This window comes from Phocoena sinus, chromosome 1 (genome assembly GCF_008692025.1).
Source record: "Phocoena sinus isolate mPhoSin1 chromosome 1, mPhoSin1.pri, whole genome shotgun sequence".
In the NCBI taxonomy this organism is placed as follows: Eukaryota; Metazoa; Chordata; class Mammalia; order Artiodactyla; family Phocoenidae; genus Phocoena; species Phocoena sinus.
In genome coordinates, this window is record NC_045763.1 from 81,078,778 (window position 1) to 81,222,956 (window position 144,179).

At 35.7% G+C, this 144,179-nt stretch overlaps 1 protein-coding gene across 13 annotated transcripts; it reads right to left on the reverse strand.

Moving 5' to 3' along the window:
- Positions 1–2,590: 2,590 nt before the first annotated feature.
- ZNF644 (zinc finger protein 644) lies at positions 2,591–117,405 on the reverse strand. Of its 13 annotated transcripts, none has more exons than XM_032637362.1 (7): positions 117,227–117,365; positions 81,456–81,516; positions 40,702–40,787; positions 22,711–25,751; positions 21,926–22,531; positions 5,041–5,143; positions 2,591–4,292 (listed from the first exon to the last, which is right to left on the reverse strand). In XM_032637362.1, the coding sequence occupies exons 3-7, from the start codon at positions 40,716–40,718 to the stop codon at positions 4,100–4,102; spliced, it is 3,960 nt and encodes a 1,319-aa protein (XP_032493253.1). In that variant the 5' UTR covers positions 40,719–40,787; positions 81,456–81,516; positions 117,227–117,365; the 3' UTR covers positions 2,591–4,099. The 13 variants fall into 13 exon arrangements, with proteins under 13 accessions (XP_032493253.1, XP_032493225.1, XP_032493215.1 ...); XM_032637334.1 differs by lacking the exons at positions 40,702–40,787; positions 117,227–117,365 and adding exons at positions 115,662–116,266; positions 117,058–117,120; XM_032637324.1 differs by lacking the exons at positions 40,702–40,787; positions 117,227–117,365 and adding exons at positions 115,662–116,266; positions 116,757–117,019.
- Between the last annotated feature and the right edge of the window lie 26,774 nt (positions 117,406–144,179).

Consider the following 144,179-nt stretch of genomic DNA (forward strand, 5'->3'; position numbering starts at 1 on the left):
TTTGCAATAAATTGGATAGCTACCTTCCATACCAGGGGTAAATGCTTAATTATAGTCCATGGTTTGAAATATCATTGATGTTGACTAGTTTTTGTCACATAGAGGCTTTACATCTAGCGTGATATAGTAGAAAATAAATATTTGGTCTTTGTCCCTGGCTCCTGGCATACATCTCCTAAAACGCTTGCAATCTCCAGAGTGATGAGAGTGTCTTTCATAAGCTAATGACATGACTGGTGCCTGGGGGCCCCCAGATAGCTTCAGAATGGGAGTGGGTCACCAGAAAGACCAAGGCATGATTAGAGGGTTGGAGTTTTTTGTCCCGTTACCCTGCCGAAACCTCCAGGGAAAGGAAAGGAGCTAGAGATTGAGTTAATCACCAATGGCCAATTATTTAATTAATTATGCCTACATAATGAAACCTCCATAATAACCCCCTAAGGGATGGGCTTCTGGGTTGGTGAACACATCAAGGTGCTGGGAGGGTGGCGCACCAGAGAAAGCATGGAAGCTCCATGCCACCTCCTTCCCAGCATACCTTGCCCTATGCATCTCTTCCATTTCACTGTTCCTGAGTTATGTTCTTTATAATAAACTGTTAAAGTCAAGTATTTTTCTGAGTTCTCTGAGCCACTCTAGCAAATTATTGAACCTGAAGAGTGGGTTGTGGCAACCTTTGATTTATAGCCAGCTGATCACAAGTATGGGTGACCTGATACTTGTGAGTGGCATCTCAAGTGTGGGCAGTCTTGTGGGACTGAGCCCTTTAACCCATGGAGTCTGACACTAACTCCAGGTAGTTAATGTCAGAATTGACTCGAACTGTTGGACACCGAACTGGTGTCTGGAGAATCAGAGAACTGGTTGTTGTTGGTGGAAAATGCTCAAGATTGAGTATTCAAAGGTTAGTCTATACAATGCAGTACTTAAATTTCAAATAAACTTGGGAAAATGGGATACTGGGATAAATTATAATATTATTACATTCATAACTATATTGAAACAATATGAGAACCATAACAAGCTGTTAAAAGTAAATGTGTTTCAGAATGAAGGTCATACACAGTCATATATAATGATGCAGATAAATTGTATTCAGTACTCCATCGTGACAAATGTACCCAAAATAGGAATTGACAAAAACTACCAGAATGTAATAAAGATCATATACAGAAAGAAAGAAAAAAAAAAAAGTAAATGTGTTTGAGTCATAATACCACAGGTGATTTTCCCCATTTTTTACTTTTTCATTTTCTTAATATTTCTAAAATGAGCATATATTACAATTATTTAGTGAAGAAAAAAAAAATCAAAGCTATATTTTGGACCAGTATGTTTTAACTGTATAGTCCCTGAGAGGTTATGTGTATGTCCTTAAAAGAAACTTTGTCTAATTAAATTACTACTGAAAAACTATCATTCCCTCTAACCCGTAACTAAGCATGTGAAATCTAAAATAGAGATATTATAGCTATGCCATGGTTCTAATATATTCTAAAGAAGCATAGTGGAAAATACTACTTTTGAAGAAGTTAACTGTTTTTGCCTTGATGCTATTAAATAAATCAATGCTTTTAACAAGAAAAAGAAGCTCAAATACAAAGAGGTTCAAACATCTCAGGCAATAATAAAGGAATTATAAAAGAAAAGTCAGCAATACTGAATACTGAAATAGTGCATGTTTTAACATGAAACTCTATCATGTAACTTAAGACAATATTTTGTAATTTTCTTCCAGTGGAAGCCAAATTAAAATATATCATTAACTTTCTAGTTGCCAAATAAAAGACAAACTTTGCTCCCTAAGAAGTTTTTAAAATTTTGAAACCCAAATAGCTTTACTATGAAAAATGTTCTTTGTTTAATTTACTTTTCAGGAATCCCTCTAGCTTACTGTTTACAATTTGAATTGTATTTTGATGATTTAATTCTTTTTATATCCAGAAGGAGAAATATTGTTTTAGAAATAGTTTAACATAAAAAATGTAATCTAGGTTTGCTTATGAAATCTGTGGTCAAACTACCTACTTATATTCCTACATCTTGATAGTTGGCTTAATTAAATCAAAGAACTATAAACATTAGAGTTGAAAGGGCCTCTAGTGATTGCTAGTCTTCCCACCAGGAATCTTTTTTTTCCCCTTAATTTCTGAACTGTACTTGCTATGTAGTAGTATGACTTCCAATGAAAAATATATATTCTATTTAAATATAGAATATATTCATACCAATGAAACTTATTCAGTAAGAGAATACTGGTATACACAGACTTGGTACATTTTCAGTCAAAAGTTAAGAAATTTGATGTTTTAGTTAGACTCACCATTATAGAGAAGCAAACAGTTTCTATGAGGCCTTTGGAAAAATGAGAATAACTTACAAGTACTTTTCCCCTTATCTAGTAACCCAGGGATCAGGAGACCATTGGTTGGGAATGATCCATTTTGTTCAATTTCCTAATTTTACATATAAAGTATGTGAATAAAGTAACCTGCTAAGTATAAACAACATAAATCAAATGAAACACAACTTCAAGTGGACCATTTCCACCAGTGATAAAAATAAGAAATGTTTCACACTATAGACATTATAATTTTCTTTAAGTCTTTTTTTATTTAGAGATTTTTCTGGTAAGGAGATAAACCATAGGAAAGCAATTTCACTGGCAGTGAGGTATGTATATACTCTACCAAAATACTCCTTATTTTAACTGCTCTTAACTTTATTTACATACGAAGAAAAGTATCAATGCATATCCTTGTTTCAACTATAGTATTAGCCATACTACATGAAATAAAATGAAATGGTGCTTGCATACAAAAACTGTTATTTGTAAAGGAATTTAATTTCAGATTAAAATAACTAATTTGCTTTTGGGAAGAGTTTAAAAGGAGAATCACAATTTATCATGACCAAGACATCTGCACCATATTTTCCATTCCTCACAGCACATTTATTTCAGTAATTCCATTATGTCGGTTCTTAGCATGAGCATAGTGTTACACGATTTTCGTACATATAGTCACATCCAAAACAAGTTCTAAAATTTAAATTGTAAACATTCTCATCATATGTAGAAATATTTCAATTGGTGTATTAAGTTTTGCTAACTGATCAAATTTGGAGGAGAATATAAATGAGAAAGCCTATTCTAAACTGTGTAGTGAGCTTTGTTTATTAATTACATTTCTACAATGTTAAATAAAGTAAGAGGCAAACCTGTCCTGTAAGCATGTCAAATTTTAGGTAAAACATTAAAAAGAAACAAATCTGTTAACAAAAGGATGTCTTGCAATAAAGAACATTAGATTTTTAAAATCTATTATGATACAAAAATGTAAAGGGTAAATAGCATCTTTGTTGACAAAGTAGGAGGTAGCATGGATGCACCACTTTATTGTCTGAGAAATGCAACTGGAGTAAAGAATATTTCCTTACCATGAATAATTTCCAGGACTATGTACATATTTCTTTTAGAAATACTTGTTTAAACAAATCTCCCTCCACTTTTTAGTATAAAAAAAACCGTTCCATGTGATTTTAAAAAAACACTTACACATCTAGATAGAATAGTACTCTGCCCTATTTGAGTGAACAGTCTCAAACTATGAAGTACATGATATTTAATGCCCTAAGTTGAGTAAATTTAGTTAGCGGTTCCTGGTATTATACAAAACACTAAATATATACAAACAAAATATAATATCTTAATTTTCAATGCAAGTTTTGTGGGGAATAAACAGAACCTTGATTCTGGTAACACTGCAGAAAACATAATTTTCCAATAAGTCTGTCTTTAAGTATCCATGTGCAACAGTTTATTAATGACTGCTTACGTGTACTGATCTATCATTGAGTGAACACAGTTAACTGACAAAACGTAGTAAACCTCAGAAACACATCTCCCATCCTATACAAAATATAGAGACTACTTACTGTTTGAAGCACTCAATTTGCTCTGATGTCACTGTCATTCACTTTTCCCCATTTTCCTGCTTTAGTATTTATAAACGGATAACTTAATGTGGCTTTAAAAAAAAGACAAAGAATTTCAAATTTACATCCAATTCAAATTTGCTATTTAAAAGGTTTTCTTGTTCTATGAAGCTGCTTCTGCCATTAGTAGAGAAAATGAAGTTTCTGTAATGGAGGCAGGCTTTTTGAGTAGTGACGTGACTTCCACCATGCCAGCTCCAGTCCGTGGAAGATTAGCGTTTACAATGTGTCGTTGTAAGTGCTTAATCCAGTCTTCCTGAACAGACAATGGTCCACGAAAGACTAGGCCACAAAACCTAGAGAAGAAGTTGATAACAGTTCTCTTAACATGACCAATTCCCTTTATTTAAAACCAATTCCCATAAAATCCATAAACACAGGAGCAAACTTTACTCTGTATTGGAGATAGTACTTGACAATAGTTTCTAAACACCTATAAAGTCAAAATGCTTTAATACAATATCAAAACTGCCAATTCATAATAACTCCACTAATATTTGTAGAGATGGGAACATTACTATTAGGTTAAAATTAATTAAAAGGTCTTAACATCTACACATCTTAATATATTTAAAACAACTCTTTAATCCCAAAATGCACTATTCTTTTCAAAAGACCACTCCCCAATTCAGAATTTCTTAAACTGCATGAAGATGAGTACGGAAGGTGTGAATGAGTTTGTATAGCTACACTTAGAAGCATGAGTGGAGAGAAAATATATTCCCAATAAGCAAGAACTCAAGACAACTAAAAAAATATCAAATTAAACCAAACAAAGCACACAAATAAAACACAACAAAAACAAAAGACACTTTTACAAATCACAGTATCCTAGCTAATGTAAAAACCTTGATTCATTAGTTGTTGAAGTATAGCATATTATGAGCCATATAAGATTTTAAGTCTGTCTCCAAAAGTTCATTTGTAACTTGATTTATGAGAATGCACCTTCTGCCACAAACTAAGAATCCCGAATAAAATAGCTAATATGTCTCAAAGCAAAATCTGAAGAAACTGAGCCAATTTGGCAATATAGGCATGTACCTGCATCGGAGAATGTAAACCTCGTCAGCACCATGAGGTAATGTTAGCATTTTCTTCTTGCTTCCGGATCTTGACCTTGATTTCTTTTGCTTACAATCTAAAGCTAAAAAAGGGAAGAAAAAGACTTAACATTTCTCATATATTCCAAGTATATATACATACTATACTTCTAGGGAGGTCAGGCCATCTAAATCAAGTTAGAAAAAGTCTGTACTCATTTGTATTCCCTAAAGCATGCACTAACTTGCAGTTGGTTCTCTAACAGCAGTAATATTATCACCATACACTCTTCCTGTACTCCTTTTTCAAATAATGCTTTACCATATCAAACTAGAACTGAGAAAATGTAACTAAAATAGCTTGAAATGACTAAATTGGTCAATTATTACAGCAATGTAATCTTTTCTCTTATGATCATATATATACATTAACATCTGGTTAAATCTTATTTCCAGGAAAACTATAACCTTTTATGTGAGATCATTAAGTTTGCATTTGATTACTTCTCCATTAATCAGATCTCACATGCTTTGAAAACAGTAAAAAGTTCAATGAAAAATCAATTTTATATACCAATTCACTTTGAATTTTATAATAATGAATAGCTCTTAAAATTATATGCTAGCCCTACATCTGAAAGGGCAAACAATGCTCAACTTTCATTTTTAAACTCAATCTGTATTGCATAAACAAGCACGTTTTATTTTCCTAGAAAACAAATACAGATCCAGATTACCTCACATAAGTTCATAAATGGACCAGAAGTTAACTGCTATTTGTTAGTTTTTTTCCTTTTATATTTTCTCCTATAGCTTATTTTAAAAATGTGATTAAAAAGGGGAAAACAAGATTTTTACATTAAAGTGGACCAAAATTCTAGTGCTAACTGTTCTTGAAATTTTTCTGTTACTTGACTTTTCCTTCAATCATTTATTACAAAAAAATCTAATTTAATAAGGAAAAAAGGTATTTTTTATAGGTAGGAATAGACAGGACATAACATTTTATTCTTTGAATAAAACTACGCCATTCCTTTAGACAAAGGGATGATAGTATTCCAGGGTGCTGCTGGTCAATTAGCAGGAAGAGATGGTAAGAATTTATCTCTAGGGATCCAAGGGGGAGGGAAACAAATGTAACAGAAGAGTTGTCCAAATGGCTTTTCTTCTGTTAACCTGTCACATGAAATCCCCTGGAAAAATTCTAGGTAAGAGAGAATAGGAACTAGCTATTCAATGATTGCGTGAAATGAACTGTTCGAAGTCTGGGTTCCAAAAGAATAGATGCTACTATTATAAAACCAATAAACATAGTTTCTTACAGTAGTCAAGTGGCAATGCTAACAGAAATGTCATACAGAAAAAAACCATGAGAAGCCTAAATCTCATTCAAGCCACTGTTTTTCGCCTCCTGTCACCTGCCTCTTTAAAAGTAAAATCTAGGTCTTACAGTCTTTCTCTGTTTATCCTCAGAAGAAGAATCTAATAAGTAAAGAACTATATAGGAAGTCAAGTTAAGTATTAAAGAATGGCTACTTCAAAGTTAAACAACCAAAATCTGGAACAGAATAATCTTACAAGGTTCTCATTAGTTAGCTCATTCAAGAGTCTGGCACATAGTAGGAACTCAACAAATACTTCTGGAGTGAAAAATAAAGAAAAACCCAGCAATTTAACCTTTGACATTTAGACAGCATATGAACAGAAATCTGTTCTACCACTATGTAATATACACTATAGTTCCTGTAGAACACTTCTGTATCATTTGTTTAAATGAATGTTGCTAGCAGTCACACTTAAATTCTTCACTGGCCAGTCTAGCTTCTATGTAGAAACTAGGTTCCTTCATAACCAGTAAGAAGAATGAGGTAACACATACTCTGTAGTCAGCACTTTCTTTTTCCTAGTTGCTTTGGTGAGCAATTTGAATTTAGGTGAATTTTAAAGAAATTCATACACTAGAAGTAAAGAGTTTAAGGAACTCAAAGGGCTAAGTGCTACTAGATGTAAGCTACTCTTTCCCTATCTATAAGGTAAACTACACACAATCCCTGTCCCTGTTACGTGGAACAGAGCAAGCATTTGGTAGATCATGAGATTACAGATAGAATCTAATTTTGATGAGCTTGCTGGTTGTCAAAATTGCCACACTGTATTCAAATTTCCTTTTAAAATGTAAACAAATTACTGTAGGATACAAATAAAATACATTTTAACAATCCGTTAAATATTTGTTCACAGAATGCTAATGTTAGGTGTGTAGAGCAAATTGAGGGAGAAGGACAGAGGGTGATGGGGAAGTACGCAAAAGAATGTTTTATCAGTTACAAAGCATTTAAGTTACACTTAGATGCTGTGATACTTTAAAAAATGGAACTGGAGGGCTTCCCTGGTGGCGCAGTGGTTGAGAGTCCGCCTGCCGATGCAGGGAACACGGGTTCGTGCCCCGGTCCGGGAAGATCCCACATGCCGCGGAGCGGCTGGGCCTGTGAGCCATGGCCGCTGAGCCGGCGTGTCCGGAGCCTGTGCTCTGCAGCGGGAGAGGCCACAGCAGTGAGAGGCCAGCGTACAGCAGAAAAAAAAAAAGGAACTGGAAATGTTTAATCAGGTATAGAAATGTTTTTGACTTTAATAGAGGGAAAACATTTTTTTTTCTGACTTTTGATGCTATATGAACTCTAGAAACTCTGAAGTTTATGGCTGTTTTTATGAATGATCAGATCTAAATTTTAAGTGAGAATACCATAGTTTTTGTAGTAATTAGTATTTGAAGGTATTATGACTTTGGAAAGTAGGACAACTCTGTCAGAATATGACTGAGAATCTCCAGTATCCTGAGTTCCACATAAGTTTAGGGAATCACATGAACTGGGAATCCTTGGAAACTTGTCCATAAAGTTAAGATATTAAAAACCAGGGGACTCTGGTAATTACACATAAGTATCTCCATATCTTAATATATCCATCATCACTTTAAAATTTCTTACCCCTTGAAATGTCATTTATTTTAGGAAGTAAAATATGAATACATTTGACAGGAATAATTTTTTCTAATATCAACATCCAACCATCACCCCTACAATACTGCCCAAAATTTTAGAAAAATCTGTATAAAAAAAAAGAATATTCCAAAATGTTCCACTAAATGAAAAAGATGATGTACAAACATGTCTATTATACAAATGTTCTCATTTAACAGATTTTATTGTCTCTAGAGGGAAAAGCAGTTTTATTCTGGACTGTACCAGGAATTGTTAGAACATTAAAAACAACATCACTAACACAGTCAGTTTTAGTATAATGCGGCTCATCAATATTTCTGACAAATAGCCTAAGGTTTATTGAAGTTGTTTATATGAATAATCTGTCAAATAGATAACTTTATACAAAGCCTTTCTTTACAACAGAATTTTATTTGCACTTACTTGGTACTGTCAAAAATCAAAACACACACATACCGTTTTTCTGTTCCAAAGTATTTTAAATCTAACATTGTTTCTATACTTGAAATTTACAAAAAATACTAGATTAGTTTTAGAAATTCTTAATTTTCTTTTTCTTGAGTATAAATACTTCTTTAGAAATGAATAAACCCAGTTACTCAGATCTTCCTATTTAGGGTGGCAGGAAATGTTTAAAGTGATCAATTTTAACCGGAAGACTATAAAAAAAAAACCTTTGAAGTTATCTGATTTATAAAAGATCTACATTGCTACTGGTAGTAATATTTTACTTGTAAGAAGAATGAATTGAGCTGAGCTGTAAGGTCATATAAAAATTTTTTCAGAATATACCTTTCAGTAAAACAGCTGTTTTGATCAAATAGGAATGAGACAGAAATACAGCAGACTTATGAGCCCTCAAAAAGAACATCATACTGCTATGCTACAAAATACAACAACAAAACAACAATTGTGCCTAAAGAACTAAACTGGATCAGCAAAAAGCAAATCAATACGACAGATACAAATTCAAATCTGTTTTCTGAGACATTAGTTTTATACATAGAAGAAAAGTAATTTACTTTGGGCTCTAACATAAGTCCTTTTGCCACTTCCACCTTTCTGCCCATTATATACAATAACTGCTTCAATGAATTTCATTTTCTTTTTAATTCACTACACAAATGACCTCAAAGAATGGAGATTTATTTCTTAAAAACATCTGAAGCCTCTATGGTAAAGAACTAATATCATAACTAAATTAACATTCACCACCAAAATACTGTTATTTGGAATCACCCTTCCCTGCCCGTTTAGTCAAAAGCCCTATTTCTTCTGTTTTGTTCCTAACTGGTTGTTGGCATATTTAGGGTAAAGTCAAACTTAGTATAATGGCCAGATTATACACATCCAAAATAAGAGGCGTGCTATAGCCCTACTAGAGGGAAGAAAATTTCTTCTCCATCTAGCTGGCCTGTATAAGGTGGGCATGCAATTGTAGCTATGAGCTCATTCAGGAAAGCAGTAGCGATAAAAATGACATAAACAGATAAGCCCAACATTCCTACCACCATTATTAACAAGCTGGTGATGGAGACGGTGGTCCCAGTGGCGAGGTAGGAAGAGGATGCATATGTCCCAAGGGGTGCAGAAGTATGAGATGGATAAACAAACTCAATTCTAGTTGCTGCCATTATCCTTCAAGGTTCATAAGCCAAAAGCATATAAAAGACTGTGCCAACAGCATTTTCTTTCCCTCAGCCCCCACTAAGGGGGTGAGGAGAAACGTGTTAGCCTGTATAAAATAGGGATGTGGGTTTGGGAAAGTCATTTGTTGAGAAGCTAAATTCTTTGTTCTTCAGTGTATACTTTCCTCTTTGCAAAAAGCGCCTGCAAGACAGACTTTGTGAGTGTTCGATCTGTGCGGTCTTATAGTGTCCCATACTTGGTCTAATGCTCTGCTGCTGCAGTCTTGATATTCCTAATTTTTTGAACATGAGGCGCTGTATTTTCAGTTTGCACTGGATCCTGCAAATTATGTAGCCAGTTCTGGGTCCTGAGTAACAACTACCCTAGATGAGAAAGGCTGCCCTCAGTTCTACCTCTTAATCTGTTGGCCCATAAAAAAAAAAAAAACCTATTAAGAGAAAAATTGTTAAATCCCACTCTCTATGTAGCCCATTAAAAATGGAAAGGACGTCCCTACCCCCAACATCAGCTCTTCATTCCTACCTACACTGCCATAATCAAACCAGTCATTTTTCCCAAGATGGACACATAAAGCAGTTTAAGTAGTTTATTGTTATGAAAGCAATGTTCCCCTTCCAATCAGAATTAAACATACAGATACACAATTAGCAACCTCAGAAGCATATTTTCATCATCATTTTCCCTTGATATTTTCACTCTAAAATTGGATTTTTTTTTAGTACCCTAAGTTACTTTCATTATTTTTGGAGTTTCCATTCTCAATAACTAAAAACAGTAACTAACCTAGAATCACAGGGCAATTATGGCAAAGTTAATTAGGTATAGCATGATTTAACATTCTACCTGGAAGAGAATGAAGTGAAAAATATTTGAAAAGCAGATTTCCTTTGCTGTAAATATTAAGTTGATGGCTTAATATTAGTCTAGAGGAGTCAGGTAGCTTGAGTTTGCCCTACAAAGTAGGAGGTTGTATTAAGGGTAGCAACAGCTTTATATGCTTGGTTCAAAGAAAGTTATCTACTTGGGACAAGAAAAAGTACATATCGATACATTCAATGTCTAGAAGCCTCTGCTATTTCAAAGTAGAGGGAATGATTAGTAAAATGATACTTTGAGCATTATCAATGTGAAGGGAAAAGCTAAACATAAATATGAAACTTTATCACACATCTTTATAAACAGAAATTGGAGGCAGACTAGTTTTTTTTAGGTTGCAAAAAGCTAAAAACTAACAATCCCCCAGGTATAAGCTGTTTATTGTTCAATTAAGAGTTAACAGGTACCTGTGGTAACAGGTAAGAAAAAAAAACTTAAAATTTCTCCTTAAGGTAGGTTGGATTTGCATGCTGTTTTACTAAACCCAATAGGCATTGAATATCAACCACTTTTCTAAGACAAAGACATATCTAAAATTGGAATAAACATTAAAATACACAATGGCAAATCTGCTCTAAATCACATTTGTTTAGAATCACCTGAATATAATCACACTCCCTGCCCTCTAAAAGTGTATTTCCAAATTACCACTTCATATTTAGTAGAAGTAACTAAATGATTGTTCCTGTTCAAAATTAGTTAAGTAAGGAAATGACCTTACCTAAAAATTTGTTAACTTATCTTTAATATAATCATGTTCAACTTAAATTAGATAGAGTTCATAATAATCATGAGTAAATCTAAATATCACAAATCTATAATCCCAATAGATCTGATTTGGCTTTTTATAATTCTGAAGTATTTTTTTACATTCCAGCCAAAATCTGAACTATTAACAAACACAGTGTTGACTAGGTAATTTCTGGTTTAGCTAACTTCCAGCTAAGGCCACAATTTAATATAGACTTTAAACACTGGACAGCAAGAATTAACCTTATTCCTCAAACTCCAGACACAACAAAAAAACAGTAAATCCTACTTTTCCACTTCTTACTTAAGTGAGGGACCACCAGTCTCCAGCAAGCCATCCTCTTGCCCTAACCTCCAAAAGAGAAAATCTGTGTATTATTTTATTATTTCCATAAAGTCACTTGAAGTAGATCTGCCTACAGTTTAGGTCTGGTCAGAACATACTTTTTTATTGTAAAATCTACTAAATTTTAATCCAGATTATAAACAGCATTCAAGAGATTCATGTCAGAACATAAATCATAACAAACACAACACTACAACTAAGGATGTAAAGATATTAGACAAGTTAAAAAAATTCAAACATAAATATCCAGATTAAGTCAATTGTTAAAAAAACAAAACAAAACTTGAAAGTTGGTAAGTAACAGAACCAATAGGAACGCTAGGGGACTAGTTAACACTTTTATGAAAAACAAAATATTGGTCAAAAAAGATTATCAAGTAGAATTCCTAAGTTGTATAACCGATGATCAGCAAAAGCAGGCATAATAAAATGTAAGTATTTTATGCTACAATAGTACAAAACTCTTAGGCTCCATTCTCCCAAAAACAAACTTACTGATTGAGTAAGTGTGATTGTTTGCTTTGTTAACAGTACATGCCTAGATGATGTTGTGTTGCTAGATAAATGACAGCCAGAGAAGTAATGAAGCCCACCGTTCTCTTACCAAACACCCCGGTAGCAGACTCGTTAACTCTACTGGTATAACCATCTTCCCAATAACAAGGTTTAAAACTTTGACCCATCTCCATCTCTTTCCTCTTATTCTTGTACCTCTAACTAATCTGCCAAGTTCTGCTTACTTAACTTCCATAATATTATCCAGACATTTCTATCCCTCCTTTACATTCCTATTGCCACTATCCTGGTTCAGGACTCCTAAAATGACCTCATCTACAATTTCTCCACTTCCCCACCAACTCCTTTAACTTTTATTTAAAAAACAGTTTTAAAAGCTTCACACAAATTCTTAAAAAAAAAAAAACCTTTACTGGCTCCTCCCTACAAAATTAATTCCAGCATCATGGGTTAGCATTCTAGCATTCTATGTCCTTTACCTGTCCAACTCTATTCCCTTATCTCCTACTTCCTAGTGTTTTCAATAAACTTTCCACACAGTCCCAAGTTGCTCCTTCCCAGGCATGCTCCTTCCCCACCCCTGACCCCCATTTTCATGTCAATTAACTATCTTTCAAGGTCCAAATCAGATTCTACTTCCAAAAGCCTTGCTGGGCCCTGGTCTAGCTGAAAATACCTTCCTCTTCCTCCTAACTTCCACAGTATTTCATGCACACTTATAATTTGGCACTTAAAATTTGTTTTGTATTAGTTATGCATATATGCGCTTCTACCATATTGTAAGTTCCAATTTATCTCTGTAATACTTAGCATAATGCATAAACCACCAAGAAGCTGAAAAAAATGCTTGTTGAATTAGTGAATGAATCAGCCAATCGCTTTTCAGTATGGTGGGCAAATAGCCCGATTTTTGCTGGCATAATACAACAATTAGCATCCGTAAGCGTGACTCTAAATACTCAAATAATTAAATTATATTCAGTCCACTGTTTCGCAAGGCAAAAACAAGAATAACGTTTTAGAAACACTACCATAAAAATGGTTAGGATGAAATCAACTTTGACACTAGTCTTCCATTATCCAGAAAATTTACTCAACTTGAACCACTCACTACCTTGCTAATCCTGAATAAATCACACATTACTGGGCAGACAAATACATACAGACATACACTCTTAATGAAGAATAGTACCACATCAGTTAAAAAAAAAAAAAAAAGAAGGATAGTACCACAGAATAAGTTATAGCCAAGAAACTACAGAAACCCATCTTTCAGTGTTACGAGAAATAGCTTTTTCAAATACAAATCTGAACACGTCATTTCCTTATTTTAAAAAATTCTTCGATGACTTCTTAAATTTTTTAGCAAGGACTCAAAGCATCAACCCCACCTTTCTGGTGTTATCATCTTCCCAAACACCTACAACTGATTCTCCCAACACCTTTTGAACTCCAAATTCCGTCCCTTTATCCCACGCTATGTTGTTCTCTCTACCTGGAAGGTCCTACTTCATCTCTTCTGTTTAAAACTACTCAACCTTCACGTTCAGGGTTTAGCTGAAACCTTACAAAGCTTTCTGCAACAGTACATTTGTCCTTGTCCTAACAGATCACCATCATTAAGTTTACGCAGCTGGAGTGCAGGGTCTTTATAGCCTCAGAGCTAGCACAGTCCTGGTACAACAATAAACAGCTAAAACTTTTGTTGAATGAATGGAAATTTTATTTGACTACTGTTTTTATTTTTCCCTCCCACTTTAAACATTGTAAGAAACATATCAGCATGAGCTATCTTTTCTTCCTTTTTCTTTCTTTTTGAGGCTCTACTTAACAAGGCGACAAACAGTAAAAAAACAGCAGGAAAAAACAAACTCAATTCCCAGCTCCCCTCGAAAGGAGGCCTAGACTAAACAAACAACTTGAACTCCTAGAGCACATACAGTCAATATACTATTAATGTGTACAGTATCTTGCATAGTTCTCTAACTTTGATAGTTTTGTGTGTATTGCCAATAATGCTTTCCTAAGTTCTTTAATACAGGGTCATATCTCATTGTGTATCCCTCATACAGCCTACTCTGGAGGAATTATCCAGGTATTTGGTTTAATTAGAAGCTGGTTTGCTCCTTTAGAGTTTAATCATAATAAGATTGAAATTTTCTTATACTCTTTCAGGTTGAATGAATCACTATAAAAGGATGTGGTTTCTTGAAGATGCAATATTATAATATTTTAAAAGATACCACAGAAGACACTCATGAAAGGACAAGTAATACACCTTGAAAAGCTTTTACAATACTATTTTTTCTTTCCCTCACAGCAGAATGAATTCCTACAGCACTTTCTACAATAAAAGAATTATTTTTCTAGTGCCTTTTATATACCCACTCAGCACCTGGCACTGTGTTATATGTTCATTAGCACTTGTTGTTGCAGGCCCCTATGGCCAATTACACCATTAAAGCTGAAAACAGGCAAAAGATCCCATTAAGTAACACATAATCTACTATTCTGCTTAAAAGTGGATGGTATGAAAAATAAAACAATGACTTCACTAAAAAAGAATGTAGGTATATTGCATTAGTGTTACCGACTGAAAAGGATCTAGTATCAATTTCTTTGAGTTATTTTTTTCCCACTGGAAAAGTCATTCTTTAATTATAATGACGAGTCTGTTGTTGTAGAACAGCAACCATCATGTTTTACTTCCAAAATATTATTATGGAAGTATTCTGAAGATAATTAAATGAAGCCCCCCCCGCACATATTTGCATATGTAAAAATATATTTCCTACATTAATTTTAAGTAGCTAGAAATTTCCAATTTACTTTAAATACCAAAGGTGAGCAGCTGATTGAAAAATACGATCTATAGTTAAACATTTGAATACAATGTGTAAAGAAAATTCACTTGCTGCCACAGAAGGAGTGTTATGATTTCTAAACTATTACTGTTGCTGATTCTAGTCAGTATCAGTTTCTAAAAGAGACGCTTAAGGGGAGTGTTTTCAATCTGTGGGTAGTGACTTCTTAGTGGGTAGTAAATCAATTTACTGGGTCATGACCACTATTATTTTTAATTAAAAATAATAAAATAGACAATGTCAGAGTGTATCATACTCAATTCAGGTGAGTGAATGAGTGAACAAGTGAGTGTGTATATGTATGAATGTGAGTTTGTATACAAGGTCAAGATGTAAAATGGAATTCCAGTAAAAACGTTGAATACCACTGTTATTTTTTTTTTCTTTTTAGGAGATGACAGATTGCTATGTTACCACAGAAAAGCACTGTGCAAACATGCATTCAACTTACTGATATAGTTACTTTCACAGCATTCTCTCTACTTGGACTTCAATTACTTCCCTTTCTTTACCTGTTAAAAATTGACTGCTACTCTGACCGCAAAATATTTTTTGTTGTTCCTGATTGCAGATTAAGTTGATAGAATACACTTTGCCTTGAATAATTTTAAATATTAAAAAATTTTAATAACCAGGGTGACCCTATAATTTATTGTGCAATCCAGGACACTCGTGAGAGTGAAAGAGGCACTAGGCTCCATCACTCTATTAATAACTTAGTAAATATACTGTGTTCTTAATACTGCCAGTATGAAAAATATATCATTTAATTAAAATATAATTAAACACAAAAAAGCCAGCAGTTAAAATAAAAAGTCTAAAAGCATTTAATATAAATTGTATGAAATTTCTAATTTTTAATGAAAATTAATAATGTTCTTATTAGATTGTATAAAGAATCAACCAGGAAAAAGAAATCTGTGTGGGCATGTAAAACAATCTAAAGAGAACAAAACCTGAAAAATAAGTCTTCCAATAGTGCAGTCTATATTAACTAGAATAAATTCTTGAATAAGAAGTATGTCTTGAATTTGCAATGTAGGATATAAAGTAAACCCTTTGGAACTAGTCTCTTTAGATAAAAATCCACTAAAGAAAAAACCTCAGTAAAACAGCTTCATAAATGATTATCCACAACTGAAGGCACATGGAAATTATTAAACAATTCATTTGAACCTGCCCAAAGGATGATAAATAAACTAGGTCAGCATTGGGCAAAATTTAAATATGTGAAGTTTATTCTTTCTTGACAATTGAACTCTGCTCCAAGTATGGCTACCTCTTCCATGTCTTTAATTCCAAAACTTTCCTACTTTCTTCATTATTTCCTTTTAGTTAAGTTAGGATTTATATCTGTGACCATATAAATTAGTGTGATGTTACACAGTTCTGGCATTTTAAGCATCTTCTAATTCTTAAAAAAAGAGAAAGATTTCTTAGGGCTCCAGAACCCAGTTTTGTGTTCTTTACACTTCATTTTTATTTGGCATCTCCTCTTTCTTAGTTTTCCACCAGAGGAAGGCCCCATGGATGATAAACTTCAAGGGATATGTAACGCCTACATATAATAAAAACTTTTTATCTGTGGATGATAAGTGCATGTTTCTGGGATGGGGCCCATAGCTTTCAAAATCTCAAAAGGGTCAATAACCGCCCCCCCCGCAAAGATTGAGAACCGTCACATTAGAAGTATTAGAGTTATCAGTAAATAAATATTAGAGAAACAGAGGGGCATCCTTTTCCTTCTGTTCAGGCTGGCTGGAATATTTCTCTTTCTCAAAAAGCCACCAGTTCCCAGAGACGAGGCCAGGAGCTGGTGGTTTCTAAGAAGGCTTGGGAGTTTATTCCATCACAGGTAACCAAGCAGGCCTTTACCATTTCATCCAGGGATATCTAAGTTTTTTCTTCCGAAGTAGGCCACATAATTAACAATTCACATGAATCAAGTCTGCTTGAACCAGGAGCACAGAGGCTTTAGTTCTACTTATTTTCCCTTTATATTGTCTCAGTTTTGTGATATACTTAGATTAAGGTAAGTTTTTTAAAAAATGATTTTGTATTTTAGTCATCAAAACAGCATCTACATATTCTTGAAAACTAATGCCTTTTACTCATATGAATTGATGAATCCCTTATAATAACCCAGTGGAAACCTCCTGGCTAACAGGTTGGGACCATTGCTTTATACCAGTGAAACTGATAGGGAAGAAGAGAATACGCATCTGGAGTTTATAAACATAATACAGAATTCTACACTTGGGGGCTTCTCTGGTGGCGCAGTGGTTGGGAGTCCACCTGCCGATGCAGGGGACGCGGGTTCGTGCCCCGGTCCGGGAAGGTCCCACATGCCGCGGAGCGGCTGGGCCCGTGAGCCATGGCCGCTGAGCCTGCGTGTCCAGAGCCTGTGCTCCGCAACGGGAGAGGCCACAACAGTGAGAGGCCGCATACAGAAAAAAAAAAAAAAAAAAAAGAATTCTACACTTGGAAAACAATAAAGCCCATAAAGCCCATAAAAACTTCTTACTGCCATGAATAACCAGCAAAAATATCCTTTATGTAGCTCTACTGGTCAAGAAGATTTTGAAAACAAGGGGAAAAGTTTCAGAACTTCCAAGGGAGCATGTGATTTTTATGTTTCTTAAAAGTGAGTAGGGGCTGTGGAAAATACCACCCTAGACTTTCTTCAGCTTTTCATTTCCCTTCTTTTTGCCCTAGGACTGCCTAACACACATTTCATATTTCCTAACACTTCTGATATTTTGTTAGTGTTTAATAACATTTTAAACATAGCCTCTCCTTTTCTGATGCCCATAAAAATGTATCCTCATTAATCTTATATTACTTTTTCCCCAACTAATGAAACTTTTTAGATGATAAAGAGTTCATGAGAATGCACCCCTGGTCAATGGAGGGTCATTATCTGTAGTTATAAGCAATTAATACTATGTTTTGAAGGATTTTCATATGAGATAAAGGCATTTTTTTTAATGGACTACAAAAACTGGACTGGAGAGATCTACCTTATTGAATATTTATGTAATGTGCCCAAATGGTCAGAATGGAACATTTTCTAAAGTCCTCTGAAATCGAATACAGCCCTAACCATTTCTTGGGTCCCTGCCCTATTCTTTTCTTTTCCTTTCTTTCTTTTTATTTTTTTTGGCCATGCCATACAGCTTACGGGATCTCAGTTCCCCGACCAGGGATTGAACCTGGGCCACAGGAGTGAAAGCCTGGAATCCTAACCACCAGGCCACCAGAGAACTCTCCCCTCCTTGCTCTTTGAAATTAGACTCTGCACCACAATGGTCCTCACCTTGAACCCGACTTCATCTTAGGATTTTCAATTGCTTTCATCCTGTATGTGGTAGGTAATAGTGACTAAAAACAAAGATCTAGGGGTAAGACAGCCCTGATTTGAATTTCAAGTTTGCTACTATTAACTGCATAAGTTTGGACAACTTGCTTAAGTTCTCTAAAGCTCTAGTTTCCTATAAAATGCAAAGAATTATAGTACTTACAACTGAAACGGTGGTCGTGAAGTTTAAGTGTTATGCATATCAGCTGCACAGCATAATGCCTGACGCATACAAGTGTTCAATACAAGTTAGTGGTTATGGTAACAATAATGATGATTTCCGGCTTCTACAGTCTCTTATTTTCACTGCCTCCCTGCCTCTAATGTCTGCAATTACCTTCCAAGACTGATGAAGGCAGGAGTAACTGAAATGTCACAGTAGGAGGACTAATCCAGTAAAGTAAAACTCACTCTATTCCCCTCCTTTGAATATAAATGGTCAGCAGTCATCCCTGGTTACTGATATATAAAGTCAAAGGATACAGCAAAGAAGCAGAAGAAAGAAAGACACTAGTGTGAATACAAGTGTTTCTTTGGTGGCAAGAACATATTGGATGTAAGCCATAGGAAGACATGAGGAAGAACAAAAAAGCTGGGTAAACAACAACTAGAAGAAAGCAGAAGGAAGTGATCTAAAAGAGCAAGAGAAATAAAAAGACTGGAAGGAGAATTTTAGGCAAAAGAATTTTATGTAGATCTATTTAGAAAAGAGAGAATATTTTAAGATGTGAGACATGGGATTTGCTAAAGCAGGGTAGCTTGAAAGGCTACAAACGAAAAGAGCAAGGCGTTCTGTAGGGTTTAAGAAGCAGTATTACATATGAGTAAGCTAATAAAATTTTCACAAGCTAGCAGTATGAAGAGGTATCTGCAAGGTTGGGCTAACCAACCAAAAATAACACAGAAATGTGCATGCTAACATTTATGTGCACAGCTATATTTATTAATCCTAAATATAGCTTAGGGGCATTAAAAGAAAAATATTCAGTTGTCAACACGGGCCATTATTAAGGCCTGCCCCTTCAAAAAGTTTATCTATAGACTAATGAAGACTCATTAGTTTGCTTAGTTTTCTAATTCAGTTACATATTTGAAATTTCACTATAATTTCTTTGCCTAACAAAGCATTTCCCGAAGCTAGAACTACAATCTTTTTTACCAAAGAGAGGTGTCTTACTAGAATCTACTAACAAAAATAAATTTAAAAATCAAAAATGGCATAATTTAAAAATCAATAAGAATAATGTAGACTCAAAAGTTCCACACCTCTATTAGGTTACCTTTTTCCTCAAATCAAGCCATAAGAGCTAAATGAAAAAGAATAACTTGCTTAAAATTATATCCAACAGTTTACAAGTTGCTGAAATTTAATGTTTATTCAGACTCAACTGCTGCTTACAAAAGAAAGCTATAAATATCATCTGAACTAGCACCAGTCTGGTGAGAAAAAAAAAGTGTATTGTATCAAACAGACTTGCTGTGTTATCTGTTCAAACATACCTGTACCAGTCAAAAGTCCAGCACTCTTCTTTCGTGCATAAGCGCGTAAGTGGTTGGACAGGCTAACAGCACTTGTAAACGTCGTATTGCAATGCACACATGTTCTAAGCTTCACAGGCATACCTATCATTCAAAAGAAAACTATAATCCAGTTCTCACTTCAAAAAGTGAAATTTTCTTAGGTAAAAGCGTGAAAAAAAGTACCACAATAAAGATGGTTTTAAAAAACGTTCATTGAATTAGCTTAAGATAAGGAGGGGAAATTAAGTTACCTATTATTAGTCTGTAGTTAGTATTTAGAGCCAACCCATGCTCTTTGGAAAGGTAGAAGGAGGAGTGTCTTGAACCCCTGAGCTCCTCTGGAGTTAATACCTATTATCACTTTCTTGCAGATTTCTGTGTTACGCAGATCATTTCCTAAACCTAAAATACAATCCTATGATTTGAATAGCACAGTTCTGTTGAGAAGTTTCAAAGTTTACAACATTACCAATAAAAAAAAAAACTAAAAAGTCTAGTTGACAAAGTGGTAATTAAAGTGTTTTACCCACAAAACCTTAAAAGGCTCAATACTAAAAAAAGCCTTTCTGATGAAGGCTGGGAGAAAAGGTGGTAAAACACACCACTGAACAGCTGTTAGACACAACATTTTATTCAGGGCATTTTATGTTCATTACTCTGAATGCACAATTAATAATGAAAGTTAATGATCTGAAGTATTTTGCTAAAATCTTTGTGCTAAATAAATGATCAACAAGCTAACATCTTAGTCATCACAGTAAACATGCTGAAACAATAAGAAACTCCTAACTTCTCAGACAACCCTCACGCCCCCAACATGTTTCAATTGGTTTCTTCAACATTATTGTTATAGCCACAAATATGCTTTCCCTCTCTGAAGTGTACTATATCCTGGCCAACACAGCTGACACATCTTCCTATCCCTCTGAAAAATGCTGAAAAGTTATCTTTGAAAGACTCTCTTCGTACAAAAGAAAGAGCCCTATTAACCAGAAGCCCATACAAGATAAATTGTTTTTCAGACCACTTAAAATACAAGGCAGTCTTTCCTCAAATCAACACTGCATTACAAATATTTGGAATATCCCAGTGTCTGCCCAAAGTAAACAAACCAGCATTACAGTAATTTTATTCATTATTAATCCATTGACCAGTTACTTTTACCTTAGATACATTCAACCCAGTGCTAAAATTATGAGATCATCTAAATTTATCTCCAACATTCTTAACCTCCAAAAGAAACCTATACAGACACAACATTTCTCTAGTCTAAAAGTATAAACCAGACTTAGCAATACCAAATAAAGTATGGCAACTTTTTATCTGCCACATCACTTGCCAATACATACAAAATATTCCTTTGAAAAGGAAAAACTATGGGTGCATAACCACTAAGCTAAACCATCTGTTTTGTTCTACTAGAACACTATAGTAAAATCTAAAACCCCAAACAAATGTTTTCTACTCACAACAGTCCTCCAAAAACAAACTATCCCACAATACAATGAGGAATTGGAGAGGGAGAAGTTTCTTTGGGTTAATCACAACACACAACAGACACCAATCCATTCAGTTTAAAGAGTCTGTTTCGTTTTACCCAAGCAGTAGGAAAACCGACAACTAAAATCTTGAAAATAGTATCACTTTGGAGCACTGGCAAAAATATGACAGGCTTTTTAGTAACACTATGCTTCTAAACAACATCAACCTCCCATCCAAAGAACCATCCCCCGTCCGTGACAAATTTTATTTTTACAGATCAGCTTTTTGTTTTTGCTTTTGTTCTCACCTTGCATTGTGACCAAGAGATGAGGTACAGAGAATTCAGTGCTGATGAACATCAACTGATGATTTATACAGAAATAACAGTATAACCAATCTCTGCTCTGCAAAAAAGCAGCTTAAATAAAAGGATTCTGAAAAAGTATTTTTGACACATATTCCACTAAGGTAAACATTAACTGTGTTTAAATTATGTAAGATAGTCATAAATGTCCTCTTACCTGAGTGCATAGTGAAGTCCATTTTTTGTGGTTGATACATCAATGGACTATCTTCATTTAGTGGAAGAACACATTTCTGAACAAATCTCTTTCTTGCAGTTTGATTATGGATCTTTTGAGGAGAAATAGAAGAATTCTTTTCTTCTCCCATCCTTTTATTTTTAAGCAGTTCTATCAGTGTAAGAGACTGATTCTTTTTTCCACTAGGCAGTTCTGGCTTTGTTTCATCATATTCATTTAAGAAACTCAGCCCTTCTTCCTCTGATGCAGACACTGATAAAGCTTCAGTCTTTAGGCCATTACGGTATGCTTCAAGAGGTATAACATTTTGAGATAGAAAGTCATCACTTGATGCAAGTTTTTGAGCTACAAATGGTCTAGGAATAATACGACGACTGTTCAATGCCTTTAAGATTTTTTCATATTTTTCTTCATTTTGCATCATCTCATTCAGAACACAGATTGGAGATTTGTGAGCATCCCACTTGGTCTTTCCAAGTCTTTTCAGGTGGCCTCTAACATGATTTGATAATCCAATTTTAGTATCAAACCAACCACCACAGAGCTGACAAGTGTGTTCAGAAGTGGTTTCAGACTTCTCTATCGCTAAAAGAAAAATTTAAGAGTAATATCAGAATTTTTAATAAATTGACCACCTTAAAACAAATTAACTCTGAAATATGAAATTATGTGATTCTAATAAAGGCCAAATTTGAGCAAACCCTTCAAATCCTTTGAATTCGAATATGGACGTATTAGCCCAAATTATCTGCATGAAAACTTACCTTTTCTAACTCGCTTAACAGGTGTTCCTGTGCCAGTTCTTTTGAAATGTTGCATTTTGTCACTTGTGGCTATTTGTTCTGGTGATACAACATGACGGGCTTCATAGCTTAATCCTGCTCTGTGAAGATGTCCCCGGACATGATTTGACAACCCAACGCCTGTTTCAAATGTTGCTGGGCAGTAAGGACACGATTTCTTCTCAAGAGACAAATCAGTCCAGTGAAAAACAGAACTATGCTTTGACAATGAAGTTTCTGCATTTTCTAAATGCTGAGGATCATGTATCTCATGCAAAAAGTTATTAGTTCCAGCATCTTCATAATACTCAAAATAAAAGCCATCGTTTTGATCATAACTAAGTGTAGCATTTTCTCCAGGCTCTTGACTTTCCACCTTGCTTTTAAATAGAGGGAATAGGTTTACATGTTCTTGATTAATATCATTATAGGTTTCATCTTCTATAGTCTGTGTAGTGTAGTCACCTAGCTCAACATTGTCCCAGGAACTTTCATCTTCTGTTTCATAGCTATCTTTCTTTTCAGCAGAATTAAGTTTTTGCAGAACAACAACGGTCATTTTATGCAAGAAATCTGGATAGCTATCCAAGTCTTCTCCTCCAACAGAACTTTGCTTCTTAGATTCCTTAACTACTCTCTTTACAGCTACACGCCTGTGGTCTCTGAAGCTTTCTGGCCTTTTGGTATCAGAGTTATGAGGGTCTGAAATAAAACTATTGTTGTGAGAATTACTTGATGATGAAAACAGATGTAAAGAATTTAACGAACTAGCTTCCTCTTTTTTGAAATGCAGAGGATATGATTCACCTGATTTTTTGATCATCCTGTAGTTTTCATATTTATGTCTATATAAATAGTTGCTATTTGCCTTGGCATTAGATTTTTCTTTTGCTGCCTGATGGAAATACTTAGGTTTTTGGTCAATGCTGCTTTTAATCATAACAGTCTTGTGAGGAGAATTGTTTTGATTGCACACATTTACACCTGACTGGGCAATGCTTTTCCGAGCTTTTTGTATTCTGTGTGGCCGCTTATGGAATTTTGAAAAATTACTTGATTGTGAGGATGATCCAAATGTTCGCTTTACATCTTGTTTTAAAGCAGAGTTCTTTGGAAATGTTGTTGACTGTTGTTTAGTTAATGGTTTAGGACTATCAGTATCTATAGGTTCTTCGATTACGTCGCTTTTTCTTTTATCAAGTCCAAGAGGACTGCCAAATGAATCAATGCATGATGATGAATGCAAGTACTCCATGTGTTTTTTTAAAATACTCCTGGCTGAAGTAGTAAAAGGACACATCTTACATATATAGGTAGCTGATTTTTTTGATGATCCTATAACGGGGTCCTTCATGAAAGTCTTTTTTTGCGTTTTTCTCTGGGCTACATCAGAACTGACAATAGGGCATTTTACCACTGCTCCATGGGCAATTCCTCGATGGCATTCCAATTCATTTTCTGTCACTGCCATAAAGTTACACTCTTCACAGCAGTAGTACCTTTTATCTTTTTCATGGGTTTTAGCATGTTGCACAAATGTTTTAGGGCAATTGGTACCAAACACACACTGAGGGCATTGTAATCGTGCACTTCTTCCTTCATCCTGAAGTTCTTTCAATTCACGAATTTCCTCCATTAATTTCTGTCTTCTTTCTTGGTGAATAATCATATGCTTTAGTAGCGAGTTCCGATCTCGAAATGTCCGTCCACATTCTCTACAAGCATATGGCCTTGGGACGTTAAGATGTCGAAAGTGACTATTTCCATCTAAATGATACATCATATGCCTGTGGAGATGCTTTTTCTCCCTAAAATTCACATTGCACTTTGTACAGGGGTAAAATGATGGCTCTTCGGTGCTGAAAGTAGCAGGTGACTCGGAATCACTTTCTTCACATTTCTTTTTTAAGGTATTTGAAAGAAAAGTGCCAGTATGAACAGGTGAACTGTCTTCTCCGCACTTATCTGGATTATAAATTAGATGTTGAAAAGTATCCACAGATTCCAAGTCTTCATCGGTTGATTCAGGTTTCACTTTTGATAATGTATATTTCTGTGAGTCTACTGCTTGCAGTTCTTCATTCTGTTCCATAAAGTCTACTTCTAGCATTTTTGATTTATTGGGTACACAGTTAGAATCATTAAAGCAATCCTCAGTATAACGAGTAATCTTGCTTACATCCATTTTTCGCTTTCTCTTTTTTTCTAGACCTACTTTAGAGTGAACTGGAGCTTTATCCACTGTGTCTTCATTCGTCATAAGAAACTGAATGAACTCTTTTTGGGGGTCCCAGTTTGTATCATTTTCTGACCTAAATTCATCTGTACCTGAGGAAATTCCTGTTAATGTACTGACACAATCATCTTTTACCAATAAATCTTCACTATCCTCACCCACCTCTACTTGATTTATTAAAGTGCTATCTGACTTTATATTACTCCCTACTGAATTCTGAATGTCACAACCAATTGAAGCAGAGGTAGGTAGTTTTTTAATGGAATGGGTTGGATTCTTAGCATGTGCTACATCTGATAACAAAAATAAAACTTGGTGTTGACTTGCTTTCTGTGGTGTAGAGAGCTGAAGATCAGCTGCCACCTTCAAAGTTGAACAAGATTCTGTCGTTGGCTGATCCACAGGCTGTCCAGTGGTTAATGAAACACTGCCTTTATTCATATTGGAAGTCTTAGTTAAGGAGGAGTGTGAAACTGGTCCATTAACAGCAGCTCCTTTAGGCAAGATAAAGTTTTCACTAGAAACAGTAGGAGCACCAGCATGTATAAATAGAGTAGACTGGCCTCCACTTAAGGCTTTTTCAGATTTGTCCTTTGACAGTTCTTCAGGCAGAGTGAATGTATTGTTTTTCTGAAATGATGTTTGACAATCTTTTGGTTTATGAACTCCACTCTCTTTGTCTGATATAAAACTGTTGTCATCTAGGAGTTCTTCTTTAGCACCAGTAATATCGGTGTTTATCTTCAAGTCATCCATATTGTTGGCAAGTCCATTTAACACATTTAGTCTAGAAAATGGAAAAAAAAATTTAGATTTGCATGAAAGAAAGAATATTATTAGAACGTATGGAGAGTTAAAAGTACACATTTTTAGTAGCTTAATTCTACTTTTTATACTAAGATCCCAATAATTTTTCAAGGATGAAGAAACACTTTAAAAAAATGGAAAGATTTTTAAAGGGCTGCAGCGGTTAATCTTTCCTTTGTGCTAGGTAACAACCCAAAACTGCATATATACAAAATGTAGGGCAAAGTAACATAAACAAACACACACAGACACACATAATATAAATGAATATGCTACAGACTTAAAAAAATCTAAAATCTCATATACAGATTGCTAATAAAATTATCTCACTTAAGTAGATTTATTAAGGGACATTCTACACTAGAGAATAATGTAAATTGTTAAATATTGCAGAAAAGTAAAAGTTTTGTCACTTAAAAGTCCATTCCCAGAGGAAGGTAACAAAATACCAGTCAGTAGAGAAGCTTACTTGAATGTACAATGTGCTATCAACATCAATGGCTAATGTATGAAACAGCATTTTTTATTTAAAATAAGACTGCTTTGCTCTCAGTGTTTCACATTCTCCTAAAATTCGACTAATTTAAGAAATGTCTCATTCACTGGGTTTCATTCATTGCTTATATAAAATATCCTTCATTCTAAATTAGTAAAGTTAAAATTAATGAAGTTCCATGTTTCTTTAAACTTTCATAACCTTGAACCCCAAATTCTAGGCATTCCCTACAGGCAGTTATCCTATTTATGATCTGACAGTCTACTGCAACAACCTAAAATTTTTTACTCTACTCTGAAACATCATAAATGTATGTTAAGTTTTTAGTTTATTTCATATAAAATGTGGACAATATTTTCTAGGCATTTTTGATAATATATTTAATCATTATGAGAAGACAGCAGGATATTTTAAAAGGAAAGGACACTTCTGAAAGTTTGGAAGACATACATACCATGGCTATAATTATTGCCCCTACTATGAAGAGTTTCCTTGTACCCTGTTCTTATTTTGCTCTTAGAAATGGCCACATTATACAGGAGTTGCCTATCTTCTTGGAAGAATGTAAGCTCTTTGAGGGCAGGGATAGTGACCTAGTCACCTTCATACCTCTAGAACCTAACAGGATGCTTGGCATAAGTGCTCAGGCAATATTTGTTGAATAAAGGACTAATGTGGTGAATGAATAAAAACACAAACACAACTGCAAAATCAAAACAAAAGTTCCTGAAGTATAAGAAGAAAACCAGTTTTCTTCCTATGAAATTCGGATATCTCATTCAAATAATGCAAATTCCATCATGGTTCTGATTTCTTAACTCAGCCGTTTTAGCAACGCCTTCAAAATATCCAATAATCCTCGAGTGCGATTTAAAGAACCCGCTATTTGGCAACCCCATGTATTTAATTATTCGAAGTACTGACAGAAAATTCCATATTTCTTTTCCTTTCGTACATAGTATCAAGTACAGTTTATTCATTCTCCAAATGTTTACTGAGCCCATTCTATGTGCCAGGCACTGCTCTAGTACCAGGGATTCAGTAGGGAACATGACAGACATAGTTCCTGCTCTCAGATAAAGAATAAGGTCTTCCATTTTTCTTTTACAGTATTTTAAATTTGTATAACAAGTAATATCATTTTAGAACAGCAGGAATTTACAATTGCTATTTAGAAATTAAAACATTTGCAATAAAGTTCATTATTTCTAATATCTTTTATGGTACCGAGTACATACTTTGTAAAACATTAAATCCAGTTAAAGAATAAAAGAATTGCTTCTAATTATTTTCTTCTTATTTCACAACTCAGCAGCACTTTTAAATATGATCTTATTCTTTCCACAAGTGTGTTCCTTGATACAACAAATATTACAAGTAAATATTATAAATATCCTTCTTTGGCATTCTTATTTATACCAACAATTATTTTTCTGCCCGTCATAGGTCTTAGAATTCTGTTCTGAGATTGGCAAATTTCTACAGAAATAAAAATAGACTTCAAATAACATCATATTCAATGATATCACTCCAAAATGGTGCTAATGCAGCACCCAGCAGGAGTCTCTACATCACATACAGAGAAGTTAAAAATGGGCATCACATAAACATGTGTTAGGAAGGAGTGTGCAAATGTCAACGAAAAGAAAAGCAAACCTTGATGCTATACTATTACCCGTTCCTGACATTTCTAATTAAGTTAGGTAGAAAAAGTAAAATGCCCAAATAGGAACAACCTCATAAATCAGAAATGGATGACAGATTAAAAAAAAAAAACTAGCCTGAAAGACATTTACCTTCTTTTCCTACTTATATTCACAGAGGTAGACAAATATATGCTCAATCTGAAAGCCTATATTAGCTTTTCTCAACAGGAAGCAACGTTGCTAACGAAGTGGTAAATTCAGTGTTAATGAGTGGCTTCACTGTTACCACCTCAGAGGTAAAACCTTCCATGTTCCATGTTCCACCCATCTGTTCTGGTGTTAGAGGTTCAGAGATGGAACAGACGCTTCCCATTTAAAGCAACTTCATTGGTACCCCCTGAACAGCAGGGTGACAAACTATGAGAATATCATGTCAGCTTGGAGATTGCATCCTCATTACCAGAATGGCTTTATAAGAGCCTTCCATAAGTTCAAAGTTTGAAGATATCAAAGGGTTTTGCTCAAAAACATAGAAAGAATAACAGATTTTTAAATATACAAAGCACATGTAGTAAAAAGAAAAACAGAAGATCAAATTAAATATTGTGAAAATATAAAATGAGGTCTTTAACAGTCAAAGTTTTCCTTTACATCTACATAGTGAAATACACCTTACTTGCCTCCAAATTGACTATCTCTGCTCAAAAATAGAGGAGTTATTCTTTTTCAGAAAAAATTTTTATTAGCACATTAATATTAAAAATATACTGCATCAGTTTAAAAATATGCTACAAGAGGCTGAATCAGTAAGCTAGTATTTTAGCAACAATAAAAAATTCTCCTGGCTTAATTTTCAGAATATATTTCTGTAAATGAAAGTGTTCAAGATACATTTTTTCTTAACAGTATTCAAGACTCAGAGCTATTGCACTGAGATACAATATAGAACAATGGATCATCAAAATGTGTTGCACTGACCCAGAATTTTGACATCAAAAATTATTTCCCTACATTCAGGATGCTTATGGAGTATCCAGGCAAGAAAGCATTTGACCTATAAGTTAATTTCACACTGTCTTGAACAGTTTTTCAACCACCTTTATATAGTTGAATATATATAAAAGAGTCATAAATACTAGGTTACGTTAATATAACAAAGGAAGGGGCATATTTGAAGGTAGGCATTATTCATTAAGTTTAAAAAGGAGAAACTAATGAATTAAAATAAACAAATTAATGTTATATTGTTTGGCCTCTCTAAATTTCAATGAAATTGCTGTATCACTTAGGATCTTTTTATTAAATGTTTAGATACTATCACTGTGTCCTCCTCCATGTAATCGTATAACCACAATTTTTCTATTAACTGAATTTTAAAATGTTCTTTAAAAAAATTCACATACTTTATAAAAAGCTGCAAATGGAATTTTAAATCTACATAAAACATATTTCAGGTTCTGGAAAATCATAATGAGTTCTACAGCTATAACTGCCTGTAGTTATATACTGTGAGCATTAAAAAAAAGTACAAAGGTCAGATCTGTCTTCAAGATGACATCATCACTTATATGCCTCAAGCTAGACTTATTGTCTCAGAAATCTCAAACATCAGTATTTTTGCAAACTATCAGCACTTGCTATAACACCCTCACCACACTACATCTTGAGGTTACTACAGAAAAAATGAGGTGATAATTGCATATTAACATAATTATTCTGTAATCCCTGTGAGCAAGCTTCCTAGGTCACTCAGTAATTCAGATTAGATACAACCTTCCTGTCATCAAATCTATGCTGTCCACTTCCTGTTCATGAATAATTCTGTTCTGATAGAAAATTAGCTTAATTCCATTCTTTTATGTACAATATTAATTGTATTTATTGCAAGTAGGTTAATATTTTGTGGGTACTTATTACATAATACCAACCTCTGTCATGTAGTATAATTTCACAAAAAATATAGTACAATTTGCCCTCACTCTACATTAGTTCATTAATAACTACATTGCATAGCTATAAATAAATTATAATGTTGCCCACTAGCTGAGTTAGAGTTAAGATCTGTCAGATTTTCACAAACTCCATGTTCATTTAAATTATCCTTGAAAACACACGACAACTTCAGTTAGTCATAATCTGAGATTGGTTCAAGAAGAGAAAACCATTCACAACTGTCATTCTAATTGCAAAAAAAACCTCAATTAACTGAAATATTACATCTAAAATTACTTCAGTATTTAAGCATATATATACTATACACAATGTACAAATATATATACCTGTCTCACCTAGCATACAATGCTAGTGAAGACCGAGTATACCATATATAATGATATCATCCAGGTAGTATCCTAAGCTGTATGTCACATTGACAAGAAACTCTAAAAAAATACTGAACATTTGTAAGGGTACCCAGCATATAACATGAAGAATGAAGAGAAAACCTGGCAAGTTTAATCCAACAATTAGCCAATGCAATTAGCAATCTTCAAATGTTTGAAGGTTTGGCATACAGAAGAAAAAACATATAATCAATATGCTTGAATCATAAAGATGTGGATTTTATCTCAAGATTAAGAAAAACTAGAAACAGGAACCATTCAGCATTTCAATGGGTTGTCTTACAAAAGAGTGGACTGAATGGCTCAGCAGGTTGGACTATTTGTCAGAACACTGTAGAAGGAAATACGGCACTGGAGATTGGATAAGATGATTTCTAAGGTCCTTTCTCATATGTACTATGTATGTTTAATGTTTGGTTATTACACTATTAACATTATTTGAAATAATGAGCTAAAAACAAGTTAAATTTATACTATTGAACTTTAAAAATATTCTCTAAATTCAAAATTACCTGAAATAATCCTTTAGTTGTAATATTTGATAAGCTGATTCTTGAGCAATGAAATATGGTACTAAATGACTAACACACTGAGGTCACAGAGCTATATGCATCCCGAAAACTCGATGTACAGAGGTTTTTTCTATTGGCAACACCAAAAATAAAAAATAGCGGGAACATAATGCTTTCTTGCCAGCAGCATGTGGCACTGCCATGACAAACTAACGATCTAATTGTACCACCTACCACCAAATTACATTGAATTTGTTGAATAGTTTTGTCCCTGATGCCATGTATTATCCTCATTATTTAATAGAAAGATGTTACAAACAGTAAGGTACTAGCTCATAAATAACGTAATAACACAAAGCGATTCTTGTTGAAAAATAACACTAAATACTACACATAGTTTGACACATCTCAAGAAGCTGCTATACGGCAAACTGAAGCAGGTAATGCAAGGAGGATAAAAGAAAGGGGCCCACAAAGGCATAACTTTAACAACCTGGCAAAATCATGTAATAATGAGAAGCAACAGTAGTAGAAAAACAAATGGACATTTATTAATAAAAGGTTAATTTCCTAATGAAGAACTTTGCAATTGGAAGAGGCAAGGTAATAAACTGCAGCTGCAACCAAAGGAGAGTGCTAAGTCATATTCAGCACGGAATGACTGACTGTTGTGTTGTTCATGCTTCCATATAGTCAGAACAAGATAACCGACCATCTCAGTTTTGATAGGGTAAATGACACACATATGCACACAGCTCCAACAAGAACAATTCATGTCTTTAAAAATTAAAATGCGTGATAACTTCCTTCATATGACTTTCAAACCAATCAAACTTTTGATCACAATTTTATAATTAACATGAGTCAAAAATGTGTCAATTCCACACTACAGAGGTACTGTGTCAACTCTGCCCTCCACCAATAGAGTATTAAACTGCCATAAATTATTATTTTACTTTGGGTCTTTGTGTTCTTCAGTTTATGATGAGTTTGCTGTTTCTGCTTAATTTTGAGATATTTATTAACCCACCACGTCCAATAAGTGCAAAAGAAGTACAAGTGTCAGAAGTCCTAGGAAGACAAAACATATAATTATATTAGAAGTGAAAACAGAGATAATACCCAAAGTGGTAAGATAAATATTATATATGCATATGGAATGAACTGCTTCAGAGAAGAAATAATTCTTACGGGCAAAGAGAAATTCACCATTAAAACACTACTGTGCCTATACACTTGACAATAATCAGCAAGAAACGAGGAATACGAGAAAGGAAATTTTTGAGTACAGAATCAGTATCAATGTCAGATGTCTTTTTGCCTAGTGGTTATTCAGGGAAGGCCAGGAATTTGTTCAAGAACTCAAAAATTTACAATGTTCTAAGTGCTGCTGATGTAACTTCTGCCCCAGACATATGCAATTCCATAGGATCAAGGTCCATTAGAATAAGCACATCAAAGTTAGTGACATGACTGCAAATGCAAACAATCGTGGCTTTGAAAGAACTCCTTACAACAGTTGAGGAGATAATTTGTGCCTTAATATATAGCCTGGAACATAAGAAATGTTATGCTGGTTTCTTTCTACACTCAAACAATTTTGATAACTCTTTCAAATTCAGAGCTTCAAATATTCAACTGTATGTATTTAAAAAAAAAAACTTTTGTAGATCTCAATGGTTACGGTAAAATTCTCATTATAAAAGTTCCATTAATTCATTTGCCAATCATATATTATTTAATCATATTTAGGAAACACAAAATTGTTTATGGTCTAATGGGAAGTAAACAAGAACATTCTCACATCTGGAGAATAAATTATTTCCCTAAATTACAATTTCATTTTATTGAAAGGGGGGTTCAGATCACATACAAAAAATTCTGTAATTCTGTAATTAACCTTTCACCTATATTATACATTTAAACTCTATTAAGTAAATTCAAATTTATATATATTTAGATGGGAAAGTGGGGCACTTTCATTGAGAACTAGAAAAACAAAAAAAACACAGAAGTTCTATTTTCTACAAAATAATATATTTATTAAACATGAATTCTCTTACTGATATTACCATTTACTCAACTTTTCTTCTTTCCTTTCTCTAAAATCAGCCTACAAAATTCCAATTATCTTCTGAGAAAAATATTCCAAGGTAATCACTACTCTATAATTATCTTCATTTAGGATGGTAAAAAATTCAAATATAAGAAATTTGCTTTCCTTAAAAGAAAGTATGCACCTCTCTCATATCACTGTCCTTAAAAAAAAAGAAAGAATGATTTTTGTAAAGGCAAATCACAAACCAGCCACTGCTTTTTTTCTGATTTTACATTTGACCTAACAAGTTTTTACTTACTGCATGTTCAATTCTGGAGTTTTAATTATAAAACCAGAAGCATTTATTTATTATGAATTTAAGTAATTACAAAATTTCACCAAAACGTTACAGAAAACACTACATTATATTTAGAAAATGCAAGTACTTATTGATAATCAAACGTGGAGTTCCATGGTGGTTTACTGGTTTGGATTCCGTGCTCTTACTGCCACGGCCTGGGTTCAATCCCTGGTGGGGGAACTGAGATCCTGCAAGCTGCAGAATTTCCTTGAGGTTTACTCATATGGAGAGAGACTGAGGTCATGGTCAAGAGTAGCAATTTTGAACCATGAGAGACAGAATGTTTGGTTTCCATATTACCAAATTCATAAAACCAAAATGTTATCAATAGCACATTACTGTTTTATAAAAGAAGACTGAAGCATATTTAATATTGAGGTATTTCATGGAAAATTTTAATTATTCGTAACTCTAACTATCCAAATGGTATTGTTGGTAGTTTTTTTTTTTTTTTTTTAACTGTACTGCTATCTGAGGAAGACTATATAGGACACATAAGTATAAAATACTGCTATCAATAAAAAGCAATACATTATTTCCCCAGTGAGTAATATGAATTATTTAATAATAATATTAGTCTACAGTTCAGAGGAAGTAGAAGGTCCTATAAAATACCATGGCTAAGAAAAGCCTAACAGAAAAGAGAGAGTTTTAGATAAATTTTATAGTGCAGTGCCAAGACAATCCCTCTTTGGAGGCAGACCTGCCTGGGTTTGAGAAATAGCTCCACAACGTCTAGCGTATTAGGACAAAGTTACTCCACTTTCCTTCAACTTCAAGTTGCTTCATCAATAAAATAAGAGTGGAACCTTCTTATAGGATTGTAAGGATTAAATAAGACAATGTACATAAAACATGTAGCAAAGGGCCTGTTATTTAGTAATTAATCATTAAGTGTTCATTCCCCATGATCCTTGCCATTAACTTGCTTCATGTACAGAATGATGACACTGAATTTGTGTACTGCTCCTAATGATAATGGAGACCCTCCCTTACAAGCAGAAATGTATTCTGGGAGGAGATACCTGAGAACTTACACTACTCCCAGGGTATAATAAACAGGATAAATAAGCAGAAGATAAAGAGCCATAGGAAGAAGCATATCTTAAGAGTTGCTGGTGCTAGAACAATACCACTCTTGTGGGATAAGGCAGGGCTTTACTGTTCAATAAGCAATAAAGAGGGGAATTACAGTGCATGACCCAGTGCTCTAAGGAAAAAAGATGTGAAGTGGCCACTCAGGATTCAAGAGTTTCTAAGAGTTCCTGATCCCTTTCAGAATATCAAGGACATGAATTTATCTTTCTCTCTTGTAAAATGCCAACGAAATGAAAGTAGAAGGACTAGAAGAGAGAGACATATGTAGACAAATAAAACCATAAACTTGAACAGTTATAGACAAGGGCTCTGGAAAGAAAGGAGACCACAATCTCAAATAAAAAAAAACAAATAAACAAAAGAACTAAAAACAGGTTTTATACAAAAGAATAGGAATCAGAATAGCATCAGACTTTTCACCGTTAAGACTATTACATCAATAGAGCAATAATTTCAAAGTCTGGAGTTAAAATTACTTTGACTATATTGATACAATCCTATTCAAAGACAAATTATACAACATTCAGGTTGAGGGCACACAGTGTGTAAGTTTACCACTTACCTGTCATTTCAGAAAAATTTTCCCCAAAGGTTGTGTGTGTGAAGGGATCTGAAATTCGTGTGCTAAGTGTTTTTTTACAACAACAAGGTTATGAATACTTATTAATAGTGATTGAAATAAAATTTAAATGTCTGTTAAAATTAGAAGGTTAACCACTGGAAGAATAAAAAGAGAAAGTAAATATACTTAATATCCTCAGATTCTATAAACTATTGTATTTTAAAGAAAGAAGTACAGTAGCAGTAGGCTGACAACTTTGAAATAAAAAACTACTAAAAAAAAAAACCCAAAAAACAAAAACAACTCTCAACAGGTGAGGTGAAGAACAGAGTGAATAAAGCTGATGAAATGAGGTATTCTTCCAATAGAAAGATTTTTTTACAAGGGAGTAGGAAGAGCATTAAACATAATAACAGAAAAAGAGACAGAAAGTCTAGACCCCACAAATTATAATGAGTAGAAATTATAGAAGAAACCAGGGGAACAGGGAAGGACACAATAGAAAAAAATTTCAGAACTCAAGAAGCACAATCTTCAGAATAATAGCATTCAATGAGTGCTCAGCAGGATGAAGAAAAAGACATGTCACTTGAGAAGTCCTGGGGGAAATTTCAGAACTCTAAGAATAAAATAAAAAATAAAAACAAAAACAAGACTATCTACAAAGAAACAAGGATACACAATTCATCACCAGTAGTGTCATCAGGCTTTTGAGGAAACATTTTTAAAAATCAAATTTATTGGAAAAAATTACATAAGTAGAACATATTTGTTGCAATCTCCTCTACCTTTCCCACTCTATCCCACTTCAGTTACCAATGTAATAGTCTGGTGTATCCTACTACTCCTTTTTCTTATTCATACAAACATATATACATATGTATTTGCTTTGTGCTTACCTTCACAGAAATGGTATTATGCTACAATAAATATCCTTGTATAGACCGCCCTATAGTCATGTTTTTATTTTGATAATGTAGATCCTTTAAAATTGCACGTGAATTTTTTTAGTTTAATATACATTTTCAAATCATTTCCCTAAATCTCTATCAATATGCACGTCTACCTCCAATGTATAAGAATGTCTGTTTCCCCATATTCTTACAATTTTTGCCAGTATCATGGTGAAAGATGTGAAAATACTTTTTAGCCCAGAATTCTATAGCTAGCTAAACTAGCATTCAAGTATAACAACAAAATATAGACATCATTGGACAAACAAGGATTCCAAATGTTTATCACCTACAGATGAGAGAATTACTCAAGGAGATATTCAGGCACAGATAGAAAAGAATATGTGAAGAAGAATCAATAAACATTAGTGAGCAATTAAACTAGTAAAACATGCAACTAAATCTAATAACTGTTGACAGTTGTTCAAAAAGGATTCCTATGAAATGAGAAGCATGTATTCTTTTTTGTTCAGGATAATCATGCTGGATCAGAGTAACTTGTCAGACTGACTGGAAATGGACAATAGATAGACTCCTGGCCTGCACCTGAGCGCCCTCCTAGTTAATAATATGGGAAATAAGATCCCCAAAAGATTTCAACATGAGAGTTTTGACTACTGGAAAACGATCAAAAGAAAATCTTTTAAAAGTATGTTAAAATGTTAAGGATAACCAACTAAAATAGTGAAATAAGATATATAATTTCAAATCTATAGAATTAAAAAATGGAAAAAAATTGATCCAATATAAAAAGTAACAACAATAGAACAAAGCAAAGAGAAAAAAAGCAGAAAAAAGTCCAAACATACCGGTATTCAGAATAAATTTATTCAGAATAAATGTGAAAAGTTCATATATTAAGAAAAAGGCATTCATATTTTTGTTTTGTTTTTAAGTATAGAATTAACATATAGAAACAACGTAAGTATTCTATATGTTGTTTATAAAAAGAAAGATGAGGTGATGAAAAGATAAACTAGGCAAATGTTAATGAAAAGAAAATAGATGTCTCTACTACCAGAAAAGTCAAATGGAATTTAAGGCAAAAGCACTAGACCTGCTAGAAATGAATATTATATATTAATAAAGTACATGATCCACCAAGGATATATATTATTCATGAACCCCTATGCATACAACAAAATACCTACAAAATATATAAATTATAAACTTACAAGTATTAGGAGAAACTGACAAATAGACAGTCACAAAGGGAAGCTTTAAACACTTCTCCCCAAAAGTCAAAAGATCAAGGAGAATATTCTAGTTTTCCTCTTCCAAGATCACCTTTCTCTCACTTTATGAAAGAAAGATTCCCAAACACAAATCTGCAACTTTCTCCATCTCCATCAGTTGTTCAGGCCAATAACCTTCAAGTAATCTTCCTTATTCTCTTTAATTCACACTTCATATCCAAACCATCAGGAAATCCTATTGCCATCATCTTCAAATTACATCCAGAATTCAATTGCCTCTCACTACTGCTACACCCAGGTCCACTATTATCTCTCCCCTGTATTATTTCAAGGGCTTCCTAATCTGGTTTTAGTGCATCTACTCTTGCCCACCCACCATCTATTCTCAACACTGCAACGAGAGGTATCATTTTAAAACCTAAGACAGATCAAGTTCCTCAAAACCCTTCAATAGCTCCCTGTTTTTCCCTCAAAGAAAAAAAACCCAACATCCTTATAATACCCTGTAAAAGGTGCTATGAAGATCCTTCCCAGTAACTCTTTTTTTTCTCTTTGACCTCATTTCTTACTCCTCTCCCTAACTCGCTCACCCAGTTCCAGCCATGCTGGCTTTCTTACTATTCTTTGAACATTCTCTCCCACATTAAGGCCTTAGCACTGACAATTCCTCAAGCTGAAATGCTCTATTTCCCAGGTACTCTCATGGCAAACTTCCTCATTTAATTTGCTTTTGCTCAACTATTTTCTCTTGAATAATGCCTGCCTGGACCACTTTGGTTAACATTACATACAAAACTCACTCACTTCCCTATTGCTGACATTCTTAAATACACTTACACTAGTTTACCCTTTTTCCTCCCCGTAACATTTATCACCTTCTTACATACTATGTAATATACTTACTAATTACAGTTATTGTTTGTGCATCATTCCCATAAAACTAAGTTTCAAGGGCACAGATCTTTGTCTTGTTAGCTGAATATTTCATGGATCTAGAAGGGTACCACCACCCAGAACCTTGATATTGTACATTGCTCTGATGTGTAAAAACTTCTGGGGAACCAAATAAAAGGTTTGAGAATACCAGATTTTCTTAGGGAGAATGCCATGGCAGCAAAGCAAACGATACAGAAAGGCCACATAGTCTCAATTCACTGAAAAACAACTCAAGGCAAGATTCCAGTGTCTGTCTCTCACTCTAACTTCTTCCTCTCCATACCTACTTTCCCTTCCCTCCCCAACCCCCAGTCTTAGAATAAAAATTCAGAAATGTGAAGGTTGTCAACAATGACACGTATGATACGTGAACTGAATTTAAAAAGGGAAGCTGTTCCTTGGTGGCGCAGTTGTTCAGAGTCCGCCTGCCGATGCAGGGGACACGGGTTTGTGCCCCGGTCCGGGAGGATCCCACATGCCGCAGAGCGGCTGAGCCCGTGAGCCATGGCCGCTGAGTCTGCGCATCCGGAGCCTGTGATCCACAACGGGAGAGGCCGTGGCTGACATTTTCTGTAAGCTGAATTAATTAAAACTACAGTGCAAAGATTTTGAAGAAATTAGATTTAAAGCATGTATACAATATATAAGCATTGATAAATACTTTCACTTTGTGACAAAAATTACAAATGCAACTTAAAAATGCCACAGTTTGTCAAAATTCTTTTAGAGGACATTTCAAAGAAAAAATTTAAAGACCACTGATCAAATATATAGAGAACTCTACACAACAATAAACAGACATTTTTATTTCAAAACACATATTTGTAAAACACAGATTTGTATAATCTGACTATATATTATAATGACCACAGAGACATTTCCAACAGAGATGGAAGTCACATAGAGCACATTCTCTGGCCACCATGCAACAAAACTAAAAATTAGATACAACTAAGAGTTAATTAGTGAACTAGAAAAAGGTCAGAATAAAGTACCCAGAATGAAGCAATGAGAGATAAAAGGATGGAAAATGAAGACAGGAACCTGAAAAAGGATACAATGAAAAGATCTAGCACACATTTAATGGGAATCCTAGAAATAAAGGAGAGAGAAAATAGGGCAGAAGCAATGCTTGAAGAGATAATGGCTGAGAATCTTCTAAAACTGACAAGAGACATCAAGCTGTGGTTTCTGGAAGCACCAGGACCTCTAAGATACATAAACAGAAAGAAAACTACACCTAGATGCATCACAGTAAAACTGATGACAATAAAAGACAGTTAGAACATCTTAAAAGTAGACACAGAAAAAAAGAATAACTACACAAAGAGACAATAATTAGAGTGAGAAAGAAAAAAAGCAGCTCCTAATGTCCGAGAACTAATCTGATGCTTTCAGCTAAATCATATTGTTCTCCTGTTGAACATAAAAATACTTCACAGAATATCGACTTAAGACAAGGTAACTGTGTAACACAAACTACCAAATAGTGCCTTCCCTTGCTAAATGAGTTGATTAGCTACCTTCTTTACCAACTATGTTTATCTCAGCTTCAGCCTGCCTTCCCTACAGATGAGATTTATTAAGAGGGCAATCTCAAGATGAATGAAAACAAAACACAACATACCAAAACTCATGGAATGTCGCAAAAGCAGTATTTGGAGGGAAATTTATAGCTGTAAATACCTACATTAAAAGAGAAGAAAGATCTCAAATCTATTACCTAATTTTATACCTTCAGGAACTGGAAAAAGAGCAAACTAAACCCAAGCCAGAAGAAGGAAGGAAATAATAAATATTAGAGCATAGATAAGAAAATATAAAAATAGAATCAAATAAAAAGTTAATTCTTTTAAAAGATCAAAAAAATTAACAAGAAATTTACTAAGAAAAAAAGGAGGGAAGATGCAAATAACTAAAATCAGAAACGAAAATAGGGACATTACTACAGACTTTAGAGAAATTAAAAGGATTATAACAAAATATTAGAACTGAATACTAACAAATTAAATAATTTAGATGAAATGCACAAATTCCTAGAAACACAAATTACCAAGCCTGACTCAAGAAGAAACAGAAAATCTGAACAGATTTATAATTAGGTAATGAGACTGAATCAGTAGTCAAAAACCTCCCAAAACCCCCCAAAAGGAAAAGTCCAAGACTAAATGCTTTCACTGGTAAATTTTACCATTTAGAGAATTAACATCAATCCTTCACAAGCTTTTCCAAAAACAGAAGAGGGACTACTTCCTAACACATTCTATGAGGCCAGCTTTACCCTAAAACCAAAGCTAGACAAAGATACCAAAAGAAAATGACAGACTGTTATGAAGACACGCAGAAATCCTCAACAAAATGCTACCAAGCTGAATCCAACCGCGTATTAAAAGGATTATAATCATAATTGAGTGGGATTACTCCAGTAAAGCAAAGGTGGTTCAATATAAGAAAAGCAATGTATTATATTAATAGAACAAAGGAATAAAACTACACAATCATCTCAATAGATGCAGAAAGACCATTTGACAAAATCCAACACTATTTCATGATTAAAAACACTCAGCAAACTCGAATTAAAAGGGAATTTCCTTAACATGATAGAAGGTACCCATGAAAAACCCACAGCTAACATCATACTCATCAATGGTTAAACACAAAGTTTTCCTCCCAAGACAAGGCTGCCTGCTTTTACCACTGCTATTCAACATTGTACTGGAAGTCCTAGGCACAGCACTTATGCAAGTAAAACAAGTAAAAGGCATCCAAATTGGAAAGAAGTAAAACTACCTATTTGCAGATGACATGATTCTATACACAGGCACGCCTTGGAGATATCGGGTGTTTGGTTCCAGACCACTGCAATAAAGGGAATACTGCAACAAAGAGAGACAAGACAAATTTTTTGGTTTCTCAGTGAATATAAAAGTCATGATTACACTACACAGTTGACCCTTGAACAACACGGGTTTGAACTGCACGGATCCACTTATAAGCGAATTCTTTTCAATAGTAAATACTACAGTGCTACATAATTTGAGGTGGGTTGAATCCGTGGATCTGGAACCTTGGATACGGAGGGCTGACCATAAGTTATACTTGGATTTTCGACTGTGCAGATGATGGGGACCCCAGTCCCCTGGCTTTTCCAGAGTCTATTACAGTCGATTAAGTGTGCCATGACATTATGTCTAAAAAAAAACCAATGCACATACCTTAATTAAAAATACTTTATTGCTAAAAAATGCTAACCATCATCCAAGCCTTCAGCAAGTTGTAATCTTTTTGCTGGTGGAGGGTCTTGCCTCAGTGTTGACGACTGCTGACTGATCAGAGTGGTTGTTGCTGAAGATTGGGGTGACTGTGACAATTTCTTAAAATAAGACAACAATGAAGATTGCTGCATCGACTGACTCTTTCTTTCATGAACAATTTCTCTGTAGCATGCAATGCTATTTGATAGTTTGAAATATTCCAATAATTACCAAAATGTAACAGAGATATCAAGTGAGCAAATGTTGTTGGAAAACTGGTGCCAACAGACTTGTTCAACACATGGTTGCCACAAACCTTCAATTTGTAAAAAATGGAGTATCTGCAACACAATAAAGTGAAGTGCAATAAAACGAGGTATGCCTGTATAGAAAAGCCCACAGATTCCACACAAAAAACTTACTAGAGCTAACATAATAACTTCAGCAAACTTGCACGTATAAGATAAACAAACATAAATCAATTGTGTTTCTCTATGTTAGCAATGAATGATCCAAAAAGGAAATTAAGAAAATTCTATACAAAAGCATTCAAAATAAAATACCTAGAAATAAATGCAACCAAGAAGGTGAAAGACTTATACACTGAAAAATTACAAAACACTGCTGAAAGAAATTAAAGAAGGCCTAAATAAATGGAAAGGCTTCCCATGTTCATGGATTAGAAAACAAGATATTGTTAAGATGACAATACGTCCCAAAGTGATCTACAGATTCAATGCAATCCCTATCAAAGTTCTAATGGCCTTTTTAAATAGAAACGGATAAGCTGATGCTAAAATTCATACGGAACTGTAAGGGGGCCTTAAGAGCAAAAACAATGAAAAAGAAATAAAGTAGGGGGACTCATAATAACTTTAAAATTTACTACAAAGCTATAGTAATCACTGTGGTAGTGGAATAAGGGTAGATATATAGACCAATGGAATACATTTGAGAATCCAGAAATAAGTCCAAACATCTATGGCCAACTGATTTTTTTTTTTTTTTAATGCGGTACACGGGCCTCTCACTGTTGTGGCCTCTCCCGTTGCGGAGCACAAGGTCCGGATGCGCAGGCTTAGCGGTCATGGCTCACGGGACCAGCCGCTCCACGGCATGTGGGATCTTCCCGTACCAGGGCATGAACCCGTGTCCCCTGCATCGGCAGGCGGACTCTCAACCACTGCGCCACCAGGGGAGCCCTGGCCAACTGAGTTTTAAAAAGGTGCCAAGACCATTCGATGGGGAAAGAACAGTCTTTCAACAAATGGTGCTGGGAAAACTGAACAATCACATGTAAAAGAATGAAGCTGAACCCCTGCCTCATTTCATCTACAGAAATTAAATCAAAATGGACCAACAACATAAACATAAGAACTAAAACTGCTATTGCTCTTAGAATAAGGCTTAGGGATGGATCTTTATGATGTTGGATTTGACAATGAATTCTTAGAATTGACACCAAAAACATGATGAACAAATGAAAAAAACATAATTTGGACTTCACCAAAACTTCTGTGCAAAGGACATTATCAAGATATATTTGGTAAGGGTTTAATATCCAGAATATATAAACAGCTCAATAACAAAAAGAAAAAAACCCCAATTTTTAAATTAGGCAAAGGACTTAAATCGACATTTCTCAAATGAAGATACACAAATGGCTAACAAGCCCATGAAAAGATGTTCACCCTCTTGGTCATTAAGAAAACTCAAATGAAAACCACAATAAGGTACCACTTCACACCCATTAGAATAGCTTTAATTAAAAAAACCAAAAAAAAAACCTGGAAAATAACAAGTGTCGATGAGAATGTGGAGAAATAGAGACCTCATACATTGCTGGTGAGAAACTGAAACAATGTACCCACTGTGGAAAACCGTTGGGCGTTCTTAAAAAAGGTAACAAAGAATTACCACGTAACCCAGCTATTCAACTCCTAGATATATATCCAGGAGAAATGAAAACTTACGTACACACAGAAAATTGTACATGAATGTTTACAGCATCATTATTCATAATAGCCAAAAAAAGAAACGAAGTACATACTACAACTTGGATGAACCTTGAAAATATGCTAAGTGAAAGAAGTCAGACATAAAGAATCATTGTACCATTCCTTTCATTTGAAATAGCAAGAATAGGTAAATCCATAGAGACAGAAAGTAAAGGGTACCAGGTGATAGTGGAAGGGGAGAATTGGAAATGATTACCTAACGTTTACAGGGTGTTGAAACACCTTTGAAATGAGAAAGTAAAGTATATTGTGAATATACTAAATACCACTGAATTGTACACTTAATATGATTAACTGCATGTTATGTAAATTTCACCTCAATTAAAAAAAAAAAGATGGCAGTCAAATGTGCCCATGTTCTGACAACATCTAATTTAGAGCAAACTTCTACTTCATTAGCTCCTCTCTAAAATTACCCAACCAAAGTCCAATCCTATAATAGGTTCTAATACCCTCTTAAAAAGACACCCCCAAATTCCCTATACTATGAAGAATCTTTCACTTCAACAAGTAAAAACCATGTTCAACTATAGGTGTTCTTTGCTGGTCTTTCTGGTTGGAAGATGTTGACAGGAGTAGCACCTAATTTCTCAACAGAAACAACAGAAGCCAGAACACAAAGGGATAATAGCCTAATTAAAAGAAAATGATGGCCAAGCCAGCATTCTAACAAGTAAAAAACTGTCATTCAAAAGTGAAGGTGAGGGCTTCCCTGGTGGCGCAGTGGTTGAGAGTCGGCCTGCCAATGCAGAGGACACGAGTTTGTGCCCCGGTCCAGGAAGATCCCACATGCCGCAGAGCGGCTGGGCCCGTGAGCCACGGCCGCTGAGCCTGCGCGTCCGGAGCCTGTGCTCTGCAACGGGAGAGGCCACAACAGTGAGAAGCCCGCGTACCGCAAAAAAAAAAAAAAAAAAAAAAAAAAAAGAAAAAAGGTGAAGGTGAAATACAGAACATGACCAGAAAACAAAAACTGAGAGGAATTTCTCAGCACAAATCTATACCAAAGTATATACTAAAGGGTATTCTTCAAAAAAGGGAAATGATTGAAGGTGGAGAACTGAAGATGCAGGCAGAAATAAAAAGCGCTAAAAATGTTAACTTGGGTAAATCTAAAATACTGACATAAAATAATGATGATGTCTCCTGGCGATTAAAATATATATGGGGGTGCTTTCCTGGTGGCGCAGTGGTTGAGAGTCCGCCTGCCGATGCAGGGAACGCGGGTTCGTGCCCTGGTCCGGGAGGATCCCACATGCTGCGGAGCGTCTGGGCCCGTGAGCCATGACCGCTGAGCCTGCGCGTCCGGAGCCTGTGCTCCGCGGCAGGAGAGGCCGCAGCAGTGAGAGGCCCGCGTACCACAAAAAAAAATGAATAATAAAAAATTTAAAAATAACATATATATGGAGTTAAAAACAGGTATTATAGCAAATAAACCGAGCAAAGGGTGAGGGGGTGATTAATGGAATTAAAGTGTTTTAGGTTCCTCACATTGTCTGGAAAGATATAAGGTAAATTAATTAGACTCTTACTGGTCAAGGATGCATGTTGCAATCTCTAGGGCAACAGCTCCCAAAAGTGTGATCTGTGGACCCCTGGGGGTCCCTGAAACCCTATCAGGGGATTCTCAAAATCACAACTGTTTTCATAATATTACTAATAAGACCTTATTTGCCTTTTTCACTCTCATTCTCTCACAGTGTACAACACAGTTTTCCAGTCTATACGACTTGTGCTATCTCAACGGATTAAAGCAGAGCAGGTATGAGAATCCAGCTGTCTTCCATTAAACTAGACATAAAAGAGATTTGCAAAAATGTAACACTATTCTCACTAAATTTTGTTTTGGAAAGTATATTTTTCACAAAATTATATTATTTATGTTAACATTTAATAGGATATTCTTGTTCCCCAAAACAAAAGTATGTTATTTATGTAAATATTTGATAGGATATTCTTGCTCCCCAAAACCAGATTAAAAAAAGGTTTTTTTAGAGTTTAAATGGATCTTGAGAACACAGAGTTTGAGACTCAGTGACCTAAATAAATGAAAGGATATGACATTCATGGATTGGAAGATTTAATAACATAAAGATGTCAACTCCTTCTCAATTCAATTTTTGTAAAACTGACAATGTGACAGTAAAAATTTATATGGAACTGCAAAGAGCCAAGAAGAACAAGGTAGGAAAACTTGCCTCATTGAACATGAAGACTTGTTATAATGCCATGTTAATTAAAACAGCATAGTTTTGGTGCAAGGGTAGATAAAGTAGACCAATGGAAAAAAATAGAGCCCAGAAACAGATTCATACATATATGGTCACTTGATTTATTAAAAGTTAATACTGCAGAGCAGCTGGGAAACAATCTTTTCAACAAATGATGTTGCATAAAATGTACATCCATAAAAAAAAAAAAGGTGACCTCTATATGTCATATAATATCTAGAATAAGTTCTAGGTAGAAGGTCAATCTAAATGCATCATAAACAACATACAAAGTAATATACAATAACCAATTCTAGATAGAAAGTAGAAAGCAAAATAATAAAGCCTCTAGGACAGTGTCTCTAAACCTCATCAGCACTAGTGAAACTTTGGGCTAAATTAACTTTTTTGTGCACTGTAGAATACTTAGCATTCTGTGCACTGCAGAATGTCTAGTAGCATCCCTAGCCAACCCACTAGATGCCAGGAGTACTCCATCCACCCAGCTGTGAAAACTAACAGTGTCTCTGAACACTGCCAAATGTCCTACCCATGGGGTGGAAGGTGTGGGATGAGGGCAGGGTGAAGTGCCTCTAGAGAACCACTAGAGGATACATAGTAGAAGGTAACATAAGAGAATATCTTCATTCATGTTCTTGGAGCAGAGAAAGACTTCTTAGACAGGACACAAGCAGCATTGACTATAAAGGAAAACAATGATAAATCAGACTACACTAAAATTAAGACCTTCCTTTCATCAAAAGATAACATTAAGAGGGTGAAAATCAAGACAAAATGGATATATTTTTTTAACATATGTAACTAACAGAAGATTTGTATCTAGCATATATAAAAACTCCTAAAAACAGAAGGAAAAGAACTGTTCTTTCCTACTGTTCCTTTCCAGTAGGAAAAAAAGGGCTCATCCATAAAATATGTAACTCCTATAAATCAGTAATATAGAAAGCTAAATAGTAATAATAGTAAATAGTAATAATAATAGTAAATACTACTACTAATAAAATAGTATTATTTTATTAAATATTAAATAGTAATATTAAATAGTATTAATATTAAATAGTAATATTAAATAGTAATAATAAAAAAGAGGATATCCAAACGGCCAATAAATTCAAGAAAAAGTACTCAATTTCATTTGGAATCACGGAAATGTATCCTTCAGAAGGGCTAAAATTAAAGAGGCTATTAATACCAAGTGTTGGTGAGAATACAGAGCAATAGGAATCCTCATATTCTGTTGATGGGATAGGTACAATGACTCTGAAAACAATTCTTGCATTATCTTCTAAATTTGAACATACATACACCAATGACCCAGTTATTCTACTTCTGGTATATATCCCACATAAATGTTGCACATGTACCCCATGAAACATTTACAGGAATGTTCATGACAGTATTACTCAGTCCAAATGTCCAACTAAAAAGATAAATGGTGATAAAATAGTACAAGGGAGCTACAGTTATATTGGTAGCTGATAACATACATGAATCTCCCAAACATGACAGAGACAAAATGCTACTACTATATAATTCTATTTTTATAAAAGTCCAAAAACAGGTTTAAAAAAAAGCTACCGTCTTTGAAGCCAGGTAGTCGTTACTCCAGGAAATGGGAAAGGGAGAGTGCTTGGGAAAGGAAGCATAGGAGGCTTCTGTTGCTGGCAGTATTCTATTTCTTGATTTATGGTGGTCATGGAGTGTTTACTTTGTGACGATTCACTCAGCTGTATACTTAGTACAGTTTCCTGTATGTATTATATTTCAATTTTGAAAAAGACATGGGTGGGGAATTCCTGGCAGTCCATTCCCTGGCGGTCCAGTGGTTAGGACCTGGCACTTTCACTGTGGGGGGGGCCAGGTTCGATACCTGGTCGGGGAAGTAAGCTCTTTGCAAGCCGCGTGGCACGGCCCGGAAAGAGGGAAAAAAAAAAAAAAAAGACATGGGGCATTACCTTTTATATGCTGTATATGCAACCCAGAAAACAATAATTACACAAATACTTTAGCTTTATGGTATTATATACCAATTGTTTAGAAGTAAAAATCATGTCTGGGGACATCATAACTTTCCACATCTTACACTTCAAGATCCTTTGCCTAATTAAATAAAACAAATAAAATATATTAAAAATGACTGCCTGAGTTTTTAGTATGTTGCAGGAAGACAAAATAAAATATACTTTAAATTTGTTTTCCTACATGTGTCATTTATTTTGATCACCTAAAAAAATCTAATATCTTAGTTTTATATAAGACAAAATAAAATACACGTCTTAGAAAATATTAATATTAAAGGAAAGTTGAAGATGTTTGTTTCTAATATTAAAAATATATTTTTCTAAAATTTAGACACATAGAGGTTTAAGGCAGAATATAAATAATGCCTGGACTAAATAAAGGAGGTTTCTATCAAAAATCTGTATGCTTTCCCTCCCCATCAAACTAAGGATTGGTTTGTTTTTATATTCCATATGACATTTTAATAAAATGCAGTTTTACAACACCAATTATTATTTTATTTACAAAATAAGAACCAAACATTTATAATATTAAGTTGCTTAATATCAAATACATCCCCTCTGAATTTAGTCATTTAAGTGGAACGGCGTACAGTTAACGGCAGACAATCTGATTCATTTTTAAGCCAAGTAGTGCCACCAAGTGGTAGCAAATTCTTTTTCCAAAATACCATGCAGAAGCAATAGAAAAGGTTATAATGGAATATAATACTGGAATGGAAAAATCAATCTTAATAAAGTAATAAATTAAAGGAAATAAGATTGTGAAATATCTTGGTATAAAAGTTTAAAAACAAAACAAAATAGGTCAATCTGTTAAGAAAAAAGTTGTATGTACTACTGAGATGGTCTTACAGTTTCAAAGTTAAATTTTTCATAGAAAGTAAGTAACTATGAATATAGTGCTGTAGACTTTACTTTTTGCTGCTCTTTTTAAAAAAATTTTTATTGGAGTATAGTTGATTTACAATGTTGTGTTAGTTTCAGGTGTATGTTGCTTGTTTTTTAATTCCATATTTTCTTAAAAGACTTAAGTTGCTCTAGAAATTAATAAAACACATACAGTAAAAGACCCGAAGGTTTCATAACAATCTGCTACCCTTGTAAGTGTTGGGAGAGAGTGAGGAGAGTCAGAATAGAGAAAAAAAGAAACTTTTGCTTTTCAGTTAATACCTGTATTAGTTTGCTAGCAGTCCTGTAACAAAGAACTACAGACTGGGTGACTTAAGGCTAGAACTCCAAAATTAAGGTTACAGTAGGACTGATTCCTTCTCAGGGTTGTGAGGAAAGGATCTATTTCAGGTCTCTCCTTGGCTCATACGCAGATCATCTTCCTATTTTGTTTCAAACTGTCTTCCCTCTATACCTGTCTCTGTGTCCAAATTTCCCCTTTTTATAAGGACACCAGTCATAACTGGATTAGGATCCACCCTAAGGACCTAACTTTAACTTGATTACCTCTGTAAAAGACCCTATCTCCAAATAAGGTACTACTCTTAGGTACTGGGGATTAGGATTTCAACATGTGAATTTGGGGTTTGTATAGGGGGTAGGAAATTCAAGCAGCAACACTACTCTTCTGTATTTGTGTATTTTTGATAAGACTATATTTTTATTTAAATAGAAGACAGAAATAGCTCTTAAAAGTTGTTAAATGACAGAATATTTGTGATATTGTGACTTATAGTAAGGAACATGTATTTGGTCTTCCCGTTTCTGGCACAGAGTTCCTAAAATCCTTCATTTCCTGTCAGGAGAGCTACAAAGGTGTCTTTTGTTATGTTAATGGAGACTTCTGGCAAGCACCTAAGAATGGGGACCGATTGCCAGAGGAGCTAACTGTGTGATTTTGTACTTTCAGGCCAACTCCCCTGACCTCCAGGTAAGGGAGAGGGGCTGAAGGTTGGATCAATCACCAATGGTAAATGATTTAATCAATCATGCCTATGTGATGCAGCCTCCATAAAAACCCAAAAGGATGAGGTACAGAGAGCTTCTGGGTTGGTGAACACATGGAGGTACTGGGAGAGGGGCTTACCTGAAGACGGCATAGAAGCTCTGAGCCCCTTCCCCACATACTTACCCCTATGCATCGTTTCCATCTGGCTGTTCCTGAATTATATCCTTTTATAATAAAGTGGTACTCTAGTGAGCAAATGGATTTCCTGAAGGTCTGTGAGCCACTCTAGCAAATTAACTGAACCCAATGAGGGGGTCATGGGAAGCTCTGATTTAGAGCCAGTTGGCCAGAAGAACAGGTAAAAACCTGGACTTGAAACTGGCATCTGAAGTCCAAGGACAATGTCGTGACAACCTCCAAACTGTAGCCAATTAGTCAGAAGCATAGGTGACAACCTGGGCTTGCAAATGGCATTGGAAGTGTGTGTGTGTGATTGGGCAGAGGGGGAGTGTAGTCTTCTGGACTAAACCCTTATTGTGGAATCTGATGCTGTCTCTGGGTAGATAGTGTCAGGACTGAGTTGAATAGTAGGACACCAACTGGTATCTGGAGAAATGCTTGGTGGTGTGGGGGAACCCCCCCTCCCCGCTCCAATCACTGGAATTAAGTCCAGAAGTTTAATAATACTATTTTAATTTCATGAACAATTACCAACAAAAGAAATTACTAAATTTTAGTATAAAGCTATATATATAAAATATCAAAGTGATAAGTGTTATATAGTTCACATCCAACCCAACTATAATGCACTTAGTCCTAGACCTCATCTCCTAACACTCTCCCTCTTCTCACTGTACCTCAGCTACACCGGCCTCCTTGCTCTTCCTTGACCAGGCCCCACATACTCTGTACTTAGTGTTCTCTGCCTGGAATTCTTCCTCCAAATATATGTGATATGCAGATCTGTTCCTTCAGTTCCAGTTATCTCCTCCTCAGTTCTTCTCAGACCATCCTTAATAACATAGCACTCTCAAGTCTCTCTTTATCTCCCCATCTGGTTTTACCTTTCTTACTAATAGTAAGTACTAATACAGTACTTACTAACACCTGAAAGATGATATACTTATTTGATTATCTGTTTTCTCTTCCCAACTACAAAGTAAGCTCTTTGAGGGCAGAGACTTATGTTTTGTTCACTGATACACCCCTGTTATCTAAAACAGTACCTGGAGTGACTACTTTTTTGTGTGTACTATCATAAGCAGAAAGAATTTTACAAAATTAATGCATCTGCGCTTTCTAAATGGATCTATTTGTTCCTTTCTAACCAATTCTTCACACATATCGGCAGAGTGATCTCTTCAAGTTCATTACTCCTCTGTGGAACACAATGTTTTCCTCTGTCTCAAGACAGAGGAAACCCCAAATCTTTTAACATAGCTCAAATGGCTTTGCTGGGCCCTGCCTACCTTTCTAGTCTTGTCACACACTTTCCTCCTAACAGTTTTCAGGGATTCAACTACATTGGTCCTCTCAAATTTCCCAGCATATTCCTTCTCATCACAGAGCCTCTGCAGATGGAATTTCTTTGGTCTGGAATCCTCTGCTCTCCTCTCCCCAGCCCTCTATCACATAAATTCAGTTAACCTTAGCTCATAATTTTCCTTCAGATCAAAGCTTAAACATCCCTTACTCTAGAAAGGTTTCCTCAAACACTCTGTCAAGTTCCTTTATCATATGCTTTTGAAGAACTGTTCCTTTCAGAGCACTAATATCTTTCAAATATTCAATTGATATTATCATTGTTTAATGTATCTCTCCCACTGAACTGAAGTTCGAAGAGAACATGCACCATGTCTTTTGTTATATACACTGTGTTTTTAAGCAACTAGAATGTGCTTGAATACTAATGAAGAGATACAGATAAAGTAGACTAACTATAAGTGAATAATAAAGCCTGCAATCAGTCAATTTTGGTAATTAAACAAAGCAAACTTTCTTTTTATTAACTTCAATTGTCTTATCTAGACATACTGCATGTTTCTGAGTAGCCTTTCCCTAGCCATCATTGTGTGCACAAAAGATAAAAGCTTATTTAATATTTCTACTAATTTCTATTAGTAATTCTACTATTTCTACTACATATGAATAATATAAATCTCTACAACATTAACTGTTCTATCATTCACTTTCAGGTGCCTAAACGTTAACTATCTCCAGATTGACTTGTATAAATCTGGCATATACTACAAACATTTACTGTTTCTTTATGACAATATCATAATGATAATTAAAATGGGTCAAAATGAATTTTTAAAACAAATTTGTATCATAAATGATATAAAACAAGGCTATAACTCTCTCCCAGATTTACGACTTTTGTTCTAAGTACTTTAATATACCTCTCAGATGACACAGATGCATACCTACTTGCCACAGCAAACTGAAACTTACATATCTGACTTGATGCCTCACACCTTGTTATTACACTCTAAGAGAATGGTTTAAAATGGTTAGAAAAAAACAATTCCAAATAATTTCATTTAACTCTTTAATTCAGTTACATAGGAGAACACTTGAAACTTACTGTTATAGACTGAATTACGTCTCCACCCCACCTCCCCCGCAAATCATATATTGAAGTCTTAAGCCCCAGCACCTCAGAATGTAGTCATATTTGAGACAAGGCCTTTAAAGAGGTAACTAAGTTAAACAGAGGTAACTAGGGTGGGCACTAATCCAGTCTGGCTGGTGTCTTTATAAAGAGAGATTAGGACATACAGAGAGACATCAAAAATGCATTGCACACAGAACAAAAAGGGAACCCTTAAAAAACTGTTTAAGTAACCCATCATAAGGCAAGAAAAGAGTAACAACAACCAGAGAAAACATCAAAAATTACCTTAAATGTAAATAATCTAAATATATCAAAAGAAAGAAAATGACAGAGTAGATTAAAAAAAACACAACTTTACTATATACAGCTTACAAGAAACTTATTTCAAATTCAGTGACATAAGTAGGCTGAAAATAAAAGAATGGAAAAAGATATGCCATGCAAACACTAATATCTGGTAAAACAAACTTAAAAACAAAGAAAATTACTAGTGATCAACAGGGACATTAAATAATGATAAAATGATCAACTCACCAGGAAGACAATGATCCTAAATGTGTTATACCAAACAACACAACCTCAAAATACACTAAACAAAAACTGATAAAACTAAAAAGAAACAGACAAATCCACAATTGCTGTTGGAGACTTTAACACTCTTCTCTCAGCAACTGATTCAACTACTAAAGAAAATCAGCAAGAATATAAAAAAATCTGAAAACGATCAACCAACAGGATCTAACTGAAATACTTAAAACATTTCAACCAGCAACAGAGAAATAGATATTTTATCCAAGTGCCTATGAAACATTTATGAAGATAGACAATACCCTCAGCAATAAAACAAACCTGAACAAATTTAAAAGAATGGTAATCAAACTAGAAACTGGTAATGAAAAAATAAAAGGAAAATCTCTATCAACTGAAAATTGAACAACATACTTCTAAATAATCCATGGCTCAAATATTCTCAAAGAAAATTTTAAAAATGAGAACTTAGGGCTTCCCTGGTGGCACAGTGGTTGAGAATCTGCCTGCCGATGCAGGGGACACGGGTTTGTGCCCCGGTCCGGGAAGATCCCACATGCCGCAGAGTGGCTGGGCCCGTGAGCCATGGCCGCTGAGCCTGCGCATCTGGAGTCTGTGCTCCGCAACGGGAGAGGCCACAACAGTGAGAGGCCCGCGTACCACAAAAACAAACAAACAAAAAAAAACGAGAACTTAATGAAAATGAAAATACAACTTATCAAAATATAAGAGATGCAGCTAAAGCAATGCTGACAGGGAAACTTAAATTTATACCATTAAATGTTACATTTGAAAAGAAAAAGAAGAGCAGAATAAATCCAAAGCAAGCAAAAAGAAGGAAATAATAAGTTTAACAGCAGAAATAAATGAAATTGAAAACAGAAAAATCACTGAAACAAAAAGCTAGTTATACGAAAAAAATCAATAAAATTAATAAACTTCCAGCAAGAATGATAAAGATTAAAAAAAAATTTGTCAATTTAATAATGAAACGAGATATCACCATAGACCCTTTAAACACTGTAAGGATAATAAGGGCATACTATGAACAACTTACAAACATAACTTTAACAATTTGATTAAATGGCCCAGGGAGAGGAACCAAAATGGCGGAGTAGAAGGACGTGCTCTCACTCCCTCTTGAGAGAACACCAGAATCACAACTAGCTGCTGGACAATCATCGACAGGAAGACACTGGAAATTACCAAAAAAGATACCCCACATCCAAAGACAAAGGAGAAGCCACAATGAGATAGTAGGACGGGCGCAATCACAGTAAAATTAAATCACATAACTGGTGGGTGGGTGACTCACAAACTAGAGAACACTTATACCACAGAAGTCCACCCACTGGAGTGAAGGTTCTGAGCTTCCCAACCTGGGAGTCCGGCAATGGGAGGAGGAATTCCTAGAGAATCAGACTTTGAAGCCTAGTGGGAATTGATTGCAGGACTTCGACAGGACTGGGGGAAACAGAGACTCCACTCTTGGAGGGCACACACAAAGTACTGTGTGCATCGGGACCCAGGGGAAGGAGCAGTGACCCCGGGGGAGACTAAACCAGACCTACCTGCTAGTGTTGGAGGGTCTCCTGCAGAGGCAGGGGGTGGCTTTGTTTCACGGTGGGGACAAGGACACTGGCAGCAGAAGTTCTGGGAAGTACTCCTTGGTGTGAGCCCTCCCAGAGTCTGTCATTAGCCCCACCAAAGAGCCCAGGTAGGCTCCAGTGTTGGGTTGCCTCAGACCAAACAACCAACAGGGAGAGAACCCAGCCACACCCATCAACAGTCAAGTGGATTAAAGTTTTACCGAGCTCTGCCCACCAGAGCAACAGTCAGCTCTACCCACCACCAGTCCCTCCCATCAAGCCTCTTAGACAGCCTCATCCACCAGATGGCAGAGAGCAGAAGCAAGAACTACAATCCTGCAGCCTGTGGAACAAAAACCACATTCACAGAAAGACAGACAAGATGAAAAGGCAGAGGGCTCTGTACCACATGAAGGAACAAGATAAAACCCCAGAAAAACTAAATGAAGTGGAGATAGGCAACCTTCCAGAAAAAGAATTCAGAATAATGATAGTGAAGATGATCCAGGACCTCGGAAAAACAATGGAGGCAAAGATCGAGAAGATGCAAGAAATATTTAACAAAGACCTAGAAGAATTAAAGAACAAACAAACAGAGGTGAACAATACAATAACTGAAATGAAAACTACCCTAGAAGGAATCAATAGCAGAATAACTGAGGCAGAAGAACAGATAAGTGACCTGGAAGACAGAATGGTGGAATTCACTGCTGTGGAACAGAATAAAGAAAAATGAATGAAAAGAAATGAAGACAGACTAAGAGACCTCTGGGACAACATTAAATGCAAAAACATTCGCATTATAGGGGTCCCAGAAGGAGAAGAGAGAGAGAAAGGACCAGAGAAAATATCTGAAGAGATCATAGTTGAAAACTTGCCTAACATGGGAAAGGAAATAGCCACCGAAGACCGGGAAGCACAGTGAGTCCCATAAAGGATAAACCCAAGGAGAAACATGCCAATACACACAGTAATCAAATTGACAAAAATTAAAGTCAAAGAAAAATTATTGAAAGCAGCAAGGGAAAAACGACAAACAACACACAAGGGAACTCCCATAAGGTTAACATCTGATTTCTCAGCAGAAACTCTAGAAGCCGGAAGGGAGTGGCATGATATACTTAAAGTGATGAAAGGGAAGAACCTACAACCAAGATTACTCTACCCAGTAAGGATCTCATTCAGATTCGATGAAGAAATTGAACACTTTACAGAGAAGCAAAGGCTAAGAGAATTCAGCACCACCAAACCAGCTCTACAACAAATGCTAAAAGAACTTCTCTAAGTGGGAAACAAAAGAGAAGAAAAGGATCTACAAAAACAAACCCAAAACAATTAAGAAAATGGTCATAGGAACATACATATCGATAATTACCTTAAACGTGAATGCATTAAATACTCCAACAAAAACACACAGGCTTGCTGAATGGATACAAAAACAAGATCCATATATATGCTGTGTACAAGAGACCCACTTCAGATGTAGAGACACATACAGACTGAAAGTGAGTGGATGGAAAAAGATATTCCATGCAAATGGAAATCAAAAGAAAGCTAGAGTAGCTATACTCATATCAGATAAAATAGACTTTAAAATAAAGAATGTGACAAGGAATGACACTATATAATGATCAAGGGATCAATCCAAGATGAAGATATAACAATTATAAATATATATGCACCCAACACAGGAGCACCTCAATACATAAGGCAACTGTGAACAGCTATAAAAGAGGAAATCAACAGTAACACAAAAATAGTGGGGGACTTTAACACCTCACTTACACCAATGGACAGATCATCCAAAATGAAAATAAATAAGAAAACAGAAGCTTTAAATGACACAACAGACCAAATAGACTTAATTGGTATTTACAGGACATTCCATCCAAAAACTGCAGATTACACTTAATTCTCAAGAGCGCACAGAACATTCTCCAGGACAGATCACACCTTGGATCACAAATCAAGCCTCAGTAAATTTAAGAAAATTGAAATCATATCAAGCATCTTTTCTAACCACAACGCTATGAGTTCAGAAATGATTTACAGGGAAAGAAACGTAAAAAACAGAAACACATGGAGGCTAAAAAATACATTACTAAATAACCAAGAGATCACTGAAGAAATCAAAGAGGAAATCAAAAAATACCTAGAGACAAATGACAATGAAAACACGATGATCCAAAACCTATGGAATGCAGCAAAAGCAGTTCTAAGAGGGAAGTTATACAAGCCTACCTCAAGAAACAAGAAAAATCTCAAGTAAACAATCTAACCTTACACCTAAATGAACTAGAGAAAGAAGAACAAACAAAACCCAAAGCTAGCAGAAGGAAAGAAATCATAAAGAACAGTGCAGAAAAAAATGAAAAAGAAACAAAGAAAATAATAGGAAAGATCAATAAAACTAAAAGCTGGTTCTTTGAGAAGATAAACAAAATTGATAAACCATTAGCCAGACTCATCAAGAAAAAGAGGGCGAGGACTCAAATCAATAAAATTAGAAATGAAAAAGGAGAAGTTACAACAGACACCGCAGAAATACAAAGCATCCTAAGAGACTACTACAAGAAACTCTATGCCAATAAAATGCACAACCTGGAAGAAATGGACAAATTCTTAGAAAGGTATAACCTTCCAAGACTGAACCAGGAAGAAACAGAAAATATGAACAGACCAAATCACAAGTAATGAAATTGAAACTGTAATTTAAAATCTTCCAACAAACAAAAGTCCAGGACCAGATGGCTTCAAAGGTGAATTCTATCAAACATTTAGAGAAGAGCTAACACCCAACCTTCTCAAACTCTTCCAAAAAACTGCAGAGAAAGGAACACTCCCAAACTCATTCTATGAGGCCACCATCACCCTAATACCAAAACCAGACAAAGATACTACAAAAAAAGAAAACTACAGACCAATATCACTGATGAATATAGATGCAAATATCCTCAACAAAATACTAGCAAACAGAATCCAACAACACATTAAAAGGATCATACACCATGATCAAGTGGGATTTATCCCAGGGATGCAAGGATTCTTCAATATACACAAATCAATCAATGTGATACACCATATTAACAAATTGAAGAAGAAAAACCATATGATCATCTCAATAGATGCAGAAAAGGCTTTTGACAAAATTCAACACCGATTTATGATAAAAACTCTCCAGAAAGTGGGCATAGAGGGAACCTACCTCAACATAATAAAGGCCATATACGACAAACCCACAGCAAACATCATTCTCAATGGTGAAAAACTGAAACCATTTCCTCTAAGATCAGGAACGAGACAAGGATGTCCACTCTCACCACTATTATTCAACATAGTTTTGGAAGTCCTAGCCATGGTAATCAGAGAAGAAAAAGAAATAAAAGGAGTACAAATTGGAAAAGAAGTAAAACTGTCACTGTTTGCAGATAACATGATACTATACATAGAGAATCCTAAACATGCCACCAGAAAACTACTAGAGGTACTCAATGAATTTGGTAAAGTTGCAGGATACAAAATTAATGCAGAGAAATATCTTGCATTCCTATACACTAATGATGAAAGATCTGAAAGAGAAATTATGGAAACACTCCCATTTACCATTGCAACAAAAAAACAATAAAATACCTACAAATAAACCTACCTAGGGAAACAAAAGACCTGCATGCAGAAAACTGTAAGACACTGATAAAAGAAATTAAAGATGATACCAACAGATGGAGAGATATACCGTGTTCTTGGATTGGAAGAATCAATATTGTGAAAATGACTATACTACCCAAAGCAATCTACAGATTCAATGCAATCCCTATCAAATTACCAATGGTATTTTTTACGGAACTAGAACAAATCATCTCAGAATTTGTATGGAGACACAAAAGACCCCGAATAGCCCAAGCAGTCCTGAGGGAAAAAAACGGAGCTGGAGGAATCAGACTCCCTGACTTCAGACTATACTACAAAGCTACAGTAATTAAGACAATATGGTACTGGCACAAAAACAGAAACATAGATCAATGGAACAAGATAGAAAGCCCAGAGATAAACCCACACACTTCTGGTCAACTAATCTATGACAAAGGAGGCAAAGATATACAATGGAGAAAAGACAGTCTCTTCAATAAGTGGTACTGGGAAAACTGGACACCTACATGTAAAAGAATGAAATTAGAATACTCCCTAACACCATACACAAAAATAAACTCAAAATGGATTCGAGATCTAAATGTAAGAGCGGACACTATAAAACTCTTAGAAGAAAACATAGGAAGAACACTCTTTACATAAATCACAGCAAGATCTTTTTTGGTCCACCTGCTAGAGTAATGGAAATAAAAACAAAAATAAACAAATGGGACCTAATGAAACTTCAAAGCTTTTTCACAGCAAAGGAAACCATAACAAGAGGAAAAGACACCCCTCAGAATGGGAGAAAATATTTGCAAACGAATCAACGGACAAAGGATTAATCTCCAAAACATATAAACAGCTCATGCAGCTCAATATTAAAGAAACAAACAACCCAATCCAAAAATGGGCAGATGACCTAAATAGACATTTCTCCAAAGAAGACATACAGATGGCCAAGAAGCACATGAAAAGCTGCTCAATATCACTAATTATTAGAGAAATGCAAATCAAAACTACAATGAGGTATCACCTCACACCAGTTAGAATGGGCATCATCAGAAAATCTACAAACAACAAATGCTGGAGAGGGTGTGGAGAAAAGGGAACCCTCTTACACTATTGGTGGGAATGTAAATTGATACAGCCACTATGGAGAACAGTATGGAGGTTCTTTAAAAAACTAAAAATAGAATTACCATATGACCCAGCAAAATCCCACTACTGGGCATATTCCCAGAGAAAACCATAATTCAAAAAGACACATGCACCCCAATGTTCATTGCAGCACTATTTGCAATAGCCAGGTCATGGAAGCAACTTAAGTACCCATCGACAGACGAATGGATAAAGAAGTTGTGGTACATATATACAAAGGAATAATACTCAGCCATAAAAAGGAACGAAACTGAGTCATTTGATGAGATGTGGATGGATCTAGAGACTGTCATACAGAGTGAAGTAAGTTAGAAAGTGAAAAACAAATGTCGTATATTAACGCATGTATGTGGAACCTAGAAAAATGGTACAGATGAACCGGTTTGCAGGGCAGAAGTTGAGACACCGATGTGGAGAACAAACATGTGGACACCAAGGGGGGAAAACCATGGTGGGGTAGGGATGGTGGTGTGCTGAATTGGGCGATTGGGATTGACATGTATACACTGATGTGTATAAAATGGATGACTAATAAGAACCTACAGTATAAACAAACAAACAAACAAAACAACTAATACTAAACTTTCTTTGAGTTATTTGTATGGAAACATGTTAATATAAACGTTTCAGACATTACATGAAATTTCTAAAAATCTTATATGTTCTGGTATAATGTTATAAGTCATAATTCTAGTTATTACTTTAAAATGTATATCTCAGAAATAACCAAATTTCCTTCTCAAGTGTATTATGAACTTTCATCAAATCTTTAACTGTAGTCATTTTTAAGGGTTTTGTCATCTACAGACAGTTCTGGGTGTACTCTGATGCTTTTGCAAAAATGTTCCTATAAAAGGGTTTCATCTTCAAGGAATTCATGGAAAGGACTCTGACAAGTACAGGTTTCTGGTAACTGACTATACTGCTGAACTGAATGAATAAGCATTTTCCGAACTCTAGTGGAAAACTGATGAATTCATAAAAGTGCTAACAAAAGATCAAGATGAAAAACAAACTAATTACATGGGACTGAGTGAATTGATGAGGATGATTATAATGTTTTTGACTTTCTGTTTGAATAAAGAAAAATCCCACAAGGACTCAGGGGCAAAAAATATACAAATCAATTTTCAGTGCAAAGTAAAGGAGCTGTTACAGTGGAGGATTAATGGACTAAATGTCAATATTATGACATAGTATGAGTGTGTTTCGTGTTTGGTAATTGCAATCATTGTTGCTTTTGTTGTGGTCAAAAAAAAAAAATGGCCCAACATCTTGAAAAACACAGCCAACCGCAACTCACTAAATATGAAATTAAATTTTAATACCCCAAAAACTCTTAAGGGCACTGAATTTAAATTGTAAAACTCCCCAAAAAGAAACCTCTAGGCCAAGATGGTTTCACTGGAGAATTACAAATAGGAAAATTATTTAAAATAACATGAGCATATCAATTGAAAACCCAACACTCATTCATGATAAAAACTCTCAAGTGGAATAAAGGTAAACTACTTCAACTTGAAAAAGAGCATCTAAAAACACCTATTGCTAACATTATATTTAATGGTACAAAGACTGAATGCTTTCCTCCTAAAATAAAATCTTCTAAAGGCAAGAATGTCCAGCCTCACCACAATAATTAAATTGAAAAATTCACTAGTGGGCTTCAAAAGTAGATTTGAGCAAGCAGAAGAAACAATTACTGAATGTGAAAATCAGTCAAATGAAATTATACAGTCTGAGGAGTAGAAAAAACAATAAAGAGAAATGAACAGAGGTTAAGAGACCTGTGGACACCACCAAGTGTACCAACACATTTATGACAGACAAAGAAGTAGAGGAGTGAAGAGGTAGAAAGAATATTTCAAAAATTAATGGCCATAAACATCCAAAACCTGAAAAGGAATGAATCTAATCAAACAAGGAACACAACAAACTCCAAGTAGGATAAATAGAAAGAGATCCGGACTAAGTCACATTAATATAAAATTGTCAAAATTCAAAGACAAAGAATGAATAATAAAAGCAGCAATGGAGAAGCAAGTGATCATAGACAAGAGGTCCTTATTAAAAGGTACTTTCTCATCAGAAACTATGGAGGCCAGAAAGCACTGACATGATATTTATAAAGTGCTGAAAGAAAACACCTGTGAACCAAGAATTCTATACCTAGCAAAATTATACTTCAAAAATGAAAGAGGAATTAAGACAATTCCAGATAAACAAAAGCTGAGAACGTTTATCATTGGTAGACCTGCCCTACAAGAAATGTTAAAGAGAGTCCTTCAGACTGCAATGAAAGGATACTTTATGGCAACTCAAAGTCATAAAAAGAAAGAATAATGAAAGGCAACTCCACAGGTAAACATAAAAGCCAGTATTAATATATAAAGATGTAACATGGGACAGTAACAACAAAACAGAGGACCAATGGAACGGAATAGAAACAGAGTTTTTACACTGTTGAAACAAAGTTAGTATTAATTTAAACTAGATTATTATAAGTATATGATATTAATTGTAATTGTCAAGGTAAATACAAGAAAATAACTGAAAAATACACATAAAAGGAAATGAGAAGTCAAAATGATACACAACAAAAAGATAAACACAAAAGAAAGCAGTAATGGATAGAACAACAACATAGATTATCAATAAGGAAATAGAGAACAACATTATAGACCAGTAGTTCCTAACAGACATACACAGAATAATCTACCCAAGAACAAACAACATATTCTTCTCAAGTGCACATGGAACATGATCCAGGATAGACCACATGTTAGGCTATAAAACAAATCATAACAAATTCAAAAAGATGCAAATGACACAAATACCTTTTCTGATGAAATGGAATCAAACTAGAAATCAACAACACAAAGAAAACTGGAAAATCCACAAATCTGTGTAAATTAAACAACACATTCTTAAACAGCCAATGAGTCAAGAAAAAAGTAAAAGGGGAAATTAAAAAATACCTTAAGACAAATGAAAGCAGTACTAAAAGGTAAGTATACAGATTTAAGTACTTCCATTAAAAAAGATCTTAAATCAACAACCTGACTTTACACCTCTAGAAATTAGAAAAGAAAAACACTAGCAGAAGAAAATTAATAAAGATTAGAGCAAAGATAAGTGAAACAGAGAACAGAAAAACAAGGGGAAAAAAAAGGATTGACTTTTTGAAGGGACCAGCAAAATTCACAAGTCCTTAGCTAGATTAGCTAAGGAATAAAAGAAGACCCAAATAACTAAATAAGAAATGAAAGGGGACTTAAAATACCACAGAAATAAAGAGGATTATAAGAGAATGCCAGGATCAACTGCACACCAAAAAACTGGATAACCAAAAAGAGATAAATTCCTAAAAACAATCAACCTCTGAAAATGGAAACATGAAGCAATAAAAAATTCAAACAGATCCATAACTAGTAAGGAGATTAAAGCAGTAATCAAAACCTTCCCAAGATAGAAAAGCCCAGGACAGGATGGCTTCACTGGGAAGTTCTACCAAATGTTTATAGGAGAATTAACACCAATTACCTTGAAACTCTCCCCCAAAATTGAAAAGGAAGCCAGCATTACCCTGATACCTAAGCCAGACAAAGACACAAAAAAACTACAGCTCGATATCCCTGATGAATACTGATGTTAAAATCCTCAACAAAATACTAGCAAACTGACTTCAACAGCACATTAAAAGAATTATTATACAACCAAGTGAGATTTACTCCTGAAACACAAAGATGGTTCAACATGTAAAAATCAATCAATGTAATTGATAAACTAAATTATCAATGTACTATGATATAATACACTACATTAACAGAACAGACAAAAACATGATCATCTCGATTGACGCAGAAAAAAACATTAGACAAAACTTGATACCACGTAGAAGGAAACTACCTCAACATAATAAAGTCCATTTCTGAAAAGCATACAGATAATATCATGCTAAATGTGAAAGACTGAAAGCTTTTCCTCTAAGATTAGGAACAAGACAAAGCCGTATGCTCTTGCTACTTCTATTCAACATAGTACTGGAAGACTCAGCAAGAGGTAGTAAGCAAGAAGAAGAAATAAAAGACATTCAAATTGGAAAGGAAACCAAAATATTGTCTCTATTCACAGACAACATAATCTTATGTAAAAAACCTGAAATATACCACAAAAAACTTTCAAAACTAATAAGCAAATTCAGCAATGTTATAAGATATAAAATCATCACACAAAAATCAGGTGTGCTTCCATACGCTAACAATGAACAATCTGAAAAAAAAGTAAGAAGACAATCTCATTTATGATAGCATCAAAAAGAGTAAAATACTTAGGAATAAACTTAACCAACGAGATGAAAGACTTGTACAATGAAAACTACAAATACTGCTGAAAGGAATGAAAGAGAACAATAAACTGAAAGATATCCAGTGTTCATGGATTGGGAGACTTATTTAAGATATCCAAACTGTCCAAAGCAATCAACAGATTCAATTCGATCACCATCAAATTCCCAGTAGCATTTAATTTTTTGCAGAAGTAGATAAATTCATCCTAAAATTTATATTAAATTTCAAGAGATCCCAAATAGCCAAAGTAATTCTGAAATAGAAGAACCAAGTTGCACGTCTCACACTTCCTGACTTCAAAATATATCACAAAGCTGCAGTAAATAAAATATTCTGGTACTGGCATAAAAACAGACAAATAGACCAAAGGAATAGAAGAGAGAGTCCAGAAACACACCCATATATATGGTCAAATGATCTTCAATAAGGATGCCAAGACCACTCACTGGAGAATGGATAGTATCTTCAACAACTAGTGCTGGGAAAACTGGATAAACACAAACCAAATGATGAAGCTGGACTCATCTCATACCATATACAAAATTAACTCAGAATGGATCAAAGACCTAAATGTAAGACCTAAATCTATAAAACTCCTAGAAGAAAACATAGGGGAAAAGCTTCATGATATTGGACTTGGATATGACAACAGAAGCAGAGAAAACGAAAGCAAAAACAGGCAAATGGAAGTACATCAAACTTAAAAACTTCTGTGCGTGAAAGGATACAATCAACAGAAAAAAAAAAAAAGGGCAATCTCCAGAAAGGGAGAAAATACTAGCAAGTTTTATATCTGATAAAGAGTTAATATCTAGGGCTTCCCTGGTGGCGCAGTGGTTGAGAGTCTGCCTGCCGATGCAGGGTACACGGGTTCGTGCCCCGGTCCGGGGGGATCCCACGTGCCGTGGAGCGGCTGGGCCCGTGAGCCATGGCCGCTGGGCCTGCGCGTCCGGAGCCTGTGCTCCGCAAGGGGAGAGGCCACAGCAGTGAGAGGCCCGCGTACCGCAAAAAAAAAAAAAAAAAAAAAAAAAGAATATTGTAAAAAAGAGTTAATATCTAGAATATATAAAGAACTCATATAACTCAATAGCAACAAAAAACAAACAACCCAATTACAAAACTGGACAAAGGACTTGAATAAACATTTCTCCAAACATGATCTACAAATAGCCAACAAGTATATGAAGATGCTCAACGTCACTAATTATCAGAGAAATGCAAATCAAAATCATAATGAGGTATCACCTCATATCTAGTAGGATGGTTCTATCAAAATAACATGTTGATGAAGATGTGGACAAAATGGAAACGGTGTGCACTGTTGGGATTATAAAGTGGTGCAAACACAGTATGGAGGTTCCTCAAAAACTTAAAAATATAACTATCATATGATCCAGCAATCCCACTTCTAGGTATATATCCAGAAGAAATTTTAAAAGAGCCTTGAAGAGATATTTGTGCACCCATGTTCATAACAGCACTATTCACAATAGCCAAGACATGGAAGCAACCCAAATGTCAGTTGACAAATGAATGCATAAAGGAAATGTGGTATGTACACCGAATGGAATATTATATAGCCTTAAAAAAGGAAGAAAATGTTGTCACATGCTACAACATGGATGAACGTTAAGGACATTATGCTAAGTGAAATAAGCTAGTCTCAAAAGACAAATATTGGTGATTCCACTTGTATGAGGTATCTAAAGTAGTCAAATTCATAGAAACAGAAAGTAGAATATAGTTACCAGGGACTGAAAGGAGGGGAAAAAAGGGGAGTTGTTGTTCAATGGGTATAGAGTTTCAGATTTCTGAGATGAAAAAGTTCTGGATTTGTTTCATAACAATGTGAATACACTTAATACTCTGGAACTGTACACTTAAAATGGTTAAGATGGTAAATTTTATGTTATATAGGGTTTTTTTAAACTACAATTTTTAAAAGGGCAGTAATAGAGGAAATAAGGAATAAAAGTTATAAGATATGTATACATAAAACAGCAAAATAGCAAAAGTCCTCACTTATCAGTAAGTACTCTAAACAAAACTCACCAATGATAAGGTAGCAATTGGCATGATTTAAAAAAATGATCGAACTATATCTGTTCACAAGACTCACACTTAATGAAATACACAGGATGGAAAGTGAAAGGATGGAAAAAGATATTCCACGCAAGTATCAACCAAACAAGAGCCACAGTTGCAATACTAATATCAGACAAAATAGAATTCAAAACAAAAACTGTTACAAAAAACAAAGGACATTATATATTGATGAAAGGGTTAATTCATTATGAAAATCAACGAGTATAAACATATATGTGCCTAACAATCAAGACCTAAAATATATGAAGAAAAACTGACAGAAATGAAAAAAGACAGTTCTACAATAATAGGTGCTGGATACATCAATACCCCAGTTTCGTAATTATGGATAGAAAAATCCAACAGAAGATCAATAAAGAAATAAATGGCTTCGACAACAATATAAGTCAGCTAGACCTGACAGATATATACAAAACATTCCACTCAGAAAGAGTAGAATACATATCTTCTCAAGTGTACGTGGAACACTTTCTAAGACAGACCATATGTTAGTCCATAAAATAAGTCTCCGTGTATTAAAAAGAGAGAGCTCATACGAAGTATCTTTTTCGACTACATGGAGTAAAACTGGAAATTAGTAATAGAAGGAAACCTAAAAAATTCACAAACATGTGGAAATAAAAAACACCTTCTTAAACAAGCAATGGACCAGAGAAGATCTCATGAGGGAATAAGAAAATACTTTGAGATAAATGAAAATGAAAACACAATGTATTGAAACTTATGGGACGCAGCAAAAGCAGTATTCAGGGGAAAATTTATAACTATAAAAGCCTACATTAAAAAAGATACATGTCATACCAATAACCTAACTTCACACATCAAAGAACAACAACAAAACTAAACTGCAAACTAGCAAAATGATAGAAATAATAAAGATTAGAGTGGAAATAAACAAAATAGAGATCTGAAAAATAACAGAATCAGTGAAACCAAAAATTGAGTTCTTTGATCAATAAAACGGAAAAAGCTTTAGCTAGACTGACCAAGAAAAAAAAAAGAAAACTCAAGTTACTAAAATTAGAAATGCAAGAGGGACACTACTACCAACCTTATGGAAGTAAGAGGGGTATAAGAGTATACTACAATCAATTGTATACTAACAAGTTAATAACCTAGGTGAGATGGACAAATTCCTAGAAACACATAAACTACCAAAAATAACTCAAGAAGAAACAGAAAATCTGAAAAGACCTATAATAAGAGATCGATTCAGTAATCAAAAATCTCCCTAAAAGAAAAAGCCCAAGACCAGATGGTTTCACTAGTGAACTGTTCCAATCATTTCAAGTGGAATTAATAATCAATCCTTCTCAAATTCTACCAAAAATAGAAGAGGAAACACTTTCCAACAACTCTATAAGGCCAGCATTAAACTGATTTCAAAGACATCATGAGAAAAGAAAACTAGTGACCAAGATTCCCTATTAATATGGATGCAAAGATCCTAAACAAAATACTAGCAAAATAAATCTATAACCTACTAAAATGATTATATATCATGACCATCTGAGATTTATCCCAGAATTCAATGGTAGTTTAATATAAGAAAATCAACCAATGTAACATATCGCATTAACAAATTGAAAAACAAAAACCAATAGAGCATCTCAATAAAAGCAGAAAAAGCATCTGACAAAATTATACACGCTTTCATAACAAAAACACTTAATAAAGTATGAATATAAGGGAAGTTCCTCAACCTGATAAAGACTATCTATGAAAAACCCACAGCCAACATCACACTTTATAGTGAAAGACTGAAAAGACTTTCCCACTAAGATCAGGAACAAGACAAGGAAGTCTGTTCTTCCCACTTCTATTCAACATTGTATAACAGGTTGTAGTTAGGGCAAACATGAAAGAAAAAGGAATAAAAGGCATCCAGATCGGAAAGAAATAAACTATCTCTACTTGCAGCCTACATGATCTTATATAAAGAAAACCCTAAATAATACACACACTTACAAAAAACCTATTAGAGCTAATAAACAAGTTCATCAAAAACTGCAATATACGACATGAATATAGAAAAATCAGCTGCAATGAAAAATCTGAAAATGAAAATTTTAAATTCCATTTACAATAGCTTCAAAAAGAATAAAATACTTGAGAAAAATTTAAATAAAGAAGCAAATTAATACACAAAAAAATAAAAAACATAGTTAAAGGAAATTAAAGAAGACATAAATAAATGAAAACACATCCTGTATCCTGTGTTCATGGTCTGGAAGACTTTATATTGTTAAGATGGCAACACTACCACCTAAAAGCCATCTACAGATTCAGTGCAATCCTCATCAATATTCCAACAGTGTTTTTGTCAGAAATAGAAATGCTGATCCTGGGGCTTCCCTGGTGGCACAGTGGTTGAGAGTCTGCCTGCCTATGCGGGGGACACGGTTCGTGCCCCGGTCCGAGAAGATCCCACATGCCGCGGAGCGGCTGGGCCTGTGAGCCATGGCCGCTGAGCTTGCGCGTCCGCAGCCTGTGCTCTGCAACGGGAGAGGCCACAACAATGAGAGGCCCGCATACTGCAAAAAAAAAAAAAGAAATGCTGATCCTAAAGTTCATATGAATTTGCAAGGGATCCCAAATAGCCAGTACAACAATCTTAAAAAAGAAGAACAAAGAGGACTCAATCTCCGAAATCAAATCTTACTACATAGCTACAGTAATGGATGTGGTACTGACATAAGGATATACCAATGGAATAGAATAGAAAGTACAGAAATAAATCCATTCATCAATAGCCAACTGATTTTCAATAAGGGCACTAAGACCACTGAATGGGAAAAGTCTTGTCTCTTCAACAAATGATTCTGGGATAACTGAATATCCACATCCAAAGGAATACAGTTGGACTCCTACCTCATACCGTATGTAAAAATTAATTCAAAATAGATTAAAGACCTAAATATAAGAGCTAAAATTATAAAACTCTTAGAAGAAAGCATAGGAATAAGTCTTCGTGACCTTGGATTTCACAATGGATTCCTAGATATGACAAAAGCAACAAAAAACAAAACAATAAATTGGACTTCATCAAAATTGAAAACTTTTGTGCATCAAAGCACATTAAGAAATGAAAAGACACTCTACAGAGTGGGAGAAAATATTTGCAAATTATTTTTCTGATAAGTGTCTAGTCTCCAGAATATAAAAAGAATCCCTACAACTCAACAACAAAAAGATGAACAATCCAATTTTTTAAATGGGCAAAGGACTTAAATAGACATTTCTCCAAAGACAATCTATAAACGGTCAAGAAGCACATGAAAAGATGATCAACCTCATTAGTCACTTAAGAAATGCAAACCAAAACCACCATAAGACACCACTTCATACCCACTAGGATGCCTATAACTCAAAAATTGAAAAATAATAAGTGTTAGCAAGGATACAGAGTAATAGGAATCTTTGTACATTCCTCGTGGGAATATAAAATGGTGCAGTCACCATGGAAAAGTGTGGCGGTTCCTCAAGAAGTTAAAACACAGAATTATCACATGACCCATTAATTCCACTTCTACGTATATATAGAAAAGAATTAAAAAGATATTCAAACAAAGGTACACAAATGTGCACAGCAGCACTATTTACAATAGCCTAAAAGTGTAAGCAACCCAAACGCCCATCCACAGACCAGACGAATGGATAAAGAAATTAGTGTAGTCATACAATAGAATGTTTCTCAGGCATAAACAGGAATAAAGTACTCATCTGCTACAAAGTGGATGAGCCTAAAAAACATTATGTGAAATAAACATGACACAAAAGGTTACATACCGTATGATCTTATTTACATGAAATATATAGAATAGGGAAAGTCACAGAGATAGAAAGCAGATTCATGGTTGCCAGGGGCTGGGAGTAGGGAGGAATGAATAGTGACTGCTTAATGGGTACAGGATCTCCTCCTTGGGAGTGTCGAAGTATCTTGGAACTAGTTAGAGGTCATGGTTGCACAATATTGCAAATTCACTAAAAGGTCACTGAATTTTATACTTTAAAATTAATAATGTATTTTAGGTGAATTTTCCCTCAAAGGAAAAAAAGCAACTGCATTTCTATATACTAACAATGAATATACAGAATCTGAAATTAAAATCACAACACCACTAACAATCAATCCAAATAAAATGAAACACTCAGGTACAAAACAAAACATGTAAAATATCTGTATGTTGAAATTACAAATGCTGATGAAAAAAATCAACCTAAATAAATGGAAGATAGATTGAAGACTCAATATAGTAAAGATTTCAATTTCATTCTTCCCAAATCAATCTATAGGTTTAATGCAAATCCTATCAAATCCCAGGAAAGATTTTGGTAGATACATGTAAGCTTATTTTAAACTTTATATGAAAAGATACAGGCCTTAGAATAGCTAAAACAATCTGTAAGAATAAAGTGGGATGAATCATTCTACCCTAAATTAAGGCCTACTATACAGCTACAGTAGTCAAAACAGCATGCTATTGGATAGACATATAGATCAAAGGAACAGAACTGAGAACCCAGAAATAGATCCACACCATTATGCCCAACTGATTTTCGACAAAGATCCAAAAACAGGTCAACAGAGGAAAGGTAGCCTTTGCAACAAAATGGTCCTAGAGCAATTAGATGCTCATAGGCAAAGAAAAAAAACCTTGAATTAAGTCTTACAACTTGTAAAAAATTAATTTAGAATGGATCACTATGAACTTGGATGTAAAATGCAAGTCTATAAAACTTTTAGAAAACAAAACAAAACAAAAAACATCTTCAGGATCTAGGGTAAAGAGTTCTTAGACTTGACACCAAATGCACAATTCAAAAAGAAAAAATTGATGGGCCTCTCAAAATTTAAAACTTCTACTCTGCAAAGGACCGTGTTAAGAAGATAACACAAGCTACAGAACAGGAGAAAGCATTTACAAGCCCCGTATCTGACAAAGGACTAGTGGGTAGAGTATATAACTCTCAAGACTCAATACAAAAAAAACAAAAAAACCCAATAAGAAAATGGGTGAAAGACATGAACGGATATTTTGCCTAAGAGAATATAAAAACGCAAATGAGCACAGGAAAAGATGTTGAGCATCATTAGCAATTAGGGAAATGCAAATTAAAAGCACACTGAGGGCTTCCCTGGTGGCGCAGTGGTTGAGAGTCCTCCTGCTGATGCAGGGGACACAGGTTCGTGCCCCAGTCCGGAAAGATCCCACATGCCGCGGAGTGGCTGGGCCCGTGAGCCATGGCCGCTGAGCCTGAGCGTCCGGAGCCTGTGCTCTGCAACGGGAGAGGCCACAACAGTGAGAGGCCCGCATACCGTAAAAAATAAATAAATAAAATAAATTTAAAAATAAATTTAAAAAAAAAAAGCACACTGAGATATCACTACGCACCTTTCAAAATGGCTAAAAAAAAAAAAAAGTGACATCTACCACTTAATGTTGGCAAAGATGTGGAGAAACTGGATCATTTATACACTGCTGGAAAACAATTTGGCCATTTCTGATAAAACTAAACATGCAACTAGCATGCAACCCAGCAATCGCACTCTTGGGCATTTATTCTACAGAAATGAAAACTGATGTTTACATACAAACCTATACACAAATGTTCATATTAGATTTATTCATAATATCCCCAACCTGGAATTGACCCAGACATCCTTCAATAGGTGAATAAACTGTGGTACACTGACACTGTGGAATACTACTCAGAATAAAAAGGAATGAATGAATTGATGTACACAGTAGCTTGTATGAATCTTGAGGGAATTGTGCCGATTGAAAAAAGCCAATACCAAAAGATTATATACTGTATGATTCCATTTGTACAACATTCTTGGGATGACAAAATTATAAAAATGGCAAACAGATTACTAGTTACAAGGGATTAGGGGACCAGGGGAAGGGAAGCAAGCTGGCTATAAAAAGGCATCCCTCGGGGTTCTTGTGAGGGAAGTGTTCCATAACTTGACTATATCAAAGTCAGTATCCTGGGTATGATATTGTATTGCGGTTTTTGCAAGATGTTACCATTAGGTAAAGGGTACAGGGATCTCTGTATTATTTCTTTTAACTGCATGTGAAGCTACAGTTACATCAAAATTAAACTGCCCTCTTCAAAAATGCCAAGATCATTAAAGAGAAATAAAAGATGATATAAAGGACATTACTGAAACAACTGGTAAGGTTTTAACATGAGCTATGGATTAGATAGGACAATAATACTGCACCAATGGTACATTTCCTGACAGAGTCCTTATTTTTAGGAAATAGATACTGAAGTATTCACAGATAAGTGGACATGATGTCTGCAAATTCGTCTCAAATAGCTCAGGAGAAAACTGACAACAAATAAATACGTGTATAGATACAGATAAAGAAAACACAAATAAAGCAAATGTCGCAAAATGTTAACTGGTGAATCTGGGTATGAGTACAGAGGAGCACTTTATACTATCTAGTAACTTTTCTAAGTGTGAAAGTGTATCAACATTAATGTTTTTAAAATTATCAATGAGAAAAATAAATAAAATTACCAATGAGAGTAGTTGGGCAACAATACTGTATTATTGCTCCAAAATAATACCTTCTCCTGAGGGTGAAGGAGAAATGAGTAAGCCTAAATGAGATAAGACTACATATTTGATTACACCTTTTTACACATGGTTTCTTTTCTTCATAGCAAAATTATTCCACAGCTCTTATGAGAGGCAGTATAAAAAGCCTTTAAGAGCACAAACTCTGAAGCTAGACTACCTGATTCAATTCTCAGCCCTTCCACTGCTAAGTCAATTAAACTCATTGTATCCCAGTTTCTTTACCTGAAAACTGAGGATTGAGTTGATATTTTATAAAGCACTTATAACAATGCCTTGGCATATAGTAAGCACTATATAATGTTAAATAAAAGAAATCTGGGCTTATCATGGTTTTGGTTTTAATCAATCAGATTTTAAAAATCTGCTTGTTTGTCAACTGTGGAGACAGTAAACACTATATAAACTTTTGTTTATGAAATAAATCTAAGGTTATCATAGTTTAAGTTTTAATCAGTCAGTCAAAAAATATAAGAACCTATCATCTGCTAAGGGTACTGTAGGAGATGTTATTATTTAGTATCTTATTTATTATCTTGTCATGCTTTTAACTCATTAAATCAATAGGTTGTTCAGTTTACAATCATCACAGATACACAGAGAAAGTAACTTCCTAGGGACTTTGTCCTCAAGACAGAGCCAAGATTTAAGGTGAACTTTCTTGGATGAGTTAAATTTCAAGGGTACAGATGAACTGAGGATGAGAGTGGTGATGTGAGTAACTGTGAAAGTGTCAGGATTTTCCAAGAACAATGATAATCAATTAGGCTACAGCAAAATGTTTATTTAAAAAAATAGTAGGAGATGAAACATTAAAGTTGACTGGAACATGAATTTGAAAGCTCTTGAATGTAAGATCTAAAAATTAAAATTTGGGGCTTCCCTGGTGGTGCAGTGGTTCAGAGTCCGCCTGCCGATGCAGGGGACGCGGGTTCGTGCCCCGGTCCAGGAAGATCCCGCATGCTGCGGAGTGGCTGGGCCCGTGAGCCATGGCCGCTAAGCCTGCGCATCCGGAGCCTGTGCTCCACAACGGGAGAGGCCACAGCAGTTAGGGGCCCGCGTACCGCCAAAAAACATAAATAAATAAAAATTAACATTTATCCTTAAGGAGTTGTTAAATTTTTTTTTTGAGCAAATAATGTAATTAGGGTAACTTCCTAAAACACTGAATCAAATGATCTTACAGAAATAAAATGAAGTGAGCAAAGACATATCATTCTCAGATGAATACAATAGAGAGGATAAACAAAACAGCAATGGGAATGGAAAGATACACATTACACTGACAAGGTAAAAGCAAAAAGACCTAGTAACTGACCAAATCTTTAAGACAGAAAGTAAGCAATGTAAATATTCAGAGGGATTTTGGTCTCAATGACAAGAGAATGGGGCGCTAGCAAGAACAGGTTTTGAGAGTAAAGGTGACTAATTCAGTTTAAATATGGTGATGTTAGAATACACAAATGAAAGTATCCAAACTGATTGTGATTTTAGTAGAAGACATGTTTCAATAATGTCATTAAAAATATTTCTGATTAGGGCTTCCCTGGTGGCGCAGTGGTTAAGAATCCACCTGCCAATGGAAGGGACATGGGTTCAAGCCCTGGTCCGGGAAGATCCCACATGCCGTGGAGCAACTAAAGCCCGTACGCCACAGTTACTGAGCCTGCACTCTAGAACCCGCAAGCCACAACTACTGAGCCTGGGCGTCACAACTATTGAAGCCTGCGCGCCTAGAGCCCATGCTCCACAACAAGAGAAGCCACCGCAGTGAGAAGTCCGTGTACTGCAACGAAGAGTGGCCCCTGCTTGCCACAACTAGAGAAAGCCCATGCACGGCAACGAAGAACCAACACAGCCAAAAATAAATAAATAAAATAAATAAATTTATTAAAAAAATATTTCTGATTAGAAAGTGAAATATGTTTGTTGGAATGGAAGGAAGGCAGTATAAATATGAATGGTTACAGGGTAATTTAAAGGGGGAAATATTACTCAAGTAAAAGAATAATCTTTTAAGTTGGAAGAACTAACTTGTCTGCCACGCCTGTCATTTGACTAAAAATAAAATTTGATTAGATATTAAACGTTATATGTAAACATTGACTGATTATTCAACAAATGTTTATTGAGTTCCTCTGTGCCAAGAACAGCTCTAGATGGTGATATACAATGGTGAACAAAGTAGGCGAAGTCCTACTGTCACATATACCTTTTTTCCTAATGATTTGCTGAATCACAATTAACCTAAAGACTTCATGACCAGGACCTTCCCTGGTGGTCCACTGGTAAAGAATCCGCCTACCAATGCAGGGAACACGGGTTTGATCCCTGGTGGGGGAACTAAGATCCCACATGCCGCGGGGCAACTAAGCCCGCACACCACAACTACTGAGCTCGCGTGCCTCAATGAGAGAGCCTGCGTGCCACAAACTACAGAGCCCACGCACTCTGGAGCCCGCGCACCACAACTAGAGAGAGAAAACCCACATACCACAACTAGAGAGAAGCCAGCGCGCCACAACAAAGAGCCCATGTGCGCTGCGATGACAGATCCCGCATGCCTCAACGAAGCTGCTGCGTGCCACAACTAAGACCAGACGCAGCCAAAAGAAAGAAAATAAATAAATAAATATTAAAAAAAAAAAGACTTCATGACCATTTTAACCTAAACTTTGTTACACAGGCAGGAAAATATCTAAATTATCAAATATCAGAGCTCATAGTTAGCTAATATGTATTAGACACTATTAATGGAAATCCAAGATTTAACACATTTAATATATCCTTAGGCTATTCAAGTATCTTTGGTAAGACTATTGCCATCAATAGTATGATTAATTGTTCATTAATGGTATTAAATCTTGTTTAATTAAGAGTAAGCAGAGACTAGAATCTAATAAAAACAGCAGCTCATAAATTTATATGGAGCAACTCATTTTCAACAATCTTTAGGTCAACTGAATAGCTCATATATAAAGATGCTTTGTAATATCTTGCAGAGAGAGATCAAAACAAAAAATAAATTTGTGAGATATTATGAAGATTTAATGCTGATGACTCTCAGATCTCTTTAAGTTACAGGTCTCCTGCATCTGACTGCCACCTGACATTTCCACTCAGATGTCTTGAGCTACTTCAAGCTCAATATAGCTAAAATTTAGCTCTTGTTCTCTATAAACCTGCTGCTTCTCCACCGTTCCTATCTGTGAATATCGCACGACTGCCAGGCCAGAAACATGGATATCATCCTCAACTCCTTCCTTACTCTCCTACCACCAATTCCTTTACAATTCATCACCAAAGCTGATCTATTTTCTTGTCTAAATCTCTCTCAAATCCAACTACAGCTTTTCCATTACAACCACTCTAAAGTCAGGCCAGCAGCCTCCCCCTACAAATGGGTCAACCTGATTCCAATCTAGCTTCTCCACTAATTTGTTCTCCATTTTAATTCTCCACATTTCTAAAACCCTGATCTGATCACATCACGTCCTCACACTTAAACTCCTTGAATGGCGTCTCATTACTCTGTTAATCCAACTTCCTTAAAGTGACTTATAAGACCCTCAATAAAATAGCTCAAGCCTTACTCTGTCTTATCTCTTGACACTAGCCACTCCTCTCAGCCTTACTGCATGTAGAACACTACACTCAAGACATACCATATTTCTTTCAGTTCCACCAATCTTCCCTTTCTCTTACCTCTCATCCTTTCCACGTGCCACTTCCTCTACTAACAACAGTCTTTCCCCAACTTTTTATCTAGACAAATCACCAAAAGTTCCTCCAAGTTTTAGTTTAAGTGTCATTTCTTCTGGGAGGCCTTTCCATATTTCCATTTAGTCATTCAATAAATCTTTAGCATTTAATAAACATACTGTCCTAAGTGCTTATATATCAATAAATAAAACAGACATGGTCTTTGTAATCCAGGACACAGACTATCACATTAATCACATTTGATTGTAATTACATATTTAGTCATCTTTCCTCCTCAGACTAGTAACTAGTATCAAGTATGAGCTACAACCAATTTAACTATAGCAACCAGTGCATAAAACACTGAATGAATCAACAAAACATTAAACAGATATTTACCATAGCGTGACAGGCCCACAGTCCTCAGCCTAGCTAGAAGACTCTAAAAGGTTTCAAATGTCTGCTTTAATGGTCATCTCAAAAGAACAGTAGATCAGAGGTCAGAAGACAGGTTCTAATTCCATCTTTGCAACTATCTACCTGACCTCAAGCCAGTTGTTTTTCTTTTCTTATTATGAACCTCATACCCTTAAATGTAATATTATAATATTTAAATTAATGATCAGTATGGAGCCTTTTACAGTATAATTTATTTCTTGGTGGGTTCAAAATCAGACTTGGTAAAAAAAAGTTTGAAAATGCCAAACAAGGAAGTAGTTCAAGCAATGAATTCCTAGGCTGTAGTAAATTGTAAACTTGAGTACACTTAAGAAAATATCAGTAACTCTGACAATATGGACATCCAGTTAAATGAAACTGTTTTACAAAATAATTTCTGGAAACTAAAATAAGAGCTTCAGTTTATACCCTCTCTGTCCATATTTTCCCAAGGTCATCCTACAATCAAAATTCTATTCTTTCCTTCAGGGTACAATTCAAATATCACCTTTTCTATAAAGCCTTTCTCATTATCTTCCTTCAAAATTCCCTCCTTTGTCCCACTATACTCCCCTATACATACCAGTCAGTATTCTGTTCATGACATAATTAATTATACAGAACTGAGATTCTAATTACCAATGCATACTTAACATATAGCATAGTGCCTAGAACGTTAGGTTTCAATAAAGGCTTACTGAATGCCTTGTTTTATTTAGCACCTTTATTTACAGTTTAGACCTACTATAGAAGACTAAACTACAGCAATTCCAAAATTGTTTGGTCTGACAGGACAGTTTTATGGTTTACTGTTTACATATTTGAATGACGTTTGCCACTTTTTTTTTTTTTTACTGCTGAAGGCAGCAAAAAAATGATGACAAACAAGGAAAGTTTTCAAATGCTTGAGTTCCAAGAGACAACAGATTTTGGCAGCATGCTATTAATCTAGACTTAATTTACCTAATACTTAGTAATGGCTTTTATTTTCTTTCTACAGACTATGCTAACATTAGTTTGTAGCAAACTATAAAGAAATTCATCATAAGAAAATAGTTATCCTAAATAAATAGCTTTATGAAGGGAACAAAGAAGACAAACAATCTGGTTATTCAATATTAAGTAACTGAAGGCAGTACATAAAACATGAAGGTATGTTAATTGATGGATTTAACAATAAAAAAAATCTCTTGCAAATTATATGTTCTCAATGGATTAAGCTATGATGAAGGTGATATTTCAAGCCTTTGAGAATCTCACAAAGAAATGCACAGTCAAATAAATACCACTTTTCAATGATCAGACTAGCAAAGATTAAAACACTGGTTAATATTTATCAGGGTCTGGGAAAACAAATATTCTCAAAAACTGCTAATAGAATATTAAGTGGTATATCTCATTTGCAGTATATCTATCAGAAATTAAAGTGTACACACCCATTGACCCAGTAATCCATTGCCACAAGTTATCCTATAGACATTCTCACACAATCACAGAATATTTACTGCAGCACTGCTCTAGCAGCAAAAAAAACCCTGAGATTTACCCAAGTGTTTATTAAGGAGGAAACAGTTATATTACATGTAATGCATATATGGAAAAAAATGTCCAAGACATATTGGAAAACAGTGACAAAACAAGGCAGAATACATACCAGCCATTTTGGACAACTTATGGGGAGTACAGGGCTGAGCGAGAGGAGAGTTTTACTTCTTATTTTAAATATTTCTGTACTGTCTGCTTATACATATGAGCATATGTGGCTTTTATATAAAAAGATAAAGCTTTGAAAATACTAAATGTTACTTGGCAATATATTTGGAAAAGGCTGAATGTACATTGTGCAATCTTATCTAGAATTAGAAACAAACAATTTCATTAATTAAAAAGTTTTCTTTTTCACAGTACAACAAAGGGAAGCACATCTACAGTACTACTAAAGAATGGAAGCACGGAAAGGTTAATTTTGAAATTAATGAAATTAAACTAATATAAGACATTCATAAAGAACTTTAAATCCCTGGATTCAGGAATTCTGCAAAATAAAAAAGCTTAGCAGCATCTGACTGTTAAATATTGAAGTACAAAATGAAGAGGAAGTGTCTGAAACCGAGGTATACCTGTCATCCTCTGAGAAGAAAAACTAATCTAAAATCTCTTAGAGACACATAAATCAAGCAATCTCAAGGGTAAACTTCTCTCAATACTCATATTTTATCAAAAAGAGAACTAAACACACTTTACATCCAGGATGAGATAAAAGAAATAACCAAGGTTCTACATTTGATAAGAATCTGTGTCTAAGAAAAATCCTTGCAGGGAGACAGAAGGAACAGCATGAGATGGGGTCAATGCCCAACTCTGTGTTCAAGCTTTATGGTAGAAGCTGCAGAGAGGGAAAGCAACAAATTGATCCCAGTGGGGAAGAACCTCTCCTTGCTTTGGACTCGCTAGAAGGCAATAAAGCTTCAGGCATAAAAACCACCCAGGTGACTATGATAGCCAACCCAACTAGCCCAATTCCAAACCTCAAAGAAGAAAACTAGCGCAAAATGCTTTAAAATTTTTTTAAAGTTTCATTTCTTAAGAAAGCATATTGTTTATATAAATTACAGATCTATAATGATAAAACATAATCTTTAAAAATACTTCTCAGCAAACAGCAAGCTTCCTAAGCTATAGGAATCAAAAATGTTACCATTCCAGACTATGATTCAATTTTTTCTTCCACTCCAACAGTTTTTTACCCCCAGAAAAATGAGGAAAAGTTTTCTTCACTTCTTAAAGATGTGACCAGTCTTCTTAATCTTCTACTTGTATTAGTCTAACACATCTTTTAAAATCTTTAAATGAAAGAAATAACTAGTAGGAACTCACAAAGAGAATACTTCTAGTAGCAAATACTCCAATTTCCATAGCATGGATTAATGCCTTTATTTGGAAAGAGTAATCAACATCAATGACACTCAATCTTCCTTAAGGTCTGGACTAAGAACATTATTAGCCATTTTATTCCAACCGGACTGAAAGAAGACTAGGAGGATATTTTATTTCTCTTTCCAAAATGCCTATAATGTTACTTTTGGATTGCCTTCACTGGCTCCTTCCTATAGTCCAACAGCAACTGAAGTGCCAACGCTCTCATCCCATTCCAGCCAGTACTCTGAACCCCTAGTGTTAGAGAGAGAATTCTGTTGGCTGTTCTATGTTTAACAAATCACTAAGTATACACAGTACTCTGGCACTATGCTACTGAGATAAATAAGACATGGATGGTATCTACCTTCAAAGAGCTCACAGTCTAGTAAGGAAAACAGACTACTGCAGTATGGCCAGGTCTGGCTCAAAGGACAAGATGATGCTTGAGGTAGACTATTTCAGGAGATTAGGTGACAACCAGGAGAAAATATATTAGCAGTTGGGGAGGCAAGGGGGTAGGAAAGAGTGACAACATATACACAGAACTAAAACTAACACTATGAACATCATATTTGGTTTATTCAGATAATTCTAGGCATTCTGGAATAGCTGCAGTGAGATCATTATATACCATGTTATGAGTTTACATTTTATTGTGCAGGTGATGGGGGACAATGAAGAAGACAACTAGACGAAGGAAAGCAGTGTAGAAAGTTGGCAAGTGAGGTCAGAGTCATGGAGAATACAATAAACAAAATTATAGAGAAAATACATAAAAATTTGTATTATGTTCATACAATGGAATATTACTCAGCAATAAAAAATAATAAACTACTGGTACTCACAACAACATGGAGGAAACTCAGAAACATTATGTTGAATGAAAAAAGCCAGATACAAAAGAGTACATATTATATAACTCTATGTACATAAAGTTCAAGAACAGGTAAAACTAAGCTATCCTGACAGAATTCAGAAAGATGCTTACCTTGGGGGAAAGCCTGTTGGGTTGGAAAGAAAGAGCACGAGGAACTTTCTGGGACAATGACAGTGTTCTACATCTTAAATTACATGGCGGTTATACGTGTGAACATATACATAAAAACTCATTCAGCTCTATACTTTAAATTTTGTACATTTTACCATACATAACTTAATAAAAATGTAAATTATACCTTAACCAAAAAAGAAAAGTGATATATAATTGTGCTGGAATAAAATCAGAATAAGTTAAACCAGTGTCACCCCATGAGCAATATCTAACTTGTAAGAAATCAGAACAAACATTCTAATAGACACCATATTCAACTAGCAAACAAAAATCACTAGAAGACTTTAAGTACAAAAATCTAGCTTCTTCTCCCCTTCAGAAAGATATACAGGCAAGTGTTCCTTATAATAAATGCTGTGAAAATAAAGTTTCTAAAGAAAAAGAAATAGCTCACTATTAACCAAAACATAAAAATTTTCTAGACAGCAGTACCTGCCTTATAGGAGGTACCATAAAGATTAATAAGGCGTGAGAAGCACTTAATACAGTAAGTATTCTCCAAACTACCACTACTATTATTACTACATAATACCAATAAAATGGAAACTTTCCTTCAGATTATGCCTAAACCACTGATTGAGAATACACTATTTAACTGCACATTATTTAACTACAGCACTTCTCATCCTAGGCTTTTTTTTTTTTTTTTTAACCATTGAGATCATCAAGTTCTTGACAGCTGAAACATCTAGTTAGATTTAGAAAGACCCAACTTAACTGCAATGTAATCAAAGTATTCTTTTTTAATCTGTTTATATCCTGAAGCCATGTTCACTTACCAACAGATAGTAAATGCACCTTTTTAACATTTCAAAAACTTATATTATTAAAAAAGCAATCTTTCACATATCAGACCAAAAGTACATGATCACAATTCAATTTTCTGAAGTCAACAGTCTTAGAAAATGAAAATAAATCAGAATGCTAAATTAGAAAAGTCATTCAGTAGAGATACAAAAAATATTAAAACAATCATTTATAACTCTGAACATTATATTAACATAAAGAAGTCATAATTTGGCAAATTTAAACAACTGTAGAAGTGCTTTCTTTGTTAATGGAAATAAGAAAGTAAAACTTACAAAAGCAAAGACTACTCAAGTACTATAACCCACTAAGAAGGGAACACTGAAGCAACCTAGCAAATCTCTTACTGAACTGGTTTCCGAGTGGCTAAACCAAACATCAACTTGATTTCTGAACATGTTTAGTAGTCACTGGAAACTGCATACTTTAGTTTCACAATTTGACAGCTGTATTTTCACTTCCAGCAAATCAACTGGACCAAGTGCATCAAAAAGTTGGTTCTTTGTATTTCGAAATTTAATTTAAAAACTCATTGATTTTGGATTTGGAGGCACGCTTTTTAAACATAAATTTTTTGTATTATTCCTACTTTGATATGTAATATTTAACAAAGTTGTCTTCTACTTACCTTGATTTTGTCTTATTAACATCTCGTTGCAAGAACAATCTCATTAGAAATTAAATCAAACCTGAAAGAATACATGTAAAGGCAATCATTTAGTTTTTTTCCTTCGGGTATGAATAAATACATCTATGATACACTATTCTTTTAAATTAAAAACTATAAATTGAATTATTACAGTAATCTTCAGGAAACTATTGCTAAGTACCATTTTTTGAGGAACAATCATCTATTCGAATGAGAAACAAACTTTTTAGTTCTCTTGTTTTCATTAGTATTAATAGTATGGCAATAGTATAATTAAAATTATTACTTGTTAATAAAACACACACTTCTCACTATATCAATGTTTATCTAATATTATTACATACATACCAAAAAATACACCAAAAAGTTGAAGAAAAAAAAAATGAGATGGCATAAAAGTGTATGCTAATAGCCATAATAATGGCTAACACTGATTAAATACTTACTAAATGCCAGGAAAGATTATTCTAGAGAATGGTGTATATTGATACTTTCCTGCTTCCTCAATTTAGCCTTCAATCTAGTATAAGGTGACCTCCACCCCAACACTCCACTGAAAATTTACTGGTCAAAAATCTACCCACCCCTAATTTTATCACACTTCACAAATGATGAAACTCAATATATCTTACCCGGAACTCTACACATCACCTTTTCCCCATTCCTAAAACCAGGTTGTTACTCTTCTGAATTTTTATTCTCAAAAAATGGCACCACCATATCTACTACTATTCTCACCTAGATTACTGTAACTGTTCTATTTCTAGACTCACTATCCTCTCAAATTCATCCTTCCCAAAACTATGTAAGTAATCATTTTGCAATGGCTACCCTGAAGACATCACATCTATGCCTCAAGGCCTTCAACAGTACTCATCAATGACCTAAGCCTCATCTATTTATCCCCAATCTTTACTCTCCCCTTCACTCCACGTTTCTACTATACTAAACCCCTTCAACTCCCAGAAGAGCCCATATGCTCTCTCAGCTTTCCTGCCTTTTCACATGGTGAACTATACCTACTTTCTCTCTCTCCTTAACCTTGCTAACACCTTTCTACTAGTTTTTTGATATTTAGCTCAGTCACCCTGGCAGATCCTTCTTTAACTTCTTCTACTATGTAAAGCTGTGTTTCTCAATTGTGATAGCAACTAGTGATAGCTCTATATCAATTCTGTTTACCTGTGTGTTTTCTGAGCTACAATGTGGACACACTGAAGAAAAGAATTCATTTAACTCACTTCAGCACTTTCACTGGATAGCACATAATAAAAGCCTAACAATGTAGGCAGAATGAAAGATTACAAATTTTGTATTGTATCCCCAAATGTACACAGGGATACAGAAGATAAAGTAAAATTCAGGCTGAGTTTATCCCCATTTTCAAGGACTAGAGAAAAAATTCATATCACTTCTGGATCCCAGTAACATTACTTTATAAAATGACTACATCTAAATAAAATACAACTGACAAAAATTAGCCCAGTGCAAACTTCTATTGAGTAAATGAATTAATTTCACTGATTATCAGTACCAAGATTTGGTACTAAATGTTTGTATCTCTACAGAAAACAAAGTTTGTGGACAATAAATCCTAGACTAATTTAAGTATTAGCATTAAGCAGAAAAACTTTGGAGAGGATAGGGAATATGGTTTTAATACTGATAATGTCAATAATCTAGAAAAGTGTTTCTCAAACTTCAGGGTGCACTGGAATGACCCAGAGGGCTTGTTATGCAGAGATGGCTAGGCCCTACCTTCAGAGTTCCTGATTTGGCAGGTCTAAGACTGAAGCCTGATCATTTGTATTTCTAAGTTCCTAAAGTGATGCTGATGCTGACACTTCTGGGACCACCCACTGAGAACACAGGCCTAGAATTTTTTGCATAATGTCTAGAAGAGATGAGAATATTCTGCCACCCACTGCCACCAGCCTTTACCCACCCAGAACTAGATACTGAGACCTATTACAAACTATAAATCAAAGTGGGAACATCAGAAGTCTACTATGAGTTGCTCAGTATGATAGGTTAAAAAATGGTCCTACAAAAGATATCCACATCCTACTCCCTCGAACCTGTAAATTTTACTTTATATGGCAAAAGAAAAAAAAGTGCCTTTACAGATGTGACTAAGTGAAAGATTTTGAGATGGAGAGATTATCCTGGATCATCTGGATGGGCCCTAAATACAATCACATGTATCCTTATAAAGAAGGGGACATGGAGACCTCTGACTATACACAGCGAAGGTAAAGACAGAGCAGAAAGAGATTTGAAAACACTGGCCTTAAAGACTAAAGCGAAAGCCAGGAATGCCAGCAGCTACCAGAATTGAGACAAGGCGAGGAACAGATTCTCCTATAGAGTCTGGAGAGAGATCATCACTGCTGACACCTTGATTTCTGCCCAGTGATAGACTTCAGACTTCTGGCTTCCAGAACTGTGATAGAATTAAGTTTCCATTATCTTAAGCAACGTAGTTTTTGATAATTTGTAAGAGCAGACTAGGAAACTAATATATTGATGATGATGGCAGGTTTTCTGGGAGATAAATTAGAAGCACTACATAAAAGATGTTATGGACTGAACTGTGTCCCCCCATTAAATTCCCATGTTGAAGCTCTAACTCCCAATGTAACTGTATTTGGAGATAGGGCCTGTAAGGAATTAATTAAGGTTAAATAGGGTCATAAGGGTAGGGCCCTAATCCAATATGACTGGTGTCCTTATAAGAAGAGACAGAGACACCAAGGATGCAGGCTCAGAGGAAAGGCCGTGAGAAAACAGCCATCTGCAAGGAGACAGGAATCAGTGGAAACCAAACCTAACTCTCAAATCTTGGACTTCTAGCCTCCAGACCTGTGAGACAATAAATTTCTGTTGTTTAAGCCACCTCGTCTGTGTTTTTTTAATTATAGCAGCTGTAGCCAACTAATACAAAAGGATATACATGTTTGCACAACAAAGTGAACGTACTTAATGCCACTGAGCTATACACTTCAAAATGTTTAAAATGTTAAATTTCATTATATGTACATTTATCACAATAAATAAAACAAAAGCATACACAAATACTACACACAATAACTAACTTTGACTTTAGCTGTTTCATTTTTTTATCTTGTTCTGCTCACAGTTATATTTCAAAGTCTGGGGAGAAAAAAACCCACTTTTAATTGTATCTGTTCCCCAAAGAGACAAACCAGGCCATTTTAAACACTATATTTTTTTAAAAGGTGGATTTTATAAGGAAGTTTGATAGAAAGTTCCTTTTAAATCCGTATCTTAAAAGTATAATATAATTAGGATATTCTTTAGGTGAATACTGGAAGGGGGATACAGAAAAGAGAGAACACTTAAAGTAACTGATATAACTGGTTTTACCTCAAAAGGTACATTTTAAGAGAAAACTGCAGACTAAAATGTCAAATATATCTTCCCCAAAACCCATAATCCCAGTCTAATCATGAGAAAAACATCAGACAAATTCCAGTAGAGGAAAATCCTACGATATGCCTAACCAATACTCCTCAAAACTGTCAAGGTCATCAAAAACAAAGCCTTAAAGAGCCTAAAGAGAAATGACAACTAAATGTAATGCAGTATCCTAGATGGGATCCTGGAAGAGAAAAAGAACATCAGGTAAAAACTAAGGAAATCTGAATAAACTATGTTCTTTAGTTAATAACAATGTAACAATATTGGTTTATTAACTGTAACAATTGTACCAGACTAAAGTAAGTTGTTAATAATAGAGAAAACAAAGTGTGCATGGGGGAAGAAGGACAGTGTGGGAAGTCTCTGTATTATCCTTTTCAAATTTTCTATAAATCTAAAATTTCTAAAAAGTAATATTGGGACTTCCCTGGTGGTGCAGTGGTTAAGAAACCGCCTGCCAGTGCAGGGGACGCAGGTTCGAGCCCTTGTCTGGGAAGATCCCACATGCTGCAGAGTAACTAAGCCCATGTGCCACAACTACTGAAGCCCACACACCTAGAGCCTGTGCTCCGCAACAAGAGAAGCCACTGCAATGAGAAGTCCATGCACTGCAATGATGAGTAACCCCTGCTCGCTGCAACTAGAGAAAGCCCGTGCACAGCAACAAAGACCCAACACAACCAAAAATAAATAAATAAACAAATAAATTTATTTTAAAAAACAAATAAAAAGTAATGTCTTCATTTTTCAAGTATTTTAAGTATATTGAAAAGGCATGAACATATTTTAGAAAATTAAACACTGACAAATTAGAAAAGGCTTCAGAATTAAACCCTGAAGTAAACACAGCACATCAAAAATACGTATAAGGTAGGCCACAAAACAAGTCTTACCAAATTTAAGACTGAAATCATGCAAACTCTCTTCTCTCACCACAATGAAATGAAACTAGAAATCAAAAGCAAAAGGAGAACAGGAAGATCCACAAATACAAGAACTGAACAACTAATTCTTAAACAACCAATGGGTCAAAGAAGAAATCTCAAGGGAATTTAGACGATATTAGGAGACAAATAAATATGAAAACACAACATACCAAAACTAATGGGATTCAGTGACAGCAGTACTAAGAGGGAAGTTTATATGCTTACGTTAAGAAAGGAAGATCTTAAATCATCAACTTAACTTTATACTTATATAAGAACAAGCTAAACCAAAAGTTAGCAAATGGAAGGAAATGATAAAGAATAACGCAGAGATAAAATAAAGAACAGAAATGGGGGGAAAAAATCAACAAAATCAAGAGTTTGTTTTTTAAAAGATCAACAAAATTGACAAATTCTTAGCTAGACTAAGAAAATAAGAGAGAAGATTCAAATAAAATTACAAATGAAAGAGGGGACATTATAACAAATGCCAAAAGGATTATAAAACATTACTATGAACAATTAGCTGCCAACAAATTGGACAACCTAGAAGAAACAGATAAATTCCTAGAAACACATGACCATGATGACTGAATCAGGAAGCACTAAAATATCTGATCGGACCTGAAACTAGGTAAGGAGATTGAAGCAGTAATCAAAACCCTCTCAATGAAATAAAGAAGAACCAGATGACTCCACTGGATAATTCTACCTAACATTTAAAGAAGAATTCTCTTCAAACTCTTCTAAAGAACTGAAGATAAAAGAACATGCACAAACTCATTCTCATTCACTGTAATGAGGTCAGCATTACCCTGATACCAAAGCCAAAGACACAACAAGAGAAGAAAACTACAGACAAATATCCCTGATGAATACCAGCAAATATCCTCAACAAAATACCAGCAAACTGAATTCATTAGCACATCAAAAGAATGATACTCACCATGACCAAACTGGATTTATTCCTGGAATGCAAGGATGGTTCAACAAATAAAAATCAATTGATGCAATACATCATATTAACAGAAGGAAGGATAGAAACCACGTGACCACCTCAATTGATGCAGAAAAAGCATTTGACAAAACCCAATACCATTTTATGATAGGAACATGCAATAAACTAGAAATAGAAGGAAACCACTTCAACATAGTAAAAGCCACATGAGAAAAGCCCACAGTTAATTAACATCATACCCTACAGTGAAAGACTGAAAGTTTTCTCTCTAAGAGCAAAAAGAAAGTAAAGATGCCCACACTTGCTACTTCTACTCAACACAATACTGGAAGTACAAACCAGAGCAATTAGACAGGAAGACAAAATAAAAGGCACACAAATTGGAAAAGTAGAAGTAAAATTACCTGTTTGCTGAAGACATGCTCTTAAACATAGAAAGTCCTAAAGATTCTTTAAAAAATGTTAAAAATTCTTTAAAAAATGTTAAAACTAATAAATGGTTTCAGCAAAACTGCAGGATACAAAACCAATACACAAATATCAGTTGTGCTTCTACATATTAACAATGAACAATATGAAAAACAAAATTATGAAACAATCCCATTTATAATAGTGCTGGGAAATAAACAGTGCTGGGAAAACTGGATCGAAACATGCAAAAGAATGAAGTTGGATCTCTACCTAATACAACATTAAAAAATTGACTCAAAATAGATCAAAGACATAAACATGAGAGCTAAAACTATGAAAAAAAGGCAAAAAGCTTCATGAGATTGAGTTTGGGATATGACACCAAAAGCAGAGACAACAAAAGCAAAAACAGACAAAGTAGACTACCACAAACTTAAAAATCTCCTCTTCTTCAAAGGAATCAATAGAGTGAACAGGTAATCTACAGAATGGGAGAAAATTTTTACAAATCATATATCTGATAAGGGGTTAAATATCCAAAATATGTAAGTAACATTTACAACTCAACAACAACAAAAAACCCTCAAAACAACCTGATTAAAAAATGGGCAAAAGACCTGAATAGACAAATATCAAAAAAAATATACAAATGTTCAAAGAGTATATGAAGAGATGTTCAAGAAAAATACAAATCAGAACCACAATGAGATATCATTTCACATCTCAATAGAATGGCCACTACCGAAAAGAAAATAATAAGCTTTGGAAAGGATACAGAGAATTGGAACTCTTGTGCAGTGTAGGTGGGAATGTAAAATGGTGTAACAATTACAGAAAATAATATGGCAGCTCCTCAAAAAATTAAAAAAGAATTAGCATATGATCCAGTAATCTCAGTTCTGGGTATATACCAAAATAATTCAAAGTAGGATCTCAAAGAGATATTTACATACCCATATTCCTTGTAGCATTATTCAAGAGGTGGAAACAAACTGAATGTTCATCAGCAGATAAATGGATAAAGGAAATGCAGTATATACATACAATGGAATATTATGTAGTCTTTAAAAACGAAGAAAATCCTGTTACATGCTACATCATGGATGAACTTGAGGACATTATGCTAAGTGAAATGAGCCAATTACAAAATAACAAATATTGTATGATTCCACTTGTATGAATTATCTAACATAGTCAAGATAACAGAAAAAACAGGTAGAAAGGTAGGTGCCAAGGGTTAAGGATGGGGCAGGGGGGGATAAAATTAGTGTTTAATGGTAGAGTTTCAGTTTCACAGAATAAAAAGTTCTAGAGATCTGGCTGCACAGTACAAATATTCTTAACACTACTGAACTGTACAACTAAAAATGGTTAAGATTGTAAATTTAATGTTGTGTATTTTACAACTTAAAAAAACAAAGAAATATCAAGAAAAAATCACATACAAGGGCCAAGATGGAATAGCAAGGATTGAAGTTGCCCTCCACCTGAAAAGCCTAAGAAACCAAAAAATATATATGAAATGAAAGTTTTCAGGTATTAGGCAGTCACTGATGGTGAACCCTAAAAGAAGAGAAACAAATGCGGTGAGCCTTCCAACATTCCCAATTTACCACCTGAAGAAAATACAGCCCCCCAGGGAAGAGCTACCCAGGTAGAATATGATGGTCTCCCTGAACTGAGGAGACTCAGCTGGAAGTCCAACGAAGCCATGACAGCTAGAGACTGCAGGGCAGAATACTGGAGAGAAGACAAGTGCATAGAGCTACCACACCCTTAAGTATTCAGCTGCATAACGATTAGAACAAGCCTGTGTGGAAACTACCCAAGGTGAAGGAAAGAGCCACTCAAAAGGATGAGAGGGATTATTGCCCTAGTCTCACACAAAGTCAGAAATAATGCCTGTTCCCTTTAGAAAGAGTATAAAACCTCTTATGTCAGGCAGCACTAACTATAGCAACCCTAGATTAAATGCTTTTCAAAGACAGACCCAAAAGGGGAATGTAGCTAAAGAGGGAAGAATTACAAAGTGGCAAGAGGAAACTTTCGGGGGTGATAAATATATTCATTATCCTGTTTTGTGGTGATGACTTCCTGAGTGTATATATATGTATCTCAAAACTTATCATACTGTACACTTTAAATATGTGTATTTCACTGCATGTCAATTATATCCCAATAAATCTGTTTTTAAAACTTCAATTACAACAAAACAAACAACCCAATTATAAAATGGGCAGAAGATTTGAAGCAGCACTTCACCAAAGATACATGAATGACAAGTAAGTACATGAAAACATGCTCAGTATCATCTGTCAATAGGGAAATGCAAATTAAATCCACAACAAGTTATCACTACACAACTACAAGAACGGCTAAAGTTAGTAAGGCTGACCATACCAAGTGAACATGTGAAGGAACTGAAACTCTAACTCACACATACAGGAAGATAAAATGGTACAATCACTTTGTAAAAACAGTTTCAACGTGTCTTTTTTTTTTTTTTTTTTTAGTATTGTTTTTTAAATCTTTATTGAATTTGTTACAATATTGCTTCTGTTTTATGTTTTGGTTTTTTGGCTACGAGGCATGTGGGATCTTAGCTCCCTGACCAGGGATCGAACCCACACCCCCTGCATTGGAGGAGAAGTCTTAACCACTGGACCGCCAAGGAAGGCCCAGTTTCACCATTTCTTAAAATGTCAAACATACACCTACTCCTAGGTATTTACCCAAAGAAATGAAAGTATATGTTCACACAAAGGCTTACATACAAATAATCACCTTCATTTGTAATAGCCAAAAGCTGAGGGAAAAAATGTCCAGCAACACACTAATCCTTAAATCATATCTGTAAAATGGAATAAGTAGAATTTAACTAATGACACATGCAACACAGATGAATCTGAAAATAATCATGCTGAGTGAAAAAAAATGCACACAAAAAGATTTCACACTGCATAGCTTCATCTGCATAAAATTCTAGAAAACTCAAACTACTCCATAACTGACAGAAAGCAGATCGGTCACTGTCTGGGCATTAGGGGAGGAGCAATAAATAGGAAAGGATTACAAAGGGGCACAAGGAAACCTTTGAGGATAAAGGATATGTTTATTATCCTGTAGTGATGATTTCATGGGTGTATATAGATATCAAATCCGTTCAAACTGCACACTTTAAATGTGTGATTTATTATATGTCAAAGGTACTTCAATAAATCTATTTAAAATATCAGAATATGCAAAGAATAATAAGCAGGGAAAAAATAAAGTCAAATCTCAAATTAAGAATGATAATAATAAACACAAAAAAAACCATTGTCATTTATAACTAAAAGAGTAAAGATACAAATTAATCATCTATTAACACCTACAACTCGTAAGACAACTGGCACTACAATTACCCTATATTTGGTAACTCAGTACATGAACAATGCTTCCAAAATCTCATCAGACACATCCCATGAAACAAGTAAAACAAGTCATCTGGACTACTGGACAGATCAATGTATTTAATTTACACTTGCCACAACTTCTATACTTAAACTCAATTCCTACTGAAATATAATGGGGCTTGACCTAGAACAAAATAACATCAAAAATTAATTCTACAACATGAGTCAAAAAGTCTGTCTGCAAAAATAACCCCAATTCTGTACCATCCCATTACTCATGCAATTGGCAATAAGGCTTTGCAGTTTCTCCTCCCAAGAGGTAGAATCTTTCCCCAGTCCTTTTAATTCTGGGCTTGACCTTATAAGGAAGATCAATAGAATGTAACAAATGTCACAGTTGGCCAGTTCTGAGCTAGACTTCAAGAGACTGTGTATGCCTCTGCTCTCCTGGAATCCTGCCACTACCATGAGAACAAGCCCGCTCTAATCTGCTGGAGGACAAGAGGATAGCCCAGATGTCCCACCCCAGGCCATCCTAGAGAAGCCAGCCAAGAGCAGCAGAACCATCCTCCTGAGCTGCTTCTGAATGCAGACTTAAACGAGCCCTGCCAAGACTAGAAATACTGCCTGACTCACAGACTTGTTCTAATAATACATGTTTGTTTTAAACCGAGTTTTAGAGTAATTTATTACACAGCAATAGCTAACTGATATAGCAACTCTATCTTAAAGATACCATATTATTCTTATCCCTAGAAAGAGGTATTTTAGATTAACGATTGATCTAGGTCTCTTAACTTTTGAAGGCAAGGGAAAAGGAGACATAAAAATCTCTTTTATTATTTTACTAACAGTGACTCTAGAAAACATGCCACAGTTTGTCAATCTCAGAGATATATAAACTGAGCAAAATCATTTTAACAACTAATGTTATCAGTCAACTACAATCTTTCATGCAATTTTGTTGCTAGATAGTTTTACTGGATTCAAGAATACAATGAAATCTTTCATGATATGCCACAAATCTATATAAACTGTTGCAGAGCAATCTGCAACCTTGCCTAACATTCTTTTTCCTATTTACGCTAATGGTATTTTCCTTTAAGGAAACACTCTTACTCAACTATTAAAGTTGCACCAATCTTAGGCCCACCCCTGGATCAAAGGATGAGCAAGTGATACCCAGGCTGGTCAGAGTACCTTGCTCTCCTAGCCATCATAATTTTATTATGGATGGGAATGTAGTCCAGAATGGGAAATCTGGAATCCTTCTCAAGAGTTTGCAAGGACTACTGGGAAAGGTATACTCTCCAGTGGAAATAACAGCTATGACAATGATGTAGATCATAGCAGACAGTGGCCATCTTTGCCACCTCATGGAGATTAACATATTCAGGAATAAAGTCACCACAGAAAAAAATCAAAGCCAAGAGACAGAGACATTATCCTCATGCTATCATTTGCACTCATTGATTCAAACATGTCAATTCAAATAACTGCAATAATAGCAGAAGAGGTAATATTTATCAACCCACCCACTGAGACCTACTAGAAAAACTGAGCAAGATATTAAAAACCGTCAATTTGATGGCATCAAAAAGTTAACACAACAGAGAAGAATGACCAGGCCAAGATCCAAGACAAGATGGAGACCTACAGATAGAAACCCAGCACCTGAGGATGCTTTTACCTTTGGGTTATTTGCCAATCCACCTGATTCAGCTGAGAAACTGATCATTATTTCTGACACTGTTGTAGAGCTAGGGGGATCAAATGGAGATTGCAAGGTTCAGAACTGTTGAGTACTATACTAAACGTTACCCAGTATTTGAGTTGAGAACCTAAAGGATTAAACTGTAGTGAACCAGAAGTAAAAAAAAAAGTTCTTACATGCACTGCAGCCCCACCTGAACACATCTAGGTGGCCAAATAAAAATCTCAATCCTTCAAATTTAATTAAGGTAAACCCAGACTGCTGGAGACCTCAGGTGTGGCACGAACAAACAAAAATTATCTCTGGAGAAAGATAACATCACCAAAGGGCTCAGAACTGAGGCATGGAAAAGCAGTTGTAAATTTAAATGGAGAAAGCATGGCAGTGAGAGAACCAAAAAAGGAATATAACAAAAATTCTCAGGGTAAACTTTGCCCAAATCACTGGATGACTGATAAACTATGTATGCACAGAGGAAAACTGAAGGAGTTGAGGGGGAAAAGTTGACAGAGGCCAGAGAGAAAGCTACACTTGAAAAACAGAGCTTTACTGTGAGTTTGATGCTTTTTCAACAGGGTACATTCAACTGTGTACAGTTTAGGCAGCAGGAAGCTGAAGCCCTACAAGGTTGAAGTGTCAGAGGACAGAATCCCAGCCCAGCAGAACAGCTGGTAATTAGTGGAATCTCTAGAAACATGTAAACCACAATCAAGCTTCAAAATCTGACTATAAGGGCTTCCCTGGTGGCGCAGTGGTTGAGAGTCCGCCTGCCGATGCATGGGACGCGGGTTCGTGCCCCGGTCCGGGAAGATCCCACATGCCGCGAAGCGGCTAGGCCCGTGAGCCATGGCCGCTGAGCCTGCGCGTCCGGAGCCTGTGCTCCGCAACGGGAGAGGCCACAGCAGTGAGAGGCCCGCGTACCTCAAAAAAAAAAAAAGAGGCCCGCGTACCAAAAAAAAAAAAAAAAAAAAAAAATCTGACTATAAACTTCACACAAGAATTCTCAGAAGAACATTAAAAGAGTCCAGTCACTAAAATTTATTCATAATGTCCAGTTTTCAAGCAAAAACTTCATGATATGCAAAGAAACAGGAAACAGTGATCCATACTCAGGAAAAAAGGGGTGTCAGTAGATATAATTCTGAGTACCCTGAATATAGGAGTTAGCATATAAAGAATTCCAAGCAACTATGTTAAAGTATGTTATGAGAATTAAAAGAAAATACATTCAAAGAGTTGACAGAAACTATAACAAAGAAAAAGCTGATAAATAAAATAAATGACATAAAAATTCACCCAAAGGAGGTGATTAGAGATGGCAGAAGAACGAACTCATGAGCTTGAAGATAGGGCAATAAAACTGTCCAATCCAAAAAAAAGAAAGTAAAACGACTGAAGAAAAATTAAGAGTCTCAGAGACCAGTAGGACAATATCAGGCAGTCCAAAATAGATGACACCCAACTCAACACATATGTACAACAAGATGTAACGGAATGCGAGAAGAGTAAAGAAGGTGCAAAATAATTTTTGCTGAAGAAATAATGGAAAAAAAATCTCAAATGTGTTAGGAAACATTAACTTATAGATACAAAAATCTCAACAAACCCAAACAGGATAAACACAAAGAATCATTTCTACATATACATCATAATCAAGCTACTAAAGGCCAACGAGAAAACCTTGAGTACAGCCAGAGAAAAGTGACTGGTTATATATGGGAAATGACAGTACAAGTAATGGTTGACTTATCACCAGAAAAAAGTGTATACTGGAACATCTTCTATATCCAGTGATACTATTCTTCAAAAATGAAAAAAAGATATTTTCAAATAAACAAAAAGATACTTGTGGCTAGCAGACAAAACCAACAGTTAAAAAAAAAAGACGGGGGGCTTCGCTGGTGGCGCAGTGGTTGAGAGTCTGCCTGCCGATGCAGGAGACACGGGTTCGTGCCCTGGTCCGGGAGGATCCCACATGCCGCCGAGCGGCTGGGCCCGTGAGCCATGGCCGCTGGGCCTGTGCGTCCGGAGCCTGTGCTCCGCAACGGGAGAGGCCACAGCAGTGAGAGGTCCGCGCACCGCAAAAAAAAAAAAAAAAAAAAAAAAAAGACGGGGGAAGGGGAGAAGTAATAAAAATAGTTAATCCAAAAGACGGCAAGAAAAGTGAGGAAAAGAATACAACAGTCCTAATAAATAGAAAGCACATAATAAGATCACTCACTTAAGTCCCAATAACCAGTAAAATTATGAAATCTAAATAAATTTTATGTTATAATTAAAAGACTAAGAGTGTTAGATGGGACTGAAAGTAAAACAATGATACGGTGTATACATGAAATACTTCTAAAACATAAAGGCACAGAAAAATTTAAAATAAATGGTTGGGGGGAGAAAATGAACAATAAACAATAAGAAGGCTTGTGTTATTATCAATAAACGTAGATTTCAAAGCAAAAAAGCATTACCAAAGATAAAAAGAATCAATAATGATAAGCGGTTCAACTCATCAGAAACATGAAACCATTCTAAATTTGTGTGCCGCTAGTAATATGGATTCCAATATGTAAACCAAAAATCGCCAGCAACACAAGAAAGACAAATCCATAATGGCAGCAGCAGATTTTAACATACCTCCCTAATTGAACAAGCATGCAGAAGTTAAGCTGGTGAGGATGCAGAAGTTTTGAACAACATGATTAACAAAACTGACTTAACACAGCGGTCCGCAACCTTTTTGGCACCAGGGACCAGTTTCATGGAAGACAATTTTTCCACGGACCGGGGGGCAGGGGTGGCGGTGGGTGGGGGGAGGAAGGGTTCAGGTGGTAATGTGAGCCATGGGGAGCCGCAGATGAAGCTTCCCTCACTCGCTGGCCACTCACCTCCTGCTGGTCAGCCTGGTTCCTAACAGGCTGTGGACCAGTACTGGTCCACAGCCTGGGGATTGGGGACCCCTGACTTAACAGACACATGTAAATACTGCACCCCAAAACTGCAGAATACATATTCTTTTTCAAATACACAAAATATTTACAAAACCTGCTCAATAAACATAATAAAAGGTATTCAATCACATTTGCAATCAGGGAAATGGAAAATAAAACCACTATGAGACAGCACTACACACCCTCTAGTATGGCTAAAATTAAAGATTAACAATATAAAGTGTTGGAGAAGATGAAGTGCAAAAGGAACTCTGTTGATGACTATAAATTGCTACAAACACTTTGGGAAACAAATGTTGAATGTCTTCTGAAATTAAACATAAATACACTCTAAAACCAAGCTATTAAACTCTTAGGTATTTACTAAATATACATATGTGCATGTGTGTACTATGAGACACGTACAAGTTAATGCATAGCATTATTTACAGAAGCCTAAAAATGGAAATAACTCAAATTTCCATCAAAAATAGAATGAATAAACCGTGGACTATTCACATACTGTACAGCAATGGAAGTGAATGAATTACAGTTAAATGCAACAATAGAACTAAAGCTCATAAACAAAACTGGAAAAGCCAGGATCCATTTACATAAATTTCATTAACAGAAAACATTTCAAAAATGTGTTTTTTAATAGTAAAAATATAAAGCCAAAAAGTTAGTACCAGAAAACGTAGGATGGTAATACCCTAACAGAGAAGAAGAGGTTTGGGAAGAAGCAGAGTGGAGGATCTGGCAATGTTTTCATTTTTGACAGTGGGTGACTAAGCAGGTATGTACTTTTGAATACTTAAGTTGGACATTTTTTCCATGCATTATTCTGAGCATTTTTTCCACAGTAAAAATGTTTCAAAACTAAAAGCACAGACATTTAAGGCTTTGAATTTTTCCGTAAATAAGGCACTAGCATTATCCTATAGTATTTTGTTTTTATTTTAATCAAAGTTATACAAATACATATTTTAAAAATCAAATAAAGCATGTTATGAAAAACAGCAGTAAGTCCCCCCCCACCAATTTCTAAACAATACAGTTATATCTTGATTTTTCATTTTGCATCTGATTATTTCCAGTGTAAGAAAATGACTTACCCTCTTATATCCCTCTGTAACCTCCCCAAATTATTCCATAGCCCTACAGGAAGATGGCTAATTGATTTTTTGACAAAAGTGCAAAAGCAATTCAATAGAGAAAAAAAGTATTTTCAACAAATTGTACAAGAGCAACTGGATATATGTGGAGAGAAAAAACAAAACACTGACTTAAATCTGACATTCTATACCAATGTTAATTCAAAGTGGATTATAGGTATACATGAAAAATGTAATATTATTAATCTGGTAGAAGATAGAAAAAAATCATCAGGCTCTAAAGACAGAAAAGTATTCTTAGAAATAACAAATGCATGATCCTTAGAAGAAGAAATCTGATAAACTGGACTTGATCAAAATGAAAATTTTCTACTCTGTGAGAGATCCTGTGAAGAGGATTAAAAAGCAAGTGACAAATTTGGAGAAAATGTGTGCAAACTACATACCTGACAAAAGACTCATATCTAAAACATGAAATAACTTTGGGGACTTCCCTGGTGGTCCAGTGGTTAAGAACCCGCCTTTCCAATGAAGGGGACATGGGTTTGACCCGTGGTTGGGGAACTAAGATCCCACATGCCGCAGGGCAACTAAGCCCGTGCGTTGCAACTACTGAGCATGTGGGCCACAACTAGAGAGGCTGAGTGCCACAACTACTAAGTCTATGTACCACAAATGGAGAGAAGCCCACACACTGCAACAAGGAGCCCGCATGCTGCAGCAGAGGATCCCACATGCTGCAACAAAGATCCCGCATACCGCAACTAAGACCTGACGCAGCTAAAAATAAATATTTTTTAAAATGACTAGTGTGTTAAAATAAAATTATATATATATAATAATTTGGAAAACTCAATGGTAAGACACCAGCAAAAATACCAAAATAAGGAGATTCAAAAATCATCTCCATAAAACCAACAAGAACACTGACAAAAACAGAGTCAACGTTTTCCAAACTCTAGAAATTAACCAAAGACTTGCAGCAATCTGGAGAGAGTTTATTCAAGAAAGATGGCTGAATCTTGATAAGACCAGCAAACTCTGTGGCATTTATTTTGCCCTATTCCCATCCTCCCACCCTAGAGCCACAGTAGACTTGAAAGCCAACAGTCCACAGGCCTGGTGAAAACCAGCAGCCTGGAAGTTAACTGAGGGGGGCAGAAGAGGGTGACAGCTCCTTCACTACTGCATTCTCAGAGGGCTGTCATTATTTGACATGTCTGGTGGTTTCCTGGAAGACACCACTCCCAAAGCTATCTTAAATTTGACCTAAGAGGGCACTCAGTGCAAAAAAAAGCCTTTCCCCAAGGGCATTTGTCAAAAACGACTGGAAAAAATTGTATCATGTTACAGCTGACTGAGGCAGTGGATAACAGATAAGACCAACAACAGACTAACCAAAAAGCTTAAAAAGAAAAACTGGGGGCTTCCCTGGTGGCGCAGTGGTTGAGAGTCCGCCTGCCAATGCAGTGGACACGGGTTTGTGCCCCGGTCCGGGAGGATCCCACATGCCACAGAGCGGCTGGGCCTGTGAGCCATGGCCGCTGAGCCTGTGCGTCCAGAGCCTGTGCTCCGCAACAGGAGAGGCCATGACAGTGAGAGGCCCGCATACCACAAAAAAAAAAAAAAAAAAGAAAAAGAAAAAAAAAAGAAAAATTGGGGCTTAGAAAAGCTCCAATATATTCCTGAGAATCTAGATGGTCAAATGTGTGCCCAGAGCTGCACACATGCTCTAGGTTGTACACATACTCAGGAAAGGCCTGAGAAGGCCCTAAGTGCTCACCTCCGGCTAACCTGGAAGTTCTGCACAAACAGGAACTGAAGGGTAAGGCAAAGTTACAAATTTACTGGCTGAGTGCTGAAGGTGTTCCCCAACACACACACACAGAGCCTCTCAACAAATACTGGGAGACTTACTGGTCCCAGGCATTTAAGGAAATCACTGTCCAATTATTGGCTGACCACTAAGCTAACTGAGTAGAGAGACTTCAGTGGCCATACATAGCAAAGAATACATATTTTACAGAATTAGTTCTGAAAAATCACTAAACAAACTAACAACAACAAACAGTAACAACAACAAATGCTGGGGAGGGGAGAATATCTAATCATCAGAGCTGCCACATTATTTAAAATGCAGTTTTCAACAAAAAAATGACAAAACAATAAAAAAAAAAGTATGGCTCATACACATTAAAAAAAAAAGGCAGTCAAAAGAAACTGTCTCTGAAGAAACTCAGACATTGGACTTAGTGAACAAAGTTATAAATCAGCTTTAATATGTTCTAAGACCTAAAGGAAATCCATGTCAAAAGAACTAAAGGAAAGTATGGATGTCTCACAAGCAGAAAATATCAACACAAGAAGATTTTTGAGGTGATAGAAAAACTCTGCATCTTTATAGGAATGTAGGCTATAAATGTGTATACATTTGTTAAAAATATACAGATAGAGTTTGTGCATGTAAATGTGTGTAAATTTAACTTTAAAAAGTCAAATTCAGGTCTGTAGAAAATAAAATGTGTATAGTTCTTGAAATTGGTTTAAAAAAAGATAGAGAAATCATGAAGGACAAAACTGAAATTCTGAAGCTGAAAAGTACAAGAATGAAAATGAAAAATTCACTACAAGGTTTTAGTAGCAGATGTGAGCAGACAGAAGAAAGAATCAGTGAATCTGAAGATACACCAATTGAGATTATCCACTCTGAGGAGCAGAAAGAAAAGGAAAAAACCAAACAGTGTGCCTAATATTCCTGAAGGACATCATTAAGAACACCAATACAGAATGGGAGTCCCAAAAGAGAGGAGAAAGAGGGGAAGAAGTAATATCTGAATAAATAATCGCTGAAATTACTCCATATTTAATGAAAAACATTAATCTAAACACCCCAAAAGCTCAAGGAATCACAAGTAGGACAAACTCAAAAAGATTCACACCTAGATACTTCATAATCAATCTCTCAAAAAACAAGGAGAGAATCCTGAAAGAAGCCAAGAGATAAGCAACTTGTCATATAGAAATCCTCAATAAAATTAACAGCTAATTTCATGTCAGAAACCATGAAAGCTAGAAGACAATGGGAAGACATATTCAAAGTACTGAAAAAAATAAGACTGTCAACCAATAATTCTGTAACTACTTTCCCAAAATGAAAGAGAAATTAAGACATTGAACAGATAAAAAATGAGAGAACTGGCTGCTAGCAGACCTGCTGTACAAGAAATATTAAAGGGTGTCCTTCAGGCTGAAATCAAAGGACAGTAGTCAGTAACTTGAGTATGCCTGAAGAATTAAAGGGCATGTAAAGGTAACCTGATAAGTAAACATAAAAGACACTGTAGGGCTTCCCTGGTGGCACAGTGGTTGAGAGTCCGCCTGCCGATGCAGGGGACACGGGTTCGTGCCCCGGTCCGGGAAGATCTCACGTGCCGCGGAGCGGCTAGGCACGTGAGCCATGGCCGCTGAACCTGCGCGTCCGGAGCCTGTGCTCCGCAACGGGAGCGGCCACAACAGTGAGAGGCCCGCGTACCGCAAAAAAAAAAAAAAAAAAAAAAAGACACTGTCATTTAAAAATTTTTGACTCTTTTTTTCTCCTATTGGATTTAAAAGACATAGAAAGACAATGTGCATGACAATAATAGCACAAAGGAAGACAATAATAGAGGAATAAAGGAACAACAACAGAAAAAAAATCTTAAGACATATAGGAAACAGCAAAAGGGAAGACATAAAATCTACCTTATCAGTAATTATATTAAATGCAAATTAATTGGGCATCCCAGTCAAAAAGCAGAGATTTGGCAGAATGGGTAAAAGAACACAATCTAACTATATGCTGCTTACAAGAGACATACTTCAGATTCAAAGACACTTTAGAGTCAAGTAAATTTAAAGTGAAAGGATAGAAAAAGATGCACAATGCAAACAATAACCAAAAGACAGCTAGAGTGGCTATATTCTTATCAGATATAAGATATTAAGAAAAAAATCATTACTAGAAACAAAGAAAGACATTGTATAATAAAAGGGTCAATTCATTAAAAATTATGGATGAACTATATAAACATATATATCCCTAACAACAATGCCTCAAAATATATGAAGCAGAAACTTACAGAATTGAAAGGAGAAACAGACAAAAACAAACATAGTTGGAGACTTACATGCCTCACTTTCAATAACGGATAGAACCAGACAGAAAGACCAACAAGAAAATAAAAGACTTGAACACTACAAACTAACTAGACCTAACAGATAGCTACAGAATACTCGAGGAGAGCAGAACACACTTTCTTCTCAAGTGCACATGGATAATTCTCCAATATAGACCATACGTTAAGCCATAAAACAAGCCTCAACACATTTAAAAGAAATCAAATCATATGAAGTATGTTCTCCAACCATAATGGAATGAAACTTGACATTAAAAACAGAAGAAAATTTGGAAAAGTAACAAATATGTGGAAATTAAGCAATAAACTCCTAAATATTCATTAGATCAAAGAAGAAATCACATGAGAAATTATATAATATGTTGAGATGAAAACAAAAACACAACACAGTAAAACTGGTGGGATGAAGTGGAAGCAGTGTTTAAAGGGAAATTTATAGCTATATATGCCTACTTTAAAAGATATCAAATCAATAACCTAACCATCCATCCTAAGGAAGCAGAAAAAGAGCAAATTAAACCCAAAGCAGACAGAAGGAAGGAAATAATAAAGATTACAGCAGAAATGAAACAGAATTTTTTTAAAAAATAAAGAAAAATCAATGAAGCCAAAAATTGGTTCTTTGAAAATATCAACAAAATTGACAAACCTTCAGCTAGCTACTGACCAAAAAAAAAAGACAAATTACAAGCATACCTTGTTTTATTGAGCTTCGCAGTTACTGTGTTTTTTTTAACAAACTGAAGATTTGTGTGACCCTGCATCAAGCAAGTCTATCAGCACCATTTTTTAAATAGTATTTACTCACTTTGTGTCTGTGTGTCACATTTTGGTAATTCTTACAACATTTCAAACTTTTTCATCATTATTACATTTGTTATGGTGATCAGTGATCAGTCATCTTTGATGTTACTATTGTAACTGTTTGGGGGCACCACAAACCATGCTCACATAAGATGGTGAACTTAATAAATATTGTGTGTTCTGACAGCTCCACTGACTGATTGTTCTCCCACCTCTCTCCCTCTTCTCAGGTCTCCCTATTCCCTAAGACACAACAATATTGAAATTAGGCCAATTAATAACCCTACAGTGGCCTCTAAGTGTTCAAGTGAGAGGGAGAGTAAATCGATGCGGCAAGCTTCACCGTTGGCTTGTTTTACGAGTTGTCACAGTCACCCCAACCTTCAGCATCCACCACCCTGATCAGTCAGCAGTCGTCCACACTGAGGCAAGACCCTCCACCAGCAAAAAGATTACAACTTGATGAAGCCTCAGATGATGGTCAGCATTTTTTAATAATAGAGTTTTTTAAACTAAGGTATGGACACTGTTTTTAAGACACAATGCTGTTGCACACTTAATGGACTTCAGAATAGTGTAAACATAACTTTTATATGCACTGGGAAACCAAAAAGTTCATGTGACTCACTTTATTGTGGTGGTCTGGAACCAAACCTAAAATATCTCAAGGTGTATTACAATCATGAATGAAAACGGTTTTAATACTGGCTTTATAATAGGAAACAAAAAATTATAAGGGAAGCGTACAACTGAATGGCAACGAATTAAAAAAAAAAAAAAAAAGAAATCTAAAAGAAATGGACAAACTCCTAGGAAAAAAACCAAACTACCAGAACTGATTCAAGAAGACACAGGAGGGCTTCCCTGGTGGCGCAGTGGTTGAGAGTCCGCCTGCCGATGCAGGGGACACAGGTTCGTGCCGCTGTCCGGGAAGATCCCACGTGCCGCGGAGCGGCTGGGCCCCTGAGCCATGGCCGCTGAGCCTGCGCATCCAGAGCCTGTGCTCCGCAACGGGAGAGGCCATGACAGTGAGAGGCCCTCGTACCGCAAAAAAAAAAAAAGACACAGAAAATCTTGAATAGATCGATAACAAGAGATTGAGTAAGTAATGAAAAAACTCCCCAAAAGGAAAGCCAGGACTAGATGGCTTCTCTGGTAAAATCTACCTTTAAACCAAACGTTTAAAGAATTGACACCAATCCTTCTCATACACACGAAAATAAAACTACAGATAAATATCCCTTACGAATAAAGTCACAAAAATCCTTTCTATATCTTGTGTGTGTATTTTCGGAAGACATACCATCTAGATCCCTTTGTCCTCCTCAGGAACTGATTATTCTTCAGACCTGCTGCACAGCCACATTTCTTGCATCTCCCTGCACAATCATCATTTTCTCCTGTACTAAATCCTGTTTCCTGGATCCCTCCTTTTTTTTGATTTACCCAATCGTTCCGATAGAGCCCATGTACTCTACTAACTTCCTGAGATACAGTACATTTGAAGTAAATATTCTAACAACCTCATGTTTCATACTTTTAGCCTACTCCCACATTTGACAGCTTGGGAAGGTACAGAATTAGTAGTTTGGAAATAACTTTCCTTCAGGATTCTGAGGCATTATTTCATTATTGATTGAAATAATATTAATAACATTAATATTAATAATAATCCAATGTTACTGATTCCTAATCTTTTATATGCTCCATAACCAAAAGCTTTTAGGATCTTCCCTTTATTTCTGGTGTGGTGTCTGAAATTCCATCATGATGTACCTTGTTATGGTTCTTTTTTTTTTTTCCAGTCACCATGCTGTGCATGCTATGAGTCCTTTTCATGTGGAAACTCAAGATTTTTGTTCAATTATTTAAAAATAATTGCTTCCATCCATTTCCTCCCATTCTGTAATTCTGATTTTTCACATGTTGAACTTGCCAAGAGTGATCCTCTAATTTTATCTTCTCCTACTTTACATCTCTTTTGTCTTACTTTGTGGAAGATATTCTCAATTTTATCTTCTAACCTTCAACTAGAAATTTAACATCCTAAATTTCTAACTCTTCTATTAAGTATTCCATATTCTAAATGTCTAAGAAAAAGACTGTCTTTTTTTTCTGAGGACTGTTTTATAGCATCCTTTCTTATTTCAAAGATACAATTATCCCCTCACTTGCAAAGATATCAGTAACTTTTTAAAGTTTTCTTTTAAACCTTAAATAGAAAGTTTTAAAACTTAATAGAAAGTTTCTGTTTCCTTCTTCTCTTTCTTATTGTGGTTATCCTAAAATGTTTAATGATCCTTAATCTCATATTTTAAAATGAAACACCTAAAAGTTGTCTAGTTGATGAACCTAGAGATTATCATACTAAGTGAAGTAAATCAGAGAAGGACAAATACCATATGACATCACTTGTATGGGGAATCTAAAATATGATACAAATGAACTTATTTACAAAATACAAACAGTCCCATAAACACAGAAAACAAACTTATGGGTTGCGGCTGGGGTCAGGGGAGGGATAGACTGGGAGTTTGGGATTGGCAGAGGCAGGCTGCTGTGTATGGCATGGATAAACAACAGGGTCTTACTGTGTAGCATGGGGAACTATATCCAGTATCTTGTGATAAACTATAATGGTAAAGAATCTTTTTTTAAAAAAGTTGCCTTGAAGTTCTGTGTTAATGGGTAGGTGTCAGTGTGAGATGATCAGCCTGATGATTTCCCTAGTGGATCCTTATCTATTATTATCTGTTGGTCTTTTTTCCTGATAATCAGTTTGCTACAGCAGGATGAATCTTCCAATCTCACATCTGGGGGAAGAAGTCTGATACCTAGTATTCTCAGAACTAGGAGAAAAAAGAGACTGTGGATGATTCCCAGTTCAACATGTAAATTTCTACTCAATTCTCTGTTTTTGAGTATGACAGACACCCTTAACCTGAGCTTGCCTACTGCTCAAGAACAGAGATTTTCCCTTTGAATATCAGAAAAGAAACTTCGATAAAGTTTCTTGGCACCATGAGTGTTGTTAACTTGTTATTAACTCTTAGACAATTCTTTCAAGGAACCTGTAGCCACTAAATTCCTGAAGTACCCCAGGGTTCAACAGCATAATTGTAGACCATTCTAGGCCTTCCCCACTGAAAGTAGAAAGTTGAGTAGAAAGTAGAGCTACGAAGTTGTTGCTTTCCAGCTTCCAAAGTTTTACTTCTGTGATCAAATTTCCAGTTTTCTTTGTCCTTGACAGCCTATGATTAAAAAAAAAATTACTATAATTCTAGTAGGGGTTTGATATCAAAGTAAATGGTTATTTAATCCACCATGTTTAAAAAGATATTCATCTCATCAGTTTTGATGTGTCATGTCTTCACTGTTGTTCCTTTTTAAATAGTATGAAATTTAGGCTCAAGTTCCAGTAGGATACAGTTTTAATCGTCCAAGTAGTTACGATCATTTTGGCTTTAACATCTAGCTTTTCTATACTGTAGTCAAAAAATATTGACCTATATAATTTCTCTTATTAAAATTTCAAATTCTCAAGCCCAAGACATTTAAAAAAATTTTTTAATTCACATAAATTGAAAAAAAATGTGATTTCTTTATTGGGAACAAAGTTTGACATACACCTATTAAATAAAGCATATTGTTATTCAAATCTTTATAGCCTTTTTGTTTACTTGATCTATTAAAATCTGAGAGTTAGTCTCCTGAAAAGACTGATGTTACCAATTTCTCTAAAGAAACTCTACTTCATATGTTTCAGTGCTCTGAGTTCATCACACAAAAGCTCAAGCCTAATATTGCTTAGTGGTCCTAATTTTTTATTAATTAAAAAATTCCTTTTTCTCATTCAAAGGTTTTGGCCTAGAAAAGTTTTAGCCTTTGCTTGATATGAATGAAACTTGCAAGTTTTAGTATCATTTTTGCCATTTCTTTATTTCAAACATTTGTTATTTTTACTTAGATAGAACTTTTATAAAACCACATATCAAGAATTTTTAATTCAATTTGTAAAAGGGGAGGAGAGTGGGAAAGAAATCAATTCCAATTAATTTAAGAAAAAGCTGTTAGAAGGGTACTGGGTAATCAAATTTGACAGGAAAGTTGGTGAATAAGGCTTGGAAAAATGAGATAAACCAGGAGATGATTAGGCGAGCAACGTCACACCAAAGGACACCTACTTAGGAAGCCATCTGTATCACTGTTGATGGCAATGCCACCATTAAGACATTCAGTTTCATTGCATAAGACTTTTGTTTCCACCACAGCCGCTGACGGTTACCTCTATCTCCTCCTTTACTGTATGAGCTGTTTCAGTTGGATCAATATATATGGAATAGTCAATTTGGTTTCCTAGTTTCCAACCCATTTAAACTGTTGCCTCTCCTTATTTTATGCAGTGATTTTTCATGGCTTTTCAGCATGCAGAGACCCATGGCAGTGAACACAGGTGAGGATAGGTCTATTTCCAGTAAGTTTGCAGCCACAAAAAAGTATAAATAGGGAACTATTTAAGAAAGAGGTTAGGGCAGGGCTTTCAAGCAAGCTTCCTATTCCCAAACCACCAGTTCATCCAATAATCAAGGAACAGTAGATTGTTCTGCTGTCATCTATTCTCACCCACTCTATCTACATAGAAACCCCAAATTTCAGAGAGGTGGATGAAATCTTTTTCCCACCCATGGTAGGGGACAACCTATTCTCTTTTGCTTTAGCTGATTTGCCTCCACAGGTAACTTGGATGGAGTCAAATGTACCTCCCTATTTTACCATGGTGCCAGAAACCGCACTAACTTCTTTACTAACCAAAGTTAAGTCTATACTAACTGTGAGAGTGGTTAAAATATAAGCTTGTTATAAGACTAACATACTGTCTTAAAACTCCAAGACTCTATTAACTCCTAAACTCTGTTCTATTTACTAACTCTAAAAAAGGCAGAAAAATACTTTTAAAATTATATTACTTTTATAATTTTTTCATATTTTCTAATTCCATTTTAAGAATAGTGGTATTCATTGTAAGATAACAGTATATATACATTCAATTTAAGAACTCTTAAAAACTCCAGTAAAGACAAACATATTACATCTTAAATATCCCAGAGGGAACTACATTTTAGGGATCCCCCTCATAAAAGCAGTGTGTTCTCAACTGTCCCCAATTTTTAAAACAATATCTATTTTTTTACAATTTAAACACTGGTAGTCCAGGTATTAATTTTTGTTATCTTTTGTTTTCATACCAACTCCCATACCAATTAGAATGTCTCTTAAACCGTGGCTTAAAGGTACTATTATAAGTCCAAATACAGCAATACAATTACAAGCTCTTACTATTCATCTCAAATAGTTTTTTAGTTGAAAGTACTAGCAATTCAGAAAATACCACTATAGCAAAACTTTCTTGGGTTTTACTTAGTTTTCAAATCAAAGGTTTTTTAAAAAGTTCGTAAGTTTTTTTTATAGGATAAGGCAAATGTACAATAATACCTCAATTGGTATTAATAACTTACTTGCAAACTGTGTCTCCAAGTAAGTTTATTTTCAATACCAGAAGATAATAAAATGGTTCCATTCTTATTTTAACTTTGCACTACAAACTTAGGAGCCACATTTTTCGCCCATTTTATTTTAAAACTACCCGTTCTTATTCCTAATATACCCTCCCCGCCATTCACCAAGCTGATAACCTCTAACTGACCTTACTCACTTCAATCGCTTCCCTAATCATGTTATATCTGGCTGCTGATCTTTCTCATTTTCCTTCATGTATTTCGGTTCAATGGCCTTTAGTAGAATTCCTTATTTCTAATCCAAACTTTTTTAGATTCCTCCAGCTCAGGCCACAACTTTATAAGCTTTATTTTTCATTACATTCATTTAAAATAGATGCTACTTCAAACAAGGAAAATGCTTGTATTCCACAAGATCCATCTCTGTACTTTTTAACATACCCTCCCCCTAGCTGATACTCCCTACCCTCTCCACCAATCTTTACATAACACTTCTTCAAAATCTAGATTAAAAAGTATTTTTCCCAAGAATCTTTTCCAGTCTTACTTTATACTGTTCATATGATTTTGTGTCAGTCCAGTAATTCAAATATTTCATTATTAAGCACTCTTTAAGTTAAGTTGTATCTTAGATAATGACCTCTTTGGAGCAGGAACCACATCATTTGCTCTATGTATCTGCAGTCTTACCCTAGTGTGGTACTAAATGAATTGTGTATAATAATTAACCCAGTTAAAACAAGTGAAGGTTGGGAGAAATACAACCACGGAAACAAGGTTTTCCTGAATACAAAAAAATTAAATCTCCCCAAAGAAAATTCAAATATAACATTCATTTTTTCAAAACAACACAAAAACATAGAACATACCCTTAAATATTTTTTTTTCTACACACAGAATTCAGGTCTTAAAGCTATAATAACATGCTAATTGTTTTGTTTGTAATATTCTAACTCTAGCCCAAAAAAGCTATTATATAAAGTCTTAATATTTTATAGATAATAAACTTTTTCAATGTCTAATCTAATCAATTTTACTTTGGCCTTCTATACTTCACAAATACAAAACCTACATAATAAAAGTTCACAGATGAGGTTTTATTTCTTCAAGACAACAATTAAAATTCTTGGAGCAAGAGTATATTAAGCAAACTTGGTACAAATTCCAAAAAACAAAACTTCATATAAATACTTTCATTCATAAGCTCAAAAACATTCACAATTCAAACATTAATTAGAAAGTATTTTCATGTCCACTTCTGCACAGTTTACAAAACATATTCCTCAAAACTTGGCATACTGGAATGTGATGATACATATTTTCATTGTTATGTACTTTTAACAACTTTATTGTAAGTGATACATATTTCAGAAAAAAATCTTTCTCCCAAAAGCACCAATTGTTACACTACAATAAGGCTTCCAGTGCTCAATAGTTATGAAAAACAATGCTGTAACCATTAATCCCATTTGGAAAAAAATGACTCAAGCACTACAAGAAAAAAATCATGATCAATAATTCCATTGCAGATCCATTTACAAAGTGTCCTTCATGGATTTTAACCATTCAAACTTTTGTGCAACTGTCCTTAAAGGAGCATTCTCATTCTTTACACATAAATGGCAAAATCTTCCTGGTTGAGAGTGGATACTTACCTGTAAACAAAAGTGCACCAATTTATTCCTCCCCCTACAATCACAATCAGAAATACTCAAATACCTTATTAAGTAATCTGAAATGCCTGAAAGCTAACTTACATAATGCCTAGAAGCTACTTAATAAAGACGTTCCAAAAAGCAGCTATATAAGGAGGCAATCCAAGATCTCTTCTACCTACTTCTTGGCTATATGCCTAGAGAATACTGTAATGAAAGCAAGCCAGACAACTATGGTATCTATGGAAGCAATTCAAACCCCTGCATTCTAAACAAATTTTCTGGTCATTAAAACTAACCTCTAAAAAGTTACTATTAATGAAAACTAAGAAATATCTCTCTGATGTTGGTATATATCACACTGGAAAAAAAAAGCAGGGCCACAGTACCAACTACTTATCATCTGATTTACCTCCAAATTCATCCAACAACAATGACAGAAAAGAAAGAGACAAATTCAGGCGTCAACTCTCACTACCCTTGGAAAGGGCAAATATGCCATAAGCAAGTTCAAGAATAAGCCAAAACTATTTAAGATGATGGAGATCAGAATATGCTTACTTCTTTGAGAAAGAATTAATAAGAAGGGGCACAAGGCACCTTTTTCAGTGAAGAAAATGTTATGTATCTTGATCTGGGTTGAAGTTACCTGGGTATATTTATTTGTGGCATTTCACTGAGTTGTACTCATATAAACGTTGTGCACTTCAATATATGTAAATTATATATAAATAAAACATTTAACAACAAGTCACCAATAACGGTAAAATCTAAAAAGCTTTTCTCAATTCTCATCCTTTTTCATCATTCTCTATCATATTTCTAATCACAGAACACCAATATTCCCTAAACGCAACTCTTTCCCCTTATAAGACCCACAAGGCTTTGTTAGTATTCTGCCAGCATTTTTCTTATTCTGCCTCATATTAATTCACTTAAATGTTAATTCAATATTCATCAAGTGCTCATGTGCAAGACCCTCCAGCATTTATCCAACACACACACACACACACACACACACACACACACACACACACGTAGAAACCAAATTCCCTAAGCTGGATTCAAGCCACTCTATTATCTGGTTTCTAATAATGTCTCCTACTTTAATTCCCATCACTTCTTTCTGGGAATGTTCTTCCCCAGCATACTCTTTTCTCAACTATCCTTTAAGACTCAGTTCAATTTCTACTTTACCCTTTCTCCATACTTGTATAGAACTTACTGTCTATATCTGCACTGCCCAATCTGTGATTAATGAGCACTTGAAGTCTGGCTAGTCTGAACTGAGATATGCTTTAAGTATGTAATACACACTGGATTTTGAAGACTTGGTGTGAAAAAAAAGAACGGCAAGTATCTCAATGTGTACATGTTGAAATGGTAATATTTTGGATATACCAGGTTAAATAAAATGAAGTTAACATTAATTTTACTTATTTCTTTTTATTTTTTAATGTGGCTATGAAAATATTTAAATCACATTGTGGCTCAACATATTTCTACTCGGCAGTGCTGACCTATACAAGCGATTTATAAATGTCCCACAAATTATCTTTTAATATACGACCCCCACCCAATACGAGGGTAAGATATTCAATATTAAGCTTTTCTCTTTTTATATATTAAAGATTATTACATTAAGAATTATTAATAATAACTAAACAGTTGATTTAAGTACCTATTTAATTTTAATATCAACTTTCAAGGTTTTTAACAAGGAAGCTTAAGACATTTCAAAGTGTAAAAATATTTTAAAACTTCTGTTTTCATATGGCTATAAACTGAAAATGTCACCTACATTTTACATATATCCATTTTGAGTTAAATGTCTCGCCAGAAAGGAGAGACAGTAGTATTAAACTCGTAGAATTTCTAATCCCAGAGAGTATTACTTCTTATTAATACTTTTATTATTAAAATGAGTATTTTAATACCCTAAAATATTAGAGTATTTTTTCTAATTAATTATTTTTCATCTTAGTCACTGAGTAAAGAAATAAGCAGCTTCTATTTTGACCAATATCACTGTATCAATGTCCAGCAGCCAAGACAAAGAACCTTTATATGGTGGCATGAATAAACAATGCAGGCAATAAGACACCACTTGAAATAAGGGTATGCAGAAAAACACTTCTATAATGTTACGTTTCATAAGGAGGAGACAAAACTTACAACTGTATAAGGTAAAAACGTAGATATACAGAAAGAAAGGCAGAATAGAAAGGTCTCATCTGTAGAATCAAGATATGCCTAGGTTGAAACTTGGCTGCTCTACTATTTACTATCTACGTGACCCAAGTCTGAGTATGTTTTCCTGCATATGAAATGGGAATATATATATATCACAGCGTAATTATAAGGAATACATACTAGATGCTTAATTAATGATGTCAGTCTCATCTCCCTTTCCTTTAATACTAATGATTATATAATGGTGAAAACATTATCGGTGACTTCCCCCCACTTCCTTTTCCAAACCATTGAAAATATTTTTTCAACAAATATTAAACTTCTAATATTTCATACTCACACCCCCTCCTCATGTGAACTTAAAAGTACTTTTACTAACTGCCTTTTATAGTTTCTTTTAAAGTTTAAAATTTGTGTTTGTGGTGGGGAAGGTAGGTGGTACAAGAAAAACTTAAAGTGGGAAATAAGTTTAAGACTATACCGGCACAGATATATACAAAACAAAGAGAAGCGTAGAGAGGAAAACAGCAAAAGGAAATGCTGTTTGAGGAAATTCCCCTGACTCAGACTAAGTAATGAAAAGATAACATTCTTCTCCTCAATCTAGCTTCTGCTGAAGCCACTCCTCACTCTCATCTGGGGTTTCTGTGTACTTTATATACAAATACACATAGCCACTCACCCGCTTCTCTCTACTAATGGTCACCACCATCCTCATGGTCAAGAATTTAAAGGGGAGTGAAGAAATTGAGGATGTTGTAATGAAGCAAACCAACCCACGGGTTGGGAAAGCCCTTCACTCAAATGCACTCACTCCCAAATGTATTATTATCATCATCATCATTAGCTGACAGCCATAAAAGAGAATGTGTTCCCGAAATATTGACCCTGGTTATAGCTTTAGCTGCTAGAACTGGAGATGCCACACTTTGATGACTGTCTCTTACTTCCTTTGTAGATATGGGCCTCAAAATGGAACGTTAGAAAAAGTATACAACTTCAGATCACTCACAGGTGAAAATTTCACGTTACTGTAGGAAACAAAATTAAACAATGATGATAATAATAATAACTATTATTCTAACAGCTAACATTTACTCAGCATTCGTTACATATCAGAAAGCTAAGGACTTTACTACATGAATTATGTAATATAAACCTAAATCTCTATGAAGATTTCTTATTGTTAAATCTACTTGCCTAGTGCTCACACAGCTAGATCTTAACCCCACCAGTTTTACTTCAAGGCTTACACTTTTTAAACCTTATCCTCCCATCCTGCACAAACTATTCAACAATAATTAGGAACCATCCCCCTCCCCAGTAATTGGTGTTTTGAAAATACTAGTTATGTTTGACATCTTCTTCAAGAAACTGATGAAAAGATATTATGCTTTCAAGTAAAAGGATAAATACTCTGGAAGAAAGGATAAAAATGTTCAACCTTCATAAATATTAGATAAATAACTGATATAATACAGGTAAATATGGTTTGCAAACTGAACTTTAATCCCAACACTTTATTAGGTGCTTTCTAATTTGAAATTGTCCTTTTGACTCACAACATAATTAGTTTCCTAACTTTGTACAGTCTTTTAAAAGCTGTATTTTCCCATAGATACAGAGAACAAACGGGATGGTTGCCAGAATGGGGAGGGGCATGGGCAAAATAGGTGAAAGGAATTAAGAGGTACAGACTTACAAAAAATAAAAAATAAAAAAAATAAAAAAAAAAAAGAGGTACAGACTTCCAATTTTAAAATAAGTAAGTCATGGGGAGGTAATATAATATACAGCATAAGAAATATGGTCAATAATATTATAATAACTCTGTATGGGGTCTGATGGTTACTAGACTTATCCTGGTGATCATTCCATATGTATTTAAATGTTGATCACTAAGTTGTACACCTGAAACTAAAATAATATTGTATATCAACTATATTTCAATTAAACAAAATAAAACTGTATTTTCAATTTCAATGAATGATATACATTCTAAAAAGCTTAATAGCTAAAACATTATTTATCACTCTAACCAACTTCACTTCTATCACACTTTAGACTAACAGAATCATATTTCAAGGAACAAATCACTCATCCATACTTTAAACAAAGCTACCTACAAAATCACAGTTCCAAGAATCCCAAATGAAATGGGAAGGCTACAGCTTACAGACAGAAGAGGAGTTAGGGCAACCGTTAGTAGAGGTACAAGGGAAATCTCTTAGAAACGCTAATCTTAATACAGTCTCGCTTTCCTTCATCCAAGAGAAGTATGCACTGCTGTTGCTGCTACCCTAGCATTTTTCTCCTCTTCCTCCTCTTGAAATCCTTGACTTTTCTCCTCCTGGAAAGTTTATCTCACAGGACTACTAACATCTCTCAGTAGTCAAAGGATCTTTTATCTTGAATTTAAAGGAACAAAAACATACTAACTCCTCCTAATCACATAAGAGTTCCCAGTAAATTCAGAGAGGATAGTAACTTCACAGTTCAGCTTCAGCAGATCTAAGAAAAAATTAAACAGTACAGCAACTGAGGCCCTAGAGAGAATAATAATACACCTTTTTCATGGAGACTCCAGCTATCTGAAGAAAGACCACGAATTGAACTTGGTGTTCTACCTTCTAGGTCTCAAGTGACCTTTATGTTTGGTGTTTTAGCTTAGTTTAGTTTAGTTTAGTTTTGTTTTAAGAGGGGAAAGAAGAGAAATACTTTAGCCAACCAGCAGGGTGAGCGAGTGCTAGTATCAGTTTGATTATTCTCAGTTTTCTCAAAATTCAATGATATAAATGGGTTGCACTATTAAAAGCAGCTATTCCCTCCTAATAAACCTGAATTAAAAGACAACACTTCTAAAACTGCTTCAGTCAGTGCTACACAATTCTATTCAATATTTACAGATTCTCTATCTACAAAGCAGACATTCTCTATACCAGATGGATTAATAACAAATAAATGTAAAAAAATTAGAGCTTATTTGAATATCTAAAACATTATAGTATCCATCCTTTATTCTCATGTTTTATTTTACAGACTATCAATTTAAAAATTTTTTAAACATTAAAAAAGAACTGCTAAAACTAGTGTTCTTTAAAAATTAGGGCTGGATAATTCAACATTCCAATTTCTGCATTTGGTACAAGCTATAGTTGCCTTAATATATGTCTGAAAAAGCAGTCATGAGAAAAGCATTCTCACAAGAGTAAGATCCCCTGCTTTCCTTTAGAATCACATTCTGAGAAGAGTCTAAATAAGTAACCCTAAACACTAGTAATATATTTGGGGTGAGAGAAAGATGAACCTGATCTTTTCTAACAACCGATTTCTTTAAATTTTTTAAGTTGCAGGTAACCCCACCACTTTAAGTAACTGTCCTTGAGTCTTCCTTTTCTCCTCCTGTTACCCAATACAGTCTCAATTCAACCACAACAAACTTCTCCCTCTTTTATAACTTGAATGACAAATTAAACCTGCAAAAAGTTTAAGGTCTGCAGGTGACAGACTCACTTCATAATTATTGATACAGAGAATCCAGGAGTAATCTCAATTATCACAAAACCAAAGTATAATTAAATCCACTCACATAGTGTTGAAAATTAAGAAATATATCAACTTTCCTAGAAAAATCAATAATTTAAGTGCACCTTAAAAGACCCATAAAAACGTTAAAACCTAAAGACAATTTACCTGTTTTTTTTAAACGTGATATCTAAAGAAGTTAAAGATAACTGTGGGATCCCATCATAAATGATTTTACTACTTGTTGAATTTCCTAACAGATGTTACAGATTTACTACTCAGCAGTAGTACTAGTTAGTCTTAACAAGTTGTTTTTAACAGGAGGCAAAGTGGTATGTCCATTTTTCCAACTAAAACACTATTACAAAATGAAATGCACTAGCATCACTGTTTCAAGCCTCTATCTCATTTCTTATCTAATAACTAGTAGAAATGGCAATTACTTCAAACTTTCCAAGAAGTTTATCAAGCTACCTGTTCTGTTTTGTTTTTCAAATCTCTGAGTCGATTGTTTTGGAAACCTCAGAATTCAAAAGCAACATTGCTTTGAAATTATCTGAAATGTCTGGATTTTGTAACTGATTTTGTTTCACTTCTCACTTTGGAAGTCACTTTAAAAACTAAGTTACCGTATCAAGTTAAATAAAAGTTTTATTGTCACAAAATTTCTCATTAATATAATAGTATCTGAATAACAAGTACTCTCAAGCATACTCCCTTGTTTTGTTTTATAACCATTATTAGCTGCAGATAGTCACCTCCTTATCCCAGCAATGTGACCAATGAAAAGACCAATGGGGTATAAGTTGAGAGACAATTTTCCATCATGCCATTAACTTAATCATCTCTGGCCCTTAATATATTGAAAAAGAGAGAGTAATACTAGTTGTTCTCTAAGATTCCTTCTACACTAAAACTATATGATTCAATAATAATTTTGCTGATATTAATATATCTCCTATTCATTAATACAAGAGTATTCTCTATTAGGAGAAAACCTAAAAGGGGGGAAACATAAATCTGGGAAAAAACAAGGAAAATGAAAGTTTTAAGTAATGTTGAAAAGTTCAAATTCGATTTGAACAGGGATCTAAAGCTAGTTATATAAATGTGCTTAAATACCCCTCAAGTAATTTAATTTGTTAATGTGACCTAGCCAAAACATTAGTTGTTTCCAAATTTTGTACTTTAAATATTACAAATATACCAAGTACGATGTAGATGTAAGTGCAGTATAAGTTTAAACTGTTAGAAATTCTAAAACTTACACCACCATTTTAACAGCAATATACATATCACTGCATTAATACTAGTCAAGCCTTCGTGTTTCACCTATTAAAATGTCTAAACTAAACTGTAACTTCTTTATAATTTTTTTCTTACAAAAACCTATCGATGTAATATTGCTGCCATCTAGTTCCCTGGATACTTACACATATGACTGAAGGCAAACAGCAGGTTTCCTTTCTTTGAGCAATTTGAGTTGTCTATTTTTTGAAATGCTCTTTTTCTTGTGGGACCAAAACTATGTAACTAAACTACTGCAGAGAGGCAATATATTATTAAGGCAAATCTAATCTATCATCCAGATGCAACAAGCCTGGCATTAGCTAGGACTGGCCAGAATAGATGATGGTGTTTTGGTTATTTCTGTTGAATTTATTAACTTGTATACAAAACAGGACCATCATTCAGGCTCTCAATTGTGTTTCTCTCCTCGTTGAGTACTTCTTAATGACCACACAAAATATGAAGTCTAAACATAAAAGTTTTATAACAACTAAATTTATGTCAATATTACTTAAAACAGTTCAAGAAAAGTTTTCCACTAATGTTGCTAAACCATGGATGGATCCCAACACGAGAGTCGTCTGTGGAAGTCTCGTAACAAGAAACCGTTAGTTCCACCACCTAAGTTTCCAATCACTGAGAAGGGTCTGGGACAACTCATCTTCAGGTTCACGGGAGGAGTGGAGCACACCTGCTTTCCTCTGGCAGAGATTAAGCTCCCAGGGACACAAAGGCCAGGGAATCAGACCTGGAGAAGCAAAAAGCTTTAGCTGGACACCCACCAAGCCCCTGGCAACCCAAACACTTTGAGCGATTTACCTCTTGCTGTTACTTCCCAGGCACCTATCGGCATAAGATCTTGCAAAACAGGGGAAGGGGAGGGCTCTGCGGTCCTGGTCCCACGTTAGGGGAGGGGTGTGTACAGTTAACGCCAGAGCCTACGCTTCTGGCCGAGACAGAGCAGCCCCAAAGAGAGGGGTTGGTGGCTGCTCTCGGACCGCCCCGTTACTCAGTGCATTGCAATGGCGACCGCAAGGCTCCCCAAGCCGCCTGATCTCGGCCCCTTCCCCCTACTGCTCACTGGCTGCTCAGCTTCATGTGACTAAACAAAACCCCCAAGTCTAGTGCCCAGCTCAGCCCCTTTGTGTCCGCTACCGGATCCTCCGACGCCGCCGTGGAAAAGTCCCCCCCTCCCCACCTCCGCCGAGTCCCGCCCCGCGGCGGCGGCCGCCGCTCACCTCAGGCACCGCCGCCCCCCGCGGCCGCCGCGGCCGCCGCCTCCCCGAACCCGGGTCCCGGACTCCTTGTGTAGCACCAACTCCGCCTCCTCGGCCGCCGCCGCCATCTTAGCCTGTGCGGCAAAATGCGTCCTTTTGGATGGTTGGGACCCAGCCTAGGGCGTAGCTCCCCGGGCCCGAGCGCCGAAGGCCAGGTCCCCCAAGTTCCTCCGCCACCCTCAGTCCCGCCGCCGCCACAACCCAGAGGCCCGAAACCCACACAGGCCCCGGCGAATCCGACCAAATAACCCCTGAAACTCACAGTTTGGTGCCGTGTGCGTCAAACCGGGGCGACGTTGGGAGCGCGCGGCGTCCCCGCGTCACACGCCGCTCTGTACGCTACTCGGCTCCAACGGCCCCCCTCCGCTCCCCGCTTTTCGCCTTCGGCCCCGGTTCCCACGGCGCAGGCGCGCTGCTTTCCCGCCTCTTACCGAGCTGCGGGCCGCGGGGGCGGCCAGCGAGGAGCTCTCCGGCGGCTTCGCGCTGGTGGAGCGTCTGGGCCAATTACACCAAAGGGTGCAGCAGAAACAGTGCACCACTGTTCTCGGGTGCCAGAAACCCAACAAGGTCACCTCCCCCAGCGCTGACCTAATCACTCTCAAGGAGGTTCCCGCCCCAAAGTAGGCACGCTCCAAATATGGTGGTGCCCAAACTCTGCAAGACCCAAACACTTAGGCAAGTCTAGGCCCTTTAAGGTGGAACAGACCCATATTTGATTTCCACAATCACGAGAGGGCCACAGTTCCTTTTCTTTCTACTGTTGAGGAAAACAGCTAAAGGACTCGACATTGCCAGTCACAGCTGTAGAGTAATGGCAGAAGAAGGTTTCTGGATCTTAAGGGAACCAATTGTTGGGAGATGCTTGATGGACAAGCAGAGCATCAAGTGTAGCATCTCAGTTAACGGAAAAGCCTACCCTAAAAGGTTCCCTGGGTTTGGTCCAATTTGATTCTGTGAACATACTTTCTCCCTGCATTACTGAACGTGTTGTGGGTCTCCGAATTAAAGTTATGTAAGAAGCACCCGGTATGCTGGTTACCCTTCAAAGAATTAGTAGGTCCCGAGAGAGTTCTAGAAAACTTTTTAAACAAGTATCCACCTCAGAGTCTGAGGACAGAGTTTCACAGACCACACTTTGAGAAACATTGATTAGGAGCTATTCTCGTTGCTTTTGAACTGAGCAAACATAAAAGTTGCTAACATGTCTGACATGAATCAAAATTTCCTGAGGAATCTACTAGTCCTGCCTTAATAAGTTCTTTGGCTGTTCTGAATCTCTGGGGAAAAAAAAGTTTTCATTAGTTAGTTTAGCTGCTATCGTAAAACTCTGCTTTTCCAAACCCTCAAGATGTCATTGGCATTCAGAGGAATACACTGTAATTGCACGTATTTGACAAGAATGAGAAACACTCCCTTTACTATAGGATGGTGACTTCATCATCATTATCAGCAAACATAGATTCCAAACAACAGGTATTTATACTTGCTGAATTAGTTAATAATAATAGCTAACACTTTTGAGTGCTTACTATTTACCAAGCATTGTTCTAATTCATTCAATTTCATTAAAACCTAAAACCTAATGAGGCAAAGAGAGGTTAGGTAATCTTCTCAGCGTCACACAGCTCTTTTGACTCTTTCAAAATACAAAATTTTCTTCTTTATTTACACAAATGGGTAAACAATCAAATGTATATAAATTTTCAGCTAATTTGGGGGGTTGTCTTTTGGGTTATTTCATCTGTAGAATCCATTAAAATTGGACATTCTCAGTTTACTATTGGACTTACAATAAATAAAATTATAATGTTCCTAAAACATATCACTACGAAAGCAGTTACCAACAAAAACAAAAACTCTGTTGTGAGTGTACACCACTGACTGATGTGCATCAGATCACACCACCAGCAAATAGAACTCAACCATGATCAGGAACTTGTCTCACTAATGAAATTGTTTGTTTATACAAGAATTAAGCAACTAAACTGTAATACTATAGAAATAGTAGTATAAATAATGGTAATAACTGTAATAGTAAAAGTAGTAATGGTTGATGAAATTCTTTATAAACAAAATAGATGTCAAAAAACCTTCTATGAGGGAGAAACCTTGAAAAGGGCAGAAATCTTGAATAAGGTAATGCAAAAAAAAAAAAAAATGCAGGCAACTAGAAAAATCCAAAGACAGATTATGTGGCTCAAGGCCAAAATATTTAAAGACATTAAAAGGAAAATGCAGTTGAGAATGAAAATCAAGATGTGGAAAACAGTTTGACCCCTGGAGAAAATTCACAAAGCACAAAGCACATCTACTCACTGTAATAAAAGAATGCTCTGACCTGGGGAAGAATCTTTGAAAACAAAAAGGAAAGAAAGGAAAAGCCAGACTGGCAATTGTTAAAGTGTTAAAACTTGACATTATTAGCAAAGTATATGAATCTATTAGTTTTTCCAGTGAATGGGGTTGCCCAATAAAAGATACAAAGTAAGCTATGGTCTCAAATGACCTAATCAAAAAGAAAATGCAATTTCATGTTGGATAATAATGGTTAATTCTCCACATTCCAATACTTCTGAATTGCAGGCAAAAAGAAGAAAAAGAAACATTGATTAATCTACTATCCTAGTTACAGCAGAAATTAACACAGCATTGTAAATCAACTATACTTCAATTAAAATAAAAACCTACTATCCTAGTAATGAAGTCAAGTCCAAGTTTGGATTTATCTTAGGGCCTCACCCGAAGAGGACCCACCTCTGAGTACCAAAATTGTTAAGACAGTCTCATTTGTGGAATTTCAAATATTATGACGTGTGTTAATTAGGGTGGAGGTCAGAGGATGTTTGGCATAGAGAGAGGTGAAGAGAGCAAACAGAGATCAAGCCTTATATTTATTTTTGTCTCACAGTAACCCCAGCACAGAGAATTTTACATGTAAAGTATGCAGTAAATAATTTTGTTAAATTCAACCAACATTCACCAATTGCCTATACCATGCAAGGCACTGTACTAGGCACTGTAGGCAAAAAAAAAAAAAAAAAAGTTCCTTGCACATATTCAATAAGTACTAGTTGAGTAGATGAGGAGCTTTTATAGTCCAATAAAAGAACTACACAAAAGGATATAATCAACTCTCAATTTACCAGGGAATGGGGGAGATGAGGAAATAGATAATAACGATTTCAAAATCATTGAAACAAAATTTCATAAAACATGATACAAAATAAGTTTCATATACACATATTTAGTAAAAAATATATCCGATATTTAGGAACACATTTACTACTCTAACTCATCAGCATATCAGAAGTAGACCATGAGTATGGACTTGTTCACAGAACATATGTAAAGAAAGAAAACGGTGGGCTAGGGAAACAGATAAAAAAAAATATTTAAGGAATGAGTAGAGCAGGCCAAGAAAATTAAAAAATGGAGGGACAGAGGGATATGAGGAGATTTAGGCAAGAGTGCAGCCTCACAGAAGCCAAGGAAGTATCAGTAACAGCTTAACTACTATGACAAATAACTTCAAGTATCAATGGATTAACACAGTAAAATTTCACTTCTTATTCACATCACACTCCACTGAAGTTAGTGGGAAGGGGAAGGGAAGCCTCAAAGCAGTTACTCAAGTACCTAGGGTCCTTCTGTCATCTGGCTTTGCCATCCCCTAAGGTCTTAGTGTCTTCTATTGGATCCCCTGGAAAGAGAGACGGCACACATGGAGAATCGTGAGTGCAGTAAGTGGAAGTGGCCAAGCCCAGAAGTGGCACACATCACTTCTCACTTTCTATTAGTCAGCATCTAGTCACGTGGCTCCACTTAACTGCAGGCAAAGGCTGGGAAATGTAGTTGGGCTGTAGGCCCTGGAGGAAAAGGAAATGGGACTGGTGAGCACAAAGCAGGGTCTCTGCACATCCTGAGTAAATGCAGCAGAGAGGTTATATAAGTAAGCGGAGTGCACTGGGTGTGCAAGATCATTGGTGACCTTGGTAAGAGCAAGGTCAGAGGAGTGGCTCAGCCCACTGCAGTGAGTTCAGGAAAAAATGAAAAGAAGGGGAAATAGCAACAGTCTGAGCAACCGTGGAAACCTGACAAGATCAATTGACTAGACTTACAAGGCTGAGAGACTAATCTCACACTATAGGTAGATGCCACTGCTTAAGGATTCTTGGCAACTAACTAGCCAGTCTTCTCCTGCTTAGAAGAAAGCCCTCTCTAGGCCTTCATCAAACTTTCACCCACATTAAACTTGAGAAATGTCTTTATTGTTTATTTTTTCTAGAGTGAAAGATTCCAGATGTTCCAGAATATTTGCTTGAGATCCATCCAAGGAAAAAAGGCATCTGTAATTTCAGCCATCCCATGTGTTTTACTAAAGAAAATGAACATAAAATAGTAAGCCAAAGTATTGCATTGTATGTATTGATTTCCTTTGTAATCAATAACTGGGAGATGTAATTGTACAAATGTGTTCCTTTAGCCACATGGCAATAATTAGAAATTGAACTTTGATATTTCTAGTTTAATTGTAAATGAAATTAAATGTCTTCAAAATGAACATTAAAATCTCTATCATGTATCATTTACTTAAATTTTCTAAATATGTTGTAAGAAGGGAAAGAATGGTGGTTGCAACCTGTAAAAAATAGATTTAGGAAACATTTAGTTCAAAGTAGAAATACAGGTCTAAAAATATAACATGATAGTATCTTTATTTTTCTTATCCATTTCTCTGTTTATTGCAAGGCATTAAAATCTCTCTTACAAATTCTCGTTCAGATTCGTTCCTGAGTGCCATACTTCACCCTCAACATAGAATGGCTGTGGTCTCCAGGCATACCTGAAAGATGCCCTGAGATGTAGAGCCATCCTCTCTTCTGATATTCATGTGGTACCTACAGTATTCCAAGCATTATACTGGGCTCTGTGGAAGATGTGAATATAAATAGAACACACTCAGCTCTCAAATATTTTATGGTTAAATAGATCAAAAGTCACATGCTCAAAGTGCTATTTGTATTTTAAAGTTGACAAAGAAAGAGGTCAGTTTATTGTTCAACTAATGCCTCACGAGGTGATAATGCTGTGGAGTCATTTCCTCTAGAGTTTAGCTCTTAGCTTTGCAGGTTGAGAATCAGACTAGAATTGATCAAGCTCAGATGCATGAAACATATAAAAGACTAATGTATAAATCACATGGTGATATATTAATTTACAGTAAAAGTTGTGACTGCCAAGCATAATGGAATACTCAGGCAGATTGGTCAACATATTCTTTCCCCTGTAGAGAAGGGTTCCAGGAACACCAATTACTTGTTCAATGAGCATGGAATTATATGAAAATGAGCTTAACAGATGGTGTTATGAAACTTCGATAGCAAACTGTCCTCTGCCATGAAGATGTACCTGTCAAGGGAACTTGAACCACTAGTTTGCTCTCACAGGGAAATAACTGGTATTTTCCTTAAAGGTATATAGCAATATATTAGAAGCACAAAAATATGAAACATTTTATAATCTATATTTCATCAACTCTGTAACACTTTTAAAAAAATGATTGTAACATCTCTGAAATCGAGGTGTGTTTTAAAAATTATAGTTTGTAACTGGCATTTTTTTCTTGCTGAGGGGTACATGTAACAATGGCACGCCTTTCAATGAGTGATATCTTAGAATAACTGCCTGACACTTTTAGAAACTCCCCTAACTCTGTTTTGGTAAATTGACTTTCACAAACTTAGTTGTTGCCCCAGTATATCATAGCTCACAGTCTAAGTTCAAAAACTATGTCAAAGTTTAATCTCTTCAGTTCACATTCTGATCAGGCTGAAGTTCCCAAGGGATACAGAACACTGGAGGATATAGTTCATACCCAAGTGCATTCTTTCCTCCTAAAGTAACCCGGAAGTAACCTTCACTGGGCCCGTCACCAGTTTTTACTGCAGGACCCTTAAAACCCCTGCAAAGTTCCTTGAAAGAGTCTCATGTATACTCAGAAACAGGTCCTACCAGCTACCTCATTACTCCTCTGATATGACGAAGTGTCTTCAGCAGCTACTGGTGAGCCTTCTGCTGTAAATGACTGCCTTCCACATGGCACCACCATTTTTGGCCAGGCACCTCCATAGTCATAGCTTATAATGTGCATCTGGAATACACATTGGTTGGTACTAAGGCAGTACCGAGGGCCCTAGTCTTGTATTTGTGGGCCTGCATCAGCCTATGTCTAATTCTTCTGCACAGAGTATCACCTTTTTCAATCTCTCTGCGCAGAGAGGGTCTTTCTGGAATTCCTCCTTCCTACTTCACACAAAGGGCATTTATAGGCTACTGGGTCCTAAATATTAAGTCCCTGCCCTCAAGGAGCTTACAGTCTAATGGAGGGAGATAAAGAAAGAAAAAGACCATTGTTCTATGTGTGATAAGCGCTAGACAGGAGTTAGTAAGAGGAGGGCCTTGGAAACATGGAGGAGGAGGACCTAAGTTAGTCTGGGGGACCAAGGAAGGCTTCCTGGAGAAGGCTTTCTCTGCCTAGGGCCATCTTCCTACTCCATCTGGGCTACATTCTTCAAGTTTCAGTTAACTATCCCTCAGAGAGGCTTTCCCCCACCCCCTTACCTCACACTCACATCTAGTACACATGTTTTCCCTTTGTAATACTGGTCTTATGTGTATAGTAAAACCCACTACAACTGAACAAATCGGGCCCAAAAATTCAGTTTCATAAATTACAAGGTCATATTAGGAGGTTTACGAAATGACTGGAGTAAGCCTACGTAGTTTGCTTGCTAGAGTTCCAGGGGTTTGGCTGTGTAATCAGAATCTATCCTGGTCTCCTCGTTAGAGTTTGGAGCAATCTGCTGGTACTTGACTGTTCCAGCTTAAACGTGCTGGGAATGATTCTAGGTCCTATGACTAGCTGGTAATTCCAGGATCATACCACAAATTCCAGTTACTTGGTATCCATCTCATCTGCCTAATCCAAGAAGATTGGGTTGGGAGAATAATGCAGAATTATTCTGGGAAGGCAGAATCCCACTTCTTCCATTTCACCTTGCCTCTCTCCATCCCAAGTCAAGAACTTTAGCCCACTGCATTGGAAAATGGGAACTGGGCAGAGGACAGGATTAATGGCTGGAATCATTATAGTTGGTTTTGCATTATCAGGAATACGATTTTCCTATACGTTATTTTCTACATCATTGTAGATTTGGATTTAACTATAATTACTTGCTTAATGTCCACCTCCTCCTCTAGACTATATAGAACATGAGGGTGTATTAGATGTTCATATTACATTCCTTACCCATAATACAGTTCTTAAGTCATATTAGTTGTTAATAGATATTTATTGAACTGAATTGATGTTATATCTAAACTGGGATCTAAAAACTTATAAAAGCTAGCTGAGGGGAAGGAATTGAGGGAAAGTATCCTATGCAGAGGGAGCAACATGAAAAAAGCCTAAGGAGCGCAAGAGTGTGTGGCATGTTTGGAGAATTGTAAGTAATTCATATGGCAAATCATATAGCACACGAGGGGAGAGTGGGGAGTAGTAAGTATCGAAAATGGAAGGGGAAGCAGTAGTTGGATCTCAAAGAACAAGAGCTTGGACTTTATCCTAAAGACAATGGGAAACCATTGATGGATTTTTTCAAAAGAAATTATATGATTAGATTTGCATTTTAGAAAGATCTACAGTGTGAGAAATTTACTGAAGGGAGTAAAACTGGATGCAGGGAGAGACTGGAATGTTTTGAGGATAGACCGTGATGCCTGCATAAGCACGACATATGTTAAAGAAAACTGCCCTGCTCTCAGCCCGCATGAAGAGGTGGTCCTTAGCAGCCCTGCTTTATGCTTTGCAAGCCTCCTCCCACAAACACTCAGCTGCAGCTGACTGGATCATGGATGGGAACCTGATCCAAAGAAAACCAATTCGTAGGCTGGCAAGTGGTCTATGACATAACTGTCGTGGAAAATAGTACTCAAGACACTGTGGCATTATAATAGACAAATAAATCAATGGAAGAGAATAGAGGGTCCAAGATATAGACCCACAAATGCAAGGTCAATTAAGTTTTGGCCAAGCTGAAAAGGTAATTCAGTGGAGAAAGAGTAGTCTTTTCAACAAATGATACTGGAAAAATTGATTATCCATATGGAAAAAAAATCGAACTTTGATCCATATATAAAAATCAACTCAAGATGAATCATAGAAATAATATAAAATATAATCTGAAAACCTTTTAGGAGAAGAACTTTGTGAGCTAGTGTTGGGCAAAGTTTTCTGGAATATGACACCAAAATCATGATTCATGAAAGAAAAAATTGATAAAATGGACTTCATCAAAGTTAAATTTTTTTTCACTCTTCAAAAGACTCTGTTAAGAGAATGAAAAGACAACCCACAGATGGGAGAAATTACCTGAAAATCATGTAATTGATAAAGAACTTATATCCATTTAAAGAATTCTCAAAACTCAATAATTAAACAAATAACCTGGTTAAAACTGGGCAAAATAATTAACAAGTACTTCACCAAAGAAGATATACTGATGTCAAGTAAGCACAGAAAAATGCTCATTAACCATCAGGGAAATGCAAATTAAAACCACAGTGAGCTATCACTACACACGTGTGAGAATGGCTAAAATTAGCAAGACTGACCACGCCAAGCATTCGGCAGGTTGTATAGAAACTGGAACTCTACTACACTGTTTGTGGAAATGTAAAATGCTACAACAACCTTGGAAAAAAACTTGGCGGTTTCTTTAAAATGTTAAAAAATATGATTTATCCCTTTCGCTTCTGGGTATTTACCCAAGATAAAAGAAATATACATCCACACAGACTTGTACTAGAACGTTCATAGCAGCTTTACTTAGAACAGCCTAAAACTGGAAACACTCCAAATGCCCATCAGTAGATGAATATATAAGGCCAGCCCCCAAAAGGAATACTTACTGTATGATTCTCTTTATATGAAACTCTAGAAAATGCAAATTAACCTATAGTGGCCCCCCCCAAAAAAACAGATCAGTGGTTGCCTATTGTGGAGTAGGAAGAAGAGACAGGAGTGGGGGTAAGGGATTAGAGAGGGGCACAAAGATATGTTTGGGGGTGAAGGTATGTTCATTATCTTGATTGTAATGGTATCTTCTGAGGTATAGCTATATGTAAAAATTCATCAAACTGTACACTTTAAATATACACGGTTTGTTTCAATGAAAGAGTTTCAATAAAGAGCTTCAATAAAACTCTTTTAAAAATTTTTAAAAGAGAGCGATAATGGAAAGAGTGAGCTCCTTGAAGGGGTAGAATAGTAGGCTTTTAAGATTAGACTTGGACAAGGAGAGGTAACACTTCTATTTGACATGTTTCTACACGGGGTGTCAGGCAGATGAGATTATTTCTTTTGCTTAGGTGCTGTCCGTTTTCTCCATAAAATTGGCAGCAGTCTTTCTTTCTGCACAAAGTGATCTGAAGGAGGTAGGCAGAAGGCTTGTGGGTAGCGGAGCAACTTTGAAACAGCTGCTACATAGAGTGGGTCAGCCCCAACCCTTTGCATTTGGGCAGCATTGGGGTTTCTCTTGATATTGGAAACCAAGAATCCATAGTGACACCACTTCCGTATCATTATGTAATTTTCTCTAGCACAAATCAGCAGTACAAGTGAAGGGAGGGTCAGTCCTCTCACTTCTTTGAACACGTCTTATCTTCGAGAAGCTTCTTTAACCTTTTCTTTTTCTTTTTTTCTCTTTAATCTTTTGAGCGCTCAGATTTCTACGGCATCTGCTTCACCATTTTGCCAGACATGTAAAGACTTTTTTTCATTTATTCATTCATTCATCCAATAAATATCTATTGAGCCCCTTTGACTCAGGTGTCAGGTGCTAATGGCACCGAATACACAGTAGTCTAAATATATATGGTCCCTGCTTTCAGACTTCCATGCCTGAATAAGCAACTTGCTCTTCCAGGCTCCACCCTGATCCATTGCAGACATCAGGGCACCAGACACTTCCCAAGTATAGGTCACCCCTGGGACCCATACAGATCACTTGGCCACCCACCATCAAGGTGGCTCTATTGCATGTTCTGTTTTCATACTGGACCCATGTTATATTCCTCCTTTCGAGTGTGTATTGTGAGCTGGGAAAAGTATGTGGCCAACGTTGAATTCCTAAGATCTATAACTAGGGACCCAAGGGAAAAAGGAAATGAGCACAGCCATCTAGTACACTGTCAGTGAGAACTTTAGGTAAATTTTTCCCTTAAAATTCAATAAACCTTCACAATGACCTTCCATAAAAGATGAAGGCTAGGGGACTTCCCTGGTGGCGCAGTGGTTAAGAATCCGCCTGCCAACGCAGGGAACACGGGTTTGAGCCCTGGTCTGGGAAGATCCCACATGCCGCGGAGCAACGAAGCCCGTGCATCACAACTACTGAGCCTCTGCTCGATCCCGCGAGCCACAACTACTGAAGCCCGTGCGCGGCGAGCCCGTGCTCCACGACAAGAGAAGTCACCGCAATGCGAAGCCCGTGCACCACAGCAAAGAGTAGCCCCTGATCACCGCAACTAAAAGAAAGCCTGTGCACAGCAACGAAGACCCAACGCAGCCATAAATAAATAAATTTATTTAAAAAAAAAAAAAAAGATGAAGGCTAAACTGCTTGTGTCGCTCAGTTTGGATAACAGATTATTAAGAAATCTTTACATATTAAATAATGTGGCACTACTACATCAAATGGAAGTAACGTTATTTCTTTATCCTTTTAAAAGAGAGCTACCAGATGAAAAAAGTTAAATACACACAAGTGTGTATTTATATATATGGAATGTTGAGTTAGGAATCACATTATTTTTGCTCTAAGGGAAGATAGAAAATTACGAGTTTTTTTTCTACCTTTCTAAGTCTGTTTTGAATAGTGTAAGAAATTCCATATGAGATTACAATTTTGGGCCAGAAGCCAGCGAACAGTGTCATCTAGCTGACTTTCAGTATTCAGTCTGTGAGGACACCACCAGAAGAGACAGCTAAACAGTAATAAAAGGGGGGAAATGGGGTATAAAAAATATATGCATGTTCTTTCCTCTACTGTGGTTGTGATCCAAAAATTTAAAATAAAAAATATGCACAAATGCATAAGGGATGTTTCTTTTAGTGAAAAGGGGAAAAACAGATCCCTGAGGGTTGGGAATAGAAATTGATGAGTTTGGCAGTGGGCTTTGGAAAAGAGCAGTGATAGCCAACCTGACTAATAAGAAAAAAATGTTGCAAAGAAGCACTAGTACCAAAAAAGCAACAATTTTTGAATTGTGCAGAAAAACAAAATGGTCTTGTAATAGCCCCCGAGGGAAGCTTTCTGTGACAAAGAAATTTTCCTAAGTAACAAAATGGAAAAAGGGGACTCTGCCTGCAAGGTCCCTTAAGAGATAAAGTATTAATCTCTCTATCCCCATGGGTAATAACGGATTTTTTTTATAGGAAAAGTGATCATGTGCAAGATATTTCCCTAAATCACAGGTCAATGCATTTTATTTTCCATGTAGCCATCCATGATAAGAAATCTGGCTGGAGATTCCAGGATGATCACTATTCATAATCAAGTACAAAGGTTACATCTAGCCAACTATTAATATTTTGCCTGCAAACATGTTGCCAGAAGAAATTGCTGAAATGAGCACCAAAAATAAGAGAAGATCCATGAATTTATTGTAATTTGATCAAGCCCCCTCCCCCCAATGAAAAAGATTTTTTGGAATTCATAATTTCCCCCAGCTTTTTGGAGCCTTAACTGTTGAGACAGGAAATTCTTAGAGCTTATTACTATGTGTGTATTTTTATTTAGATAAATAATCAGAGAATACTTATATAAATAACTTTAAGTCATTCTTAAGACAGATTACTTTTGTGAATTATCTATAGTGACTTGTGAAGAATTTCCCCTCCTCCCAAAGACAACTCACTCTTCTCACCTCACTCATTCCTTTTGTGTCTAGAAGGACTGACCAACAGAGCATTCATGCAAACCTTCCTGAAAACGGTTTTTCTCAGTTGAGCTTTTGATAGGTACTTGGCATCCATGAGTTCATGACTTTACTCTCTGTAAAGCGCCCGAGCATAGCATGTCTATCTTGCTGTGATAGTCAGCCAGTTTGGGGGCTGTACCACCATCAGACTGATTCAATCAACTTTTATCTATCATGTTCCTACTGGATGCTGGGAATCACACTTGTTCATGACACTGGGCATGATTCTATGCACAAGATTAACAAGGTCCCTGTCCTCATAAAGCTCACATACCAGAATGCTGACTACAGTCCAAAACTAGGAAACCACTCTGGGCACTTCAAGCCAAGGATTCTTAGGTATTCCCATGAATCAGTGGGATAAGAACTGTAAGGAAGGGAAAAATAGAATTAGGGTATTGATCCCAAGAGAGACTTCCTGCTTAGGAAACCAGAGTTTAATCAAGCAGGCAGCCTTAGGTGAGGGAATGAAGGAAAAACTTATGGTTTTGAAGGTAGGGAGGGCAACTCTGTGGGGACTCAGAGTAAAGCATTCTTGGAGCAAGAGCAGGCTATTGCTTATGTGCTATGATTTGAGATGAATTGGGAAAGCTGCCAGTTCAGAAATGTCTCTTCCACAGATGTCTGTAAAATGTGAATGTTTACTTCTCTTGGGAGAGATGGCAGTTAAAGAATGGACTTTGGAATCAGGCAGACTTGTTTGTGAATTGCAGCTCTGCAACTTAATAACTATGTGACTTTGGAGAAGTTACTTTTCTCTCTTAGCCTCAGTTTCTTCATCTACGAAATGGGGATAATTATGCACCCTCATAGGATTTTTATAAGGCTTAAAAGAGTTATTATAAATCAAGCACTAGCACAGGTGCCCAGAAATAGTAAACATTTAATAAGTGATAGATATTCTTAATATTATTTATACATATTGATTCACTCATTCATTCATTCAACTAACATTCATTGAACTCCCACTGTGTGTCAGGTATTGTGCTGGTCATGATGAAACAGGGAAGATAATCATGGAAGCAACTGGCTAGTAAATTGTGAAAGGTGCCCTAAGAGACAGTAATAGAAAAAAAAAGTAAAAGAAAAAAACTCCATTTTTTTTTCTTTTTCCAAAAGCAGAAAAAGAAAGGAGAACATTCCTGGAAGATAGAACAAAAAAGGCTCAGTGTGTGAAGATGTTTTAGATCCATTTCTTCCTAGAAACTGAGATGTAGATGGTAGAAATTTGACCATTGATATAAGAGGTTACTTTATCCTAAAAACACTGTGTTCCTTTGACTTCTGTGACGCTGCACTCTCCTGGTTTTTCCGCATTGTCTCTGGTAGGTCCATCTCAGTCTCCTTTGTGGGGTCTTTCTCCTTTACCATTGTATGTTGGAGTTACTGAAGATTGTCTGAGATGCTTTTCTTACTCCATATGCTCTCCTTAAGCATCTCATTCATTATCAATAATTTTAGGGGGGTTTAAGTTACTATCTAAATGATAAATCCCAAATTTTTATATCCATCAGATCTCTCTTACAAACTCCTCTTATTTCCAGCTGACTCATACTTCCAGTTATTTAGTGAATGTCTCCACTCGGTTGTCTTAAGAACACCTCAAAATTAGAATGTCCCGAACTAGCTTGACTCCTTTCCAAAGCCCCTTCCAGTGCATCCTCTCAAGTGCCGTCCAAGTTAAAAACCTGGCAGTCATTCCTGACTCCACCTCCATCATCACGTCATCAAATCTCTTCCTTCTACCTCTTAGATATGGATGTCTCACGTCTGTTTGTTTCACGGTGTTCATTGCCACCACCATAGTCCACCTTGACTTTCATATTGTCTCCTCACATTTAGTCTACTGTTTTCCCACCTAATCCAGTGTCCACAGAGCAGCCAGAAAATGCAAATCCATCCAGGTCACTACCTTATTTAAAACCCTTCAAAGCCTTCCCACTGCCCTTAGGAAAAATTCCAAACTCTTTACCAAGCTGTCTGCTTATCACTCTCCTATTTCCAGTCATTCTAAAACTTTCTTTTCCCAGGACAACTCTATCCAGGCTATTGCTTACCTCATACATTTTCCCACTTGTTCCCTGTGCCTGGAATGCTTTGCTCTCCTTCTTTTCACCTAACTATACTTAGTCATTCTTAAGGTCTCACTTAGAAGTCACTTCCTCATTGAAACCTTCACAACCCCTCACTCTGGGCCCAAAAGCCATGGGTAAGGGGGAAAGAAGAAGGGATGGGAAGTAAAAAATATGACCAAATTTGCATTGTGAAAATCACTGTGGATGATGTGTGGAGAACAGATAGGAAATAGGAGAGAATGGTTGTTTCCAGTAGTTGAAATGGTAAGAAGGCTATTGGAGGGGTCCTGTTGAGAGATGATGTTAGCTTGGATCAGGGAGGTGGTAATAGAAATGGAGAGAAGGTAATGTTGTCCGAGATATTTCGGACATGAAATCAATAGGCTTTGATATTACATCGTATCACCCTACTCCTCTGGTTTTCATGAAGAGGCATTTTCCTTAAAATTCCTGGCTTCTTGCCTCATCTCATACTCTTTTCGCATGATGGATGAGTTTGGGAGAGTAACTGGGCTTGCAAGATTCAGCCCTTCCTCTCTTCTCTTTAAGACTGGCCTGCCTACAGGGAGCATGTGCTCTGGGGTCTGCAGAGGGGTCAAGTTTTTTGATAAAGAGCCTGTCCTTGTAAGTAGAGGGCTCTGGTGGTCTGATGCTATCAGGGACAGCGTAGGTAAATCCTCCTAAAGCTGGGGTTCGGAGTTATGAAACTCATTTTTGCCACACACCTGCATCACATTATTCAACCTGGCCTTCATCAGTAGGAAAGCTGACACATTGATCTGTATTTTCCTCACTCTTAATTTACTTGCTAATTTACTCAGAGCTCAGATGGGGGTTGGAGGAGGGAGGAGAAAATGAACAGTGATGACTTCTAGATTTCCAGCTTATACAACTGCATGGATTATGGTGTCATTCTCTTCCCTCCTTCCTTTTTCTTTTTTTCAAATGGGGCAGTCAGAACTCACAAATTCAGAATTTGGGACATGTTGAGTTTGAGATAACTTTGAGATGTGCTGTGGCAATGTCAAGTTGGCAATTGTATATACAGATCTGGGGCTCAAGGATGCAGCCTGGGCTGGAGATAGAAATTGGGGAGCTATCAGCAAGTGGATCACCATCATGGGTTAGGATGAACTCAACTGGGGGGGTATTATAGAGAAAGGAAGGAGGTTAGACCTGAGCTTCAATGAACTACAATGTTAAATAGCCAGTTTGAGGAGGATGAGTCTGAGAATGTAGGCCAGTTTGCTGATACTAGAATAGATCCAGAGGTCAGAGAGGAAGGGTTTAGAAGATGAGCAATGAGGGAGGGGCTGAATGAGGGGCAAGAAAATATATAACATTATGAGGAAAATGGTACATAAAAGATACAAGGCCAAGGGTGGGCTTATACTTTGGGCATTGACAAATGAACACAGGATTCTGATTTAATCTCACATCTTGTAATAATTTAATTATTTATAATTATTTGTATAATGCTGGTTTTGCCTCCAGATAGAGACCTTATTTTTTTTAATTGAAGTATATTTGATGTGCAATATTATATAAGTTACAGGTGTAAAATATAGTGATTCATAATTTTTCAAGGTTATATTCCACTTAGGTTAGTATAAAATATTGGCTATATTTCCTATGTTGTACAATATATCCTTATAGCTTATCTTATACATGATAGTTTGTACCTCTTAATCCCCTACCCCTATATTGCCCCTCCCCGCTTCTCTCTCTAGTAACCACTAGCTTGTTCTCCATGTCTATGAATCTGTTTCTTTTCTGTTATATTCACTAGTTTGTTGTATTTTTTAGATTCCACTGTTATATTCACTAGTTTGTTGTATTTTTAGATGTAAGTGCAGTGTCATACAGTGTTTGTCTTTTCTCTGTCTGACTTATTTCACTTAGCTCAATACCCTCCAAGTCCTTCCATGTTATTGCAAATGGCAAAATTTAATTTTTTTAATGACTGAGTAGTATTCCATTATATATATAACGCATCGCCTTTATCCATTCATCTTTTGATGGGCATGTAGGTTGCTTCCATCCAGATAGAGAGACTTTGAAAGACTGTCACTTCTTGGTCACTGGTGAATCCTCAGCCGTATCCATCAACACAATTCCTGAAACAAAATAAGGACTCAAGATCATTTGACTTCCTACTTCTATATTAATGGTTAAATGGACCAGAGAAAGAGAAGCCTAATAGCATTTCTTAGGTTAAGCTCTAACTACTGTCACAAAGAGAGAGGAGTGGTAGTGAGAAGAAATATATATTTGTTACTCACTTCATTCCATGCTAACAAAATGTGTTTTCTTACCCATTATTATTAGCCAGAGCTCCTCTCTTTTAGTGTTATAATTAGTTGATTGCATGGAACTCCTCATCAAATAATTTTTAAAAATGTTCAGACTTCCCAAAATATATCTGGTTTACAAAATTATAATTTCGACTATGTTAAAATTTGCATTTAAAAAGTCTGGAAGGAAATGTGATAACATGTTCATAGTAGTATGAGAGTGATTTTTACCCTTTAGATCTAATTTCTAAATAGTCTAGATATTTTATTTGTTAGTATTTTAAAGAAGTTTTTATATTTTGTGGATATTAATTTTCTGTTGATTGTATATTGTAAATTTTTAATCACAATTCGTTACTTCTTTTAACTGTTTGCGCTTTATTTTTAACCGCTTTGTGGAGGTATGATTTGCATACCACAACATTAACCTATGCTAAATATACAATTGAATGGGTTTTAAAAATTTTATATAGTTCCACAGACATCAGTACAACCAAGTTTTAGAACACTTTTCTCACTAGAAAAAGTTCCATTGTGCCCATTTGTATCAACTTCCTCTCCCACTCTCAGCCCCAGAAAATTGCAAATCTACTTTCTACAGTTTTGTCCTCTCTAAATTTTCATATAAATGGCATCTTACAATAAATAATCTTTTGTCTATGGCTTATTTCAATTAGCACGATATTTGTGAGATTCATCTATGTTGTTAAATATATAGTTTGCTCCTTTTTATTGCTGAGTTTTTTAATTTATTTATTGTATGGATATACCATAGTTGTTTATGTATTACATTTGATGTTGTAAATACATATTACATTACAAGTTGATGGACAGTTGGGTTAGTCTCAGTTTTGGGCTATTATAAAAAGAATTTTGTGAGGGCATATATATTCATTTATTTGGGGTAGATACATAGGAGTGGATTTTCTGGTTTATATGGTAACTTTCTATAAACTGCTAAATTGTTCCAAAGTGGCTGTAACAATGTGTGAGGGTTCCAGTTTTTTCAAATCCAACACTTTGTATTGTCAGTCTTCTATTTCAGCCATTCTAATGAGTGTGTAGCAGTACATCATTGTGATATTAATTTGCACTTATCTAATGACTAATGGTGCTGGGCATCTTTTCATGTGCTTATTTAATCTGTACATCTTTTTTTTTTTTTTTAGCGTTACGCGGGCCTCTCACTGTTGTGGCCTCTCCTGTTGTGGAGCACAGGCTCCGGACGCGCAGGCCCAGTGGCCATGGCTCACGGGCCCAGCCACTCCGCGGCACATGGGATCTTCCCGGACCGGGCCTGCATAGGCAGGCGGACTCCCAGCTACTGCGCCACAAGGGAAGCCCTGTACATCTTCTTGAGTGAAGTGACTATTCAAATCTTTTGCCAATGTATTGTGTTGAGTTGTTTTGGTTGTTGAGTTGTTAGAATTCCTTATGTATTCTGGATGCAACTCCTATATGAAATATATGCCTTGCAAATAATTTCTCTCAGTCTATGGCTTGTCTTTTTATTTTTTAAATGGTGTCCTAAGAACAGCAAAATTTTAAAATTTTGATAAAGTGAAATTTATCAATTTAAAAATTTTATTATTTGTGCTTTTTGTGTCACACCTAGGAAATTATCGCTTACCCAAGGTTGCACATTTTTTTCCCATGTTTTCTTCTAAAAGTTCTATAGCTTTAGCTCTTACATTTAGGTCTATTATATATTATAGACTGATATATTTTGAGCTAATTTTTTGTGTATGAGTGAGGTAAGGACCAATTTTTTTTTTGTTTGCATAAAGATGTCCAATTCTACTAGTACCATTATTTGAAAAAAAATAAAATTCTTTCTGGCTGATTTAGCTCAGCACCTTTGTAAAAAAAATCAGTTAATCTTAGGTCTAATTCTGGACTTTCTATTTTGTTTCATTGATCTGTATGTCTATCCTTCTGCCAAAACCTGATTGTTTTGATTACTATAGCTTTATAGTATCACCTGAAATAAGGTGTGAAAGTCCTCCAGCATGTTTTTTCTTTTTCAAAATTGTTTTGGCTATTCTAGTTTCTTTGCAATGTCACATAAATTTTAGGATCAGCTTCAATTTCTACTAAAAAAAAAGAGCCTCCTGAGATTTTGTAAATATTGCATGGAATCTATAGATCAGTTTGGAAAGAATTGCCATCTCAACAATATTTACTCTTCCAATTCTTGAACATTGTATAGCTCTCCATCTGTTTAGGTATCTGTGGGCATTATTTTTATTATCAGAAAAAAATCAACAACACTTTTGAAAATAGTTTATTTTTTATCAGTACCATATAATCTTAAAGGAGAATGGATTTCTCCTATAGCTACTAGTTATAGGTAAATGTGTCATAGGCATGTTGGGGGTTGCTCTCATAGAAGTGCTCTGAGCTCTTCAGAATATTGCTGACACTGGTGGTTTATCATGGAAGAAAGAGATGCAGTGAGAGTGTGGTGTGTGGGCTGCAGAGGTCAATGGGTCAAAATCATTCTCAACTGTTCTTTACCACTTGGTTAAGATACTTATAAGAAAGGGTCATTTACTTTGTCCTTCATCATCAATACTAAATATATAATCTTATAGAAAATAAGTGCTCAAGTACCGAATAGTTTTCAGTTATTGAAAGATCATTAGAAAATTCTGGAAAAATTGTTTATGACAGCATTTTTTTTTTTTTTTTTTTTTTGCGGTACTCTCACTGCTGTGGCCTCTCCCGTTGCGGAGCACAGGCTCCGGACGTGCAGGCTCAGCTGCCATGGCTCACGGGCCCAGCCGCTCCGCGGCATGTGGGATCTTCCCGGACCGGGGCACGAGCTCATGTCCCCCGCATCAGCAGGCGGACTCTCAACCACTGCGCCACCAGGGAAGCCCTATGACAGCATTTTTAATATATGAAGAATAACAGGTGAAAATATTGCTTTTTTAAAATAGATCATTGTTTATTTTAAGACTTTTTTTGCTGAATTTTATTGATAAAGTAAATTATCTTAAAATGAATGTACTTATCCAAACCAGATAGTTTACATAAATTTTAAAATGTCACTCAAATATCAATTCCAAAATAAGTAAATAATAAATACCATAAACCTACTGGAAGACTTTAAGAAATACTGTTGTCTGTTGATATTGAAAAATTGAAAAATACTGGATGAATAAAGTAGCTTTAATAAGTGAAACAGCAACAACAGCAAACCTTCCTTATATGGAGTGAAAAACATTTTTTCTTTAAAATTTTTCTATTTGAGGAAGCAAAATACATTTGCACTAAGGTATAGTAAACTAAAGAAAAAGAGCAAGCAGTAGCCTGCAGAAACTAAAATGTAACACTCTGTAGCTCCAATTACAGAACTGCAGAATGAAAGAGAAATAAATGAGACACAACAAATATAAACACTTTATATCTCTTATATTCTTGTTATCAGCTTCATTTATAAAGAAAACATGAAAAGAATTTGCAGTAAAAAAAGAAAAAGATATAAAGCTAACCCAACTACATTCATAAATCAATAAAACTTCCTCAAATATAACTGGACACATTTCAAAAAAATCAACAATTATAATACTACTCATAGTAGAACTTATTAAGATTAAAATATTTCTGCATATTTAATAATTTATTCAACATTATAGGGGATTTACTAATAGCCCAATGGTAACTAACATTTATAGGAAAAAAGAAATTTTATATGTAGAAAGGTGAGAGAAAAATGGATAGATAGATATAAACAAATACAACACTTGTACTAGGCATTTTTTTCCCACTGTATTTTGTCTCTCTGAAGGGAACTACAGATCATTTAGTGAGCACATAAAAAGTTTTTGAATGGATGAATGAATTAATCTACCCTGATTTCTTCATTTTATAGATGACAGATTTGTGGTCCAAAGAAGTTAAATGACATTCACTCATTCATTAATGTACGCATGCATACATTTACAAAGCAAATCATTTTTGAGCACCTACTGTGTGCTAAGCCCTGAGTTAAGAACTGGGAATTCAAGGATAAACCAAAATCCAAGAGGTACCTAGTCTGTAACTTATTGTTTAGTGGGAGGAGATGGACATTAATTACACAAATAATTAACAACTGCAAATAAGTGCCCAAAAGAGATACATGTGGAACTATGCAGAGGTAGAAGAAAAGGGGATGTAACTTACCCCAGGTTCATAGATGTAACTATCAGAGACAGAATAACCCAGATCCATTATCTTTCCAAAATATCTTTAGTTAAGTGGTTGAAAGTACTTAGTGTTCACAGTAGAGGACATCTCTGAAAAAAAAATCAGAAGCTGCTAGTATATCATCCCATTATATGAATAAATTAGGCATACATGTACAAACCTTTACAAAGCATTTAATTCTTAAAAATCAAATAAATGAACTGTTTGGTAAATGGTGCTAGGTAAATTGATCATTCTTTTGGCAAAGTAGATTTTCCATTTACATATCATACAAAAATCAATTCCTTTTGACTTAAGGATCTAAATGCACTTTTAACAAAACTAAGAAGTATTATAAGAAAATATAATTTTAAAAAAGTATGGGGACAGTATGAACTTCTTAAAGAAGAAACAAAATTCAGAAGCTATAAAGGAAAAGATTGACAAGAGTAACTAAATAAAAGTTAAATTGCTAAGCATGGGAGAAAATATTCTCTCTCTCTCTCTCCACACACATACACACACACACCACTATCACTACCACCACTGCCACACAATTATATCTATAGTATATAAAGAGCTCTGGCAAATCAATAAATAAAAGACAAACAGTCCTACTGAAAAATGGGCAAAAGATATGTGGTGGGAAGACTCTAAAATGGTCTCCAGTGATCCCTGTCTCCTGATTTTCACACCTCTTCTGTAATCTCTTACATGTAGCCAGGATCCAGTAAATTCAACAATGCCAGTGGGAGGTCACTTCTGTGATTAGGTTACATAAGATTGTGACCTCTGTCTTGCTAGCTGTCTATTGTCTCTCAACTTGCACACTTTGATGAATTGAGCTGCCATGTTGGAGAGGCCCACATGGTAAGGAACTGAGAGTGGCTCCTGGCCAACAGTAGGCAAGGAGCTGAGACCCTCCGTGCAACAGCCCCTGAGGAACTGAATTCTGCCAACAACCACAGGAGCTTGGAAGTGGATCCTTCCTTAGTTAAACTTTCAAATGAAACCATAGTCTTGTGAGAAACCTAAAGCAAAGGACTCAGTTAAGCTGTGCCAGACCCTGACCCACAGAAGCTGGGAGATGATAAATGTATGTTGTTTAAGCCATTAAATTTGCGGTAATTTGTTATGCAGCAATAGATAACTAATACAGGTTATGAATAGGCAACTTATAGAGGAAAAAATACAAATGATCAACAAATATACTGTCAAAATGCCTAATCTCACTAGTGATTAGGAAAATAATATAGAAAAATTATTGTGAGATATAAATTTGTACCTATCAGGCTAGTAAAAATGTTGAAGATTGATAATTTCCAATAAAAGCAACAGTAGAAGGAAAAGAGTACTTTCATACAGTGTTGAGAGCAGTTTAAACTGGTACAATTTCCTCCTTAGAGAGCAATTCGGCAGCGCCTTTGAAAAGTTTAAGTATATAGACTGTTAACTCAGTTAAATCCATCTCTTGGAATCTATGCTACAGAAAGAAAAGAGACGTATCTCAATGTTTATTGCAGCATTTGCTGTTGTAGCAAAATATTGGAAATTATCTAAATCTCCATCAGTGGAGAGTGGTTGAATAAATTATGCCACATTCATACAATCGTAGTCGATAAATGTAGATCTGTGTGTACTAACCTGGAAGTGTTCTCACTACTTATTAATGGGTTAAAAAACAGGTTGATCATGATCTTTTTAGTTTGATCTCATTTCTAATGATACAGATATACACATACATACTTTCATATGTGCACGCGTATGTATATGCATAGGAAAAAGTTTGGAAGGATTCACACCAACTATTACCAGTGGTTACCCCTTAGGGAGTAGAAACAAAGCAGATGGAAGAGGGGCTTTCACTTTGTGCTTCCTATTGTTTGAATATATTCAGGGAGCAGTTCATCCTTTTCGTACAATATTTGTAATTCTTAAACCAATGAAAATAAATAAAAGGAAATAAAAAACAAAACAAAAGCATTCTTTCCTTGTTGAAGGAGGAGAGCTTTGATACTCCACTTCATCTTGTAACAAAAGAACACTGAAAACAGAAACAGATGTCCCTCATTCAAGCATAGAGAAGGAAGCAAAAATAGGAGGACTGTTTAAGAAGAAAGGTTTTAAAACAAAAGTAATCTCTTAGAATTTAATCTACACAAGCACATATGGTCTACATTTTAAAAAATTATTTTATAATATAAAAGAGAAACAGAAATAACTTGTTCATTTTGCCGCTAAAAACAAAAACTACATTTGATAGCCATGAACATTTCACCAAACAAAACAATGGAAAGTATTTCTCAAACAGGCCAAAATTATATGTGATTAAATGAGGAAACTTTTAGATTGAACAATATGAAATCACCATTTTTATAAGTCAAAACTAGTAAATAATCAGTAGTTTTATATTGTTCTATCAACTATATAGGAGGGTTCTACATTATACAAGCCTTTGGGAAAATAGCAAAAATAAAGAAATTTTAAAATCTCAAGTTTTGTTTGCTCTTGCTTTTTTATTTTAATCCTATAAAGCTTTATGGGACAAACCTGAGATCCCACTTTGTTTTCCAGACAGGGAAACTCATTTTTTTCATAATAAATTACAAGTATAAAGGTTAATATTTGAGGGAATAATTCAGTTGTCCTTTGTGCCTAATTAGTGTTCAAAGCAGAAAAGAAGAACACAATTTCAGAAAATTATCTTTAATAAAAGTCAAAATGAAGAGACAAAAATTAGAGAAAGCTTTCCCACTGACAGCTAAACTTTGAAGCCATCTCTAGGTAAAAAGAAAGCAGCAAAATTCAGATTGCTTCAAATCTAAATTCATTTTTTTAAGAGCAAAGGAAAACAAAGACCCACTTAGCTATAGACAAATGGATTGTTTTAACAGCATAACCTGTAGATATATGTTCAGAGTGAAAAATACAGTATCGGAAGATTTAAAAAGTAGCAAAAGGAATTTTCCTATAAACTGGGATCATTTATCCCTCAAATGTGCAATTTTACCTAGAAATTCATCGTAAAATAGTTTTACCCTCAAAAAAAAAAGAAAAGCCCTTCAAACATGGATGAGTTTTTCATTAAAGGTAAGATCCTATGTACAAGAAATTTCTACGTTTTGAAGTATAAATCTACAACCATTGTCCCTGTTCTAATAATCAGAATAGGGTGCGTCAGTAAAGATTCTACCCTGTCTTAATAATGAATATTTTCACTGCAAATAACAGATATACACTCAAAATAGCTGGAGCAAGAAAAACAAAAAAAGGAAAAAAGAAGGAAAAAGAAAAGAGAGAGAGAAAAACGTGGAGAGAGTTGTAAGACTATAGGACTACCTCAAGAAACTGAGGCGTACAATGTACCATTGCACTTCATGAAGAACTAGAACCTGGAAAGAGCCCAGAACCACGTGCTCTATTCATTTCTTTCTCTGTGGACCACATGTTATCTCATCGCTTTCTCTGTACTTTTGTTCTATTCTTCTTTTTCTGTAGACCACTTTCTCTGCTTTTTCGTATGTGTGCCAAGGGATTGCTACCTAAGTTCAGGTGCTAGCTAACATTGGTTAGCATTATCATCTCTGAATGTAAAATTCCAGATTCCTTGGAAGAAAGAATCTGATTAGTCCAGCTTGATGTGTCTATTCCTCATCCTATCAATGTGGGTGAAATTCCATAGTCTAAATATGGCTGTAGGGTCTGAGCCTGTGAAGGGGGAGCAATACTTTGTGTATGTTTGTGGGGGAATGGGAAGGGTCATGGTCTAATATACACCCTGATTCTAAAATTCTGTATTTTCAGGCTCACGATATTCCCATCTGCAAAATATTCTGAAATATATGCATGTCCATTTGACTTAGTCTCATATTTTTATTGTTTGTAATGTTTATATTATTTGCTCGTACGGTAAATACTTGTACCAAGAAAAAAAGAAAAGAATATTGAAAACTAAGAACAACGTAGACTTTCAGAATAAATTAACCACACCTGTATGTTTAATTTTTCCACCAATAAAAATCAGTTTGGTAGGCTGAAAAAAGACATCAGAGTTCTAACCCCCTGAACCTGTGACTGTTATCTTATATAGGACTTTGTAGATATGATTAAGTTAAGAATTTTGAGATGGGGACATTATCCTAGATTACCCCTGTGAGCCCTAAATGTAATAATCATAAGTGTCCTAACAATTATAAGAGGAAGGAAGAGGAAGATTTTACTGCACAGAGAAAGCAATGTGATTCTGAAAGCAGAGATTGGAGTGATGCACTTTGGAGATGGAGAAAGAGGCCACAAGCCAAGGAATAGAGGGGACGACAAGAAGCTGAAAAAAAAGGTAAAGCAATGGATTCTCCGCTGGAGCCTCTGGAAGGAACTAGCTCTGACAACACCTTGATTTTGACTCAGTGAAACTCATTTTGGACTTCTGACCTCTAAAACTGTAAGAGAATAATGTGTTGATTTAGGCCAAGTATGTGGGGTGTATAAGGTGCAGTACAGAAGAATGAAGCCATGACCAGATCTGTGCTGGGGGTGTATCAGAAAAGTCCTGATCTTTGAATTGAGTCTCGAACAAAGTGTAGACTTTGGTCAAGTGAACAAGGGAGGGGGAAGGATACTCTAGGGCAAGGGAGCAGTGCGGTGCTGCAGGGCTCTGGTGGATCTGCCGCTGACCAATATGCAGGGACTAGATATATGTGGCTATAAGCCTTTTATCATAAAAATTTGGTCATGAAAATTTCAAACACAAAACAAAGTTGAAAGAATATTACAGTGAACACCCACATACTGCTTCCCAAATCCTACCATTAATATTTCTATTCTATGTTATCACATATCTAGCCACATGAATTTCCAAATACTAAGAGGGAAAAAAAGTATGTGCTAATAAGGATACTTATATAATAAATTACCATTTTTTTTAGTTCTTTCCGAAGTCTGACTTCCGCTGGAATCAAAGGTTATATGAATATGAATTTTTTTTTTTTTTTTTTTTTTTTTTTTGCGGTACGTGGGCCTCTCACTGTTGTGGCCTCTCCCGTTGCGGAGCACAGGCTCCGGACGCGCAGGCTCAGCGGCCAGGGCTCACGGGCCCAGCCGCTCCACGGCATGTGGGATCTTCCCGGACCGGGGTACAAACCCGCATCCCCTGCATCGGCAGGCGGACTCTCAACCACTGCGCCACCAGGGAAGCCCTGAATATGAATTTTTGATAAGACTTCAGATAAAGAAATTATATTTGTGGCATTAAATAAACAAAGGAAAACACTATTACAGAAAAATATAATCCATATACTATATAATGCTTTCATGTATCAAGAAAGTGCCCTTTGTTTTGTTTTTAATTTTTGTTTTATTTCGTTGCAGCTGTGAAAAGGTTTATGCTGATTAGGAATACTAGGTTTGTGATTTAAATTATAGTTGGTGGTCTAAATTCTCCCATCCAACTGATAACTGGATTCCAGTTTCTATATTTTTTATGAAGGCTATGCTGTCAAGCCTTCTTAGGATTTTTAATGTTTTATATACTCCTTATGGTAATTTAAGTATGTCACTAAGAATCTCTTATGAATATGTATTAAAAATATAAAGAAAATGAAAAGATGTGCTGAGAAATAATCTCTCTTATAAATGAATACTTTGCTAATGCATATTCCAGGTGAGAAGGTTTTAGAAAAAGAGACATTTCTGAGAATGTATGAGATCTAATTTAGAACCATGCCTTAGTTCAGTTGTTCTAAACCTCAGCGTCCATAGGAATTACCTGCCAGTCTTATAAAAATGCAGAATCTCCCAAATTCTAATCAGTAGGCCTAGGACGGGGTCCAGAATCTGCATTTCCGGCAAAGGATGCAGACAGTGCAAGAGCACACTTTCAGAAACACTATTGAGCAAGTCCCAATTCTGTGGCGCTCACATTTGACTGAGCATATCTTCGTAGATCTCCCCAGTCCATTTGGACAAGATATCAGTGACTTTTTATTGAGTACTTATTACACGTTAATATTAGAACTATGAGAACAGGTTATTTGAACTAATCCTCCTGCTAAAAACAACTGAAAAATACTGGGTAAAATATGTTTCTAAATATCTTCTTAAAAGTATCTTATCATTAGGTAAGAAATTGGCAGGCCAAAATCCAAGTGAAGGTAGAAATCCTGAGTGTAGCTGAGAGCCAAATCTGCTTTTTGTCTGAGGGTATTTGCTCAAAGGGGGAAATTGAGGGTCTATTTTCATAGTTTCAGCTTATGAGACACTCAAGCTAGGCAGTCTAAATGGTAAACCGTCTCCCAGTAAAGCTGGGACTCAAAGGGGCTAGACCCCAGAGTACGATGACCCAGAAGCAACACCCGAAACCCTCACTGCTAGAGAAAACAAGGAAAGTCACCCCTGTTCTGGGAGGCTGGGGAGGAGAGGAGGATATTTCTATGAAACTTTTAGCCGCAGCTAGCATTTTTCAGCCCAAATTTATATCACCTGAGTGGTACAAAACTATTACATTATGTAATCAGAAAGGGGATGGATGGTCAACCTGGAGGCTCATAGAGTGGGAACCTGCCAGGAGGTCTCCAGCCTAAACCAGGGTAGAGAGTACCTGACATTGTTTCTCCACCCTCCCTTCTAACAGGCAAGATGGTAGTTCAATTGCACCAGCAAGAAAGATAATCAATGTACCTCACCTGGCTCTGATTCCTGCTCAATTTCTTGCTCAGTAACCTGTTGATTAAAAACTTACTTTGCAAAAAAATAAACAATTACTTTTCATAGAAATATTTCATAGGTTTGGAATATGTTAGTGT

Coding starts and splice junctions, on each gene's coding strand:
- ZNF644 (XM_032637286.1), bottom strand. CDS start 25,831: ATGTGTACTTTTAACTCTCCATACGTTCTAATAATATTCTTTCTTTCA. Junction 22,532..22,710: donor TGTTAAGCGAGTTAGAAAAG/GTAAGTTTTCAT, acceptor TTTTTCTTTTAG/CGATAGAGAAGTCTGAAACC. Junction 5,144..21,925: donor GGACTTCACTATGCACTCAG/GTAAGAGGACAT, acceptor TCCCTTTTTTAG/CTTTAGATTGTAAGCAAAAG.